General features: G+C 37.0%; 6 protein-coding genes across 15 annotated transcripts; 3 read left to right on the top strand and 3 right to left on the bottom strand.

Annotated features, from left to right (window-relative positions):
- Positions 1–57,503: 57,503 nt before the first annotated feature.
- On the top strand, positions 57,504–60,082 carry igfals (insulin-like growth factor binding protein, acid labile subunit). Its single transcript, XM_043235894.1, has 2 exons — positions 57,504–57,599; positions 57,820–60,082. The coding sequence occupies exon 2, from the start codon at positions 57,825–57,827 to the stop codon at positions 59,676–59,678; it is 1,854 nt and encodes a 617-aa protein (XP_043091829.1). The 5' UTR covers positions 57,504–57,599; positions 57,820–57,824; the 3' UTR covers positions 59,679–60,082.
- A 550-nt stretch (positions 60,083–60,632) lies between these two features.
- Positions 60,633–72,509, top strand: LOC122340174 (dynein axonemal assembly factor 8). 6 transcript variants are annotated; one of them, XM_043234008.1, is made up of 29 exons: positions 60,636–60,953; positions 61,128–61,205; positions 61,310–61,486; positions 61,572–61,662; positions 61,745–61,880; positions 62,455–62,688; positions 63,010–63,282; positions 63,353–63,476; positions 63,568–63,759; positions 63,862–64,014; positions 64,242–64,373; positions 64,454–64,564; positions 64,642–64,786; positions 64,862–65,132; positions 65,535–65,617; positions 65,700–65,854; positions 65,975–66,101; positions 66,192–66,317; positions 66,396–66,563; positions 67,087–67,380; positions 67,463–67,519; positions 67,596–67,634; positions 67,719–67,888; positions 68,718–68,910; positions 68,989–69,083; positions 69,153–69,228; positions 69,384–69,672; positions 69,758–69,827; positions 70,064–72,509. In XM_043234008.1, the coding sequence occupies exons 1-29, from the start codon at positions 60,885–60,887 to the stop codon at positions 70,106–70,108; spliced, it is 4,173 nt and encodes a 1,390-aa protein (XP_043089943.1). In that variant the 5' UTR covers positions 60,636–60,884; the 3' UTR covers positions 70,109–72,509. The 6 variants fall into 6 exon arrangements, 4 of the variants coding, with proteins under 4 accessions (XP_043089945.1, XP_043089943.1, XP_043089942.1 ...); XM_043234007.1 differs by having other exon boundaries at positions 60,637–60,953; positions 62,458–62,688; positions 64,179–64,373; XM_043234006.1 differs by having other exon boundaries at positions 60,637–60,953; positions 64,179–64,373.
- On the bottom strand, positions 63,620–87,336 carry unkl (unk like zinc finger). Of its 3 annotated transcripts, none has more exons than XM_043234012.1 (16): positions 87,208–87,336; positions 86,065–86,274; positions 83,227–83,403; positions 81,483–81,616; positions 81,212–81,347; positions 80,700–80,817; positions 80,510–80,594; positions 79,679–79,845; positions 79,127–79,315; positions 78,534–78,596; positions 77,966–78,143; positions 77,191–77,283; positions 76,859–77,092; positions 76,579–76,775; positions 75,758–76,015; positions 63,620–63,667 (listed from the first exon to the last, which is right to left on the bottom strand). In XM_043234012.1, exons 1-16 carry the CDS (start codon positions 87,270–87,272, stop codon positions 63,635–63,637), a joined length of 2,337 nt encoding a protein of 778 aa, XP_043089947.1. In that variant the 5' UTR covers positions 87,273–87,336; the 3' UTR covers positions 63,620–63,634. The 3 variants fall into 3 exon arrangements, with proteins under 3 accessions (XP_043089947.1, XP_043089946.1, XP_043089948.1); XM_043234011.1 differs by lacking the exon at positions 63,620–63,667 and adding an exon at positions 70,422–75,547; XM_043234013.1 differs by lacking the exons at positions 63,620–63,667; positions 79,127–79,315 and adding an exon at positions 70,422–75,547.
- Positions 87,337–87,991: 655 nt separating this feature from the next.
- Positions 87,992–89,812, top strand: h3f3a (H3 histone, family 3A). The gene is made up of 4 exons (XM_043234018.1): positions 87,992–88,090; positions 88,946–89,086; positions 89,168–89,321; positions 89,429–89,812. The coding sequence occupies exons 2-4, from the start codon at positions 88,959–88,961 to the stop codon at positions 89,555–89,557; spliced, it is 411 nt and encodes a 136-aa protein (XP_043089953.1). The 5' UTR covers positions 87,992–88,090; positions 88,946–88,958; the 3' UTR covers positions 89,558–89,812.
- A 3,734-nt stretch (positions 89,813–93,546) lies between these two features.
- Positions 93,547–99,967, bottom strand: gper1 (G protein-coupled estrogen receptor 1). Its single transcript, XM_043234014.1, has 2 exons — positions 99,705–99,967; positions 93,547–95,809 (listed from the first exon to the last, which is right to left on the bottom strand). Exon 2 carries the CDS (start codon positions 95,394–95,396, stop codon positions 94,335–94,337), a length of 1,062 nt encoding a protein of 353 aa, XP_043089949.1. The 5' UTR covers positions 95,397–95,809; positions 99,705–99,967; the 3' UTR covers positions 93,547–94,334.
- A 10,582-nt stretch (positions 99,968–110,549) lies between these two features.
- Positions 110,550–120,808, bottom strand: gpr146 (G protein-coupled receptor 146). Of its 3 annotated transcripts, XM_043234016.1 has the most exons (4): positions 120,538–120,808; positions 118,898–119,015; positions 118,767–118,819; positions 110,550–113,322 (listed from the first exon to the last, which is right to left on the bottom strand). In XM_043234016.1, the coding sequence occupies exon 4, from the start codon at positions 113,278–113,280 to the stop codon at positions 112,279–112,281; it is 1,002 nt and encodes a 333-aa protein (XP_043089951.1). In that variant the 5' UTR covers positions 113,281–113,322; positions 118,767–118,819; positions 118,898–119,015; positions 120,538–120,808; the 3' UTR covers positions 110,550–112,278. The 3 variants fall into 3 exon arrangements, with proteins under 3 accessions (XP_043089951.1, XP_043089952.1, XP_043089950.1); XM_043234017.1 differs by lacking the exon at positions 118,767–118,819; XM_043234015.1 differs by lacking the exons at positions 118,767–118,819; positions 118,898–119,015 and having other exon boundaries at positions 120,538–120,807.
- Positions 120,809–144,179: the final 23,371 nt, after the last annotated feature.

Raw genomic sequence — 144,179 nt, 5'->3', positions numbered from 1 at the left:
GATTTTTGTGGGAGTGCAGAACTTTTTAAAAGTTTAAAGGTTCAGATGTTTAGACAGATCATACAAAATCATATGAGTGAGGTCGTGCAACTTTGTACGAATTAGCTACCTCGTAATAAATTGGTCGTGAGGCTGTGTTAATCATTTCATTCTGACAACGAAAATAGAACAGAGAAAATTTCTGGCTATTGGTACTCACTATGCTTTTTAAATTGCGACAACACTGCTGCACCATCACTGTCTTTCATCGTGTGAAAATCTACTGAATATGTAATTTATTCATATACAATTCTAAAATAATTGTGAATAATATTTAAATCTAACATAACACACTAAATTGTCTTTACGTTGTATAAATGAATACATAATATTGGTAACACTTCAATCATGTACTAATACTTAATTCATTAGATACTAAAGATTATTAGGTGTTAACAAATTAATAACTAATGAAGAGCTATCCTTAACTACATATGGATTCATACAGATTCATGCATGCATAATGGCAGCCTTAACTACATGCTTGATAGTTAATGCATTAATTAATTATATAATTTAATACTATCATAATTTGAGAATTTCACATCTTCTGCTTTGTCATAAACATTACTGGGTGGCAGAGGATTAGTCAAAGTGTAGAAAATATTAAATACAATGACTGATGTGTTTTTCCCTTTCCCTTTAACCTCACAGAATAAAAAATAAAAACCCATTTACAACATTTGTAAAACAATTTATAAAGAACTGGGAAGAGTTCACTTACAATCCAGATGCAGTCGTGATGATCCTGTACCTCTGTCCTCTGACTTCTTGAAAATCCACACAGCATCTCTTAACCGGCCTGAATACTCAGGCGTTAGTACATGTGTATTACATAAATCATGAGCTGGGTGTAGTATAGTAGTTAACAGTGTTAAAGTCAAAATCATCTTTAACAAACCACTAGTTGATGTTAGCTTATGGATAGTTAACAGTGAATTCATTATGATGTATCTCAAGTAAAGTCATGTCAAAATCATACCATGATAGTAAAAAGTAGTAATTGATACCAAACCCATAGCATGTAAAGACACAATATCCTGAAAAGATGTATGGCTTAAATTTCAATTGAATCATTGTCTGTTATCTAAGCAAGAGCTAAAATGTTCTGTTTTCGGCGCTTACGTCAGTAATGCTAAGTAGCTATCTCAGCAAAGTGCCATTAAAACCCTTCTGTGCCCATCATGATCCTGAATTTGGCAGTATTTGACACTGGGATCTCAGTGGGAAATCACTCCACCCCTCCCACACCCCTTCAGACAACACTACAAAAGTATCTGTGTCAACAGGTTTTGTGTATGTGAGTGTGTGTGTGTGTGTGTGTGTGTGTGTGTATGTGTATATGTGGGATGGGTTTTTTTTGCCCTCATTTGTTTTTTCTTTTGAACATCATGATAAAAATCACATGCTGTATGCTGAATGATGTGGTTATTAGTGAGCAGATGCGCTGTACAGATGCATTTACCATCTTGTTTATATATATATATATATATATATATATATATATATATATATATATATATATATATATATATATATATATATATAATTCATATAAGAATAAAAGCATCTAATCAGTCATATTTTAAGGTCTCCATGAATCAATCAAACCAAAACAGCAAGACAAGGGAACAGTGTTTTGATGATTAGTGTTTTGTTTGGATGCAAAAAAAGCATCTTTTCATTGACAGTCATTCAAAAACTTCATTATTTCTTATTTTGAATTCTGACAAAATAATTATTGCAGGCAACATGTAATGATGTTTTTAAGATGTCTCGCCAGTAAAAAAATATTTTAAACGACCCTTAAAAGCATGAAATGGCTTTCATAACCCCATTTCGCAGTTTACATTTACATCGTAAAGCCTGAAATATTTCCAGAAACTGTTTGTATGGGTTTTTTTTTTTGGGCATCATATTTAATATATCTGTTTTTATGGCTCATATAGCATGATACAGCAAGATAATGAGTTCATCTCAAACTAAAAGGAAGAAAAAAAAGAAAACAAAAAAAGACAACACTGGGTGCTATTATTTGCTACTGATTTGCTACTGCTATATTTATATGTCAAAAAAATATATAGATCATGCAAATGAATCTTTATTTGACACATATTTATTAGATCTTCATATCAGACATAAAATTAAATGAAATGGAACTTGGAAATTGTCACATTTATAATAATATTAGTAAGATATCATTTAAATAGTTCTATGAAATCTGATATTCTCGCTTATAGATAGATAGATAGATAGATAGATTTCACAGCTTCTGTCCAGTGATATTAACTATATTTAAGTTATTCTTACATTTACTTTAAAATAAACAATAAAGATTTCTCAGCCGAAAAGACATTTGAACTATGACCCGAAGGGAAATATTTTTATTAGTATACTAAAAGCTATACCTGTTTTATTTTAATTGCAAAAATAATGTAAACTATTAATGCGCAGAAGGCATGTATAGTACATACAGTTTGTTGTTTTTAATAGTTTTTATACCTTGTATATTGATGCAGTAGGCTTATAGGGTTAATTTGTCACGTTTACCATTTCTAACAACACTTCTGAAAGGCACTGCGGCAGCCGAACAAATGCCATTGAGATGCATGAGAATGTGACACGGCTGCTTGTGACAATGACAAATGTGACACTCCCTTTCACAGACATGCACACATACACACCTAATAGATTGGCTTTCTTATCTCACAGTGACGAGTGGCATAAAGTTGACTGGAACACAGCTGGGAGCTCCAGACCAAATGTTGGGATGAACAGATGTCTATGAGAAAATTCATTAGCATATCCACCTTGTTTGAATACGAGACTCGAGAGTGATTTCCACCTTCAAAACATTCACAATGCATTCTCACTGAAGCATTTTGGTGAAATTTACCTTTAATGTCAGCGCACACGCATGATCACGCTCACATACACACGTGCTGTACACAGACCGTATCATCTGGGGAGTGGGATCTTTGAATGAGTCCCAAGTGACTCCCTCCCCAGCCTCCACATGGCTGATCACCTCTGCCTCCCGCTGAGCAGTCATGCGGCCCGGTGTGTGATTCAGACAGAGATGAACGTTCTGCTCCATTTAACGCATATGCTGAAGTTCCCCGCGCATGTACCTGGCATTCCTGAGTGGCATCTATCATTCCATCTGAGCTCACTCGCTTCCTACAGCGATCATCAGGGACAAACTCTTCAGACACATTGCTACTTCACAACTTCACATTTCAATTGGCAAATAAATGGAATTACAGCTACACTCTAAAAAATGGTTTTAAAAGGTTCAACTCTCAGTAAACAGCTAACACTAGGATCTATTTTAAATAGACAGGATAATGAGGATACGGGGGGAGGAGCTCATCAAATACTAAGGAAACTAACAAGGTGGGAAAAAAGAACAAGAAAACTAATGACAGCACTAAATCGTGCATTACATTTTATGAAATGGTTAGTTGCAGTTCTTGATTCTGATTGGTCAACAGCTGTGTTTTATTCACACACTAAAAAGCATGGCTATGATTGTGTTAAACCCAACAAACTGCCTTTTTACCATGAATTATTCACAATACAGCATGGCCTCTTATCATTTATTTCCTACATTTATATTATTTAAACATTTTTAGTATGATTATTAAGAATTATTCTATAATATATTTATAAATATATACATATAAATAGCCTACACAGAGGAACTGATATATGGGTATTCAGAAATTCTTGAATCCCAACGAGGAAGGCATTGTTTAGTTTGCTCCAGTCAGAACATAGGGTCATTTCTACAACTTGACAAGTGTTAGTTACTCACCAAAGCTATTTTTTTTCCTCACAATGGCACTTGACAAGTGTTAATTTTGGGCCCTGTGGGTACGTTACAAGTGATGAGCAGAGACATATTTAAACTACAATGGCAACATGTACACTCTACCATTAAACATCTGCTTCATTAGTTAATGAATAGAAATACACTCTAAGCTCAGACAGGCCTTGAGAGATGTGCTGATGTGAGCATGACTGTGAAGAGCAGGACTACACTAGATCAGCTTGTAGGGGCCTCGGGTACCTGTAACACTAATTGCGGTTGTTAAGAGCTCAGAAACATTTAAGAGGTGTAATTATTCTGACATTCCACAAGGATCTTCACACGCACCGCAGGTCCTCCGGAAAACAGTGCAGCTATGCATACAAACCACGAGCACGTCTGACATCCTACATATATTTCCTGTGCGCCATGCATAATGCGTCTTTTACTTATTACCACTATTTTTTGACTCTATAGATGATGATCAAGAGTGGGGAACATCATCAGCGAAACCTGAACTAATATACTTAAATGACATGATTTAAATTTATTTAAAAATGCAACTTGATAAAATATGGAATGCTTTTTGACTTAGTGAAGTAAGACTTAAAGTACATCTTCATATTTGCTTTCATAAATACGTCAGCTGTCTTTGAAATCTGATTTAAATATACTACTGAAATACATTTTCAACACAGTTAAGTCAAAAAGAAAGATTTTATTGGATTTTAATCGAACTGTAAACTTTATATCTTAATATACTTAATATAAGTCTTTGGAAACAGAGAATGGGAGTCATCTGAAAACAAAGTAAAAAATCCTTTATCGGTTGCTCCATAGCAAGGCTAGTAAATGGGCTTCTGCCAATTATGGCGCTCTGCCGCTCTGGACCATTTTACCCGTCCATTGAAACACAGCAACACTGATGGATTACCAGTGTGAGATGTGAAGAGGAGGGCAAACTAAATCATACAGGCTGAGTTCAGATGCGTAGGAGGGCGAGTCCAGACCATGAAGACACAGCAGACAAAGTTAGATGGAAGTCCCATCACCTCTTCACGACACCTTTTGAAGGATTAAGCCTCCAAGCGTCTGAAAGTTTGCCTTTAATGGAAACAGAGAGGGAGGATTAGACAGATAAAAATCACCTCTAGGGGCGACGCTCCCTGCCTCCACATGCACTGAGGTGAGATACATGTCAATGCTCAGGGGAGGAAGGGATTAATTGTTTGCTCCCCTCGGTGATACAATCATGTTTTACAACCGGAGCCCAGAGGGAGGACCAGACAGCTTCTGCCAGTCGCTGTGCCTGCTGATGGGATTTTTTAATTGGATATGAGAAGTAAAGACTTGCGAGGAAGAAGTCTTAGTCTCACTAAGAGACTAAGAACAGGCGAGTCGTCTCGTAAGCGGCCGGCTGACTGACCAGAGGTGCGTTTCCAAAAAGCATCATTAGTAATTGCAAGTTCTGTCATTATCAAGCACAGTTTCTTGTTATCGTGGCATGCGGATGTGATGAAACCCACAAAATAGAGGAACGAAGGAGGAACATAAATGTTGAAGCAATCCTCAAATGCCATGTTTGTTCATTTCTACTTATAGGAACATTTGATATCGAACTGATTATTTAACAGAGGTTATCATGCCACTGCCTGTTTCACATCATTAACAACAGCTGCTCTGAAAAATATATGCCCCCAAAATGCCTGAGACCAAGTCCATTCATTATTGCAATATAAGTCTAAGTCTTAGTGCTAGTCCATGTATCCTAACTCTACTTTATGCTATGGTAGTTAGTGAAAGTCAGCTTGGGAAATTATTTTCATGTAAAATTGAATCCCCATTCACACAAAGAGCAATAACTATAAAGATAACAATATTAACGTCCACACCAACAAATTATATTGTCAGATTTTTCGAAGCGCACTCACGTCTGCCGCTTTAAATTCTCATGATAGCAGGATGGATTCTGCTTAATGATGGATTCTGTTAATGATTTTATTGGTCATCAGTTGGAACAAAAATTGTTCTGGGAGTGATATAATTTGATGTCTTTATCTTTATAGTTGTAATATATACTCTGCTATTCTTTATTATTGAGAATAATTTTTAGAACTAAATGTGTATTGTTATTGTGCTTGGTGTGAATGGGCCTTGAAAAAAAAAAAAAAAAAAGTTTTACTAATTATTTTGTCTCAAATATTGGATTTTTTTTCTTTTACTTATACAACATTGCATTATTGCAATATTCATATTTAGATTTGATTGTATCTTTAAAAATATATTCATTATTATTCTGTCATCTGCAGATATTTTCAGTTTTATTAAACTTGTTTACGTGTCTTTAAAATTATTCAATGGTTCTCGAAGAGGTTGATAAAAACTATGTAAAAATATGGTTCATTTAATTTTTACACATTTAAACATTTAATAGCCTAGTTGTTGATTATTGTCTGAAGCAAAGGTGATTTTGGTTCTGAAAATTTACATTCAGTGCATTTGTTCTTAAATATATAATCTTTACTGAAAATCTGAAGAAGTGTTGAATATTACCTTTCTGAAGTTTTAAATTGGTAAAGATTTTTTAATAATTATAAGTGAAGTCTCTTATGTAAAAAAAAAAGAGTAATATTGTAAAATATTATTATACTTTAAAAATGTATTAATTCCAGTGATGCATTACTTCAGTCTGATCTTCAGAAACAATGATAAACAAGAGACAAATGTTAAGAAACATTTCTTATTATTAACAGTCAGGCTATTTCAAAATGGACTATACAGATCTATATGTAGTTTAAATAGAACCTCATGCAAAGCTCTAAATATCTGTCAGTGATTTGATTTCAATAACCTGACAAAGACAATGAGTGAAAGGATGTTAGCGGGCCTGTGGGTGTGCTGTCTGGAACTATTGTGAGAAGAATAAAAACAGTCCTAAGTCATCGGGATGATAAAATAGCTCGCTTTTATCTGTCTTCTGTGGCCTATCTCAATTTGTGATGTCCATGAACTTTTAGTTGTTTTCTTTGCTTGCTTTTACAATGACAGTTGAAAGACAAACAAGGTGCTCTTGAAATCGAATCCTTATTGAGACTTGTTTTCGATGGAGTGGCTGGCACTACAATGTGAACGCGTTGGTTATTTCCATACCATGGCCACTGTGTGTGAGCTATAAGTGGACTTCCGTCACACACTTACGTGTAAATCATACAAAGAAAAGACCCTCTCATGGCATAAAAGAAACAGCACGAAACATCCAGTGATGAGAGGAACTATATGGGGTGGGGAATTGCACCGCTCAGCTCGGAAAATGTGCGGGAGAGTTTATGGATTTTGAGGTTGCCGTGGCAACAGCAGCAACCCTTCTTTGAAATAGCTTTAGAAGAAAATGTTGACAGTCTATTAAAAGCAGGGGGCTATAAGGAAAAAGTGCACATCATTTACTATGTTCCTCCTGACATAAATACACACTTATGCATTTTGACGTCACCCCTATACACTTTTTGTAAGCTGAATGATATGAACATGGCCTTTTCTTATTGTTCCTCTTAGGTGGAATCTCAAACGGATCCATTAACATTACCCTTTCCAAGGTACAGACAGACTATAAAAGCAATTAAGAATCTGTTCATTTCAGCTGAGGAAATTACCATTCCTGAATGTTCGTCTGCAGTGCAAATTATTTCACAATTATTACATTGCTCTCAGCCGGTGTCTCTCTCTTCAATAAGATCAGTACGTACCATGAAGCCAGAAAGCAACGCACTGGAAATATCACAGAAAGCGACAACAGCCACTCAAGAGAATGTAGGTTGGAGGAGAGAGATCTGACATTATGTAAACAGACACTAGTCGAGCTGAGAGTGGCCGCCAAAGCAGTGGAAGTGACAAATTCTCAGCGGGGAGACAGAGACGCAGCCCGGTGGATCTGGCCAAACAATAGGGATGGCAACAGCTTCAGCTCTCTGTGGAAACATGCAGAACAAGAGGGATTACGGCAGCACCAAGACCGTCCAATCAAACGAAGCCCACAAAAGCCTCTGTAATCAAAAAGGCTTCACACAAGAATAAAGGTGCTCCTCTGAATCTTGACACACTGATGATAGCCTTAGGAAGAAAGTCGTTTCCATTACTAAAGCAGTAAATTTGTTAGACCTGATATATATATACAGAGCTGTTTTAATGTACACAGGAAATGTTGCTTTTGTTGTCAGTTGGTATTTAATTTAATTACATTTCTAAATGATAACCTATTTATATCGCATAATACATATACCAGTATATGCTATATTATATATTATATAATTCTATATTATAATTTACATTTGCATTACACTTACATTCAGCAAACACTGTAATCCAAAGCGACTTACAAATGAGGACAATGGAAGCAATCAATATCTACAATGTCTAGTTTAATGCAGAACAAGTAAGTTTGAATTAATGAATTTAGGCAAAGGGTGGAAAGCCAGTGGTGGTTTTGTAGGCAAACATTAATGCCTTGAATTTTGTGCAAGCAGCTATTGGTAGCCAGTGAAATTTGATAAACAGAGGTGTGACACGCATTCCTTTCGGCTCATTAAAAATTAATCTTGCTGCCATGTTCTGGGTTAATTGTAAAGATTTGATAGAACTGGCTGAAAGACCTGCCAAGAGAGTATTGCAATAGTCCAGCCTGGACAGAACAAGAGCTTGAACATAGAGTTGTGAAGCATGTTCCCGAAAGAAAGAAACTGATCTGCAGGATTGGGCAGATTTAGCAATGTGGTCTGAAAAAGTTAGCTGATCAATCAATCACAATTCCAAAGTTTTGGGCTGGTTTTGAAGGAGCTATTTTTGATGTGCCAAAGTGGAAATTGTGATGAAATGATGGGGTTGTTGGAACCCAACGTGGCCTCATAAAAATACGTACCTCTGTGCACTTTTTATGAAACACTTTTGCCACAGTTTCAAAGAGAAATGTCCACAGAGCCATGTTAAAATAAGGGTTCAATACTTTAGCACTGGAAACAATACGTGAACTTTTATATATTGCTATAGGTATGTATTGCTGTGTTTTTATTACTTTTAAATATCCAGGGTCTAAAAGTTAATGCTCTATCATGGTGAAAAAAATACACCAAATCCAGTCCTAAACTTATAGTGTTAACAAATGCAAAACTGACATAAAACTGCATTTGTTGATGCAACCATGTCATTTCGTCTTCCTTTTTATGCAGATTTGAACTGTTTTTTTGAACTGTAGTTATAGAATTTCCTCTCAAGTACAACTCTGTACGCCATGAACTACCAAACAAACCTACCATCTATGAAAATCCATAGATATGTATATGTATGATATTAACATTCAAAAACATTTATGGTTGTTTTTTTATGGTTGTAAACAGTGAAGGTAGCAGTACAATGAGTTTAGTGTGGCACTAAGTTTTTTTTTCTCAAGTGAAGCATTACTCTGCAGGTGTTCTTTATGGCATTAGGGTAATCCAAACGTAGCAGTAATCCAAATGTAGCAATGATCCATACATAGCACATGACAGTCCTTAAAGCAAACGGTTGAGGAAGATCCTGGATCCTGAACAATGATGGCAGCAGGCACAGGGTCAAGGCAGAGAAGATATGGAGAGTTACTTTATCAGTGATAGTCAGAACCCCAACGGGCACTAATTTCTAAACTACATCAACATCAGACACCTGTATAAACAAAATAAAAATATAATAATAGTAGGGAAATGTGACTGATCAGTTTTCAGTGTTATTTGTCCTGCCAAGCCATTTGATTAGTTCACCCTAAATATCATCAGTTCCTCAACCATGACTTTAGTTTTTTCCTGAACACAAATAAAGACATTTTTAAATAAAATACAATTTCTATCCTTCAGCTGAATGTCTATTTATCCAAAACTTAATACAGTTGATCATATACGGCAATGATGCATGTCCATATCTACCTAAAATTTGAGCAGTGTAGGATAAAGGCTTTAATAGGAAGGTTCCCTTACTCGTTTGAGTTAAACCTTTATCCTATGATGACCATGCCAGGGGACATGGGGCTAACTCATCTTATCTTATAATCACTTAACCATTAGTCTGGAAGAAAAATATTACGAAAAGGTCAATTTAAAAAAAGAACTTATTATTATACTGCACGAGGCTCATGCCACATCAGGTCATAATATCAATGCCACTGGACAGCATACTGTATTGTTTCGTATTCCTATGAATTTTATTTTATTGCCCTTCACTAGATTGAAAAGTTCACATTTTGCTATCTCAAGCTTGCCCACGGTGGGGATTCCGGTTTCCAGATAAAGTCATAATTGCTGTGCCATTCTCCTGCCACAATATACATCCCTCTCCCATCCTCCAAACCCTGCCTGACTGCTTTTGCTAGGGTTGTTCCATAAAAGAGAGGAAAGCGAAAATACAACCAACACAAAGGCTCGCAATATCTCTGCAGTGATGAAAAATTGCAGACTGCACTGACTAGTCAAGGAGTTGACTAGTGGGTTTTGTCTGTGTTGACCAGTAGTGGATAATAAGACATTAGTTATGCTTGTTGTATTATGAGTGCAACAGCAGAATGAAAATTGGACATGACTTTTTGGACAATTTATGACAATGCAAGCAGCACGAATCTGGCAAAGGACATGCATACTTTCATTTCTCACCTGCATCATCTCATCTGAACAGACATTCTCACCGCTCACACACTCTTCGTCAATACTTCGCTTGACTTGCCAGAAAGACTGCTAGAACTGCATGGTGTAGAGCGATTTACATAATGCGAACACTGAATTGCCAAGAGCTATCTTACTTTTCTGGACGACTACTCGACTAGTAAACGTAACTAGTCATGCAAGCTTTAGTGGAAAACAAGAATCAGAAACCATTTAAGAACTTAAAGAAATGTTTTACTAAAGAGACCAGGCCCAATTTAGTTACTTCTGTAGCAATACATGTATCAAAAGAATAAATGAATAAAACTAAGAATGAATTTCACAGTATTTATTTGTACAGTGCAATGTTTTTTTCAAGGCATCTTTATAGAAATTCAAATTGTTGTCAACAATGCCCCAGTGAAGTATTTTTAAACCATTACCTATTGATGTTGAATTAACCTGAAATATAAAAAAAAATGTGTATTTAGTGAAATTAGTGAAATTAACATTCATTTTGTAAAAGTTCATTTTTAGCTATTGCATTAACAAATTTAAACATATTGAATCTTATTATAAAGTGTTACCCAATTATTTAAATTCAATTAATCAGTTTGGCTGGTTAAAAAACAATTTGTCTACTAATCAGACTGGATCAGTCTGCATCTCAGTGATTCACTGAACCAAGCTGTTGGTTTCAAACATGTCTTGTTTGCATTTAGAGTGAACAGGTGCTATGAAAAAGAAGTGGTGATCTTATAAACATGTATATGAAACAAATTTTGGTTTAAATGAATAACAATAGTTTCTAACATGACTGTTTTAACAAGTTGAATCATTGCTGTAAGGAACTGAACAGAGATGTGTGAAATTACTCATATAATTATAATAAACAGCAACATGGGCCATCAAATGGCTTTTTTGGAAAGTTTTAGAGCGTGTAATATGCCATGGAGGAATGTCAGGGACCATGTGATGACATGAACTGCTTAAAATTGGTTAGTTGAAATGAGTCGTTAGAAATAACAGAAATCTTGTACTCTCTTTTCTTGGTGTAACTTGGCAGTGTGCCCGTGTTTTTGGGTCACCAAGCTCATGACAGGAATGTCTGTATCCTTCACACAGCAGGCACAGTCTGACTGACTGAATAGATGGGCTGGCCATGAACATTTATACAGGGTGATGTAAATGCTGTTAACCTGGACCAAATCATTTTGGCACTACTGTTCTGCAAGTGCCCTTGAAAGGGAAGGAGCTTTGACCTAAAACCTTCAGCAAGCTTCTTCTCTGAAAAGAAACTGATTTTCTGATCCCCTCTTGAGGCCGGTTTTCCAGGACCATGAGAAAGCAGGTTACCTACTTCAAAGTACCTGAATGTCAAAGAAAACATGTTATTCTGAGAATGTTTTCAATGAACTTCCACTAGCTGTCTATTTTTGCCGGCATTCATGTCATGCAAAACAGGTCAAATAAACTCACAATATAGACTCATTTGCAAAAACATCTAAATAAAATGTGTAAATGTGGGTCATACCCTGCTGTTTTACTTTAAGCTTTGCTTCAGTTATGGCAACATCTCTCTGAATATTAATAGAAATGAAACATGCAATGTGACATGAAACATGTGCAGAGCACCACTCAAGGCATCTGTTGATTGTGGCCCCGTCTTGCCATCCTCTTCCTGCAGGGCCTCATTTCCCGCCATCAGACTTTGCCTTACGTGATTAAGTTTCCAATTACTGATGTCTGCCAAGTTCCATTGGCTCCATTGAGCGGGTCTGGATTGCTCTCCCTCTTCTGAGGCTGAAAGCAGCGTGTTGGGAGTCTAAAATAGGAGGATGTTCTATAGAGCAAAGGAGACGGAGCAGAAACTCATCGAGGTTGAATGTTAATGTGAGCAAAGTGGATATATGAGGCATTTTTGAATGTCGAAACCACACGAAAACAAGAGAAATTTATTCATATGCAATTACTGTTTAAATCAAAACTTGGAATGTATAGTTCAGTGTAATAAAACAAAATGATTCAAGATACGATTAAATTTACTTGGAATTCAGGGAGGGATAGTTAGCATCACATCACATGCTCAACAATGAATCCTCTGCAATGAATGGGTGCCGCCAGAATGAGAGTGCATCACAGTATTTGTTTAGAACCATTTTGGACTGTTTGGGCTTGTAAGTTGTGTTTGATCTTTCTCTTACTGAAGAAAGCAATATTATAAAGGACTAAGGTTTAGCTGAAAGCAACTATTTAAATCAAAAAGCTCCTAATGATGGATATCTTAATTACAAACATACATTTACCCTACGCAGGATCTTAATTGACGAACTGGGGTCACCTGGATTACTTCTGGTGTTTTTATCAGCTGTTTGAGATCTCATTCTGTCGGTACCCATTCACTACAGAGGATCCATTGGTGAGCAAGTTATGCTAAATTTCAACAAATCTGTTCCTATGAAGATATAAACTCAACTACATCTTGGCCTGGGGATGAATACATTTTCAGTCAATTCAATTTTGGGAGTATTCCTTTAAAACAAGGTGACAAGGTGTTTAAGTCTAAGAGAACTGCACTTTTGGCCAGCTGAACAGACTGAACATGTAAAGGGGGTGGATCTAATAATTAATTAAAGGAATAGCAAACTACTGTGAATAAAAAGTCAAATATAAGTTGCTTCAGAACTAAACCATCCCTTCTGTGAGTCTGCAACACTTCCAAACATATTAGTGCAGTGCTTCAGTGTCAGTAGTGTAGAACAGATTTTGGATGCGTGTCCTGTAGACTGCAACAGATTCTGAAAAGATAATCAAAAGGCAGATGGAAAAACAATGCAATTCCAGCTGGTGAAATACAAAGCCAGCTGAAGGCAACGTGACCAGCTGAGAATAAAGAATAAAGATATAATCAACACAGAGCCTACAGTCATAATCCAAACATGCTCATTCAGTAGAAAGCTGTATTGAGTTTAGTTCACTCATGAAGAAATAAATCTTTCTTTATGCTCAGAATGTTTTTAGTAAAGCCAGAACATTTTAATAGCATTGTTTTTGCTACCTACATGTAACACCTGCTTATTTTTAATTCATAAAAAATTCTGCAACCACTTCACACAATCTTGAAGCCAGACTTTTGATACTATTGATTCAAAGTTTGGAACATAATGAAGTTGCGACAAGCTCATTTATATTATGCACAGTTTTCTGTTCTGCAGACAGCACTGAAGAAGTTAGTAGAAACTAAGTTTTGACTGTGGTTATAGTTCATTTATATTCAAACAAAACAAATACACATTCCTGAAAACTATATATAAAAGGATATACAGGCAGGCCTGAGGAACTTGGAGAATTTAAAAAAATAAAAACTGTTTGCCATTCATACAAAGCTTTTATTAAGACAATGCCACAAACCTTTCAAAAATTAAGAAAAAAAATCCAACTGAAAAAATGTTTGTAGCAGCCCGCTACCAAACCTAAAAACACTTAGAACTCTGACTAGCATCAAAATATTGCAACTATGCCAATTTCATTTACATATAGACATACAAACACATTACTTTTGCAAAGAGACTTAATGCTAGTGGGGAATTTAAATACATTACTTCATTCTCCTGAGGGTTTGGTTTTATTTAGATTATTTCAACTCTAGTAAATGACTTTGCAACTACATGTCAACTAACTAACTCTAATCAGAGTATTACTTTTAAGGTTAGTAGAATAAGTTGCCATATATTTGTTAAGTTATTTAAAGGCTTACTCCACCACCATTTTTTTTTTTTTAATTAATCACTTACCCTCATGTCGTGGGGGTTAGTGATAGACTAAATTTTAATTTGGAGATGGAGTAATGTGTAGTAGATTGTGTATTGGTAAACCATAAAAATAAAGTGTTACCCATTAAAGACATTCATTGAACAACAACAACAACAACAACAACAACAACAACACATTTAAACTATATTTTTAATATAAAGGTGCTTCAATTCTTTATAAATTATTTAACCTTTCGGTGCACATTTTATTAAAGTATTAAAAAGCAATTTTTGTCAAATTTGCACGATCACTTTGACATATAGTTATTTAATAATACATTTATTGCAAACAATAGTTCATTTCATTTCATTGCATCACCGAAGAAATCCATTTCTTATTATGATTTCAATCCCAGTGTATGCTACTTGCGCAGTGTATGAGACATGTCTGGATTTCACTATGTACACATATGCTCATGTGCATATACACTTGCTGTAAATGAGCTTGTTAGGTGATTATGCTGTATTTATTAGCCTGTCAGCTTGCTAAGCAATTACATTACTCCCGGTTTCCCGTAAGCTCCCTAGAGCTCACTGCCACAAACGTACAATGATCTTATCCATCGCTCATGTTCAGTAGCCTTTCCAAAAGCTCATAAGATGCCAAGAGTGAAAGCATGGATCAGTATGTCATCTTTAACTTTTATATCTGGCCACAGGGAAGATGAGTATAAAAAGCTCAAATATAATACGATAAAAACAAGGCTGCCATGTCTTCTGGGAGCATTTAAGGACCAATTGATTTTTGTTCTTCGTGTTTTTTTTAAATGTGAAATTTGTTTAGCACTCAAGTGTATGCAGTAAATTGATTTCCTCTATTAAATATGACTGTGCTGGTTGAACATCACATTCATCAAGATGCTTTTGAAAGCAACTGCCCATTAATACTGAAGAGAAAAACAACAAACATAATCATCAAAAACAACTACAATAAAATGGCAGTTAAAATAGCATTTACTACTTTAGACAACCCAGAATTCAAATATCCAGTGAGTCTCGCTAAAGGTTAATGCTCTACCATGTTGGAAATATCCACTACACCAAATTCAAACCTAAACCTACCGAATAGTGTTAAGAAATGCAAAATGAATGCTAAGGCAGCCGTGGTATTTTAACTTCCTCACTCTGATTTGAGCTGTTTTGTCAAACCGTTTCACACGGGGCTCGAAGCTTTTCACCACTTAGGGGTAATGCCGTATCGAGTAAGCCACCGAACCTACTAATCTGTACTCTACTCATACCTATGAAGCTGTACATGTGACGGCAACGTTTAAATGTATCGGTTTTCAATTTGTGCCGGATGTCGTAACATTCTACAATTAATTGTGTGAAAATTACTTTATTAATCAAAAATGTACCTGTGACACATAATTTTGTGCGAAAAGGAATAAAGGCTGTGGGAAGTTTACTGCCTCTAGCGTTATTTTTAACTGGAAACTGCAGCGATTTGTATGTATGGGCAAGTTTTTTTGTTTTTTCAGTTTTGCTGATTTATTTTTATTTCCAATGAGCCTAGGTTGACATTAAAAGAGGAGACGGGTCACACTGAAAAGCTTTTTGTGGCTCATTGAAGATTTTTCTTTGGTGAGGTTTATACTTGTAACTGAAAAGACTGATGTTCATTCGCCTCATTTTCAGTGTGGTATTGAGCACAATCTTCAGAAGAATTATAAATGCTGTCAGCACTTTTATCTTCTATGGAAGAGAGAATTTCATGTAAGCTTATAGCCAAAAAGACCATGAGAGCAAAATGAGTCTGCTTGAAATGATAAAAACCGATTCAAATAATGCTGTAACTTTGAGAAATACAAATAAATAAACACAAAGATATATATATATATATATATATATATATATATATATATATATATATATATATATATATATATACAAAATAAAGTGTCCAAAGGGTAAAAAGGTATCCAAAATAAACGGAGGAACTGGTGTCCCATCGAGGGGATAAATAGAACATCATCCTGGCCCGTCAGCTATGACACCAGCGGTGTACGCATGCGGGGAAGAGAGCAGTCAGCATTTAACAGCAGTGGTGACGGTTAAATTAACTTCAGGTGTGCCTCATCACACGCTGCCAGACCTCTCCAATCCCGCCCCTCCTTCACACACACCCACTGACGGGGTGATGGTGATAATAAGAGGAGAGGCAGCTGACTCAAATCACTATATATATATATATATATATATATATATATATATATATATATATATATACATATATAGAAATGGTGTGTCCATAAATTTACATCACAGTTAATGCACTTTTGATTAGGCCATCAGTTTTTTAAATTTTATGTGATACATTTAGTTTCTTTTCAGGGACAGACAAAATAAAAGGCTTTCATGTGCAATTTGTGGACAAAGTGTGAAAGACATATTTAAACTGTATATTTAAGCAGAAATTCTCTTTAGTCATATCACACACACAAAACCAACAACAATTTGCCCCAATGCTTTGGAAGTCGGCGGGATCAGAAACTGTTTCAATGTTCAATATACAAAATTAGAAACAAACTCAAAGAGGTTTGTAACAACTCAAGGCTTAATGAGAAAATTTGTTTTTGTTTTTTGTTTTATTTTAGGTCCATATTTAAGGTCCAGTTCTCAGTATTAACAAACCACCAACTTATTACTTTTGCATCAATTAATTATACACATTTTGTACTTATTAATAGTATGTAATAGTATGCATCTTATATTTTGAAATTATTTACATGTATATATTTATAAGCATATAATTTATATTATATATCAATATATTTAAAATATAAACATTACATATTTTTCTTAAATACAGTATATGCATACCAGTGTTTGTATTTATTTATATATAAATAAAAAAATATACATGGTAAACACACATATATTATGTAAAAAAAGCACAACAAAATAAACTTTTATTTTGAATGTGATTAATCGCGATTAATCATTTGGCAGCACTACTCCTTATACTAAAGTGTTTTGGCTGAACTATCTCTTCAGGTAAGTCAGATTGAACACATTACTTTCAGTTCCCTTGTCTGTCAGTCACTAAAAGTTATGTTGTGACGACAAACTGGGGTCTTGCTTGGAGCCCTGATTAGTTCTGATTAAGAGAAAACACCAATGGAATTTGGCAAGTGGTTAACTAATCCTGAGCCACTATAAGGGTATAAATAGTCGACAGGTATAGCCCAGTGCTGCATATTGGCTGTACTGGCAATTTAACTTAATGAGAAAGCTGGAAAAGAACCTATTCATGTGGCGGTCAGACATCAGCGACGTCCCTGTTGTTCAGCAAGTCCCCTGGGTGTTTCACAAAAGTTTTTTTAAAGACGCTGTTCCGAGTTCCGGTCATGCTCTCTTGGTTGCGGTCGTTTCCTATCCTTTGTCAACAGCCAAGAATTGTAGTCTTCAGTGTCTGGACATCCAGCGCGCTGAGGCTGCGTTTGTGGATGGTTTATGTGTTTGTTAGGATCGTGTAATCATGATCCCGTCTCTCTCTCTTCATGGGGATGGGGCTCTCTCTGTGACTATCCGCGCTGGCTTTTCTGCTACCAGTTAGTGCTCTGGGCGATCTGAGGGTTACAGTGAGAGCATTTCTGCCGGGCCAGTACCTGTAGCCATTTCACTCCTCCTGCAGCAGCTGTTCTGTGTGGTTCCCCGATGATTTTGCTGCGCTGTCTTATGATGTGCCCAGCATATCATTTGGTGCACTGATAAAGGATCAGATGTCAATAGCAGCATCAGGGAATGGGCGATCCTCCTCTGAGGATGAAGTTTTGATGGAGCCGCCGCCGCCTGGGGGTTATGGCCACTGCCAATTTGGATCCAGAGTTGACGGCAATGACTTCCTTGGCTGCTGTGAGTATCAGGCTGGAGGTGTGCACACACAGATCCTTGGTATGGGAATGGCTTGTGACCACGCCCTGCCCTGGTTCTTTTCTATTCCCAGGGGTTGCATATAGGAGGTGGAGCTTGTGGATGGCCCTTTTTGGCTGGAAGCTGCTTGTCTGCCTCCCCCATCCTCGCTACCCTCGATGGTGGGGGGCTAGGGGTAACTTTGACATTCCCTAGGTGAAGAGTGCAATTGCTGTGCATCTGTGCACGCAAAATGCTGCAACTTGGAGGCAACATCTATGGCACAGCCTTGTTGGGAATCATTGATGAAGTTCACTTTGTTGATGCCCCAGGTTGTGCTATTCGGTGACACTGTTGAGTGCTGCCCAGCAGTTGTCAGCAGTACAGTTGCAGACTGGGGCAATCCAGCACACCCTGCCCTGGAGCCTTCCATTGCTCCACCGTGGGCCACGCATTAGCCTGCCCTTCGCTGTGGGTGCCTTCCCATGGCACGCCCTGTGCTAAGACCCAGTTGAGGCCAGCGCATCGAGCCTCCTGCAGGAAGGTGGCTCCGCACCCCTCACCCTCCCCGTCACAGCCTGTCCCTAAGTCCTCTAAGGAGACAACGAAGCGGCCCTGAGACGGGGGGCCTGGATCCCCGGCCTGGAGGTTCCCACCACGTCTTTCTGCAATCAGGTGGTGAGCCTGCAAGCACTGCCCCTGGAGGAGGCAGATCCAGCCTTGGCATTGCTGTGTCCCGTAAAGGCCTTGCAAAACTACATGGACCGTACACAGGGTTTGTCTGTTACGGTGGTCAGCAGAAAAGGAAGGCTGTATTCAAGCATAGGTTGGATCACTGAATAATGGATGCATAGCTGGAGAAATGGTAGAAACTGGTCAATGACATGCTTGCTGCGCCATTCCCCCCCAGTCCGATGCCAGGCCCAGTGTCAGTGTTAGCTGCCCGGATCTCCGATCAGCCCCTGCACTGGGCTAGGTGGCCATATTGTCAATTCACTGCGGGCTATCCCACATGTGTATTTCCAAGGTAAGATTTCCCTGTGGGTGATCTCGTGTCTTCTCTTGGCAGATTACCTGTCTGTCTCTGCTATCAGTCATTCCTCCCCTTCCTTGGGCAGGACCCGGCGCAGAGACCAATATCAAATGTAGCACTGCCTCCACTGGGTCAGTCTATGGGTTTCTCCACATGACACTTTGGAGGCCACCGCCCCCGGAAGGTTCGCTTCTTCTTCGTTCTGCCAAACTGTAATAACAAATAGGTAAATTTGAAGCTAGCTTTTGAAGATCGAAATCCTTTCTATTAAGAAACTATTTCTATCTGAGGAACAACGGCTTGGCTTTGCCTTGCATGCTGTTGCCTGTCAACATTTGTAGTGCTGTTGGTTGTGACGGGGTTCAAGTTGTGGCGTTTTCAATATAGACCCCAGTCTGTCGTCACAACATAACACGTAGTGACTGATAGACAGGGAATGTCTTGGTTACGTATATAACCCTTCTCCCCTGTTGTATGAATAAGGGAAGTTAAATGTTTTTCACAAGAGGCAGCGTGAAATAACACTAAATTGAAAATCATTCATTACCACTCATAACAAACTTACTTTCCACCATGTTTCAAACTGATACACCTCTTACGACAACTTGTATATTAAGTTAGAATTCTGATTTGTAAAACTGACATATGTAAGGAGCAATATTTTGTTCATGCTTTCAAATATGTAATTGCTGCTTAATTTTTTTTTTTATTGTCAACTATTTATGTGCTACTGACTGCCTTGCCTTGTCCTTATATATTTTCATTCACTGAAGGACAATTTTGTCAGGTTATGAGTACATTGCATAAGCATAATCAGTGCTAATGAACTTTGTAGTAATAATTATAGTCCAATCTGAAACCTCTATGTCCCAGTGGTCAGATTGTCCATCACCTTGAGCCGCAGCACCAGCAGACTGCTCTATAAATGGTCTCCAACTGTTGCTCAGAACTGGGACACGCACAGCATCAAAGTCACAGAAAGAGCTGGCCTATATTACACTTCTAGGCCCTCACCCCTGTCTGACCCACTAACGCTGAATAAAACTATTAATAAGAGCAATAAGTGGAGATGCATACAAGCAGACTGGCCAAACTTCATCTACGTGAAGGTTAACACAGCAATTACTTTGATTTGCAACACCAGTTCCAGCATGAAAGTCTTGCTTGCTGTTTTGCTAGTCATTTTTTATTTTCAGAAATAAAGATATGGTTGTCAGGTTTTTTGGTTATCCATTTTGTTTGAGGCCACACTAAAGGGATCACCTAAAAATAGTGTCACCATAAAATTGTGTCACCATAATACTCGCCCACATGTCGTTCATGCCGGCGTCCCACTAGCCGATTTTCACTTGTGAGCATTTACATAGTCGTTTGAGACGAAGAGGGTGTTGATGCATGTGACAGCATTTCTCAGCAGGTGGACGTTTACATACCCGATGACTCAGCTGCTTTCTGAGTTAATGGACTTATCGACCTTCTGACAGCATCTAACTTGTTCGATATTATTGGTGTTGGTTGGTTGACTCACCCGGCCTTGAGCTTCTTCTCTCTCATTTTCAGTAGTTATCTATTTTCAGGGGTTCTCCTGACTAATACATTAAGAACTTGAAGGCAGAACAGTCTTAAATGCTAACCTTTTTCTAGTTAAAGTGGTGCATGAACATATGCATTCAGCACATGATTATTCATAGACTTCAGAAAAGGAATTATTTAGCAAAATGTGCAACCTATTCTTTACTATGGAAGTGGATGGGGCCAGTGAAAAAAGACAAAAATGTAGCATAAAAAACTATTATATATTTGCATTTTTTATAATGAATTAAACATTAAATAAACATTTGATAACACTTTGTTTTAATCTCTTAACTTGTTAGCATGTATATTATTAGAATATTAGCCATTTATTAGTAGTAATTAAGCACATACTAATGCTTTATTCTACATGACCTTATTCTACATCCCTAATCTTACCCAATACCGGAATTTAACAACTACCCTAATAAATAATAATAAGCAGTTTTTTGAGTGAAAAGTTAAAAGTGAATGTGTTCCCTAATCTAAAGTATAAAACTAATATTTTATATTAAATAACAATGTACAAACCACGGGTCGATGACTTACAAATAACTGGGATAAAAAGTCCCTCAGAAAGAACTGTTCTAAGTTCAGATGTTGATTTGATGATATTTATATAAACTTAGAATTATCATAAATTAAAGATAAAAATGTAAATTGTGTAATAAAGCTGCTTGTGTTATAAAGCTGCTTGCAGTCAGCAGTATAATTTATTATTATTATTATTATTATTATTATTATTATTATTATTATTATTATTATTTTAAACAAGGGAAAATCTGACACTGAACACTGCATTTTATTAATTAAAATATTCATTTTGATCCAAGTCAAGTTGCCTCTGAGCAGGGCAAACCAGGCATTTATGTGTATTTATGTTAGTTAATCAATTAGTTACAGTACACAGTAGTAAGTATCATACAAAATAATAATATACGATTTATACTTTAATACATTTTTTAAAACAAAATGGGACATCAATGTGTATTGTATTCTTAAAATATACCTTAAACACCACCTGCATCAGCTGTTTAACTACAGTATAGTATATTTTTAACCTTGAAAAGTAGTGTCATTTTATTACAGTAATCTTTCAGACTGTATTGTGGTTCTATACAGTGATTTCCCTTCAGAAACAACAGATATTCCTCCACAATAAAAAAAGAAAAGACACAAACAGTGTGGTAACAAAGAATGACTAATTGGATAATTTGCTACATAATTACTATCAATAAAATGTACTTAAGTTTTAAATTGTGATTTATCCCTTTTTTAACTTGAAATGCCGTAATTACCCATAACAAGACCACAGGGATCAAGGTTTGTTTGTCTGCATACAGCTGGACAACAAAACCAGCTCTTTAAAAGATGCATCCTTCCAAGGTCTTTGACAAAGACAGCGTGACATGGGTTTGACTCTTGCTGTGGCCTCAGTGGGGTTCAAACTGCTCATAACAATGCGGCTCACAGCTAGAGAGATGACTGCGAAACTTCCATTAGAGATTCAACTATTCAGGCAGGGAATGCATGATATTTACTACTTTTGATTCAAGGCATGAAATCAATACAAACCTACAAGACAAGGGATTCAGGTCCACTGAAACCATGTTGGGTGCCCATTCTGACATTAGCCTTTTTCATTCCATTTCTTTTCTTTATTTAATAAAACACGAGCGTTAATATTCTCTGAAATGTCTTCAGAAACCATGTGCTAAGCAATTGCTTGTTAGTGGGTTACAGTCATTGTATTTCAGCCTTAAGGGCATTCGCACATACAGCAGCTTGCAGGAAAAAAATAACACAAGTCATTTTCAATGAGAGCTGGTGATTTTCAGCAACATGAGCGACAGCAAGCAGTGTTGGTTTGGGCATGTCCAGCTAAAAATTGTAACCTTGTGGAAATGAGCAGCAATGTTATACCAATACCAATGACATTATGGGCTTAAGTGTGGTTCTAACACACAATGCACAGATTACATGAATACCATATTTACAGTAGCACTGTGACTGGGGTGGAGCACTTTCAGAAGGTACTGTTTTGTACTTAGCTTACTTATTTTGTATATTTGTGGCCTTGATGGAAGTTTACATATTACTAGTTAAAGGGATAGTAAAAAATCTTTTTTCCAAAATCTTTCACCCAAACCTGTCAGAGCTATATTAATTATTGAAACCCAAATTTATAAAAAATATATATTTTTTTATTAAATCTGACAGCTTTCTGAACTTTTATAGACATCAACAGAAGTGAATCATTCAAGGCACAGAAAGTTAATAAGGACATCATTAAATAGTCTGTGTGGCAACCGTATTTTTATGAAGCTAAGACTTTCATCTCTCTTAGTGCATCTTCTGGACATTTTGGTTCAAATAAATGAGGCTAGGAAAAGTCTTCCGACATGTTTGCGAAGCATCACATGCATGTCATGTTGCTCTTGTGAACTGATGTCAAAGACTGACATGGAAGAGAAGAAATTGTTGAATGAGTCATAATTTTTGTTTTCTTTACAGGCAAAAAGTATTCTTGTTTGATAAAACTACATTTAAACTACTGATGTCTTAGTTTAATTTTATTGTGATGGTCCCTTTAACACATTTCATTGACTATAAGGAACGTTACACATACATTGGAGTGTTAGTAGAGTATTAGTAGACTGGTAGGGTTAGTGTTAGAATAAGTTGCAATTTACTTGTGAAGTTACTTATAGAATGTCTGTTGGGAGACCATCAAAGTGGATATTAATCAGACAGTCTATTAATAATCTAATGACAGTTAGTTGGCCTGTAGGTGCAACGTTACTTACTCAAAAGTGACCATCAAAATAAAGCGTTACCCATGTGTTTACTACCTTTCTGGGTCTTAAACGTGTCAGTTGGGTTGCTAGCCATGAGTCACAATTAAAGATTGTATGTAAATATGATATAGACAACAATGTCTCTTCAATAATGAAATGCCTTTAGCTGAAAATTGAGTGTTTTTGTATATATTGATGACCTTCTATTCTCCAGTTTATACCGTTCATTGCTTTGACACGATATGTATTGTTAAAAGAGCTATACAAAACTAAGATGATTGACTGATTGATTGATTTAAAATTGTAAACAATTAGTCCCAAAATAAAAGTTACAAATTACATATTAATTGGTTCATTGACTGATGAACTGATGAAAATTAAGGAAATAAATGCAAATATCTAATATAAAAAAAATCTAAAAGTTTTCCATTATATCGTATTCCACTGAATAATATTTAACAATTTTCATTTTATTTATTTATTTTTAATTAACTAATTGACTTTGTAATGACTTGAACAAACAGTAAAAAGTCCTAGAGTGAAAGAACCTTACTTCAGCTGCTGTTTCCAATGCACATGACGGCAGACCATATATCTGCAGACTAAATAGGGCCTAGAATAACCCTTCAGGTGCCTGAGCTCTTACAATTGCTTGTTCCTGATGCATCAGTCAGGACAGTCTGGCAACACAGGTCATAATGAGTCATTTGCAGTGAGAATCACTTCCGCGACTCCAAAGTACCCTCATTACCGCTCCAATGGGGAGAAAGGAGCCCTGACAGGCCTCTTAGAGAAGAGTCAGAGCCACGGAGAGGCTGATTTTCCACGGGAGGTACAGTAAGAGCAGAACCCCGCTAATCAAAATGCCGCAGTTGGCCTCACGCTGATGTGCAGTGATGAGTCCTCCTGCAGCTACAGCACTGTAAGACTGCTTAATAATTCATACATCCCTTTCTGCTGAGTATAAGATAGTTTGTGTGTGCGTGTGTGTGTCTCAGAAGATAACAATCACAAAGAAAGGTTCTCAAGACAGCAACCTCTACTGCACCCGCAGTGATTTCTTTGTAACGCACTGAATGCTGGAGAGGGCATAAGACTCGCTTTTATTTGTAAGAGCAGGGCTGACATTTGCTCTTGTCAAAAATAAATAGCATGCTTAGTTTTAATAAGAGATCTCTCTGTGTACACAATCACAGTTGCTTCAGCCCAAAAGGATTTGCATTCCCTCTGATACATGAACAAGGCCATTATTCACATCACACTGGGCACTCATGCACAGGAGATACCGGGATCAGTTCTGTCAAGGCTTTTCATGTCCAAAATCAAACAATATTTATATTCATATGTCAATGAAACGCTTTCATTTAACTATATCTAACATATTTCAGAATGTGTACGTTTGAACACATATACTGTAATATGAACATGAGTATATGAATTCAAATACAATCATATTCTTTATAACTGTACATGTTTTCATGTTTTGTTTTTTTTTTATTAAAACATTTTGTGATGTGGTTAAATTAGGTTCATGTGTGTATGCTTGCCAAAGCTACTGTTGCCCCAGGCTGTCACTGTAAGTACACTGTAAATCATTTTGGATAAAAGCATCTGCGAAATAACAGATTTCCATTTCCATTTTTACTAAATATAATTATATAGAAACAAATACAGAAATATAGTGCCATAAATATGGTGCATAGATAACAATATAATGTCTATAGATTTATGTTTATTTTTTTATTAAAGCAACTGCTAAATGACTAAATGCAAGTGTAACGCAGAAAGTGAAAAAAAAAACTATATATTTTTTAATGTAATTATATTACATTAACAAGAAGTTATTACCAAACATTTATTTGATGGGAAAAATATATACAGACGTGGACAAAATTGTTGGTACCCTTTGGTCAATGAAAGAAAAACTCACAATGGTCACAGAAATAACTGTTATCTGACAAAAGTAATAATAAATAAAAATTCTATAAATGTTAACCAATGAAAGTCAGACATTGTTTTTCAACCATGCTTCAACAGAATTATTTAAAAAAATAAACTCACGAAACAGGCATGGACAAAAATGATGGTACCCTCTAGAAAACACTGAAAATAATGTGACCAAAGGGACATGTTAATTCAAGGTGTGTCCACTAATTAGCATCACAGGTGTCTACAACCTTGTAATCAGCCATTGGGCCTATATATATGGCTCCAGGTAATCACTGTGTTGTTTGGTGATATGGTGTGTACCACACTCGACATGGACCGGAGGAAGCAAAGGAAAGAGTTGTCTCAAGAGATCAGAAAGAAAAATTATAGACAAGCATGTTAAAGGTAAAGGCTATAAGACCATCTCCAAGCAACTAGATGTTCCTGTGACTACAGTTGCACATATTATTCAGAAGTTTAAGATCCATGGGATCTGTAGCCAACCTCCTGGACGTGGCGCGCAGGAGGAAAATTGATGACAAATCTAAGAGACGGATAATCCGAATGGTAACAAAAAGAGCCTAGAAAGACTTCTAAAGAGATTCAAGGTGAACTTCATGCTCAAGGAACATCAGTGTCAGATCGCACCATCCGTCGTTGTTTGAGCCAAAGTGGACTACATGGGAGACGACCAAGGAGGACACCATTGTTGAAAACGAATCATAAAAAGCAAGACTGGAATATGCCAAACTACATGTTGACAAGCCACAAAGCTTCTGGGAGAATGTCCTGTGGACAGATGAGACAAAAATCGAAGTTTTTGCAAGGCACATCAGCTGTATGTTCACAGACGAAAAATGAAGCATATCAAGAAAAGAACACTGTCCCTACTGTGAAACATGGAGGAGGCTCTGTTATGTTCTGGGGCTGCTTTGCTGCGTCTGGCACAGGGTGTCTTGAATCTGTGCAGGGTACAATGAAATCTCAAGACTATCAAGGAATTCTAGAGAGAAATGTACTAGCCAGTGTCAGAAAGCTTGGTCTCAGTCGCAGGTCATGGGTCTTGCAACAGGACAATGACCCAAAACACACCGCTAAAAACACCCAAGAATGGCTAAGAGGAAAAAATTGACTATTGTAAAGTGGCCTTCTATGAGCCCTGACCTCAATCCTATTGAGCATCTTTGGAAGGAGCTGAAACATGCAGTCTGGAAAAGGCACCTTCAAACCGGACACAACTGGAGCAGTTTGCTCATGAGGAGGGGCCAAAATACCTGCTGAGAGGTGCAGAAGTCTCATTCGACAGTTACAGGAAGCGTTTGATTGCAGTGATTGCCTCAAAAGGTTGCGCAACAAAATATTAAGTTAGGGGTACCATCATTTTTGTCCAGGTCTGTTTCATGAGTTTATTTTTTTAATAATTCTGTTGAAGCATGGTTGAAAACCAATGTCTGACTTTCATTGGTTAACATTTATAGAATTTTATTTATTATTACTTTTGTCAGATTAAAGTTATTTCTGTGACCATTGTGAGTTTTTCTTTCATTGACCAAAGGGTACCAACAATTTTGTCCACGCCTGTATATATTGTCACGCGTGTGGTAAGCACGAGAGCAAACAACGAGTATAAATGAAAAATAAAGAAACTTTAATCTCCTCAGAGATGAACAAACGATACAAATGCAGGCAGGCAAGCAGGCAGAACAACAAAACCACACGAAAATAAGGACGAGATTGAACAAACGGAACTGAAAACACAGGACTTAAATACACCAGGTGAATGACTACAATTAACAAGACACAGCTGAAGACGATAGACAATTAACTAAAGTGGGTCAAACTGAACACATGGCACACGATGAAAACAATAACAAAGTCCGGAGAACATATATATTGTTATAATAATTATACATTTTCAATTTGCTTTCAATTGTAGTTTATTCCTGTGATGCAAAGCTGAATTTTAAGCATCATCGTTTTCAGTGTCACACACAATAAACTAATTTGCTGACAATGAAACATATCTTGTTATTATTAATGTTATAAACAGTTGTGCTGCTTAACAAATATTCATTGTTCTAAAATCTGATATGGGAATAAATGGCTAAGTTCTAACAGACACACACACACTTGCAGAAAACACTTGTTGTAAGGTTAAAGCAAGTGTACTTTTAGGCCCTCTGTGCCCTTTATTATGAAAAATGAACCGTGCATGTTCTGAAAAGTGAGATTAATTTCTTAAGAGTAACATGTTCTATTCCTGTGAGAATAGAGCTGAATAATTAAAGTCAAGGTGATGAATATTTGAAAAGGTCCAGATCCCTCTAGTTTTAAAAGGCCATTTTGCGTCCTGAGAGCCCAACAAAACTCTTCTCTCAATGCCTTTTCAGATTACATCACGTTGTTCTGCTGGGCCTCAGTTTACGTGAAACATTGCACGAGTCCCAAGAAAACCAGACCACAACCAAAAAAAATAAAAGACTGAGATTAGTTTCTTTCTTTCACTTTTAGATTGTATGATATATCTGAAGATATCTGTACTGAAATCAGCGGTAAGAGTCTCTGTATACTCCAGCACCCCTTTAATATTCACTCATACCTGCAGTATTTCCCTAAAGTAGAGTTAAGTTTTATTAATAATGTGTACTAAACTCCCTCGTCTGTCTTACACTAAACAAATCCTCACCCACATGTTACCATGGGATTCTGCAGTTTCTGAGCGCTCGTTCTCTCGCTGTCAGCAGCTTGCGGGACAAGCGAGAATAAGAGGAACAGCTGTGGGTTCCAGTAGAACAAGATAAACATCGTTTAGGAACATTAACCAGGGGAAGACAACAACATAATGGATTCTGTATACACTGATTTGGCAGTAGCCATAATGATTTCAGCAAACACCTCTAATACCATAATAATGATCATTTAAACTGTCCACATGTGAGTCTCCATTATGCAGAACAATGCAAGATGTTTTAAATACTGTTCCAGCTGTTGTAATGGGCTGGTGTTTATAACAATGTAACACTTGGTAATGATTCAGGGATCTCTTGTGGTTTCTCTATTAATCAAAAATTCACGTATTAATGAATGAACTTGCAACAAAACACTGTGCAGATCAATAAGCTATCTAGACTATGCACACCGCAAAAGGTCATGACAACTGTCTAGTTGCAATATCTGTAAATAAAATCAGAGCACGTCTGGTCATGGAGCATTTATTTACTAAACATTATTAGTTTGTTATGCTGTTGCAAGTCAAATAAAAAAAGTTTAATTATAATTTAAAATGTTTTAAATTGTTATATCTTTCAAAAAATATGGAAATAGGTTTATATATATATATATATATATATATATATATATATATATATATATATATATATATATATTTGCATTAAAAACATATGTCTTTATTTTATTACCTAAAATGACCAATTGACTGACTGGTTGGATTATTTATTGGTATGGTTAATTTATTAAATTTTTGATTAGATTTTTACTGTTTAGCTTAAAAAAATGCAAAAGTATTGTCCCTGAGTCCACAGGAGAAAAAAAAGGCAAATATCCAAACATCTTTACAAATTGAGCAACTGAAAAAGTCAAAGAAACCAATAGGCCAAGCATTTAAAACATTTTGGAGTCACCACTTTTTTTGCCACGTCTGTAGTTTGAGAGCCAAACCAAACATTTTTTTTGGATGAAAATGTGAAGAGTTGGCTTGGAAGCAAAGAATTTGGCAAAGATAAAGTCCAAAAACAACTGGCAATAACAAACATTATGATTTCAGTAAAACTAGGCATGAGGAGAACCTATTTTAGATATCTATTTGCAAAGAATAATACCAACCAAAGAGTACAGTAAAAAAAAAGAAAAAAAAACGTCAAGAAATCATGGCCAAAACCCACTAATCAAAAACACGAATAACTTGTCCTCCAAATCTCTAAATCTAATTTGGCAGGACTGGAGCAGCTTGATTGAAAAATGGCCAAAATTCATAATCTAAATGTGCAAATGCAGCAAAATGCTGAGGATTCAGAGCTGTAATTACTGTTAAAGGGTTTTGTGCAAAATATTGACTCAGGTGATGAGGGAGCATTGAATCCTTTTGTAAATGGCAAATCATTTTTGAGAAAACAGTGTTCTAGAGTAAAAATGATATTTAATGTGTTTGGTGAATTGGGTTATTAAAGAGGGGGAACATTTTTCATGTGTTTAGAGAGGAAAAAAGAAAGATTCAATTATATATAGAAACAAACTCATGCAGGTTTGGAACAGCTCGAGGGGGAGTAAATACTGACAACATTTGTTCACGCTTTATTTTAAGGTCCAATTCTCACTATTACCAAACCATTAACTACAAATTTGGCCTCTATAAACTCCTAATTTGCTGCTTATTAATAGTTAGTAAGATAGTTGTTAAGTTTAGGTATTGGATAGGATTATGGATGTAGAATAAGATCATGCAGAATATGTACTTCATAAGCTCTAATAAACAACCAATATGTTAATAATAGGCATGCTAATAAGCAACTAGTTTACAGTGAGAATTGGTCCTTATAGTAATGTGTTACTGTAAATTGATGCCTCTCTGTTTTGAGACCAAAGACCCATGACTAAGGTATATTTATGATAACAGCCCATAAAATGTTTTGAAACTGACCTTGAGGTTCAGTAGCGAAAACAAGTGCCCATCTGTGCAGCAGCAAGCATATGTAACCCTATGTATAATTCAAAATGTTTTATGCTTTCACTGTACTGTGAAACTGTTACTTACACATCTGTAATAAATGGACAAAGGAGCAGCAGAGGTCTCATCTGAATGTTAAAAATGTGACTGTGCAAGGCAGCATTTGAATTTCCCAACATTTCCTGTAGTAGGACGAAACATGAATAGAAGTCATTTACCCAGTGCCAGCAGACATGGCTGATGCAGTAGGTTTTCCTTTAAACTCAGTGTGAGATTGAATTACCTTCCATTGCCCTCCTCATTGCTGCTAACAAGTCTATTTCACAGCCCAGCTTCTGCTAGCGCCAAACTTATTAACCTCCCCTAGCATAAGGTACCAATCTAATTCCCCGAGCTCCACACTATGTTTGTGCAAGAGAATATGATTCACTATGCCTTGTGTATGTATAGTATATGCATAGTAGATGAATTAAATGAATAGTTCACCAAAAAAGTACAATTTGATCAATTCATTCAGACATCCTACATGTAGATGTAGATGAGTTTGTTTCTTAGTCGAAACAGATTTGGAGAAATGTAGTCCGAACAGCTGATCGCAAAACATCACAATAATCCACACAACCCCAGTCAATTGTTTAATGTCCTGTGAAGCAAAATGCTGCATATTGTTGTAAGAAACAAAGCATAAATACTTCCTCTGGTGACAAAGGCTTTCTCTTGCTGCCCTCTCACATCTAAATCCACTGACATATTTATTTACAGCTGTTTTAGACTTTGACAAAACTTTTCATCTTTACTTATATGCTATTTGGCCTGTGCATTTTTCTCTCCTGATTTTTCACCGGAGAAAACAATATGCCACGAAGTAATAGCCTGAAGTAAGTATCTTAATAACCCTTTAGCTGAAATCTCCACCGTATGGTTGAGCTTACTTACATAAGGAAGAGATGAGAGAGAAATCTTTTCACAGCTGTACTGCCCCATCTTCGTTGTCATGAGGGGTTTGGGTGTTTGCAGTTTTCAAATGACAGCAGAAGTTTACAAACTTTAGTCAGTCAACACAGAAGAAATAAGTCACTCATCAGATAATAGAAATTAAGGATAGTATGGAGGAAACCATTTGTTGTGAATAGGGTAAAGTGTAAAGAATAGAAATATAGCAAAATACATAATCCATCTTTGTAGACCCTAAAGGTTTAAATTTATCCAAGAAACAAACTAACTTTTTTTTATTAACTTTTTTTAAGCCATGATCCTTTATATCTTAATGTACCTTGTAAATATTAAGGTATAGATATAGCCTGTGTACATGTGTACTGACAGTGAATTAATTGCTTTGTGTGAATTAATTATCTGTAACAGCTTGTGATGTGTCAGATCTGCTATATCCAAAATCTTGTTGACGGAGGCCCATGCATGAGTAAGCATGCATTGTTATAGGCTAAGTTAACGTATTGCCAAAAATACAAGCAGTCTACAGGTTCTAGACATAATGTGCATGATTTCCAATTGCTAATTTAATAGCAACACAGGAAAAGAAAGAAAATCTGCGCTTGAGCAGTCTGTGTGTAGTGTACAATCTGTGTACATTACGCAATTTATTTCACACAAGCTCAGATCAATGACGCACAATAAGTTCCCGTTCTGAAACATGGTGAACTTCCTTATACTGTGCATCACACTAACAGTATACCATTGTGACCACAAGAACTACGCTTAACTGTACTGAATGTGCATTTATAGTGTACTTCAACTCTTTAAACTATATATATTTTTATGAAAACTGTACTTGCAGATAATACGAGATCAATGAAATAATGGTTTAGTATTAGATACTTTTTTATTATTTATAAAAAACTGCTGTCAAAAGTCGGTAAGTCGGTGTATGGTGGCTATAAAAATGCATGTAGTGTATTCCAGCCTTTAGTTCCACTTAGGTGGGTTTAAAAATACATAACAATATTTTCATTCATTTGCAATTAACATTAAGAGTTTAAAACCATTATACTCCTTTCAGACTTGAGTATATTCTTTTAAAGTATATTATGGCCCTAATAAATACTCTTTTAAAATGTCAAAGTATATTTTAGACTAGGGTAAGAGGTGTGTAGTTAGAATGTTGCTATGCTAACAATAGCATAGCAACAGTAGACAGCACAAAGAAATGTTTATTTGATATTTCGTTTTTAAACTTGTCAAAATTAGATTATCTGTTTAATAAGCCATTCTATTAGATTGATTTTTTCTTTACTGCTTATCAAAAGACATTTTAAACAAAAGAAGGTAGATTGTATAATGGTAATAACTTTTATTGTGGCCTTCCATATGTATTAAACGTAGATGTAAAGAGAATGGAGAACACATCTTGACATGGTTCATGTAAAAAAAAAAAATGGTTAGAAACGCAATTTCCAACAAAAATTACACTGTCACTGACAAAATGTAAGATACTGGCAAAAGTATGGGTCCAGGACCAAAGAGAACATACATAAATAAAAGAATATTAACAAAGTACCTGGCTCATCCCGAGGCACCATTTTGCTTTGTTATTAACCTAGACTTCTCCCCACATTTATCCTGTCCGTCCGTTCCTCTGTGTAAACCCAGCCTTCCGCATTAGCCCAGGGCTACATGGTAATAGAGCAAGTACTTTCATCATTCCCTTTTCCCTTACCGTTTATCTGTTTATTCTCAGCTAAAATGCACTTCAACCTTTTGATTTATTCCTTTCATCCCTACATTGTGTGTGGGTGGATGTGGATGTGGCTGTGGCGTGGGGTTGCTTTCAACTTTGTTTTTAGGTCATTGAATTGAGGCAATTATTGAAATTAATTCATATACGGAATGTTCCTCAGAGCAGTGTGAAATGTTTGGTTTATTTGCATTGAGAATTTGCTGAGAAACAAATAGTCAAATATTATAGTTTTTTAATATATTAGGATTTTTATGAAAACCAAAACAATACCAGTAATTTCTTTTACAGAGTTTGCAAAGCAGGTAACCACAACTGTGCTTTACAGCAACAAGAGTGAGATATAACAGTACAACATATTGAATTATTAATATTGAGAAACTAACATTAATCTATTTTACTCCTCCAATAGAGAAAGTTCTGAATAATAGCGTTGACATTACTGAATAAAACCACTGAATGTTTGATTTAGTGGCTGACTCGTTGAATGACTCCTAAATGAATCAGTATTATTGAAAAAATCTGATTAGTACATGATTCACTGACTCACTCATAAAAGCAATCATTTGTTTTATTTACGAATGAATCAGTACTCTTGAACAAACTGGTTCAGCAGATTATTCAGTGATGCACTCTTTACTTGTTTCATTTGCAATAGAAAAATCTAATTTCACAGTATTCATAAAACAATTGAAAAAAAGCACAAGAATTCTGCTCAGTCATATTTGAGGACTATTATTATTTGTTGTTTTTTGCATACAATTATGATGGTAAATACAAAAGGTACAAATAGTACTCAAATATAGAACCGTTTCCAGATATACTGAATACCTGATCCTCGCATTACATCTATGCAATTCAGTGTAAAAAGCAGGAATATATGTGATCTAAAATTGCCATCAGTGTAATGTGAAGTAATACTGTCCAGACTGCATGTGGTCTGTGGCACGTACTGAACCAGATACTATTAGACCTGTGTCATACTGTGCTTCCAGACATCCAGCTTTACAAAGACTTAGTTGAACAAGATATACAATAAAGGCAACAAAACAAGACATGATTAAAATGATTATCAGAATTCTAGACTGACAAACCTCATATATATATATATATATATATATATATATATATATATATATATATATATATATATATATATATATATATATATATATATATATATAATATATATAAAATTATTTACATTATTGGTTTCTATGTATCTATATTTCCACCGATACATGCTAGCAAGATTCTCCTTTCAGAAACAACCTTTTTTTAAGGGCTATAAACTGACAATTTAAAGCCAGGGTCTGATCTTGTAAGGAAGTGTTCTAGTCATTACAATTGATGTGATTTATAGTGGAAATGTCAAAGACATCTTGATGGAAAGAACATTTCTATTTAGGGTTCTTAAAGGCACACTTAGATGAGAATTCTTATGAAATATACTATAATAGAAGCATGAGGTAGTCTAACGTACTTTTCAGCTACCACTTTTATGTATGAAAAAAAGATCATTTGTTTAGAATTTGAGTGTTCTTATCATTAACACAGATGGCTCAATACATTTTTGCATAGAGAGTGAAGTACAAACCGTGCTTAGTGTTTTGCAGCACATGTGACCCAAATAGGCTGTGTTGTGTCACCATTAGCTGTGAACTATTTTAGTTAAAGTACATTTTTTCACCTCTTATGAGCAAATCTGTGATCTCTTAACACCCATTCAGGCATTGAACGGACACCACCGGGCTGAATGGATCACGCTATCTTCAGTTTGTTATTTTACCATCATTTATTCAGATAGACTCACATAATACCTTGTTAATAACATCTGGAGAAACAATTTTTGAATCATAAGAGGAGCTTTATATATATATATATATATTAATGGAATCTACCAATAGCCAGGCCAACACATATAGAACAGAGTTCGGCTTTTTTAGCTGTGTTCCTGTCTTTTCCATCATTTAAGGGACTGTACCTTCTCCCCAGGTGGCTCTTCATCTCCAGGCTGATGAAATGCTTGAGCACATGATAAATATTTAATCCACGTTCGAGATCAGCGGCCACACTTTTCAAACAATCCTGGCAGAGGTCCTCAGTGGCTAATTGTCACACCTATGGCATGCCAATGAGGTTACAGCGGGCAAGAATCAATGTCGTCCCATCAGCCCCACGGCACAGCTGAGACCCAATCTGATGCTGATGGAAAATGACAAATGTAAGTAATGTAATAACCCACAACAGGGAGGTGATCCATATTATTCTAAATCATTACAGCTGTGTTCATCATATGAAACTATTAATCTAGAGTAATCAGAGAATCAGTTATGTACATAAAATTGTGCAAAATAAGAGTTTTGGTAAGTGTAACAGTAAGAAAGAAAGAAAGAAAGAATGAATGAATGAATGAATGAATGAATGAATAAAAATAAATAAATAAATAAATAAATAAATAAATAAATGAATGAATGAATGAATGAAGCTAAACTTAAACCACATTTTAGCAACTATTAGTTCAACTCTTTGCATGTCAAAGTCACCCTGACATTTGTCTTGTTACAGTGTATTTCATTTAGTCTTTGAATATACACAAAATAAGGCAACCGAATAGCTTTTTTCATCATATAATTAACCTACTTAATTAAAGTAAATTAATGTCTTGAATAACCTTGAAATGTCAAGTTGTCAATCTGCCATAAAAACAATGACCTACTTAGATAAAGCAACTACATTTTTTTTTTTCATGTCATTTTTTGTCATTGTTTAAAAAACATATGCTATTCTGAAAGTTACGAAAACTTTGTAAATCCTTTCACTGCAAAACTAAAAAGTTCAAAGTTGTTTAAAAAAAAAAAAAAAAAAAGAATTTGTGACCCCGCTGACTTAATTTTTTTGGTTTAGTTTTTCATTTAGTCAGCTTGAAATAGGAAGTTACTTAATGTTAATTTAAATAACAAATGGAATATTTTAGTTTACTACATTTTAAGTCAGCAGGGGGACAAAATATTTTCAGTTGAAACAAATAAATACAGTTTAGACAAATTGTACTATATGTTATTCTATTCTATTCTATTCTATCCCCCTTCAATGCTCAGTGTAACATACTGAGACTCTCTGAGAAAATCCCTTCCAAAAATTCAATGACTGCCACTGGGCTATTTATAATATCTTTGGCTGGCTGAAACAGAGAGAAGAGACCCAAATTTCAACTCTGAGAAATGGATGCTTGTTAATAAAACCAGACGCAATTCTGTCAAAGAAACAATAGGAGATACAGCACACAGTGCAAAGACAGTTATTAAAAGTGTGACATAAATGTAGAGCAAGGAAGTTGCTGACAGCAGCTGTAAAAATATAGGTGCAAAATATGCACTGTCGTCAATGCATGAAACTGTATAAATAAATCGTAAAGCTCCAAGAGAGTTTGTTGCCCTGTCTAAGAAGATTCATCTATGTTTACAAGTAGAAAGATTGCACTGATACTTCAAACTGTCTTTGGGGGGCAATTTATTCATCAAACACTTCCAGCCAAGTTTTAAGCTTCAGAAAAGTGTTCCAGAGGCCCCTTTCATCACAGATGAAAATATAAGGGTGCACTATGTAATCTCAAATCAGGCAAAAGTAGATTTAGTCTTGTACTACTAATTTACCAAAGCCAAATGTTTCCTTTTAATTGCTCTCTTTTCAAAAATGTATGAGTACAACCGAGAGTTCAGCTGAATGACCAGTAGCTGTGCTCTGAAGTGCACCGATGTCAATCAAACACAAGATCTCTGCTTTTACCAGTCTGTGAACTAGGACACATGTGGGGTGGGTCAGAAATACTCAGTGACCTATTCATACTAAAGTTAGGTCATAAGAGTCCCCACAATAATAAAATGGGAAAATCCTTTAAAAAGCATTGCAATGTACTATTTGTGCAGTATTTAAGTTCTCCTTTGAAAATGTGCATTCCGGCCCGGAATGTAGGACTTTCGGTCTGTGAAACCTGCCCACCATTGGTGGAAAACACCAGGGGTATTTCATTTTATTCATCGTCATGTGCGCTCATTTCTGTTGGTGTCGTCAGTCTGGAAATCTGCATATGCGTCAAATCTGAGGAGGAGGATTCAATATTTTGAATTTGGACTGCAATACCTAGTTTAACCACTCTGCGTCAATCCTACATATACTGTAGAACCTTTAAGTTTAGGTATTTGGTAGGATTAGGGATGTATGAGGTCATGTAGAATAAGGCATTAATATGTTAGCACTAATAAATGGCTGATATTGTAATAATGGTAATAAGCAACTAAGAGGTGTAAGCATAAAACAAAGTGTTTTCTTTTCAAGATTTTCTTTATATTCTAATGCCTTTCAATATTATTTCACCATAATTGTCTCATCATACTTTTGTCAGCATAAAATTAAAAACACGTTGATAGTAGAAGAGGACCTATTCAAGCAATTATACTGTATCTATACTGTAGAATTGATAAGATATATTGTGGAATAAATTAACAGCTAACAAATAAGCATCTGGAGAATATGCTGTCCAACTCCAAACCCTGAGGCCACACACAACAGAACAAAATGACAGAAGCAGCACTTCATTTGTCAAATATTCCACTAGTTTTCTGAACCAGTCAGTCACTTTCCTGAGCTGCATATATCTAATGAAACCAGCTGACACTTCCTATCTAGGATATTGGGGGTGGTGGTGGTGGTTGGGGTTGGGGGGGCTGGGCACAGACCCTGAGCCACAGTAGTGCTATAGAAAGAAATGCTCATTTGGGGTGGCCTTAAGCAGCCTAGAATCCTGAGAATGAAGAAGTTAAATCCAGAGTAAAGGCAGCCTGAAGCGGGAAGCCATGGAGTTGCTTTTAAGAATACACTTTTAAGTGAAAGGGATGACATCTCGCATTGCGTTTATTTCACATAGCCAAAGGTGCAGCGAAAACTACAATGTCTCATAATTTACCAGTTTTCAAAAGTCAGAAACAAACAAGTCTGAGGGTAGAAGCTCAGAAGAGGCTGACTGGGTTCTGATCAAAGCTACAGATGAAAAGGGTAGAGGGGGTGGACGTGGGGTCCCTGGAGAACGGTAACCATCTGAGAGCAGATTAAAGTCCTATTCATTGATAACGAGGAGGGAACTATGAAAAATCCCCATAGTGAAAACGTGAAATAGGTCTGACCTGTGATCCATTTCGCTCGGGAACACGTGTTCGTGATGTACTTCGATAAATGCAGGTGATACAAGAAAGAGAGAGCTCGTCTTTTCATGTTCATTTTAAAACCAAAGACCAATTCACCATTGTACAGCGTTCCTGAAACAGGTCTGAAACTCTGCGAGACTGAGTTTGGTAGGTATTTAAATGGTAGATCTTCTGAGACAGTCCTAGCTGCGGCTAAAAGAGGTGTTTGAAAGGTCATTGTGTGGCATTCATCCCTCTAGCCAATAGCGTTTGCCATTCTCAGTTATCTGGAATGATGTGGACCTGTAAATGGTGCTTGTTACTCAGATGGGTCACAAATTTGAAGTACTGCTCATTAAATTAGCATTACTTTTCCTATAAACAAACGACTCCCTGCAATTGTACGGCTATTTATTCCTGTAGTGTTGAATGTTTCAGCCCCCAGGCCACGGGCGATGTCAAATCACCCCCGTGGTCATTAAAAATCTCAGAACAACTAAATTTCAAGCCTTGCTCTCCCTATTCCGTCTACCTAATGATACTCAAATGTCAGACTGATATATTTGTAATCTCACTGTATAGTGCGACGGATGAGTTGGTCAGAGCAGTGGCACATTCTAGCTGCTGTCCCATTATCTGGCAGCTGCTACATGCAACTGTATTTGTGGCTGATAACTTGACTTGGTTTTTTTCATGAAGCCCACTGGAAGGCAGGTGTTATACAAGTGTAGCAGTGCAGTTATCGGGCAACATTATTATTGCACTGTGAAAATGGGGCATTTTGTTAATATTCACTGTGCGAGATCTGATAGGAAACCTCATATAAACTGATTGTAATGCTGTTTCAGTTTCTTTAGGGGAAACATAGATAAAACCAATGCAAAATGATTCTCATAAATAGTTTCAATGCTTTAATAGTAATATATCTCAGTGGATGTGAAGTTTATATCACAAGAAATCTTTTTAACAAGTATGTTGTCCTTGTGTTTGAACTAGCATAATTATATAATATGATTTATCCTACACCCCATATATTTTTACATGCTTAAAATGTACCTTCATGTCAAAATTTTTGCTAAAATCCAAATTGCAGAATTCTATGTTCATGGCCAAAAAAAACAGCACCCTTGGTAAATACAATAAAAGAATGCTGTGAAAATGTATTTGCATTGTTAATGCAGTTTATATAAGCTCAGTTTTTAAAAAGGATAATATTACAATATAATAACAGTGAAACACATATTGTAGGAACAATATGACCTCCTTGTATAAACGTTTTTTGCAGATATGCCAGGGACATTTAGCACATGGCAATATTGCTATCAATCTACTGACACTGACCTCAAGTGATTTGGAGAAATTGGTGGAGAAACGATCATAAATTAACCATAAATTGAGTTAAATTAAATTACCATTGTGCATTGCTTGTAAAGTAATACATTTTTGATGAGTTCATTACATAACCAGCTCCATGTTTATGGCTTTTGGGGTATTGTAAACTTGCTCAGTAGCTCACCTGATACAGCATTGAAATTGCATTGCATTTTTAAATGTGATTTTACTGTGAAAATGTTGTATAACATGCAGAAAGAAACTAAACATCATGTGTGGAAATATTATGCGATATTTTTAATGATTCTGGTTTGCAATTTAAGCTAAAATTTTGTGATATGTATGTAACATAAAAACATCAGTGGCGATTAGAAAAATAAACGCTATTCAAAACATATTCTGAGTCCTAATATGCATGAAGTTTTGTTTTTAAAATACATTTGATCTTTAATTGAGGTTTGGGATTTTTACTAGTGATTAAAATGTTTTTGGCAGAAGTGAACCAACACTTAGTGACGAGGTTTGTTGAAATGATGAGAGGTTTCTTCAAATGTGGCCTCTGCCAGAGAAATGCATTTATGCACAGCTGCATGCATTTGCAAACAGAAAAAAAAATCAACCACCATATATATTAAAAAACCCTTCTGAGTATTGGTCTTATCAAAGGAAAAATGCATTGCCAAGAGGAAGAATATGATAAGTCTAAAAAAAAATATTACATGAGAAAAACAGAAAAATGAGAAAGAGGAGAGCCTAAGTGAACACAAACCATAAAACACCTTGAAAAGAGAGCTCAGTTTTCAGTGCTTCTGTCTATTCCCCTTTCAGACCTCAGAGTGAGCATTGTGACCCATTTAGTCATCTGTGTTTTTAGCCCGGTTTCTCTGCGCTCATCCCCAAACAGATGGGTACCGAAGAAAGCAGGCGGAGTTTTGGCTCCAGCACTAAATCATGACACCTGCCGCCCTGCTGGCACATACACCTCACACCACGGGCTGCCGTGGCCTCCTACCACCCAAAAAGCAGGCTGGTCTGTTCCTCTGTATGACTATAACACCTTGTGCTAAAACAAAACTAGAGCATAAGCAAATCACATTAACTGGTTATAGACAAACCTCTTAAGGTAGCACAGACAATAAGATCTCCTCTAATGTCTATAATAAAATGGCCTTTAACTATTTATTTTTTAAATGGAAAGTGTGTGTAACCTTCTGTTCCTTGGTTGGGTTTGGGTACGGCTAGAAAAACAAACCATCAAGACATATTTTATAGACATAAATAATATATTAGCAAGTGTATGCTTTAAGATCAATTAAGCAAAAAGGTGAACTAACCTTCTGGATGATTCAAGGTGCTATGCAAGTTTTAAGTGCAAATGTCCAAAATGCCCCAAGCAGCATATTCTCTGATTGATGCTTGTTTCGGACTCATGCTATCTCTAATGTATAAGCCTCACGATTGGTAGGATATATTGTCCCCTGATTAACCACAGCCATGGACATTGGTGCTATTCATAGACACTGTTACTCCACAGATGTCTGTGCTCCCGCTTCCAGCAGAGATGTGACAGTTTCCAGTCTCAAATGTAGATTGATTAATGACTCACAGCTCCCCCAGAAACTTCTTTCTATTTCCATTATCAAGCACGGATCATTTAACCCTGTTCTGTCAAGACGGACTTTATTATTTTTATGTTTATGGTCATACAAATGATGTCTTTGTAAAAATAACTAGACATTTTAAAAATCATCCTGTTCTTTTCCTTGTTATCGGATAAGCCCAGTACAGTGCTGTATTAAAAAGTATAATGTTTTGTCTTTTTTTTCATGGAAATGTTATCTCTAATGGCGCTGTTTGTATTTGGATTTAATTTGACCCCAGCAAACACCACACTTCAGAAAAATATGGTAACACTTATTCACTATTTATTGCAACTTTGCTGTTTTGCTGAGGTAGTTGTTAAGTGTATGTATTGGGTAGGATTAGGGATGTTGAATAATCAACTAGTTAAGAGACCCTAAAATAAAGTGATACCAAAAATGCATTAAAACAAAACAAAACAGACAGTCCCTGTAGACAGATTCACCCTATCTCTACAATATGTATGCCAGACAAAATATTTTAGCATGTGAAAATGAAATGCATTTATTCAGGTTTTATATAACATAAATAAATTTTTAAAAATTCACGAAGGACAGTTTGATCAAGGATGCTTTTTTTTTTACAGTCGGCTCTTACAAGATTAGCAAATGTAATAAAACGATGTAATCATTCAAATGTTAAGAAATTTTAATTTACCCAACATTTATTCACCCTTGGGTTGCAAACCTGTGTGACTTTCTATATGAAACAGAAAAGAAACAACACACAGCCTCAAATAGCCCCCGAACATAATTTGTAAGTAATTAGGAAATAATAATTGTAGCAGTCCTATAATATCAGAATTAAAATATTTAAAAATGATGAATTATTTAATAAGGGATAGTACACCCAAAAGAGTTTTGACTCAAATTGTCCCAGACTCTTTCTCTGACAAAGGAAACAAAAGGAGATATTTAACAATGTCCAAGCTGCTGAAAATGAATAGAGGCCAAGGGCAGCCATGATCATTCACTTTCATTGACATTTTTGGGTGAACAGAGCGGTTTAATTACAGTGGCACCTAATCCCAGAATTCCACAGCACACATTTGCGGTTCCTCCTCTAGCAGATCTGTTTTCTCCCTAATCTGCTCTAACGTGACAACTGCAAGGCAACTGATTAGCAGAGAGCAGCACAACAGCAGAAAATATTTACTGCCTGCAAATATTTACTTGCTCGGTTAATTACAACTCTGTTAAGTCATTTCCCCACCTGTTCTTTTAATCTGTCTTTTTAACAAAGAAGCTAAATTAAATCAAACCATGAGTCACAATAATTATAGACTTTATCTCTAGTTGCTGCTGTACACAGATGTCACGGTTGACTCAAGACAGATTTTTATAGATTTGCAATAGCGTCGCCTCAGGCAGGCTTTGCAGTGATTCACGCTCACTGTAAAATATGTGTATAATGAGAGGATCACGGAGCCTAACACGGTCATTATGGCTGATTCTGTACGCCTTGGTATTATTTGACTTCGGTTGCTGTATTTGAATGCATTGTGGACATCTGCGGTAGACATCTGCTCGGCGGATGACATACCAAATCTATGCCATGTTCAATGCATTGAAGGGCTCACAATGCCTGACACACACGCAGAAGCAATAGAGCCATTCTGCCAATAGGCAAAATACAGCCAGCACGTCCCAAAGGGACCCTAAAAAATGCAATTCCTCGTGAACAAAGCCGACGAGGCAGACAGTTTAAACAAGAGTCTGTTTGACCAGAATTGGTTTCATGTTTTGTGTTAAAAATTCAATACTTTTTGACGGCTGAGGCATAGTAATCACATTTTGGTCTCTAAACTCTGATAATATGCAGTGAGTCATGATTACACTGGTAGAACAAGTCCATGTCAAAATCTTGTCAAAAGAGCAGCTAGTTAAATGAGGTTTCTGTCAGAAAACTGCCTGTCATGCTTTAAACAGTCTATTTCATTTGTCACTCAAACAGCATTCAGTTTCAATAGGTGAGAGAGAAATATTTAGAGCCGAGGAAAAGCAGCTAATAAAATATGAAGGGCCGAAAAACTATTTTTTTCTGAAAATAAAGCTGTGTGGGAAAAGAACAAAACTAACCTTGAGACGTTTCAAACAGCTGGCTTCTGAGATCAAAGAGAACGGATCATTTTTATAGCACTGCCAATGAAAATGAAGACTATTACATGTGTTTCTGCGACCTGAGGACTTTATATCTACACATTAGCAAAATGGAAATGAGAGGGGGAAATCCCCCGAGGAAAGTGAAGACCGGAGCATCACTACAGCTTCACTTTTGACCTGAATCACGTTCTCCCATTGACCAAGGGTTCAACACTAAGGCAGGTGCTTATGAATGTTCATAAGTAGTCAAATGCTACCTGTTCACGTCAAATTCCATCACCCACTGGTGAATGCCAAACATAAATATTCATGCCAACATAGGCGTTTTCTCTTCTCAGCAGGTATCTTTGATGATGTAAGGAAAAATAAGAGCTAATCCATATACTCAAGAACGTCTCAGAACAGTTTCCAAGATCAGCTTTCATGCTGGAGAAGAAAAAGAGCTCAAATTGTTCCAGAAAGACACCCCAAATGACAATACAAAGTAAACCACAACATCTTCACCAAATCTCTAGCATCTATGCATTTCACCCATAAAACTAATACCAAGGCCAATTCTGTATGTGCAACTTTAAATTATTGTTTTGAGCATTGATATACATATACATGTATGTATATAATAAGAGTTTTATATATTAAAAAATCATGTGCATTTAGAATTAAATAAATATAATTCAACTGAAATCTAAATATTAAATGTAAACATTATTGACAGGATAACCTGGATATCAGTGATGGCCCTCATCAAAAGCATCAGTGACCAGAACGAAATACTGAATTTTATATTACTAAACAAACTGCATTTTATATTAATAAAGCCTTGTTTAAATAATATATGCTGCTCTAACAGTATTCAAAATAAATGGATAAGTAAAAAAAAAAAAAAAGTTTGTGGAATATGTTTTATCGAAATTGAAATGGGTAGTCTTCTAAAAAATGGCATATTAAGGAGAACTCTGAAAGAATCATTTTCTCAACATTGTCATAAAAATACTAAATAGGTGCACCAGTCAACTTTAGCTACCAGTATTGTCAAAAGACAAAACATTCAAAGACACACATACATTGAGATGACAAATGAGAGATACACTATGGGTGGAATTCATTTAAAATTAGCCCAGGAAGAAAGAAGCTGCTAATTATTGTCAACTTCACATGTCTTATCCCACGCAATGATGGTGAAACACCCGCCCAACGTAAAGGAATTCTAATATGTCTACCACCAATAGCGCTTTCCCCCCACATCTTTCGCAAATCTCAGCATACAGCAGTAAACAGTTAAAGTGTCTGTGGTTCGGTTCCACAGAATTCCCCTGCAAACCTTCATCGTTTATTAAAAATCTCAGTTACAGAAGACAAGCTCAGGAGCAGAGTGAGTATTATAAATCCCAAAGTCTCAAAAAACAGTTTTGTAAATGTTGACACAAACATTGTTCTTTATTATCTTCTTTTATTCTGTGAAAGCGTTTTCTTGTAGACACTCGCCAGCCAGAGCGTCTTCTGTATACTGTAGTAAGATGTGAGAATCAGGGCAAAAAAAAAAAAATGCGCACTGGACATAAGCCGATATGGGATTTGCTCTTGTTATGATCAACTTCAACGAGTGTGTGAAAGGCCTGAAATTAAATTAGGGGAGGCAGGGCTGACTGAGCACGGCTGGATTAGCGAGGCTTGACACGGACGGGTCTGAGCGAGACCCTGCTGGTCTCAAAGTGGAGCTTCTAATTGAAAGCCAGAATACCAAACAGCAGGCACTGATGGAGCAAACGAAACAAGATGGTACTGAGGGGAGTCCTGTGTGCTCAGTCCTAATTGGGTCTCTGATGGGTCAACAGAATCATTATCACTCCAAAACATGCTGATTACTGACATCTTGTTTATCCGTGCGTCTTGGCGAAATCCCTGGCAAGGTAATAACATTAGTATAATTAGCACAGCACTTCTCCTATCCATTCAGAATGAAGTATGGTGAGAGTGAGAATTAACCCAGAACAACTTATTTTTTCCAAGAATTTGTAATATATCAAACAGAGATTTTTTTTTTTACAGACCTAAGAGACACTCAGCAATCACATCAACAGCTCTCAAAAACTGCAGGGTTTCCTGCTGGAAAATCACCAGCTTCTGATGGCAGTTAATTTATTGTGACCTGGTTTTTATAGCCGGATTACAAAGTGTTATGATTTTTTTTTTCCACCATCGTTATTATTCGAAAGTAGATAATGGTTCCATGAATTGTGGCATGTTTACCTGATAGAAAATGTTTTTCCAGTTATTCTGTATTATTGTCATGATCACTGACCATTTTTTCTCTGCAATAACAAATGGTGCTTTTTCAGAACATATCTAACATGTAGGTGTCAACAGTGTCAAGTCTGACCTTGTCTAACAATTTCTATTGAGCCGTTGAGTTGCTGCGAGTTTACTTTCATAATGAACAATGCATTTGGATTTGAATAGAGTAAATGGAGCATTCTGAGTAAGAAAGGCAGCAGTTAGTTTGTGAAATTGTGAATTTTGCATGTGCTGTTATATATAGGCACAATAAACCCACATACATGATGGAGCTGTTTAAAGTGTCCCTATTATGGGTTACAAAAGTTTCATATTTTGTTTTGGTAGTCTCCAATAATAGGTTGACATGCATGAAAGGTGAAAAAAATGCTGCAAATTCTTATTAATTTAAAGCAGTGTTTGTGAGCATTTAACACTCCGAAAGTGGCACCTAGTGGCAAATAATGAATTTGCATTTTCATTCAGACCAACACAAAAACTACACTTACCGAGTAAGCGGTCAACATGCTAATGTTTCATCTCAGCATGAAACAGCTTGAGATGTAGAAACTTTATATTTTCTATAAAGCTGCATTGCAGTGATTGATATTGTGAAAAGTGCTATACAAAAATAAAAGTGAATTGAATGAGACAAGGCTAGAAACACCCTGTATGTGATACTAAAATACATTCCTATATTCCTATACATACTTTATTTGTCAAGATTAAATAAAGAACAGGCTATAACTGTAACGGAGTGTGCCACAATATTGAAAAGTTAAATGAGAAAAATAAGATATGAAAAAAGAACAATGTCAATGTTGTTTTGGCACCTAATTGAAATAAGTTTAAGCATTAATAGTGATAAAATCAATCAATCAAGCACCTTTAATTATATAGCACTTTTTATGATACATGACAAGATTAAATACTCAATTTTCAACCAATTCATTTCATTATTGAATCCAAAGTCTAGATCAGCTCAGCTTTAATAGGATCTTTGTAATCAAATACTCTAAACTGAATATCCCCAATCTGAAATAAAATAAATTAAAGCTAATTAGAAATGTTAAAATGAAAGGGAGAAAAAAAATGTAACTATAAGAAAATATAGACTAAAATGTAAACTAAAAATAACAGGATATTCCAGCCAAAAATGTAAATTATGTAAAAAATTATCCTGATGTCAGTTTGGTCATCAGCGTTCATCAAAATATCATCTTTCATGCAAAAAAAAAGCTGCATAAAGCTTTGGAAGGACATCAGGATGAGCAGATAATTACAAAATGTTTGTGTGGACTAAAAGAAAAGAAAAAAAAAATACTACAATAGTGTGACTAGTACAGATATAACACTGCCATCAAGCCAAAGCAAACCAAAAATCACTGTAAGATAAACAAAAATGGACAATAAAAAGAGTGAATTAACTACAGTAACTACAAGCAAATAATCAAATAATTCCCATGCTTTTATGTCAGTAATTATAGCTCTTCTCAGGTGAAAGCCCATCCATGCTAAGCATTCAAGGCCTAAATATTCAGTCTACAGTGTGTCTGCCAACAACAGCGGGCATCATCAGGCTTGATGGCGTCATGGTGGCAGAGAGACTCTCTCCAGGGGGCCGAAGGGGCAGCTGCCAGGATTCTATCCGCCCCATTACTCCCACATAATTAGATCACCCCTAACAATCTCAACTGCTGCCACTGCACTGGTGCAGGAGCCATCTGTGACAACATCTTACCTGCACTCATTTCTGACTAAATTCCTCCACTTCACACACTTTGACACCTCCTGCAGGAGTAGTTCAGCAGAATCTGGTGCCCTAATTGAGGAGATTTGGAGAGTCGTAGAACTCAGCTTCACCTAAACACTAAGTAGAAAGAATAATGATGGGGGAAAATGGTAACACTTTGTAATAACTACACATTATGAATCACAAGTTAAGCATTAGTGATACTCAATTAATCCTTTATAAACCATTGTTCCAACATTAATAAGCATTATGATACAGTTTACAAGTGCATAGATAAATGCCTTGTTCTTAAGCATATATATATATATATATATATATATATATATATATATATATATATATATATATATATATATATATGTGTGTGTGTGTGTGTGTGTGTGTGTGTTTATATATATGTATTTTCACACTTTATTAATGATCAATTTTAAATTATTACATCATTTACAAACCAGTTATTAAGAAGTTTCAGTGTTTATTAAGATCATTTAGAGAGTAAATGTTTAAATGTACATTAAAAATCTCATTATTTAGACACATAATAATGAATGAAGAGCCAATGAGTGGTCGAGTAACCTGCTGTCATTTGAAGCGGCAACATTTCACTTTGTAACAAGTGCAACAAGTGCTCAGACAAGAGCGGGTTGTACTGTTTACAGTCACTAGTCTCGCTGCTCAGGATAGAGATGAAGATAGAGATCAAATAAAGGCTTGGATTTGTGTGCGTTTCCTTTCACTCATATGAATTTGGAAGATTTGGATTATAGCACACAAATAAAATGGTTTCATTTTGTAACTATGTTGCGTTTCGATGTATTTTATTTGGTCAGTCACAGCATGTCAGAGAAAACTGTGGCCCATGGCACATAAGTTAGACATTAAATCTCAAGTTAAGGATTAAACTATTGCATAAATGTTGTTTATTTTAAAAGTTTAAAATAAAGTCTTGTTTAACATTATTAAGGCCTATTTTTTGGCAGCAGAAATTACTCAACAGAATAAAATGTTATATTTCATATTAAGTAGACAGTTTAATTATGCAGTTGCAATCAAGGTCATTGATATGACAACTAAAAACAACAAATAAATGCCATGATTTCAATATTCATAAGGATCAGTTTTTAGGTGTAGTCAATATGTCAGTTCTGTACCTATAGATGCTAAAAATACGTCAGTTTTGTACGTTTTAGTGCCTGTAAAAACGTAAGTAAATTTATATTTTATAGAAAAACGTAAAATGCATAAGAATTATCGCGAAATCATGTTGGTATGACAGGTTTAGATCTGTCATTGTTTGGGTTTGTGTAAATTACAACAGGAAAAAATTACTGATGTTCCCATCATTTCGATTTTTTGGTTTCTAAATCCTTACCTTCTACAAATGGCACTACCACTTGAGGGACCGCGGGTAGGGACTTTAAAAAACAGAGGCTATTTGGATTGCTGCCTATGTTATGAATCATTTGAGCGTGTTTGTGAATGCATGTTTTAATCAAATATGAGTGTTTCAATAGCCAAACTTTAATGAAGCCCACTGTAAACACTGGCACTGCAGGAGTATTCATTGTTGGGCTTGCGGTGCGAAAGGATGCTAATAAGGAAAGAGATCAAAGCGAGGATGTTATGCGAGTTCCCACAGGACTTCATGGCCCATATTACTTCTCAGCTCCAAGCTTCTACCTGCTTCTCTTCTTGTCTTTAAAGTCACCCAGCAGACGACACAGCCTCTCTTTTTTGCCAAGGACACAATTCTGTTTCTATTAATCCATTTGTGACCAAAGCAAATAGCGACCAAAATCAGGATGGAAAGAGACAAATGACAAATCTGTCCTGCTTATTGTGAGATCACTGCTAAATATATCTTTTTCAAAGTTTTGGTTTAATGATACTTAAATAGCCTAAGCTCATCTGATGCTATTTTTAAAGGAATAGCTCTTTTAAAAATGAGTATGCTGTCATTATTTTCTTACACCACTATCCTGTTAACACCAAAGGATAGTTAAAAAAAAACCATGCAGCCGTTTTCCATACCCCAAGAGAAAAAGTGGGGGGAAAAGAATAAAGAAACACTTCATAAAAATGTCATACAATTTCTATGCTCAAGTGCAAGTACTTTGAAGTAGACCTACAATTGAGCAGACAGTCACACTGAATCTTTGAAATGCAGATAGGTCAGGATTCATATTATATGTATGATTCCTATAGAATGCAAAAAAAAAGTATGCCTTCAATGCAATGTATGTTGTTTTAAATAAAACTAACTGCCAAAAGCAGACAGGGGAAAGCATACACAATCTTTAATTTTATTTATGTATTGTCACAAGGTAAGTAAATGTTTTTATATATATATATATATTTTTTTTTTTTTTTTTCAAACTGTTGTGTCAGTGTTCTTGGGGTCTTCTGTTTTTTTGGCACAAGGTAAGTAAAAAATGTCAGAAGATTATTTTTGAGTGAACTATTCACCCTTACTAATTTAGCAAAAAAAAAAAAAAAAAAAAAAAAACACATACCTTTTTTGTAGAATCAAACGCCCTCTCCCGAAAACAACATCAGAGGCATGTTTACTTCTTTGACAACTGTGATTTAAAATTTGAGATTGCAGAGTCTTTTGACCTTTTTCCCTTTAAGAAACAACTGACAAACAGTCTTATTTACAAGACAACGGCTTGCACTTGAGTTAAATGGTCAGCACTTTACTTCAGTCAGCAAAACACATGCAAAAATAAATTCACATCAAATATGGAGCGTGGATAAAAGTCAACTCCTATAATTGGAAACATGAGGGCAAATTGTTATAACAAGTACAAGGTGATAATAGCGATAATGAACCGCTCTAAACTTTCCTCATTTGTGAGCAATATAAATGATCGTACTTGAAGCGGTTTTCCTTTGGATTAAGTGTTATTTTAGCACCGTTTCTATTTTCATCTAAATGAAAGCTCCTTAAAAAAAGTTCTCTATAGACAGCACCTACCAAAAGTATCTGAACAGAATCATCTGAGAAGCATCCAGAGGGAAGAAGATGATGGGGTTTATTAATAGGACTTGGGCTGTGCTGTAGGACTGTCAGAAGGACTGAGCTGATCATCAACATATCATCTTTCTAAACCTCCCTGTGGAATGGAGCAGGCAGCTCCCCAAGTAAAGTTTCACTGCCGGAAATGGACAATATTGGCAATGCTTTCCACAGAATCGTGTTTCTCTTTCCATTTGTAGAAAGAATTACCTTGAGAACTGAGTATACGATGAAAATGAGACTCGGGTCTTTCTTATGAACAAAGCTCTTTTCCTGTGCACATAAACTTCTAAAAGCGCAAGAATTGTCCAAAGATGAAATGCAAAATGCGGAAACCTGAAGGGGCCGCAGCTGCTGTTACTCCATAAACATCAAAATTGAAAAGACCTCAGGACAACCCCCAAGTCTCTGAGTTTATCGAAAAGTTCTACTGAGGGGATTGCTTTCCCAGATCTGCCAAAGCTGGTTTAACTTCAGCGTCTATTTATGTTCATTTTGCAGGTGCAGCCAATAGAAAACAAACATTTGCTTGAGGATAGAGTAGGATTGCCAGTGGCTGAATAGTCCATGCTATCCAATGATTTTGTTTCAGTGAAACCTCTAGCTGTGTTTCTTTTGCTCCCTCAACACCAGTGTAGTGTTTATCTTTGCATGTAAAACAGGCTATAAAACAGATTTGGTAATAAGATACGTCTTACATTAGGGAATATTGCCTTATTAGCAGTCAAGAGAAACAGTGCATGTCATTGCTGACAGCATGATTGAGCTCGAGAACAGACACTGTCTGGACACATGGAATATCATTATGTTTACAGCAGGAGAGCATTCCATTATATGACATTTAGTGGGCAGTTTTTATCAAAAAGCAGTTTACGACACAGGAAGTCAACCCGCAGCAAACTGACATGATGTGGTGCATCTCACTAACTGTCCTATTTATGGATAACACCATAAATTCCAACTGATTTCAGTAGGCTTCTGAGCCTAATGACACATAATGTACAACAAAATAGACTGAGATCTTATAAAACAGAACCAAGCAAATATCTAAACACAAATATACCAATGTGGGTTATGTGCAGCAAACCTCCACAAATCTCAAGTTGCAGAATTTGAGGTCCATGTCTTTTGGACGCTTTGTTAAATATAGCTGCAGCGTTTTTACAATGCCTTCAAAGGAGTTACCAAACAAAAGCATCAATGTCCATCTAATTTTTTTTTTCTGACTAACTCATGGATATTATTTTTTCCCCCCTTTCCGCTCAAATGTCACACAAACGCGTGCACAGGATCGTGGGATATCACAGGCAGCGAAGAATACATCTGTGCTGTCTTGAAAACCTGATCAAACAAAGGTATCTCACCAGACAGGATGTGACACAATCATCGGATTCGGACATGCCTTGTGTTCCTTATTTCTCTGTATATGTTGCCTGTGGAATTGAAAATAGTAGAAAATTCTAAGGAAATTTGGTCATTTTTAATTACAAAAGCCTGATAGATAGATAGATAGATTAGATAGATAGATAGATAGATAGATAGATAGATAGATATATATTTAAAAAGGTATATATTTTTTTTACAATGCTAAGGAATTCACTACATATTCCTGGATTTTAGAATGTAAAACTTGAAGCCAATATGCAGGGTTTTGACTTTCTCCAAGAACAACAGTCCTTGTCTGCTTAATTAAAATTTATCACAGTTATTATTAGTGTGCAAAAGAGGGACAGCACAGGGCAATTTTGCCACCTAACTTGGAAGCCTAAAAAGACCCAGCCATGAGACTTACAGATCTGATCTGCTTCACTCCCTGCGCACTAATGAACATTTTAATCAGTGCATGCTTATTAAAATGTATTTCACCTCCAATCGCTCAAGTATCACGAAGACATCTACTATCAGCAAGTAGGTAAACAGTAAAGCTTTTTTTTTTTTTTTTTTTTTTTTTGCCAAGATGTACAGACAGACTAGCCAACCAGAGCAAAGCCTCTGAATCCTCACACGCAGGCTTGACACGCTGTGTAGCTTTAAAAAAAAGGATAGGAAAAGGCTAACCCATGACAATTGAGATCCAAAGAAAGACCAGCTCATTTGTGCCTAAAAATAAGATGTGATATTACAAATCATCACCCGTGCATTGTTCAGTCTAAACCTCCTGACTATTAGGCCTGCATGTGCTTTGGTGTGAGGGCAAAATTGTTCGCTATTTGCACTGCAGAATAAATCACACTGCTTTTATTAGCAGCTCCGCCACCCTGGTTTCAAATAGGCAAGGTTTTATGAACGTTATTACTGTGAGATCATGAGAGGCTTCACAGCATAAAGAAAGCACTGCCTGGAATTCAACACGTTTAAACCAGAAAACTGGTACATCGGGTTCACTGGCCATGTAATTTATCGGAAGTAAAAACAATCAGAGGAGATGTCCTTCTAAGGCGGACTGAATATAACGCAAAACGACCACCTTTTTGTTGGCTTTGCAGAGACGTAATGCATAAAGGGATCAAGAAAGCTGAAATTGTCAGGGGTGTGTGATAATTGCAGGTGAGGTCATTTGATCAGTAGTTAGCAGAGCCGAATAACGGTGATAATGGGTTTTCTCATTCCATTATTGAGGTTTGTCTGGCTCACGAGGCTGTTAAAGGTCTGAAAATATTGCTGAAAACATGTGGAAACAGCTTACCATCCTTACCCGTCATCGACAGACTGTGTTACACTCCCAAAGGGACGCTAGACTTGCAGAGAAAACTACTATTCGTGTAAATAGCACTGACTGAAGTAATTACGTTGTCCCCTTGTGAAGGTCTAAGAGGTTGCAACAGGTCAGAACAGATACAAATGGTTATTTCTAAACAGTTCACAGAGATAATGAAGGGAACAATTTGAATGTATCATCTGGTAGGTGCTTAACTGTTGTGCCTAGCAACAAAGCTTCTGGTGTTGTGTGGTGAGAAACAAACTGCTGTTCCAGTTTGTTCCTCAGCATGAAATGTTTAAACATACAATGAAATCTCAACTAAAATATTTATTTAGTTATATGTACATCAGTTAATATATTCTATATATATATATATATATATATATATATGAAGAGCACATTTAAGGCTTTTCAGAGACACCAAATGATGGGGTGTTGCACTAAGACTCACTGATTTTTAAATTGTGTCATATATCAACAATAGGAAAATGTTTGGGGTTTCAAATGATTTTGAAATGATTTTCCCACATGAAACGGGTTGATTTCATACATGTCGTATGAGGACATAAAAGCATGTTTATTAGACAAAACAAATGAATAGGGAAAGAAATATATTTCACGATTCTGTGAAATATTTTATATTATTTTGAAAATTCTTGTCAACTATTACTCCCATTATTACACTTTTTATGATATGTTGCCCCCAAAACACATTAATATGCATATTATATTTAGTTTATAGATACATTGTTTATGAGAAAACCTCATAAATATGACCACTTTGTGCTCAAAGAAAAATGGTATATCGAATAATTCTTTTACAGCATAGTTGAGAACATAAAGTTTAGTAAAAAAAAAATTTTAAATACTTGAAAACTAAAAATGTATTGGTGATTTTTTGCCTATGCATGTTCATTGATGTCTTTTTATTTTTTAAAAAGGAAATTGAGTCCTGTTGTCCTTGACAGAAGACATGGGTACGGAAGATATGGATGAACTATCTTTTTGTTGTTGTTTTTTTGTTTTGCACATTATTTTTATTTTCTTCATAAAACTTTTTTCTCAGGTTTTAAAAGGCTAATATTAGGCTAATAATGGCGTTGAAAATGGTTGTGCAACCTAATATTTTTGTTTTAAGGATTCCTTATTAAATAGAAATAAGAAAAAAACATAAGGTAACAGTGTCTTCAGCAAGCGAAGTTGAATTCAGAAATTCAAAAGTTCATTCCTTATCTGATCGTTTCCAACACGAGTAGTAACTCAGACAGGCAGGTTAGCGGAGGAAGGAAGGCAGGCAGGCAGGCAGGCAGGCAGGCAGGCAGGAGAATCAGGAACCAGAACATCAAGTATGTAACCTCGAGATCAGCCATAGACTGAATGGTGAGTGTCTGTTTTATGCCAGTGCCGGTGAGTGACAACAGGTGCGGGTGATCAGTATTCCGGTGATTGTGAACATGTCCAGGTGACAGGATCGGTAGGCATGGGAAGTGACGGCGTGACAACTATAAATACCTTTTATTGCTACTATTTATCACTTTATGTATAGCAGTAAAAGTATTCAGATCCCCTTCACTTCTTTTTTTAATTTTGTTTTTGCAACCTGATGCTACAATCATTTCAGTTAATCTTTTTCTTCATCAAAGGAGTTAACCCAACCCACTAGTTAACCCAAAAATAAAACATGAACACAGTTTTTTTGTATTTATTTCTATTGGCTTTTCCAAGCTTGGTAATGGCCATAATTTTGAAGCTCCATAAATCATATCCGTTGTAAAACTAACCTATACACCTCCAGGGGGTTAACAAATATCTTCTGACGCAGATCGATGGGTTTTTGTAACAAAATATTTTTATATGTTTAAAGTTAGAACTCAATTCGGTTAGACTTCCAGCAACGGTTGTATACACGCTTGCAAGAGAGTTGAGTTCAGGAACCTTTTTTAATATGCATTCTTCCACGATCTCGTTTTACATCATCATTAACTGTCGAAGTTCAGGGCAAATTCCAAATGGCTTTCTTGCTCCCTTCAAGGGCATTTCGGGAAGGGCATGTCATTTGTAGGGAAGTTCAAAAACAAAAGTGAGCAACTTTCTCCCCCTGGTTTTGTTTGTTGTAATCTGCCTTTTTTATTTTCCTTTTTCCTTTTATTTTGACTCTTGATAAAATATTGTATGTTATTGTTCTTTGAATAAAAAAGTCAGAATAGTGGTGTCAGTTAGTACTACAAGCAATTGCAGTATCAGGCTGGAACATAACAAATCAAAAAGAAAAGGAAGGGTATCTGAATACTATCTGAATGCACAGTGTGAATAATTCCCAGTAATTGAATTCTACCTCTGTATGTTGAGCACAAAATTGGAACATTTACTATTCACATACTTTAAATCAATGTCTAGCGGATGATGTTTAGTTTGTGTCCTCTAAAAGTTAAGTACCCTTTTAAACGATCTTCCATCTTCCTCTGCACTTTTTCATCAGGCAGTTAGAAAATTCTTAAACCTTGCGTAATCCTGTTACAGCCTTGCACATTTTCTAAAGTCTCATTTCTATGTCTGTGAAGAGAATTTTGCTCTTGCTCAAAGCTGGCGTCCTTGTATTTCAATATTTATGCAACACTTTCTCAATTCTGCCTCAAAAGGCAATGGAAGGAATCTTCCAGAGGGGAGAGTCAGATACGTGGATTCCTTGACGACAGATGGAGAGGAGACCAAACAGGGATCTCATGAATGTCAGCATCACACTCATTTCCCCTCAAACTCAACCTGTTATTATGCCCTTTAGGCCTGTTAACCTCCTCACCTCCGCAGTGCAGAAGAAGCGCTACAAAGTCCAGTACTAGTTAGCTCAGCTGGTTGACGTTATAAGGCCATTTGTGAAGCGTGCCGGCAGCGCTGAGCGGCACCTTCGCTTAACAGGCAGAGAGTGTGTTTGAGCAGCTGGCACTGTCATTCATCCTGACACCTCTTGTGCTCATGGTGAGCCACAGCCAAATGACAAAGCTCCAAACCTTTGTATATCATTGACTGTAGGAGACTGAGCCAATTAGAGTTGTTTGTCAGGGGAGAAGCAATCATTAAAAGCCACAGTGTGGCAGATTACCCTCTAGTACTGACTGCTTTCCATACTTGAGCTGTTCCTTTGCATATTCTTCATGAATATGTAAGCACTTTCTGTTTTTGAGAAGAAACTTTTTTTTTTGACTGTCGGGTTCCTTACTTTGTCTTGAGCAGATGCACATTTATAGAGAAAGAACATTACAACCATCAGTAGAAAACAGACCTGAGGCAAGGTGAACTTCATCAATTGTCAGTTGCCCTGCTTTCAACATGGTTAATAGTCATGGATAATTTCGATTTAAAAATGAAAAAGAAATGTGTTGTGTCAAAATGACTTTCTCAGTGGCATTAAAGATTGACACATTTTATGATAATAGATAATACAGCAGAAAATATGCAGACCTTCTTGTAGGTGAAAGACTGTACTTCCCTCTACTGGTGATTTTATGGTACCATGCCTTAAAATACACAACTTAAAATACGAACGCATTTCTATGCAGCTACTCAGAAAGTGTTCTGTTGTAGTCTAATGGACTGTTTTTTCTACATCACTGTAAAATTAAGCCTATAACATATATTTGGTCACATGTGATGCTTCTCAGAGTGAGCTTATTTTTGAAAGTCAGTTTCTGACACATATTCAAAATACAGACTGCAGTTGATGGACTGAACAATCCATCATCTTTTGTGAGACTGAAACAGTTAGTCCTGGTCTCTGCTTGAGCTGAGCATTTCTCAAGTTCTACTAGTGGTCATTAACCTTGTGACAGAAAAGAACCTCTACCTTTCAAAATTACTGTATGTGAATGAGATGTCGGTATTGATTTCTGTATGACTGCAGTGTTTACCAGAGCAGGGTCCTAGCTCTGTTTGCCTTTACAGTAGTTGCCACTTCCTAACATTCTTTGAATGCCACCGCATTCACCGTTATTGACACGTGTTCTTAAAATAAATATGTTTTAATCATCAGTGTTATTAATATCCTTCTCTTCATAACTTACGTTTCAGTCTGAAGTAATAAAAAAAAGGCCATATAACCTTGTCCCTCAGGCCTTGTTCTTTAGCTTGTTTAACTCTCAATAACTTTTTAGAGTTGGATGTCTTCCAACAGATAACCACAACTGGTGTAAGTACCATCTGCTAAATGTCACTGATGGCTCGGCAGATTTACATGAACTTTGGAACACTATTCAGAGAAAGTCAAAGGATTTTCGTCTAAAATGTGTGGGAGTTTTAGATAGAAGATTCCATGAAAATGCATTGACAGTCAGTAACACAATTTAGAGTAATATTTTCAAACAATATATGCCAAATAGAGTTTGATTAGTACAATAAAATGTTTAAAATCTTCACTAAGATACTATTTCTACAAATAAATACATTTTCATACACAAGTCATGTCAATAAACATTTATTAAAAGTAAAAAAAATTGTAATTCTAACAAGCTTTTGCTATAACTAATTTGATGTTCAAATGTTAAAACTGCAAACAGCATCAAACTGAAAATGAAAACAGCAGAAATGAAGAGGTTAATTCTGCACAGAACACTGTGTGTCTTTTCCTAGGTGATATATAGGGGCAGAGGTGGTTCAGATCTGTCACACACATGCCACTCTTCTAGTGAACACCTGCTGGACTGCTGCCACAATAAAACGGTAGAGTCAAATCCAAAATTTATCATTGTAAAACAATAAATTCTATTCTAAATTTCTAAAAATATGTATCTGTTGTTTTAGAGATGTTCAGAGAATACTTCTGAATTGATCATTCCGACGTGATAATCTAAATGTCACAAATTTCACAGTTGAAAAAAGTAGCTAGTGCTTTGTTGCCTTGCTAGTGTTTAATGTTGACATTTTGATCATTATCTCTTAGTTGGAATGAACCACTTTGTACTGCTATTGTTGTACACACTGGGGACATCAATGGTGCTGGCAGACCCCAACAAAGAAGAATCCAGACCTTCAGAGCAGCCGAGGCTCTCTGTAAATCCAAAGCCCTCAGAGGAACCCGATGACCAAAAAAGTGAGCCTTGCTCAAAGGGATGCTCCTGTATCCTGGATGACTACAGCTTAGAGCTCAACGTCTACTGCAGCACACGTAACTTCACCCAGGTTCCCCCCGACATCCCTCTATCTACACACTCCCTGTGGCTGGATGGAAACCTGTTTAATAACTTACCAGCAGCTGCTTTCGAAAAGCTGTCCAATCTGGAGTTCCTGAACCTACAGAGCAGCTTGCTGGTATCCCTTGATGGAAATGCCTTTAGAGGTCTGAATTCCCTTGCTCACCTGCACCTTGAGAGGAACAATATCCGTTCGTTACCTGCCATAGTCTTTCAGGGCACACCCAACCTTGCGTCTCTCAGTCTCAACAATAACCAGCTGTCTCGAATAGATGAAAAGTTGTTTGCAGGACTCAGCCACATGTGGTTGTTGAACCTCGGGTGGAATTCCCTGTCTGTCCTGCCGGAAACAGGGTTCCAGGACCTGCATGGATTACGAGAATTGGTTCTCGCCGGGAATCGCCTGGCGTATCTCCAACCACAGCTATTTCAAGGTCTGTCTGAGCTCAAAGAATTGGACCTAACTGGAAACTATCTGAAAGTGATCAAGGCAAATGTGTTTGTGAAACTACCAAAGCTGCAGAAGCTTTATCTGGCCCAAAACCAGATAGTGACTGTGGCACCTAGGGCATTTGTAGGTATGAAATCTTTGAGATGGTTGGACCTCAGCAGAAATCGTCTGTCTGTTCTTCATGATGAAACTTTCCTCGGTCTGCACAGCCTACATGTGCTTCGCCTGTCAAATAACTCAATCAACAGCCTAAGATCCGGGACTTTTCGTGACCTGCAGTATCTTGAAGAACTCTGCCTTTGCCACAACCAGATTCGAGCTTTGGGAGTGAGAGTTTTTGAAGGGCTGGGTCATCTAGAGGTGTTGAACTTAGAAAACAACCGGCTACAAGAGGCACGCATGGGTACATTCTTGGGCCTGAATCACCTTGCTGTGATAAAACTTACTGGCAGCTGTTTTCATAGTCTACCGGATCAAGTCTTCAAGGGTCTGTCAAAGCTCCACAGTATTCACCTTGATAAAAGCTGTCTGACAAAAATCTCAGCCCAAAGTTTCAGTGGCCTAACAGGTCTTCGGCGACTCTTCCTACAAAACAACAACATCTCTGTGCTCGAGCGTCAGAGTTTTGTGGAACTGCAAGGGCTGCAACAGCTTGATCTAAGGTTCAACCGGTTAACATCCATCATCTCCCACACATTTTATGGCCTGAAGAACCTTGATTACCTGCTGCTGTCAGGCAACTTACTTCGCAACCTTCCTGCTGAGGCTTTACTGCCCCTGCAACACCTGTCTTGGCTGGATCTTTCTGGAAACAGAATGGAGTTTATACTTAATGCGACCATATACATGCTGCCACGTTTGCGTTATTTAAACCTGAAAGACAATGCACTGGTCAACCTCCCAGCTTCTATACCTGATACCTTGGATCAGATCTGGCTCTCAGGTAACAACTGGAAATGTGACTGTAGTGCTAAACCCTTTCGAGATTTCATTTTGCAGAAGCCACAGGTGGTCCCACTGCAGGTTGAAACGCTTGGGGATGGTGAAGAGCCCCATACACTCGTCACAATATACAATAACATCACATGTGCCAGTCCACTCAGCGTTTCTGGACTTGATCTGCGGAACATCGGCAGTGAACATTTCCGGGACTGTTAAATATGAAAATATAAATTTTGCTACAGTACAGAACACTTTTTCTATTTTGCCGTTGTAATTCAAACCCATATGTCAGAGCTTGAATTCATGACTTTTATTTATCTCAAGAAATATCTAGTTTTGTGAAAAGATGCATGATAGGCTCATTGTCATTTTTAATCCAATCCATGTAAAAATAACAATGCTATTTGATTATCAATTGTGCTTATATATTCAGGTACGTTGAAATAAAGGCTACAAAAAAGTTAGGTGGTAAAAAAGTGATATTTAAATAAATATATTTTGCAAAAAAACAAAACAAAGAACATGTAGAAAATGTTCTTTAAATATTTAAAAAAGAACAAAACCAGTAGAAGTTGTAAAAACAAGTATCAAAAGTGACTTAATAAAGTATTATGCTTTGATTTTATTTGTATGTCCAGCTTCCTTCAAAACCAAATAACATTTGTTTGTTTAGGGTCACTAAATAAACATGAAGAAGGACATTGTGCAAATGCCCAGTCTGATAAACCAAATCCAAATATGGATACATGTACATAATATTGATCCTTGCTTCAAGTCCAAAGACCTGCTGAGCAACATCTTCAGGTTAGAATCAGTAGTCAATTCTGTATTTGTAGAGCACTTAAAATTAAAAATCATTTCAAATTGCAGTGTTTACTTAAGTCCCACAAATTATCTCTATATAACCCAAATAACCCAGTAGTGTTTCCAGTTGAATTATTTTAGAATGTTGCAGTTCTGAAAAATTCAATAATTTTGTTCTAAAGCATGAACATTCTTTCGTTAGGAAAATCTTATTTCGCTCTTTGCAGCCAGTGTTTAATTTGTGTGTGTGTGTGTGTGTGTGTGTGCGCGCACGAAAAATTATTTCACCAAATCATGATTATTTTTTATATAAAACAACAACAACAACAACAACAACCATATGTTCGTTATAAATAATAACAATAATAATAATTATTATTCTAAGTCAACAGCAAGAACTCGATTAGCAAATTTCGCGCCAAAACATCTACGTGACAGAAACGATACAAACAAGCAAGGCGTCAACAAAGCTATGACTGCAGCGCGTGCGGTCGCCATGACAACTACAGTTTCGCTCGTTGGCGTCTGAACATCAGACGCATTTAGAGTCAACATGCAGCTGCTGTTTACTACAGTATTTTGAGAGGAAAAACTCGCACCGGCCAAATACATTCAGAAATGCAGAAGAATTTGCATCTAGACGACATTATTTCCAAGATACCATCCCTTGACTCTGACTTGCCATCAGTAAGTTCAAACTACCGTTCTCTGATGATAACAGATGTTTTTTAACGTTATATTAACAGTGTTTATATTTGTAACGATTATTTTTGAGCAAGTAGGTGAGGTCCAGGTGAGTTATAAATCTCACCAGACTAACTCAAGTTTAAACTCAGCTAAAGCTCACATTTCACTCCACAGTCAGACAATGAAGGAGGGATATCTGTCCTTCAGCAACCAAAAGGAAGCAGCATGAACCTGGAGTGTCTAAAAGTTAAGGTGTGTGTGTGTGTGTGTGTGTGTGATTGAGAGAGAGAAAGAAAGAGTTTGCCATCTCAGATCACAATGTCTTTGCATGCATGTTACTCAAATCTGTATTACAGCCACTCACTTCCTGGACTGATGATGACCGAAAAGGTGACTCTAATCCTCAGCTTCCTCCGGATCACAAAACAGAAGAAAAAGTGCTGTGTAGAACAGATTGCAATGTACCTTTGCAACTAAAAGCCAACAAGACTGATTGGATAGAGGCCCAGCCCTGTCCTGTTTTTTCACTGACAGTGAGTTAGGTTGTATTTAATCTGTTTGTTTTTTTTATTACTTTTTTAGCGAAAAGTAAAGCCATGTAATGAATTATCTCAACAGCCTCTTGATGCCTGGGATCTTGACAAAGTCCTTCATACTCTACGGCAACAAAAACCTCTTGTCAAGCCAATTAAATGTGACACATGCGAAGGTTGGATAGTAGACACTGTTTTACTCATGTATTTCAGATGAACATGATTTGAAAAAAATTAAAACATAATTTTTTTTTTCAGGCAATGACAGTAAAATGAATGAAAATGATTTAATGCAGCAGCTGGTTGCTTTTTGTGAGAAAAAAGTAGATGAAATGGAAATAAAGACAAATGTTTCTTCTACAAAAACCCATAATATACCAGAATCATCCCTCAGGTACAGTCATGTTATACTATATTACTACTGTGACAAATTTCATTCAGATAACATTTGTTTTGGATTCAGTATTTTTCTTTCTTTCTTTCTTTCTTTCTTTCTTTCTTTTGAATGTTCAGGACCCATTAAACTGATCAAAAGTAAAGATGTTTACAATGTTACAAAAGATTTCTATTTTTTAAATAAATACTGTTCTTTTTCACTTTTTATTAACCTAAGAATCCTAAAAAAATGGCACATATTTCACTAAAGTATTAAGCAGTGTTTCTCGAGCAGCAAATCTGCATATTAGAATGATTTCAATAGGATCATGTGACATTGAATACTGGAGTAATGATGCTAAAAATTCAGCTTTGCATTTGAACACATAATCAAATAAAACTGTTCCAATTGTAATAATATTTTCTAATATTACTGTTTTGGCTGTATTTGTGATTAAATAAATGCAGCCCTTTGGAGCATCATTTTAAAAACATAATAAAAAAAATCATAACCCAAACTTTTGAACAGTAGTGTATATTCTCACGTTTACTAATGTACTGCAAGTTAAACGTGTTTGTCATTTTTGTATTAGCAGATGTATTAGGAGACAAATAAATGAGACAGACTTTAAAGAGACTTCTGCACAATTACAGCACAAGCAAGACTCTCCTACCATATATATTGATTTGCGCAACAATATATTTCAAACAAAACCATCCGTCATTAGCCAGAGTAACAGTGTCATAAATTCTGCAAACCTGGACAAGAAAATTAGCTCCACTAACAAGACTTCTAAGACAAATGCAAAAGCAAATGGACAGAAAAGGTAAGATTTATATTCCAAATAATAAATGGCTAAAAAGTATTTAAAAGCCATCCCAACTTATAATCACTCATCTATCTATCTATATATATATATATATATATATATATATATATATATATATATATATATATATATATAATCTATCTCTATCTATCTATCTATCTATATATATATATATATATATATCTATCTATATATATATATATATATATATATATATATATATATATATATATATATAATTGTGTATGCGTGTGTATTATCATTTTCTATTATATAACACAATATAATAGGTTATAATGTATTTATTTTCATTTCTAGAGAATTGTCTGGGAAGAGTTTATTACTCCACAACATAAGGCGGTCAAAAAAAAGTATGTTAGAGATGAGCTGGAGAAATCCACAAGATTTTGCTGAGGATAAGCAGAAAAACTCTTCAGGGAAATGTACAAAGAAAAACCTTCATAATTCTGAAACTAGCTGCAGTGAACCTGGTATTCAGCAGGTCAATGTCTGCTGTTCTACTGTGAAATATTACCAGCATAAACAGAGTACTCCATCTTCTCGCATTCCAGCTGCAAAAAAAAAGCAAAGGTAACAAAGTATACATTTTCCTCAATCACAGCAACATGCATAACCTAATATAATAATTGTATGCACACAGAGAACAACACAGTTGTAAAATCAGATGGCAGAAGGATCTGAAGCTCTTGCAAGCACTCAGACCTCAATATTCTGCTAATAACTTGGAGGAAGCTGCTGAGAGGACTGATGTTCTTTATGAGCCTGTGAGTTATTGGCGGTTTATCTATGTAATAAGATGAATAATTTGAACATTGTTCTCATATTTTAAGTAACACTGCTACTCACTTCCCTTAGGAAGCATCCTACCTTCCTTCGGTGAACACTTTACCTCCAGATCTACAGATGAAGGAGTGTTTGCTGCTCACTGTGCCTTTATCCAGTCCTGGGGTGGTGGCTGGAATAAGACAGAGAAAAACGCAGACAGCGGATTTAGTCTCGATCAAATCGCATGTTTACAATGCACTCATAGCGTGGTTCATGTCTTTGGTGTGTCTGTTAGTTTGCACAGAAATACAGTAAACTTTGGCAGTGAAAAACATTAGTCATTTTATGCTACATTTCATCTTTTTGTTACCTTCTCTGTGATAGACTGATCCCAAAACCTGTGGGAGAAACAGCAACAAGCTTGGTGCTCCTTTCTGGGTGGCTGGGCTGCAGCAGTTTTATAAAGAAGATGGCTTGGCCTTGTACATCTGTGCCATGCCTTATAAGGATAGTCAGACTGGCTGTAGAAATTCTAGGGTGGGTTCTACACATATTCATAGGCATTTATTACATATTTAGCTAATTTGATAATGCTTTCACCTACCAGTTAGAATGGCTTTTGCTGATTTGAATAAAGAACATTTTATTTCAATAAAATTGTTTTAATAGACTAATATTCAAGTATATTTTTTTGCTCCTAGATGAGGAAGGTGGATAGCTATGAGAGCATGTTTTACAGACGAGTTTGCAAATTCTTTGCACAGACGTCACTGAAGACCGTTGCATTCTGGGTACCTCAGCTTAATCATTTGCTGGAGGAACAGGCTTATCCTACCCATGTTCACTTGACCTCATCCTGCCTGGATTGCTTCATCTCTGTCAACCCAAATCAAGAGGTTTTATATGACTTGTGTATCCATTGTGTTTACTGTGATTAAGACGTTTTGATCCAAATCTTTAAAGCACTTTGTTTCAGGCTGTTGAAAAGGTCTTTAGTGTGATCCCAGGATTTTACTGGCAAACTCTTGAAACAGAAGACCAAAAATGTCAAAGCACAGAAGCGACAATTTCTCAGTGTCATGCTGAGGTAAAAAAAAGTGTATAATAACAAAATGGCATTATGTCTTTCAGCGTTGTTATCTTACGGTTGTTATTTTTTTGTAGACGGCATTTGTCCTGATAGGCAGGGCACTTTTTCTTAACCCACTGGCAATGCATCACACACTTGAGCTTATGTGGAGATCAAGTCTAGATGTATGTGGTATCCGCTTCCTCTATCCACCCCAAGAGCTGCTGACAAACTTTGCAGGTACAAATCATCTCCCACCATAATTACACAACATGTATACAAATTGCATGGGTTAATACAGATCCTGTCTTCTAGTCATCAAGTCAGTTATGCATGAAGGGGAGTGTTCTCATCAGCCAGTGCTCATCATGGCTTTCCGGGGTCCTCACGCTAACTCAGTGTGGCAGGAGATCACAGGGCCATCAGACCCCCAGCTGGCAAGGCGGACAGATCCAGCATCCATCAACGCCCTGTACCATCACAGTCAAGACCAGCCCCTGCTCTACTCACCCCGTCTTGCCAGTCTTGTGCATCTGGGGCTCTGCTTGTGGTTTGGTGGCAGAATAGCTGAAAACTTCCTGTCAACGTTAGTATTCAAATGTATTGCAATACTTTTCACATTGGGTCATTGTTTACTCACCATCGCTGTACTTGTACGAATATAAAATACCTAAAGAATATCTAAAGAACCTTTCAGCTGCTTGTTTTCACATGAAAGTCAATGAGAACCAAACAAGCAAACAATTAATCCATAAAATTCAAACAGGTATGCTCTAAACCTTTTGAAGTGACACTTTGTAGTCACTCTGTATAATCAAAAACAATCAATGGATTAAACCAAATATAGTTTTACAATAATTTACAATTCATCCATCTCATTCTGTGTTTGATGGAATAAAAGTCATACAAGTCTGGTAAGTAAATGATGACTAATTTCCCTTTCTTTGGTAAACTATTGCTTTGAGCTACCTGTTAACTCTGTTAACAGGATCCAGGACTCTGGTGACAGAGTCGTCAGTTGTTCCCATCTTCTGAACTCTTCTCCAGCAAGTTTGTGTACCACAGTGAAAGGTGACGACTAGAAAATAAAAGCTATGTGCTAAGTCTCTAACATCTTATCAGTGAAACTTTCTGCCCCTTTGCCCCCATACAGCGGATCTATTTCTCCTTGTGTCTCCTGTGGTTGGACCACACTGTTACAGTTATATACTATCTGGATGTGCAAAAACAGGTTTCAGTCTGTTGGGACTTCAAAGAGTGCGGATCTCCAGGAAACAATCTCGATCTCTGGGATTTACCGCAAAGCAGGTGAATAAATCCAACAGTGAGCCTGTACATGTACAGAAATATATTGAAACTGAGAGTGGGACACTACCATGACATTGATGCTGATTGCATTTGCCTGGAAACGCTGTCTGTCTCCCTTAGGTAGCAGTGTTCTGTCATGCTCCTACAGTGTTTCTGGCTGGAGAACAGGTTGAGCTGTCCTCTCATTGCCTTGTGCTGCTCATGAGAAGAGAAAGTGCAGTTAAACACAGCTCTAGACTGCCTATAGGTAGAGCATCTGGATAGCATACATCATATGTATGTGAAGCTGTACTGAGGTGCTCCAAGCATTAAAGTTCCTTGTCTTTGCTTGATGAAGGTCTAATGAATGAGCTTGCTACACAAGGCCTTATTGGATCAGTCCGTTCAAGATTCACAGATGTTCTGGATCCAGATGTCTGCTTTCACATTGTACCCTACTCTAAAAAACATCATAATATTCTGGGTGAATACATTACTTTGCATTATCTTGATTTGTCGACTTACCATCTGAGCATTTTTCACATTTCTTTATGTCCTACAGGTGGGCTCATGTGGACAGTGCCAAATTGTAGCCACATGGTCTTGTCCAAACACACATATCCCTCTTGTCCAGATGCAGAGCAGGTGGTGGTTCTTACACTGACTGGCCAGAACATTGTGGAGAAAGAAATGGACTTTCTTCACAGGGTTCTGAGGGGAGATGCTGCAGGTACCTAAAAAAGAGGTTTACAATCCTGCTTCCGGAATGCCACATTCTGAAAGAGTTTTGCTTTAAATGAACTAATCAAGGTCTTTAGGATTATTAGATACAACCAGACAAGTGTATTGGAGTTAAACTTTTCATTAAAGTGGCCCTTCACCGAGTTGAAGAATCCAGCATATGCTGGTTAAGTATGTTTTGAAGCATAGCTGCTGGTTTGCGCTAGTTTAAGTTGGTCATGTGCTGGTCATAAGCTGGTCCTTATCTGGACATGAGCTGGTTTAAGCTGGATCTTAGCTGCTCATATGCTGGTCCTGAGCAGGGAGTTGCTTAGGACCAGTTTAAGACAAGCACATGACTAGCTAAGATTCAGTTTAAACATCTCAAACCAGCAGTCATGCTTCAAAACATTTTTCAACAGAACAGAAAGACTATTGGAGCATTTTTGACCTAAAATTATATAACCCTCCTTCTTGGTTGAGTAAACAACTGTAAGCTACACAACCAAATTCACCTTGTCTTGTACAAACAGGACAAGAGGGATTTGAGCTTCTGGCACTAAAGTGGGAAATCAAGCTGACTCAGCAGCAGGCACAAGAGTTGAGTCCGTTTGAGATTGGAGAAAAAGAGTGGCAGAAGAGCGTGCAGAGCTTGACATCCACTCCAGCCCTGGTCATGGCTCTGAGGAGGGTGAGGGCATTCATTACCCTACGTAGACTTTTACCACAAAATTACCTGGGAAACCTCCATATATTGATGTCCTCCACACCTGAGACAGCTTTCAGACAGACCTGCCTCTTCTTCTCTGAGGCAGAATTGGTCCCTGGTGAGGATTCAAGTAGATAATACCAGTTTTGTGAGGATGATCTTTAAGTAATTAGCTTAATCTAAAATCCCTTCATCTTCAGATCACACTAGTCGTCCATTATTGAAATTCTTACCACCTCATCACACTGACACTCTTGGTATGTACAGATCCCTGGCAAAGTATATGTTCCCCCCTGTATGTGCTCTGGTACTGACTGTCAATCTTCGACACAGGTCTCAGAAGTCAGTCTCTTTACAGTTACATGACAGTGGGTAAGTGATGTCTTCTCAGAACATATTCTTCTCTGAGCTCTTTCATGGCCTTTTCACTCAACTTCCTCCCTCTGTACTCTACAGGCCCAGAGCCACTTTTGACCCTAGCTCTGTTCAAGCCTGGAGCCTGGAGACACCGCTTTGGAAAAATTCTCACCGTAATCAAACAGAACGGATATACTCTAGTGGGCTTACATGTGTTACTGCTGGACTCGAGCATGGCAAATGCACTGATACATCCACAAGAGCAACAGGTAACCTCCTCTTTTTAAGTATCAAAAAACAACAAAATAAGACATTTTATTATTGTACTTGTACTAATGGAAATAATACTAAAGAGCAAACTGCATGTAATTAATTAATTCCATGTTAATTGTTATTAAATAAAAATGTGTTATAGTACAAACAAGACAAATTATCTTAATTTTAGAGTGATTTTTGATCTGCTTGAGTTGGATTTCATATATGGAGTTATTATTATTATCATATCATAACAACATAATACTAATCTTGTAATAACTACTGCTGAATGCACTGGCAGACCATCATGGCAAGATAAAAATATACTAAAACATAATTTTTGTAAACTCTACATGTGTGTAAATCAAAGTTAATGTATTTTTTAAAGCATGACAAAATATTAATTAGTGCTGTCACACAATATGTGTACTGTGTATATTTACTATGTATATATAAATACTCACATGCTTTTGTATACATTAATTAACATTTGAAGTGGATCAAAACTTTCATCAAAATTGTCTAAAACAAAACCAAACTGTGTCAGCATTGATGACCTTGTCTGATCCACTTCAAATGCTGAATACTATATATAATTATATGAATATAAATATATACATACAAATGTTATATACTGTATATATAAACATACTGTATGTGTTTATATATACACATTATGTAAACAAAAAGTTATTTTGGACACGCTTAATCATATGACAGCCCTAATATTAAAGATTAAAATGCATTTTAAAGTAATACTTTTTTTAAACTTTTTTGCAAGGGAGACAGAAATTACTCTTCTACAAAATTAACAAGTTTTTTTTATGCTTATTTAATATCCAGGATCCCATTGAGGAGCAGGAGTTAAGGTACTTGAGCTCGGGCCCCTCGCTGGCTTTGGTTTTACTGAGAGTGAATGCAGTAAAGAGTCTGTTGGAGCTGATAGGCCCTGAAGATCCTGATGAAGCCCGTACCATAGATCAGACACTATTGAGGGCCCAGTATGGCTCTGACAGGCTGCATAATGGCATCTATGGTCAGCACTCTGACAAAACTAATCAAATCTTAAAAAATGTAATTAGCTGAATTACATAATGTGTACGTTCTTGTACAGCATCCCCATCTTATCGAAAGGCTATAGAAGACATAAAACTGGTATTTCCAGATGGCGTATGCTGCAGTGAAACTTCAGTTATGAGACACGAGAAGGTATTGTAGCTCCTTCCCATAAATTTGTGTTGCTACATTGATGATATATTTAAACAAGTCTCATTTCAGATACCCTGCTTGCATTCCGATCCTGAAGCTAGTTCTGAGCGGGAACAGCTGAACATCTCTTCAGGATTCGGTCAAGGCAAGGCACGATTCTCACCCCTCTATCAACACATCAGAAAACTGAGCCAACAACACAAACATAAACCAAAACTTGTTGATGTTTTACTAGCTGAGAGCGACCTTTGTAATGAGGATGGGAACCGTTGTTATTTATTTGTGTTTTGGTGCCAGTAGGGCCTTTGGTCAGAAGTGCTCTTTGTCAGACCACCTGCCTGCTGATACCTTCCAAGCTCCTGCAGCACAATCAGCCTCCTCTGTACTCAGAGCTACTGCAGCAGTTGCTTAGGACAGGCTGCCACCTGGTGGCTGGAAGGCTCTGCACACCAGATGAGAAACAACGGCGGCACATATCCCAGTTGCTGAGGCCCTCTGCTGGTGAAGCACGTCTGTGTGAGGGCCCCTGCCTCATCATTGCTTTGCAAGCAGACAATGCCGTCACGTGTTTCAATATCATTCTTGAGAGGTACAGGACAAGCTGAAACGGAAGTAAATGCTTACAGCAGTATGTAGTACAAAACATTTGTAAGTGTTCTTTTTATCTTCTGCAGCATGTGCAGGGAGAGACCAGACCTAAAGAGAGTTACAATTAAACTTCTTTACCCAAACTCTGAAAGAAAGGCGAGTCTACAAATAACGTTTATCTTACACTTATAAGACAGTGGCAAATTTACATTATGCCCTAAAACCATTTTTGGTTGCCTAAATAACCTATAAACTGAATGTTTTATTCATCTAAAGATTCTTTCACTTTCACTATGCAAAAAAAAACAAAAACAAAATTCCATGAACCATCAATGCCAGTAAAGAACCTTTAATTTTTTTTTAAAGTGTACTTTCCCTTTCTGTATCTGCAGGCAGTGAAATTGCTGTGTTACCTGTTTGAGGCTCTCTGTCCTTGACCGGGCATCACGACATAGCACCACCACAACCAGGAGTTATTCTGTAATAGGTACCTAGCGCTAAATATTTAGCCATCTATATTTTCACATGAATGCGATTAGACCTACTGGGATGTTTTTACACTGAAATGAAAGGTCGTCTTAATGTCACTACTGTCCAAAAAAACACTAGGAAGCATATTAACTGAAGAGCAGACATATTGTATTCCTTATAATGAATCCAAAAAGACAAACTGTTCTTTGTCCACTCTGTAACTGATGGTTCATACGTAGGGAATGGAAGGAAAGAAGAAGACAAAACACCGGAGGCGGGTTAAAGATCAAAAATTATTTAATTCCCAAGATGACAAAAATAATTCCATGAATTCTGTAAACCATTGCATAACTGCTGTAGTGTAGACAAGTGTTAACAATTTTAAATGATACACTACAAGAGAAAGATTATGCATTATAAATAATACCATCTTAAGTAATTCTAGTGATGAAAAACCTCTCTGGCCATCAAAACGTACAACTATTCCATAAAGAAGCCTCCATAACTTAAACACAGAACTCCCAGTAAAATGGTTTAAGGTCTTGTGTTGACAACAACACATACACAAAGTATTATATTGACAGCAAATTGTATAGTATTTCAACACTAATTAGAATATAAGCTGTTCTATATATTGATGCATACTGTACCAAAATAAGGGATATGTTTCTTCCTTGCAATATAAATGATTTCCTCATTTTGACTTTTGAGCTAATAAATCTGTGAGTTGCAGTTTCCTTTGAAAATTGGACATCTCTCTCTATTCTACAGTTCTCCTGTAAAACCCTGAGAAAAATACATCTCATTTTCCATCAAATTGTTACATGGATAAATACACAAAACTTGAAAACTGCAATTGTGTTTAACTTAGAAATGTATTCGTAATGTATCGCAATTCACAAAACTAGTGCTACATCATTATAGTTCAATCGTTCTCTATGTTATTCCAGTGACCCATTTTAAATCTAATTTGAATGGTACATTCAATATTCAGGGATTTAATGTTCGATTAACCGTAACATTAATTATAGGGAACAGTGGTTCCAAAAATTCTGTTTTTTTTTTTGTTTTGTTTTTGTTTTTGTTTTATTATTTTAGCATCTTACAAAAGTGTACTATTGTAATAGGTATTTTCCCCGCTGGCTAGTTTGCTAAATTTAACCAGTTTCATATGTAATACGTATATACAAGATTGCATAAATCCTTAGGTTCAATAAATCACACTACTGATAGAAAACAAAATCAGAAAAACAAAACAAAACAAAACAAATGAATAAAAGAAAAATCCACAAGAATGCAAAAAAAAAAAAAAAGAGAAAGAGAAAGAAATGATTATTTCCACGGCAGAGCATTATGGTAAAATTTCCAATACATTAATTTACACATTGCTAAACAAAAGAGTCCTTGGTGCTTCTTTAATTACAGATGCCTGGTCTCACATCAACATTAAATGGTCATTTTTGTTAAAGATTACAGTTGGCATTAAAATGGCTGATGCAGACAGGGGGGCTTCTTGTGTGTAAAGATCATGCCGTGGTTCAGATTTATGTGACTGAATAATTACAATCTGCCATTTTGTACAGAAAACCAATGTCAAACAAACCATTAACACGGAAATACAGTTGGAAGCCCAAACTGTAAATGACTGGGCTTTTTAGCCAGTCATATCATCAACGCTTCAACACACCCTTGGTAAAAAATACAATTGGAAAACTCTGTAACTGTTACGCTGACAGAAGACACTGTGCATGCATCATCATGCTGACTTTTCAACATCAATTAATGTTTCTTTATCAGAATAACAATCACTTATTACTCAAACTTTTTTTTAATTATTATTTCAATACACTGGTCTGTAAAACAATGTGTGACGGGCCTTTCATGCATTGAGAAATACAGATTAAAATATCTCAAGGCACTAAAATTCGGCTCATTTTCTAAATTGGAATTATCCATTTGTTCAATCAAAAATACTTTCAATGTGTTATTATTAAAAAGGCACAAATTTGTTCCAAAGAGACTTGATACACAAGACTTAATATTATGAAGCATAATGACCGATTGTAAATCAGGCATTTAAGTGCAGGCCTATTTTCTTTTTTAATTCTCTTGTACATATTTTTTTTTCTTCTTCATCACCATAACAGACAAATGTAACTAGGCCAAAAAGTGATGTTTAAGGCTAGGAAATGTAGTCGAACAGTTTTCATAAATGTGACCCACTGTCTGTCTCAGCCATTTCAACTCGCATGAACAAGGGACCCATTTTACATCACAACCAAATATGTTCTACACAGCCATGGTAGACAACATTTGACAATACAATAATAGACTTCGAGGTTAAAAAAGAAAAAAAAAAGAAAAAGAGAATTTTTTCTTTCGTATTTAAATTCTTCAGATCCCAACTAAACAGACAGAAAAACAAACACCAGTCAAATGGAAACCAAAGAAAGCACCTTACGGGCCGAGTACTCTTTTAAATTCCTGACAGCATACAAGTAGTGCACAACAACTAATGTTTCAAAACTGATTTCAGAATTTTACAAATAAGTACTAGTAGTATAAAAAGAAATAATATATACTTCAAATAAGCACTAATCCATATGGCCACTTAGGAATATTAACACAAATATTCATTCATTACTATGACATTCCTTCACTGTAGATTACAGCCAATTCAATACTATGTTATCAATTTCACTGAGAAATTGAAGAAAAAACCCACAATCTTTATATTCAGTTTATAAAGAATTGTGATTCATTAGGAGTTTTTTGAATGCACATATTATGTAAATAAGGTACTAGATTTGGTCAAATTCCTAACTATTTCCTCAGAATGTGAAAATGAAAATGCAGTTATAAAATCGAAGAGAGAACAAATAGTAAAGGTCTTTGGTAGAAACTACAAAAATGGGCATTCAGTCCATTAATATTGTCAGCAAAAGCAGTTGGCATAGTTGTCCTGTCAAATTAAACATTGAAAAACTGACATAGTAATTGTACACCACTTCAGTTGAACTTTGATACAAGTATAAACTACAATACCACTTTGGTTCGTTTGAGTAAAGTCCACATTTGATTTGACCGCACTCTTCGTTTGAGAAATAAATGTCGCATGAAATCCCAACCACATTTTATAGTTACAAAACCCTACGTTATGGTCCAATAACCAAACAATGGAACCATTCCCTCGACAAAGTCGTGAACACTTGAGTGCTGGAAACGTCACAATATCCCAAGCTGCTTTGATCCATTTCAACCTATGTCGCCCATCATACGGAAAAAGAACGCGTCTTTGCTAATCGGACTAGAAAAGATAAGCACAAAGTCAATGCGTTTAAAGCATTGCGCAAATTTTTTTTTCCCCGAATACTCGACTGTGATGCCTGACCGACAACTGGATACGTCTGCTCAACACAAACACATTTGGCAGTGTGATTTAGAGCTTCAGCTGGTTAACAAAAGTTACACACTGACACATGCAGTGACAAATCAGTCAAGAACATCAGCTACATACAGACCTTGTGGATTAAGATACGAACGCAAGAAAGAAAGCAGAGAGAAATCATATGCATGTATGTGTGTACACACACACACACACACACACACACGCACACGAGGACAACTAGATCCTCAATAACCATCCCTTTTGAAGTAAACTGTTTATCCCGATTTTGAAACGGAGGGAAAAAAGAAAAAGAAAAAAAAGAACTTGCACCTTTGTGTACCTGACAATTTACCGCACAAACTCATTGCTGTAAATATGAAAGGAACAAGAAAGAAAGAAAGAAAACAAATAAATCAGATAACACAGTAGCAGGTCATTTCAATTAGATTACCTAAGCACATTACACCGTCGAATTTGGATACGAAAAACACCGATGATTTCTGTCTGTAAACACTACAGAGCACTACAATTCTACACATTTCAATAAACAGAAATGTACTAAGCCAGTTTAGTTTTTGCAATCGAAGAAACACACATTTCCTGATTTGAATATCCCTACACATTTAAATGAAGGATGATTCAACATATCTAAGGATAATGAAGCTGCACCCAAAAAGCACCATCGTTAATGAAGGAAAAGGATCGATTCTTCAGCTGAACCTCAGAGCTCAGGCACCGACCAGGGTGAAGTCTCTCTGAAATACTTTAGTACTAAATTGGGCCGCTAAATGCTCCGATAATACGACACTACTGGAAAAATACATACTTTGCAGAAGCTATGTGTTTTCTACTACAATCCTAAACTCTTCACAGATGCTTCGAATGTTTTTAAGGCAAGGCACTTAAGAGGGAGTGGCCAGGAATCAGATATATGTTCTAACATATCTGAAAGGCTAAAGTCCAAAAAAAACAAAAAAAAACAAAAATACTGTGTTGCTGAGGCCTTCAGAACACATGTGCTCATCTAACAACTACATAATGTATATCTAAATAGTCACTATAAGACGGAGAAATCCATTTACTAAATGCCTTAGCATACAGTATGTGCCTTACTGATATTACAGCTGCTGGTTATGCCTAAAATGCATTCAAAGTTTGCACTTATTTGATTGAAAAATTTAAGTAACAATGAAAGTAATAATAACTACTATTTAGTACTATCTTATATGAAAACTAACAAGATATATACACTATACCGTGATTTAACAGTAAGAAAAATGAAATATTCTATGTTTTTCACAGTACACACATAAGCTTCATACTTTAGCGTATTTGGGAAAAATATAAATCTAAGGAAAAAAAACCAAAACCAAAACAAAACAAAAAACAAAAACTACAAAGCAGCTTAAAGCAAATTTTCTAAAAGAAAAAAAAAATACCCTCAGACAAATTTCCAAGTCAACAAAGTGCTTTTAACAAGAAACAAATCCTCTTCACACAACTAGTAGCAATAATGGCGTCGGGCCGATGATTTTGTTGCTAACAGTCAAATCAGGGCCAACTGACTATAAATGCCAAAAGCAATAACCAAGGGAAAAGTTTTTAATGCTTTATGAAAATGGATAATCTAGCTTGTACAAAACAGGTATTGCATTTAAGTACTTGATTTGTATCAGTCAAACACCACTTATTAGATTCTAATAAGACTAATCAATTGAATCACTATATGAAATACTGAAACACAAAAAATGCTATTTAGAAACTGTAAGCATAATAATAATAATAATAATAATTATAATAATATGTATTAGTAGTTCTTCAAAGGGCTAAATCGTTAAATAGTACCTTGGATAGCTGTACATCACCACTTCAAAATTTTCATCTTACAGTAAGGACATTCCGTTTTACCAGACGCACAGTTCTGACAAAGAACATAATGTTGGCAAGGCTGCAGGACAATGGAACGATCATGCTTTTGGCAAACTATACATTTCTTTGACTGAAGCTGATATATTACCTGTGTTGAGAAAAAGAAGAGTTAACATCAGTCACACTTGGACAGATTCAATGCAGTGAGTCATGCATGACTGACTGACTCGTGTGGATGTTAAACCTCGTTGCCTACTCTCTCTTCCCTTTACTTGATGAGAAGAGCGCGACCGTCTACTTAGAGTGTGTGTAAATGTGACATGGTGACGTATGTGTGTTGGGACCTGGTCCTTCTTACCCCGTCTATGAGGTCTAGGTCAGAGCGCAGCTGGCTCTGGATGGAGCGGAGCTTTGGTAGGGGGAGCTGGTCCAGCTCGCCGTAGCTGCGCAGGAGGGGAGTGTTGGGGGAGCGACACAAAATGTCAAAGTCTCCCTGCAGTTCCTTCAGCTTGCGCTCGGTGTCCTCCCGCTTCTGCTCCGCCAGCTGCCGCTCTGCCTCTGCTGATTTAGCTTGCTCCTTCGCTTCGTGAGCGTCTTTTTGCCACGCTCCGCAGGCCTGTGAGAGAAGCGTTTTAATAAGATGTTCCATGGGACGATAACCTTCTGGTCATTTTTTTTTTTAAATTTCAAAACTAAAGAACAATATGGTGAATCTTTGCACTTCCAGTTCCATCATCCTAAAGTGTTTTTTCCTTTAATTTAATGCCTAAATGTGTGTGATTAAATTCAAAACAAACTGTCTACTTAACAGTTTTATTGCATTTATAATTCTACTTTTGTAACTTATTCTAACTCTAACTCTTAGAAAATGACTGAAGAAGTTGGCAAAGTGGTAGTAATGCCACCGTCAATAGATTGCAGCGTCTGCTTAATCGCCATTGTGGTTTCATTATGATGTATTGTGAATCTAAAAAGCTGTGTTCATTTGTGAAGATTATCATAAGATTATCATAACTTCATCTGGCCGCAAATCTTCATTTCCAAGTTAATCCAACAGCCAGTGGAAAAATCCTATCGGCTGTTTGTTAAGGGAACCAGGGTGACCTACAAGACAAACTAAACGGCTTCCAAGCATCACTCATCTCATAAAGCTCATAAATGCAAGCGAGCACATCTGACCTGCTTTACTTGATGCCAGGCTTCTTCCCATTGCTTTATCTTGCGCTTGGCTTCATCCAATTCTCGGAGGAGTCGGCCGATGTCTGCACTGCTGGAGCCGACCGTGCTGGAAGTAAGGCTACTGAACACTGGAGAAGGGCTGGGAGAGAAGCTGCCACTCATAAAATCCCATATTCCCCCCGCTCCGCCATTCAGACCTAAGACAACGCATCATTAAATCGCCTGAAATATATTCACAAGACCACCATTGTGATAAGAAGTATGGGAAAACAATCCCCACCTAAGGAGTTCTGCGTAGATGTGGGTGTTCCCAGAAGGCCGTGCTCGGTTTTAACAGGTGGGGCCTGTGGCTGGCTCTGCTGGGAGGCCATTCCAGTGAGGAGAGACTGGGACAGGGATTGAGACAGAGAACTGAGCGGGGAGGCAGAGAGAGACGATGAGGAATGCAGAGAGGAAGACCGAGCCAGAGAGCCAGGAATATTGACAGGAGCAGAGCCTCCTAATAACCTCTGACCTGCAGGAAAAAACAGTTTGAACATTAACTGCAGTGCATCCTACCCCTTAGACTAGAGAACACACTCAGAATTCAGTGCTACAACAATAAAGTCTTACTTGTTAAACCAAGGCCATTGTTGTCTTGGTCCTCTAGCTCTTTGTCAAGGGAGGCAACATTGATGTCACTAAAATTCAGGTCAAGTGCAGATCCTAAAAGCGAGAACAGTAGTGCATGATTTAATATCCTTGCAAAGTGGATATAAAACACAAGCTACTTAAAAGAGACAATATTATATAACTCTCTTAATTAATTCATTAATGCATTTATTTCACTACTGTTTTGTTATTTTCCACCCCTACGGTTTTATTCCTTCATATGTCTGCACTATGTATGTTGCACTATGCCTGTACTTCCTTCTGCACTGCAAGTCAAAAGCATGCGTGTAAACAGACTAGGTAATAAAGCTTTTCCTGGCTTGATGTTTTGTAAAATTTCTATACAAATACTAGCAGTGATTATAATGCCTGATAATACAGTTACTCATCCTGTAGCATACAATTCATATCCACTTACAGTCTATAATAACCATACAAAGGCTGATTGTGGACAACAGTCATATATTTAAGTTAAATTAGCGTAAAGGCAGTCATGAAGGCAAAAGCACTTACCATCCATTTAGCTGTGTGCTGCTGAGTCACTGCTGCTGCTGGTGAGTTTAGTGGACTCGCTGACTTATGGCTAATGCATTACTACAAACACAGCTTCCACTTGACTAAACGCTTTGCATTTAACTGTACTGCCCTAACTGGGCTGAGTCTGTCTTACGCACTTTTACCCTTGCATGCAGCATTCGGCTGGACGGCTCTAAGATGAAAGTGCTGCAGGACTTACCTATTACTGACTCCACAGTATTGCTGCCTGGGTAGAAAGGCGTGGCTTTTGCATTCATGGTTGATAAAGTGGTGGGTGACGAGCTGTCAGATCCAATACTGGAGGCCAAGCTGGACGTGATGCTTGATGTTATACTAGACGCGAGTGGGTTCACTACTGAGAACACACTGCCATGAGCCTGTGGAAGGAAGCAATGGGACACGAATGAGATCCACAATGAGGAAGAGAAGGAAATATGCATGCATGTAAAATATATATATATATATATATATATATATATATATATATATATATATATATATATATATATATATATATATATATATATATATATATATATATATATAAAAATATGAAAACAAAACCTTTTATTTTGGATGCAATTAATCTCTAATAATTGTTTGAAAGATCAATATTTTTTTGAACAGTGCCATAAAATATGTAATGTTTTATGATTTCTTGGAAATGAAAATGAAATCGTGGAATGCAACATGACCCAATGCATCAATTACTTTACGGCATCTGTAAGATTGTAAGATGTGTGAATGTGAGGAGTAAGCTGCTTTACCTGTTTGTCTTGGTCCATTAACTTTTGATTATTTTCCCCGATCAGGCTCTTCTGGTTCTTTGCCTGAAATCAGATAATGCATCCTATCATGTGACCTGATGTTGTTAAGGCAACCAGGGCTGTTATTATATTGGGAATTGCTACCTGCTCAGAAAAAAAGTACAACGCCCTTTAAAAGTTGTTTGTGACAGTATAACATTACAGCGTGCTTCGTTTTAAAATTTTAAGATTACCACAACGTGATCATGTGGCCTCTAGGTGTTGTTCTCCGATCTTTCAACATTAAATAACTTTAAAACTTAGCATATGAATAATAAAATAAAAAAAGTTCACGTGTAAAGCAGGCAAGGTTACCACACCCTCAATCTCAAAGACTGAAGTGAAGCTTTTCAACGACAACAACTACTGAGTATCGACAACTAAAGACAAGTAGCTTTTATTCGGCAACGAACCACTAAAAAAAAAAAAACAAGCGAAAAGTGGTGAGAACAAATGAAATGATCCAAAGGCAAAGAAATCAAAGTGAAAGCTTGCAGTGTGTGTCCTGCAGGAGGTCCCCTTTGTAAAGGGCTAGAGAAAACGACCATGTGTACCTGATCCTCCCGTTCAAAACCTGGAGCTTTGGGATAGTTAGACGTCGGAGAGGAAACACTGGACGTGGTGGACTCTGAACAAAAGCTACCATTAGTAAAGCATTTTGGCCTGCTGATGGGTCCAATTGGGGACAAAGAACTGTTGCTCCCTGAGCCTGGTGTTACAGTTGGACTATTAGTGCATGATACCTGAAGAAGAAAAGCACAAATCAGCTTAAAAAAAATTTGTTTTGGAGCCAAATTGTTGATTAGGTAGATCCAAACGTCAGAGGATTTAGCGCATAATAACAGAAAAAAATTGCTCAATCAAGCCTAATTTTTGGTCTAATTTGAATCAAAAAGGATTTGAGTGTAAAGGCCTGAATTTCGAGTTAGTCTCCCTTTTCAACACAGACTGCAACAAGTAGAAAAGAATGCGAAGCCAACCAAAGCCAATAAAATGACACACTGCAGAAATGAAGAGAAAAACAGTAGCTCTAAAAACAGGACATTTCTCTACCACAGATGTAAGACAGATGAAGGGCAGGCGTGAGAAGGCGAACGCAAACGTACGTTTCCTGTCTGGCCGTTGTTGCTGCCGCTGCTGGTGATGGAATTGGTGTTGCTGCTCCACTCGCTGACTGGACACTCTGGGTATTGAGGAGAGCCCAGCTTGGACTGAGACCCCGACTGCATTGCTGTGAGCAACGTGCTCATGGTCTCCTCTGTGGAAGGAATTCCTTCACACACACACACACAGTCAGTCATTAGTCATGAACTTTGGGCTGTAGGATTTGATGAAGGGAGTCAAACTGTAAATTCAAAATTTAAGAGATATTTAAAAAAGAAGCTCCAAGTTTGCTTATACAATATGGTTTAATTAAAATAACTGAATTATTGTTCAGGAAGAGGATACGCCATTTTATCCACGGATTTTGGTTCAAACATATGTTGCATTATTTAACCAATTTTTATATTTTGTAAGGTTTTTTGTTTGGTAACAAAAAACAGGAGTGTAAAATTTCAAACGGGCTGCCGATTTATGTTGAAGGACACATGAGACTTTTTGTGATTAAGCTCTCATAAATGATGTAATACTTTGAATTTAGATTCATGGATTTACCATTATGTCAATTATCAAATATAAACAATTATTGGTTATTGTCACCAGCCAAAATTTTCTTATCAGTGCATCCCTAACTCATCCAATTCTTTTTACTTTACAGTATAATATATATATATATATATATATATATATATATATATATATATATATATATATATATATATATATATATATATTATATTATATAATAATAATATAATTCCTTTTTTTAAATCACAACCTTTGCATAATGAAATTTTGAATATATTTATGGCCATAGCATAGCATAACATGCTTACTTTCCACATGTGCAAAAGCACAGAATGGACCCCTTGGACAGTATCCAGTCTGCCTCATGTCGTTGCATTTTGTTGATTTGTAAATCTTGACACAGAGACAGAAATTGGTGAGATTATGAAAATGATGTAAATCAAATAAATTATGAATCAGTCAGTCAAGTTCAGTGTATTAAAGGCGCATCGACCTCACCTCTGGGTGGAACTGTTGTTCGGTGCGAGAGTGGCAGTACTGACAGCTGTCCCCGCTCTCACACTTGGAGGGCTCGCCCCATTCATCTCCATGCTTTACACTCGGGCACGGCGTCGACCTGCCGAGACATCCAACAGGGATTGATTTTTATATTAAAAAAAAGGTTAAATTATTTTCTTTCCTTTTATTTTTGGATGTGACCCACCAAAATAAGCACAAAAATATCTACAAATGAAGACTTCAGATGCAAAAGATTTCAGATTTTCTTTTATCTTAGCACTTTTATCAGGCTCCAATGAAATCAACACTGGACCTTTTCTTTGCAATTAAAGTGAAATTACTGAACCTAAACAAAAGAAGCCTGATAAAAACGCCTTCTTTTAAAAGTCTTCAATTAATAAATATTCCCACATAACATCACTTCCGATCCCAAATGTGTTTTAGGTGTCAGGGTGTGTCAACTTCTGCTTTATTTGGGAAGAATGAGAATATGAGAAGTGTTTTCATCTCACCTGTATTTGAACTTTCTGGGATTTCTTCTCCTATCTCTGCTGTTGTGATAATGAGGACAGGCATAGCCCTGCCTGCATAGACGTGGAGGCTTGGTGCACTGCTCGGTTTTATAGTTGGCCAACACAAAATTGGTGTCTGCAGCAAAAGAGGAACAGAAACTGAAGAATAGTTGGCCTGGCTGTCGTTTTTGTAATTGTTACTAGTGAAGTCTTGATCAACCTCTTTTCTCATATACTGGTTTTGCGGTAGTGTGGGAAGGGTTTGTGTCACCTTGCCAGCGTGGGTCCTCATTCAGGGTCTTCTCAATCATGGCCTGGCTGGCCAGCACACCCGGCTGCAGGTCAGGAATTCCCTCTCCAGATCCCAACTGGCCATTCTGCAGAGCTTCCTGGGCCTGGATCTCTCTGTGAACATCATAATTATATAAGTCATTCAACAAGACCAACACTAACACTTTACATCTACAGAAAGGTAGATGTAAAGAAAAAAAAAAAACACAAGACCGCTCCTGATGTAGCAGCTATTTCCACATCCACGTTGCTAGGCAACTGCTGAGATGGCATATTTCTTGTTATTTAATCTCTGGTAAGCCACATTTCCAGGCCAGAATCAAACCGTTCATAGCTGTGTTGTGCTGACTGCTCATCAATGCAGGAGTAATTAATGTCGTTAGCAAAACAACAAATATGGTATACATTTACAAATGAGGTTAAGAACCCTCTAATAAGCACCCTGACTGCTCACTTGTGAACTGAATGCATATGTAAATATCTATGGTGCTAATCAGCTGAAAACTAAAAGCGTCTTGCAACTGAAAACAACTGACATAGCAAAACAATGTCTAGCGCCAACGGCTGTTATTTTGGGATTCACAGTTTCTACACTAGTTGGGGGTTGGGAAGCCTGGCAGAATTTCCCCCATTGTTGAAAAAAGCCATAAGCCAAAGAACTTCCTTCTCCGACTAATGCCCTTTAGTGTAATTTTCCCTCGTATTTAAATACAAACATTAACGTGTGCTCTCAGCTATGTGCATCAAATTATTAAAAACTGTAACTACACTACCATTCACTTGATAAGTATTTTTAAAGGTACGTTTTTAGGTCATGTAAAACTTATATGACAAAAAAAAAAAAACAGTAAGAAAAAATATTATCACAAATTATAATAATTGTTTTCTATTGTAGCCACTTTTAAAATGTACATTTTGGTGATGGTAAAAGTGATTTTTCAGCATCATTAGTCCAGTCTTCAGTGTCACATGATCCTTCAGAAATAATGTTAATATATTTATTTGCTGCTCAAGAAACGTTTCTAATTATTGTTGTTGTAGAAAAAGCTTAATATTTTAAGCAGTAACATTATAAATGTTACTATGAATCTAAGCACTGTAACATTATAAATATCTTTACTGCAACTTTTGACACTTTTGGCATCCTTGATAAACAAAAGCACTAAACACACTGATCTGCAGTAGTAGTAGTAGTGTACCATACGGTGAGGATTTAACACATTAACAAACGTAAACATCAAACTGAAATTGAATAGAGATCGAAAAATTGACTTTAAGACTTACCACGTAACATATAGATTTTACTGATGTACAGCTATGAAAACATTTTTTTTTTTATTGATTTTGTTATCCGAGGTAGATACAGTGGAAAATGTTTGCATGTTTATTCCTCACTAATCATCAGGGGCTTGATAGTATATATTTGCATATATTTTTTAGGTCACACTGTAGTATATACACTAATTCTCACTTAATAAGCATACTTATTATTATAATATATATACATATATATACACATATATACAAACACACATATACACACACACACAAAATACCTTTTTATATAGGAAAAATTCATTGTTAACAGTTTTTAATAGCTCGAACTGGACCTAACATTAAAATGTGACCGTTTTATGTTAATCACACTAATTCAACATGTAAAATTGACAGCTATATATAACGTGTCCCTTTGCTAAAGACAGAGAGAGGGGAAAAAACGCTACCTGATGTCATAAACTGGTGGCCGTAGGTCGTGTGGCCCATGAGCGAAGGCGCAGTGAAGGCCGTTCTTCACACAATGCCCACGAGCATCTGTCTCATGGATGCAGGTGCCGGTCTTGTAGTAGCGTAAATGGTACTTGCGCTCTGTGTCACCGGTGGTCCGGTGTAAATAAGGGCAACTGCAAAAAAAACAACAACAAAAAAAAACAACAACAGTGTTGCTTATCAGTAAATACGCTCAATGAAAGAAGTACATTTTGAAGGGTTCATTTAAAGTAAATGGCTAAATATCTGACAAACATGCAAAGGTCAGTGCATATATCACCAAAGAACGAAACATAAATGTAAAACCACAACAAAATCCTTCCCAATGAGAGCAATTTGTTCTTAAATACTGATGCATGAGGCTTGTGTCACTGACTGTTTATTGCACTGTCTAAAGCCAGGAAAATGAAACAAAAAAAACAAGTTGAATACAAAATAACAATTGTATTGGAAATTAGAGCTGCACTTACCTGTCTGACAACTATTTCTAATATGACTCAACAAACTTTTTTTTTATTATGCTGAAGCAGATCATCAACATCTCTCTCTAAGAATTATATTACTAGCACAATACACTATAAATAGTTCTTCATGTATTACTTCCACAAACAATGAGCACATGAAGTAAACTTGCAAACGTGTTAAAAATACATCAATACATAGACGAGTACAGTTCTTGCCGCTTAAACACAGTATTTAAAAAAAAAGACATAAAAAGACACCAAGGGCAACAAGCATCAATGTTGTGGCAAATGCTGAGCTTTCACAACTTTAAAACGGTCAAAAATTTGTGAAATACTTCCCGGTTGGAAAGTATTTTGCAAGATGTATTGACAGGCATATACATATGTAGTGTAAATGAGAGTAATGTCTCTATACAATTATGAAATACTGTTAGTGCATGCTTGGCTTTGCAAATACAGCACAAGAGTCTAAATAATAACTAAATACATCATTTTCAGCTAATTGCACTTTTGAGTTAAAAATTGTATTTAACCTTGAGTGCAATACAGGTTATGCATGCAGACACGTTATAACATAAACAATGAGATTAAGAGAAACAGGCATTTATAATTACAAATATGTGTTCGTTTTTTAAGAAAGGATTTAAGGCACACAGAAATCCGACCAGCTCCCTGGAACAGAGCAGATTTATACTAAAAATGCTACATACCCAATAATCTTCTCAAATATAGCAACTGCATCTTGTTCAGGTAGCAACAGTAACTATGGCAACAGCAATGATGTCATAACAGGACGGCTGCTACTGGATGAATGAATGTGTGATCTCTGTCTATACTCAAACTATGTGACATACATCGTGAGGAGACTCAGCAGAGACACAGGGCAAATCATTAAGAAAAACATTCACATTAAGCTGTTATTTGCATCCAAAATAATAATAATAATAAAAATAATAATAATTCATATAGATTATAATGCAGAAGTTGCATCACTGCACTGGTATGTTAGGTATGAAATATGGGCATATAAATGGGGGTCTAATAATATCTGTCGCTCCCCTTTAATAAATAGGTGTAAAATTATATGAATCATTATATAATATATAATGCACTAAAAGTATCCACAATTAAATATTGAACAATTCCATTATTTGTTTTTATTTCCTAATATTGGCAAATAATCTATATTATATACCAATATATTCACTTAGTGGTGTTGTATAATTATTGATAAAAAAACAATGCTTAAAAATAAATTTGAGATGTAATCTCATGAAGACAAGAGGTGTCAGAGGATATTATGTTAATCTCTGAGATCAGAACATCATACTGCAGCATTCCTAAAATCCAATAAAAGTTACCATGCCGCCAAAACAATCTTACCAAAGAAAAAACTTACACAGATAACAGTTATGACTAACAGTTATGTCACGTGGACACTACAGTAATTATAATCCATTTATTGAATTGTAGACATCAATAAAGCATAAAAACTTCTATCCTGAGCACAGGGTATTCACTGGTTGTAAAGAGAATTGAAAGAGAACAAAATATACACCCGGACTAAACTTGGACAAGATTAGACATGATAGAGTTTGAATAGCCTCCGATTTATAATGTACTTTGTAAACACACGAGCTTTTATGAAGCGAGGGCTCGTGAACGTTGTAACAGCAGTGAGCCAATCAGAAAAGTGTACGTGCAAGGGAGAGCCAATCAAAAGGCATAGAACAGGGGGCGTGTCTTCAGACTCACTCGGCGCAACACACAAGGAAGGTATCAAACACGACTCAGCCTTCTGACCTTCATTTCCAAAACTAGATATACATTTCTGCTACATACAGGGCAAACTGGGAACTGAGAGACGAGCCATCGGGCAAAAAGTGGAAGTGAAACTGGAGAAAAAAAAACACACACACACACCGAGCGAAACACAACACCATGAACGGCAAACAGGATTACAGGAGAAAGCGATATATCTCACGGGGGAGTAAAACATTAACATAAAGTAAACACTGTAGTGAATTTACAAGGCATCAGTCTGCTAAACTGCATATTTTGTAAAGAGGGATTGTGCTACACGGAACAAAAAGACACCTAAAAACAGCATGCTTATGATTACTTAGAAATGGCAAAATCTTATTCACAAAACGCATGCATTTCCAAAAGAATTTAGTGTCGCGCTATACATTATAATAAAGAAAACGAGCCTCGTTCTAAGGAACACAAATATTGCCTGTGCAAAACAAACATGACTGCGTGCACTGGCGCGCAAACATGACAAACGACTTCTGAATTGCAGTGTAAATACATCTGAAAAAAGTTACTTACTCGTCTCCATCGGGACATATGCCTGTTGTTTCATCATACTTCGTACAATATACATCGGGGCTGTAATTAAAAGTCCCGTCTCTTCTTCGTATTGGTCTCCGTCTTCGCTGATTTAGAAAATGCCAGTGGAAACACGTAAAGGGTCTATGCTGTGTGCATTTGTGCTGCAAAAACAGTGGGCACTGCTCGGTCCTGAACTCCTTCAAATATCTACAATTAAAATGAAAAAAAGACACGGTCAAAGGCTTTATAACCACTTCCAGGACACAAAAAACTACTCTTGAGTGAGGTATAAACAATAAGTATTGTCAGAATCAGACGCAGCAGTGCCAAACTACGTTCAAAGTTTAGAGCTGCGTTGGCTGTTTACGCTGCGTAGTTTCTTACACGCTAACGTTACCATTCCGCGAGAAAACTAGCTCGAGGTGAGCAGCGTACGTGATAAACACCCTTTTCAGCGAACGTAAACATATAATGTTCACTTTGTGTGTTATGAACATCTAAATGGGAACGGGATGTGTTTAATTGTTTTAAAAATCCACTGCATCAACTGTAGCTACTGCGAGCTATTTATCAAGACTCTCTCTCCACTACAACATTAGAAGCTTACGCCAAGTACTCCGCGATTAGCGTACAGAGTTACGTTAAATCTTCGACGTACGTTCCATTCGAACCAACGGTGCGTACGGCGGGAAAAGAGCGTAGAGTAAGAAACACGGGCCGAGGAAGGAGGCGGATGCAGCTAACAAACCAGCCTGCTAGCTACATCTAGCGAGCGTCTCGACTCGCTCGTCCTGCCTCTGTGCAGTGTACATGTCTTCAGGCTTTTACACGAGCAGCCTTTGAGCAAATAAGCGAAGAACACTTTCTTAAGTTTTAAAAGGCACAAGGCGCGAGTAAAAAGCTTCGGTGCGGATAACGATGCAATGTTTAGAGCAGACGAGGTTGTTGATTTCGTTAACGTTGATATGCGAGAGCCGCGTGCATTCGGAAGAATTTACAAAAGGAAAAGCACCATTTTAAAACGCACGGAGGGAGAGGAAGCAGCACGCGTTACAATTACAAATCCTACAGTCGGATGTCGAATAGTCATCGCGTTACGCTGAAACGTATTTTCGTCCGTTTAGTGTTTACTTTACTTACGTATAGTGGGTTGGTTTCTCGGTTTGAGGAGAAGCGCTCGCCGCCGTTTTCGAAACCGACGGCATTTTCAGTCAAAACAATAATAGCGCGTGCGCGGGGACCCTCTCGTCTACTCATGCTCTCGCGCGCCGCTGCCAGGCCAATATGAGCAACTGGCGGGACAAACAAACACTAGACAATGGCCATGCTGCATAGCAGCACTGCTATAATATGCAACGATCCCTCGCGCGACACAAGTGACTACATAGAATGCAACATGTTCATTATTCACGAATACTAATGTATTAAAATGTAATAAGAACATAAACAATGCTTATATTTATTATTATTATTTCCGAGCGTGCAGCCTGCATACATGGCAACTTAACAGTTGTAGGATTTATAACTTTTTTTCTATAAGTTTGAAATCAATGCATCCCAGACAGTTTGCCGTCTACGATGTTTTTTTCTTTTTAATTTAAGCTCCGAGTATATATCACAAAAGCAACCGTTATCTATGTAAAATGCTGACATTTGGTGGAGAAAAAACGCAAACCACCACCGCTCGTTTTATCTCTTACAAATTGTGAGATCACCTAAATGTGAGACAGAATATGATACTCCTAATATTTACACCAGCGCCTGTTTAATCAAATCAATTTTTTTACATTTCAAATAAAAAAATATTACATTTTCAGTTACAGGACAAAATAAATATTCTAAAAGATAAATAAAGCGAAACCGAGTAGAGGAGGAGGCTGTAATCCGTTGAACCAATGAGATACGAAGACGTAAGGTGTGGGCGTTTCCAAGTGACGAGCCACAGAAATATATAAATAGAAGCCCAACCCTCATATTTTCAAATACGAGAGACATTAAGTGGGAGAGATCGTGGTTCAACGAGGTTTGTGCAAGTCAACTTTAAATTATTTGATCGGTATTTAGGCATTAGAGAGCAAAGGTTCACTTAGAGCTAACGTTAGTTTAAAATGAGATAATTTGCCGTTTTTAGAGTTGATCGGATTTTGCTGTCTCCTGTTTACTGATTAATCATACGCTGGCCAATTTGCACCTTTTATTAACTTCAGACGCACTTGGGCTTGAACGAAATTCATTTTAAACACCATGCGGCGTTTTTAGACGCGTTAACTTAAATGTGTGTTGTTTAGGCGGGCTTTGAAGCAGTGTGTGGCATCTGATAATTCCCTGCTGGTTTGTCAGTGTACGTTTTTGCCCGCCATTTTGGACAATGGTCTGTTCATCTTGTACTTGAAGAGGTCGAGTTGCCGATGTTGTGCCGAAAGCTGCATTCAAACAACTTTCCCTTGCGCCCCTGCACGTTTTACCGCCGTTTCTAAATTGCGCAACTGCAATATTTCTGACTGAAGGTGAGTTTTGTGGTGGGACGGTGTTTAAACATGCAGCGTTTGAGTGGCGAGACGTTTCTGCTGCAGATGGAGGCTGATTCTGGAGTCACAGTATAGCGTCTGATGCAAATATACGCATGATGTTTGGTTGCTTCCGAGGTCAGTCAGGCACGAGGTTTAGCAGTTTTATCGCTTAGTTTAAAACGCACCTAAGGTACTCTACGTTGTACTGCTCATAAACGAAAACTTGAGTTTATGCGGCTCTGGAACGGAAGTGGTAAACGCGAACGGCAAGACCCGGATGATACCGCCATTTTAAGTCCTAGTTTAAGTTTGTCGTTTGAAATCGGAAGAATATTGTATCTAAGTGTACGTTTTGTTCTTGATTCCAGAGACTGATAAACAATGGCTCGTACCAAGCAGACCGCGCGTAAATCAACTGGAGGAAAGGCGCCAAGAAAACAGCTGGCGACTAAAGCCGCTAGGAAGAGCGCGCCCTCTACTGGTGGAGTCAAGAAGCCCCACAGATACAGGTGAGCCCGAGATGCTGCTGTAACGAGACGCACGATAGGTGGGGTGATGATCGTGAAATGAATTTGCCCTGTCTGTTTCAGACCTGGAACTGTTGCTCTGAGAGAGATCCGTCGTTATCAGAAGTCAACGGAGTTGCTCATCCGCAAGTTGCCATTTCAGCGTCTGGTTCGAGAGATCGCACAGGACTTCAAAACTGATCTGAGGTTCCAGAGTGCAGCCATTGGTGCACTTCAGGTGTGTAGCTGTTATGGTTTGTGACTCTATGAATGTTTTCATAAAACAAACTGAAAGTTTCCTCAACGTAACTTTCTTTTTTTTTTTTTCTTATTTTAAATAATCAGGAAGCAAGTGAAGCCTACCTTGTCGGTTTGTTTGAGGACACTAACTTGTGTGCCATCCATGCCAAGAGAGTCACAATCATGCCCAAGGATATCCAGCTTGCAAGGCGAATCAGAGGAGAGAGGGCATAATTTTTAGTTTGTTTTTTTGTTTTTGTTTTTTATTTTAACTTTTAATGAGAAACACTCAAAGTAAAAGCAATGGATTTGTACATTGGAGTCATTTTGTAAAGCATTCCTTACAGACTCAGGTTTTTAAAGTGAGTGTCTAGATTTAACCATTGTAGAGCTCATTGTAAAGCGGCTTTAGTTGCATGCTTTAAAGTATTTATCACTTATCTTTTACATTGATCATTGGGTTGTAAATAAAATTACTCTACCTCAAAACAGTGTGCTTGTTCAGTCTCTCACTTCAGTTTGCTCTGGCTCAGGTTTTTAAAAGACCTATGTAATGCACAGAGTTATGTAAATCTTTTTGGTGGTTTATTCTTAGTTGAAACTGCCTGGTTTGTAGCTTGGAGACTTGGATTTTCGCCACAAGAGGGCACAGTGGTGTCAGTTTTGGCGCAATTGACTTAACAAGCTGTGATCAAATTGCATGTAGTTGTAATATGGTTTGTTGCATGTCATGTTACCGTAGCTGTATTGTTGACAATGACTATAGTGACTAATCATTTTATTGCACTAAATGGGATTAGAAGACAAACTTTTTTTTGGGATCCCCGTTTTCCATTTAAAGGAAGCTGTTGAACATTACTGGTAGTTACAAACGTCTTTAACGATACTGAACATATTTCACCTCTTAATCCTGACCAAAACAGTTGTCACATAAGTGTAAAAGTTTCATTAATCTCATTTGCAATATTTTAAGTTTGTTGTTGGCGTCCTCTTGTGTTCAGTGGGAAGGTTGCACATTTATCTAATATCCCTTTTTTTGTGATCTGCATTTCTTTGTAACTTGTCCTTAGCTCTGTAAAAGAGATGTAGCAACTTAACGGGACCTTCCTGGATAAATGAGTAAAAGTTAGTATTGCAGCTGCACACTCCTTTAGACTAAAAGCTCTATTTGAACATCTTGATGTTACCTAAGTTGCCCCTGTTTTTTTTTTTTCCTCAAGATTTTAATATGTAAATGTAATTGTGGGTAAGGTCTTTTATTCAAAGTCATTCACCTAAGCATATGCATTAATTCTCACTACTTTAATTACCTTTTGACAAAAGGCAGCCGCCCTTTGGTGCTGGATGCCGCAAGCCATACCTCGTTTTATAAGCATTCGGCTTATCGTTCTCTTACAAGCCGCAATATTTCTATGGCATTTTTATAGAACGCTCGTTATTTGGACCGATTCAGACTGGAGGAACTCGAATTTATTATAAAGTGTTCTTGAGGTTTGTATTGTTTGTGTGTGTGAACGCAGACGGGAAGCATGTAAACACTGGAAACCGTAAGACAGCATGAGTTCCGATAAACAGATTCATTAAACCGCATCAAAAGAGACAAATGGGACAAACGTATGCACTAGGACGCAATGACGTCAGGCCCCAGTCCCAGCTGCAGACACACACTCTTCTCACAGTCTCTGTCTCACCCTTTCTCCCTCACCTCTTGCTCTTTGTCTTTCTCAGAGTCGCCCCGTGTCTATTTATTTGTATTTATACAGATACGAAATTAACATGTTTTGTTTACTGTTTCCCAGGGGATTGTCTGTGGGGGTCCAGATTTCAGCTCCGTTATCTGTCTTCGTTTCACTTGTCTGTATCTTTCTGGGATGCTCACATCCTAAGGCTGTTCTCATCATGGATTCTCAAATCTCTGTTAGAGGCACGGTATTTTACTCGTGCCATATATAGATAGGACTGTCTGAGACGAGTCACTCTTCTGTTAATCTCTTAATATGCGGATTGTTTGTTAATTTTCCTGATCAGGTCCATACAAATTCATTAAAAGTTATTCAAACAATGCTTACATACTTTTCCCAGGCTGGGCCATTACAGCTGGAAAAACATTTATTGGTTTTGCCAGGCTGTCTTATTTTTATTTATTTATTTTCTTACTCGCAGACTCTGCCAGAACTACGTGTTCTTTTGCTCTGGTCTATATTAAACAAACTCAGTATATCAGCACCCATCACTCCATACTGACATATATTTGTTATTATCAGCAACAGTTGCATTACTTTAAAGACACCCGCTACGAAATACATTTTATCAACTGCATGTCAAAAACAAGCAAACGGTTTTTAGATCTAAAGGCATATTCTCCATTTATCTAAGTGTTGTCATGAGTCTCATCTTGTGTCTCTAGAGCAGTGTTATAGTATCATTTATATAATACAGTGTGCTAAATTAACTTTTTCTAGTCAATTACTACTACTAATTATTATCTATTTTATTTTTTTGTACTTTTAATAAGCAAGTTTTACGTTTGTTTTTTAATTTTAATCTAATATTTCTATTATATTTTATTTCTATTAACAAAAATAGTTTTAGTGAAAAATAACAGCACTGCTCCAAAATAAGTTTATGACTCACTCAGGACACATTAAGAAGAGATTTCAAAATCTCACCCCAACTTTTTTTAATCACATTTACAGTGCCCATATTATAGATTATATCATGCGTTTATTTTACCTTATTTGTTCAACGACTCCCAAAGGATTCGTTCAGTGTTTTTATTTAAAGCAGTGTTTGTGAGCTTTTAACTTTCTAAAAGCGGCACCTAGTGGCAAATAATGAATTTGCATTTTCATTCAGTCCAACGAAAAGACCAACAAGTGGGGGACAGTACTTTTTTAGAGCACATAACTTTATACACAGTGCACTTTCAGATTTAAAACTTTGTTTTCATTCGACTGCTGTGTCACACATTTTCAAAAATCCACAATAGAGGCACTTTTAAGACGTTTTTGACATAATTCTTTGATTATTTTTTTTTTTACACATATCCAGACTTTTTTACATTATAGTGTAGTATAATTTACATTAGATTCAGGATTATCATTGCCGCAATACAGTAATTAAAAAAGTAATAACTTAAAACAGCTTATCTCCAGACTGGAGACTGTATCGTCTCCAACAGGAACATATCCAATATGTAACTTTATTGGCTAAAATGTACCTGATTATGAAAGATGTCTACATTTTTATAATATGATGAAGCACAGTCTGGATTAGCTGTTTGTGCAGGCCAGTCAATTTCCTGTGCCATTTGTCATAGATAATAAACGATAAGTTATTTAAACCATTATTTTATTATACCGTACTGCGATCATCTAAGAGAGAAAATCCATTATGCAACAATATCCCCTCAACTGTAGTGAAGGCGTTTGGTCTAACTGATGGTGAACACTAGATCTTATTACAAAATTGACAGCCATGTTATATTTTATTGTGAAATGGGGCTATTTATTCATTCATTGCTTTTTCAGGCTCAAATGCATGACATAATGCTTAACCCAAATCATACTGAGCATTTCGTGTGCTCGACAAGAAAAGAAAAAAAAATCCCAAGACTAACTTTGAGATTATTTATTTGAATTCCTCATTTTCTTTTTATTTGTTTGTCTTTGTTCTGTTTTACTTGGGAAAAAGCCCTCAGACTGCCACTGTGTTTGTGAATAATTTGAGTCATATATTATTTTAGCCCTGGGCATGAGAGGGCTCTCTCTAGGGGAGATTATCAGCTTCCTGTTATCAAGATGCTCTTGTTATCATTTCGTAATCTTTTGTAATATCCGAATATGAAAATAGTGTACGTTCAAATTATACTTAAATCAACCTGACACATTTTGCACAGTGAAACAATAATTTAACACCCATACAGTCTCTAAACTAATTAGACCTTTTTGTAATTACTCGGTCCTTGTTTTTGTTGGCAGAGTGCACTCATGAGAAAGCGAGAGGAATGGAAATGCAACAAACGAAGGGTTCAAGAGTATGAGGATCAAGTAAACAGCAGCGCTGGACGCAGCACTTCTAAAGTCTTGAATAATGTGTTTATATCTTGCTATGCTGCCTGCACACCACCTGCCCACTTACTCCAACTTCAAGGAAACAGGAGCCAACACCTGGGTTTAGTGTCGCTAACACTTGTCCAAATGAGCAGTAATCCACCAAATATGTTTGCATTGAACTGAATTTACTTTAATGTTTCCCTAATGATGTTTTTGTGTAAACCTAGAGAGGCAGCACATGAAGTTTACATTCTGAGACATTAGTACTGCTTACAGAATCTCTAAAATTGGCTGGGAGTGAATCTTACACAAGACCCTGTTGAAACAAAGAAAACAGCATATGCTGGTTAGGTATGTTTTGAAGCATGGCAGCTCATGACCAAGTAAGGACCAGCTTAAACCTGCTCAAACCGGCTGCCATGCTTCAAAACATACCCAACCTGCCTACTGTGTTTTTTTTTTGTTTGTTTTTTTTTCGACAGGGGACTCTCACGTTTTTTGCATCCCCTCTCAGTGAAGATGTTTGCAATGAAAAAATCCTACAAAAATGTGCATTTATTAAGTCTTAAAACAGAACAGATCAAGTTTCAATAACATTCATATATAAACTGGAGAATATATAGCAGTGACGGGTCGCAGGTGCTTCCATGACTTTATTTGTTCCCTTAAAATGGACTCTGAGAATATCATCCTATAAAAGTCATCATTGCTATCCTATTATTTCGATTATCTGTAAAAGGCCGCCTTAGACCAAGCTCTGCATCTGTGTTTTATAATCCACGTCATCAGCAGGTGATTCACCCTGGATAATCCTTGTTTCGCTCAGCCAACAATAAGAACTTGGCAGCGTTCACGGCATCGTTAACCCAAGGATCTCTCTCTCTCTCTCTCTGTCAATTCACGATCAAGTTCTGGAAGCGAGACAACTTCAGGGACTGCAGGTTGCCACACCTGCCCTACACTTCGGACTCGCTCCTGACAGGGATGTGCAAATCCAGGGTGTGATTACAGAAGCGGTAGACCACAGACCAGCTGGCTTTCCTCTTAATGAAGAGCCGCAGCTTGTCTCTGAAAGTCTCCCCAAGGAAGCTGTAAATGATCGGGTTGAGGCAGCTATTGGAGAACGCAGCAAGGTTGACAATGTGTCCGGTCAAGGGGTAGTCGTGCCACAACGTGGTGTCGCTGCGTTTCGACGGGTCGGCCGTGCCTTGGAGCAGCTGGATGCTAATGAAGACATTCTCAGGCAGCCAGCAAATAAAGAACACTAGCACCACCACCACGATCATGCGCAGGGCCTTCTGTCGGCGCGGCCACAGTCCTCTGTGCTTCTGGGCACGCATGAGGATGCGGACGATCAGGGAATAGCACAGGCCGATGATGGAGAAGGGCACCAGGAATCCGATCGTCACCTCGAGCCACTGGATCTCAAAGACGTTGGCGAAGCAGAAGTGCACCTCGCCGGTGTGTTGGGTCTGCACGATAGTGAAAGGAAGCAGAGTCGCCAGGATGGAGGCCATCCAGATGAGGCTGCAACTGAGTTTGGCGTGCTGCATGGTGCGCAGCGGACTGCTGCTCATAGAGCTAGCCAGAGCAATGTATCGGTCGAAACTCATCCACGTTAGGAAGAAGATGCTGCTGTACATGTTCACCTGGAGGAACAGCGACATGAAAGTACAGAGGACGGCATAGTCATAGTACTTCTCGTTGAGATTGAAGACCTCGATGAGCGAGTCTGCCACCAGAATAAGGTCCGCCACAGCCAGGTTGACGAAGTACAGATCAGGGATGGTCATCTTGTCCCTGTGGTTGAGGTTGACCACCAAAATGAGGATGTTCCCAATGAAGCCAATGGGGAACAGGAATATGGTGTACAGGCAGGAGAGAAACAAGCCGATGATGTAAAACTCATAGGTGTCTACGCTTTCTTTCACATCTGTTAGGTTGAAGTCATACGAAGCATTGAACCGCTCAGTGCCATTTACATAAATCTGAATCACAGTGGTAGTCTGCACTTCCATACTGGCCAAGTCTCTGTTTCAGATGCTGTGAATGGTGCTACATACTTCATTTGTGTCAGAGCCTAGTTCGCCTTGTAGAGAGCATCCTTCATTGAGCCTCCATTCGCATTCTGACGGTTGTTTACAAGCGAACGCTCAAGGTTTGATAGATTCCACCCAGACAGATTCACCTCTGGAGATGCAGCCAGGGTAGAGGACCTCCATTTTCAGGGCGGTCTCTCAGCTATGGAGGCTGCCTGGGCTTGTGTGATCCATGGCACCAATACCAAAAGTCTCCTTAGGGACTGAGCTTTCTTTTTTTCTTTTGCACACTTTGCTCTTCAAATGCGTTCAATGCAGTGCAATCTGGTCTCCTCCAGTCCATGAGCATGATTTTTTTATTTAGTCCACCAATGACACTACCACTGTGACACCTGAACAAGAGAGAGAGAAATAAGGAAAATAATATCTAAAGGACTTTTAGATAAAAAGTGTAATATCTAAACTTATATTGACATTATTATTTAAGATGACAGTTTAACCTAGAATAAACATTCTGTCATTATTTATTCACCCTCATTCCAAACTTGTCAGACTACCTTATTGACTGACAGCTCTCCTGTCTCTATTTTGAGAAAAATCAGGAATAACTGCAGAGGCTTTGTGTAAAGATGATGGCTACTGTAATTTTATACCAAAAATGTCAACATGCATATTCTCATAGATTACACAAAGTTAATAAAAACTTTGAAATGCAAACTCAGAATATGACACAGGCCTTTCGTCTGCAACCTATTCTTTATGCAATCCAGAATGGGAACACAGCTGAAAAGTTTGTTTGAGCTGTGTCCTCTAATTTACAGACGTGCATTTATATATTCTCTTCAGCCTGAGGCATCACTACTGGTGTGAAAATGCTTTTACATTTACCAAAATCAAACAAGCAAGCCCAGACCAGATTGATAAAATCTTGGTGGAGTGTTCTGCCCAACTCAATTTGATTAGCCGATTAGCTCTAAATGTCTTAAAACACATTATTCTACATATATACCCTCAAACTCTAGCAATCTCTATTCTAATTTATTAGTTTGTTTTTTTTAAATGACAGTTATTTTAAATGACATTCCCAGAATTCCCTGCATTGCATTGAATTAGATTTTTTTCTTTGAAATAGCTATGTTTGTTCTTAGTTTTTTCTTCTCAGTTATGTTTATTAGGGCTGTATGTTACATTTAATGCTATTGCGTATTTCAGTTTAAACAATGCCATTAAGTGCTTGTGTAAATGACACTGAGCACCTTCTATATATATGTTCATATTTAAAACCTGCTTGTGATGGGTTTATCATGTGACTTTATCATCACCACCTGCATTTGGTGGTGTATTTCAAATGTACAAAACAAATTTGGGGACTTAGGTTGGTACATTAACATTATATCAGTTAATAAAATTACGGCATTTAACTTAAAACCGTAAAACCTAAAATGTTCTTACCATATTTTTTACGGTCCATTTCCGGCAACCACACTTGAAGTTTTTTACTGTAAAATTTACAGATTTATTTTACAGTATAAATTTATAAAACACTTTGAGGTGAATCCTCACTTTAATGTATTATGATAAATATTCACCTTAAGTACCGAGTGTATACAAGCTTATTAAAATGCAATGTCTTAAACAGATGCATTGAAGCACCCTGAGGTGTCAGACCCATGTGCTAAACTCACAACTATTAAACAGCAAAAAGGCGCACTGTAGAACTGCTTCATAGGGAATTTTTTTTTTTTTTTTTTGATTTTGGAGAGATAGATTGTCCAAAATAGTGAACTGTAAAGACGTTTCACTGACAGAGTTACTGGTCGTCAAAAGGTAATAGAATCCCATTATATTACTAATTTCAGATTAATATGCCACAGTATCATGTATGTCATGAAAAATACATTAAATTAAAATAAAACACTAATTATGCAACAGTTACCATTTGGAAAGAATATGTAACATTTAGATACGGATGGATTAGATGGATTAATCCAAAGTAATTTCATAAACAAATGCAAGAATGATCTTAATGAGTAAAAAAGTGTGGCAGAAAAAAATAACCCTCAATGAGCAATTAGGGCAAATCTGACTTTTCACTTCCTACATAGATGAACTACGCCTTTCTCAAATATAATTCCCCAGAGCCAAATTTAAATGTGCATAATTTTATTCACACTGAACACTGTATCAGTTTTGTAGTGAGAAAGATTTTAATAAAGTCTGTGTGACCTGTATGGACTCAAAATACTTTAACCTTTAAAAGAATCATCCCTAATTAAATTCAACTGATCGGCACACAGAAGAAAAGTCTACCAATTGCAGCTAGCTTTCCAAAATTAGTCTACTTATTTTCGGTGGTTTGTAGATGGCTTATTAGGAGCATTAAGGTTGGGATATTTGGACACTGTAAATGGTTTTGACAATCATGCACAGTGCAATCAAATGCAATCTCCACCTTTTCCACAGTTTGCAATATGAAAATATCTGTTAATAATTGTATATATGAGCATAATATTTGTTTGGCACATCAAGTGCTTATTAAACTAAACAATTATAAACTAACAGCATTATGTAAGGCTTCCTTTGTTTTAGAAATACTATAAGCACGACTGTGAGAGTCTGAGCCTGTAGCTATAATTCATTCTCAACTGCAGACCTCATCACTGCATAATAGATACTGGAACATTTGTTATCGCCTAAAATTACATCTCCTTCAAAAGACCCTCTAGCACAATATAATTTCCCAAAAGGGAATCTGCACATTTACTCACAGATGCAAGATGACACCGGCAATTTATCAGTATATTAGTGATGGAGTAGACACATCAACAAAAGACGAGCACACGCGCACCAAGATAATTGAAAGGCTCATTTAGAAAGTGAGAGAGAGAGAGACTGTTATGTTAATGTCTCTCTTCCAGGAGAAATCACTGTGCGTTCTCAACTATTTGAAATCTCTGCCATTCATTTGTAAAAATTTGGTGGGATAGAAGACTTTTTAAAGATTTTTTTCCCCTCCCTTTGCTGAAAGACCATCTTACACTAGAATGAATTTGCATGACGTTCCAGGCTGGTTTATTCTGGTTCGTGGTGCTTTGGTGCTGGTCTTGCGCAGGTGCCCCAGCATCTCCACGCTATTAGTGACAAAATATGACAGGTGAAGCTGCTCAACCAGCAGTCTTTCTGGTGAAGCTGGTTAACTAATATAATAATAGTTTTGTTGGTTAAAATCGGTCATATTCTGTTTGGGTTCTGACAGACAGCATGGCCATTTCAATACCTCAAAGACATACTTAGCATTCGAGTATCAGGTTGATATTTTATGACTTTTTATGACCACATTTTATGATAAATGATTATATATAAACTGAAAAAGCTATTTGGGGACTGTTAAAACCCACATATAAAACAAATACAATGAATTTTAACATGACATGCTATGGCAGTTAAGCGCAAAGCAATATTACATTATTTTTGTTGTTCATAAATGTACTATATTTTTGTATTAATGTCCTATTTTTAGTTTTCATTTTACTTATTTTTTTAAATATAGCGATTTTGTTGCATGCTTTTGTCATTCTCATTATGTTTAATATTTATTATTAGCTTTATTTTGTTTCAGTTTTATAAATTTTAGTTATTCAGCTTCAACATTTCAACAAACAAATTTTTTTATTATTATAATTGATTTAATCTTTTTATTTTGGTTTATATTTCTTATATAATAAGTATATTTTTTCGAATAGTTTTAGTTAAAATAACAACCCTGACACAGAAGTACGTTTCTAACATTTTACTTGGATTAGTTTTATTGTATTTTCCAGAAGGAAACAACAGCGTGGGTATTATATTGCAAAAATTACTCTTATAAGTTTCTTCATAGAGCATTGTGAACATTAAACAAATGTCTGTTATGGGTTCCAAGTGCCACGTGAAATTATCTTCTAAAATGAGCATTTTCATCAGTCTCCTATATTTATGTTTACTTATTTAACTTTAATTGCATAGAAAATCATTGTTATCAGAGTAACATTACTGAACATAAAAAAAGGAGCCTGATAAAAATGCTCATTCTAAAAAAAAAATCTCAGACGTCACTTAGTGGCTTTCGCATCTGAACTCTTCATATTGGCACAAATCTTTCTAGCTGTTGTGGTCTTTACAACTGGGTTTGTCCCACAAGTTAACTTATTCTCTATCTAAGCTATTCTGCGACTCATTGACATTTCTCAAAAGTATTATTTACGAATACAATCCATGAATAGAAAATAATAGTCAAAAGTCACTCACTTTATTCACAAGGGCTTGTGATGCAGTCAGTGTAAAGTTGCAGCAGATGTGTAATTCCTTTACCGGGACAAGATCCACTGTCTGCGCCACCTACTGTTACAAGACAACTCGCTGCTGTCAGGGAGAAGGTCCAGACAGGAATATCACTACAGCTTCCTTTCTTTGTGGCCACTAGTTCACTAGCCACCCCTCTACCTCCTCCTCCTCCTCCTCTCTCTTTCTCTCTCTCTCTCGCTCTCTCTCTCTGCTCTGACTTTCCTCAGCATGGCCACACGCATGTGGACAGCATCAATAGCATGAGACCCACCAATGACAGTTACTTAGCACAGGACATATGGCTGCTGTCGCGACTCATTTCATCTCCGTTTCAACCACGGAGACATGCGTGACACCAGCGCTCATTAGTCTAATTGCAGTTCAAAGAATGACGAAGATTTCACAAGGGCAGGTTGCTTTAAATGCTCCAGAGCTGGGATGAGACGTCCCTGATGCAGCGACTCGGATCATGAATAACTGAGTGGATTTAATGACCCTGGTCAGGGTTAAAGATGATGTAAAGTGCTCTTACAGAAGCAAGATGCAAATAAATATCTTTACACAGCGTTGAAATAATTGTCATGCTAAATAAACAAACGGAAAAGCGCTGTTTTATGAATACAGAGGATGCGATCTGTACTGTTTAGTGCCAAATCCTAAGGGATGGTTTCACATCTGTGTCATTTCTGTTCAAACATCAATGAAAGAATGTCAAATATGCATAATAAGATTGTACGTGAGAAGCTGATCATTTGGTTGTGCGGTACGATGTTAGAAGGTGAGTCGATGCGACCCATTGTTTGGAGAATGGGGGGCAGCAAAGCTTTTGTCGGCCTTGAGATTACTGAGTCACAAACTATTATGCTTGTAATTCGTTTTTCTGAACAGGGATGGATTCTGTTCACCTTATCAGCCTCTCTGTGTCAAGATGGGTTTACAGAAAGCTCGAGGGCTCTTTTATGTACCGTCAACGGCGTCTTCAAAGAGCTTTGTGTAGAACATCCTGAAGTCAATGAATCCCTGTCAGGCTGTCTGTAATGAGTGTCCCACAGAAAGAACATTTCAGACTAGTACATCAACAAATATTGAACTATAGAAACTCATAAAAGCATTGGGAGGTGCACAAATATGATATCTGTCTTGCTCAGTGCCACATTTGTAGATTCGATTGTTTTCGAGAAACACTCTGGGGGACTGGTCTCTTGGGCCTGGTTCATGATCCACTCCTGGTCTGAATGGCAAGCGAAGAATAAAAGAAGTTAGCAAGCACTATTTGAATAGTACAGTTTTTTTTGGATCGCTGTCAAGCAGAGAAGGAAGTATGTTAGACTGCATTATGTGAAAGTAATCATGTATGCTTGAGGGAACGTGTATAATATAACCCTTTTGAGCGTTGCATGCCACCTGCAGAGCTTCCTGAGAAAACCAATGAAACAAACCCGCTGCTTAAGGCCTGCATTAGGACGAAGATGTGAAGTTAAAACACAGCTGGCTTCTGGGCTCTAACTGTATTTCTAAACAACAAAACAATGAGTTCAAACTGCCATTTTATAAGGCTAACCGACATAGCTAGCACATAATAATTAACAGTATATAGATATTATTGTGATCAAAATAACAGTTATATAAGCGTAGTTATATAAGCACCTGCCAAATATTTTTTTTCATCATTTTGCTGTTTCATGAATGACTTTACTATTTAAATTAACTTAAAACGAATTAATTTCCTCTATTTTTTTATTTACAAAAGGTCCAGCAAAACCCATGCTTTCATGTGACTTGTAAGTCTGTTTATTAGTTTGTTCTTTTATTTGTTTTTAAATGTAATGTTAAATGATTTGGCTTGATAAACACACTACAATTTGTGTACAATTTGAGAGTCAGTTGTATATATACATACATTTTTTTATTATTAATTTTCTTTTTTGGCAGCATGTAGTATATGGCTTTTATTAATTAATGAATTTCACTTTTACTTTTAGTAATCTACACATACTGGAAACGAACTATTTGCTTTAGTCCGTTTCCAAACCAACTTTTTAAATTATCACTCATGTTTAAGGTTTTTTAAATTTTAATTACTAATTGTTTTTAAAGAACAGAAACTAAAGCAACATTTACAGATATTTGATGGTGATTTTTAAATTTGCTACTTTTTATCTTGATCGTTTTAGGCCAAATAACAAATAACAATAATTTCCTCACAGAATTCAGTCCTAAAAAAAATAAAACAGTTCTGTTATGTGTGCTACTTTTAATCACAGTCCCACGGTCTCCACCTGCTCCAAGTAACATTTTCCCAGAGGTATTGTTCTTAAATGGGGAGGCTGTTGTTAGTCTCCCTCTATTAAACTCTCTATCAATGCAATTTTCACAGGGACTCATAGAACAATCTGGAGGGAACTGATTAATTATAATGCCGGGAACAACTGATGAGTTACAGACAGCATGAGTCTGCTTTTCTCACTTTACATGTCTGACCGTGTCCCTCTGCAGGGAGGTAATTACATTTGTTTGCTGGCAACATGTGGTGGAAGCTTGGTGCTCTACAACCTGTGTGTATTAGTGTTAAATGCGAACCGAGTGTCACGATCTTTCCTCTCACAGTTACGTGTTAATAGCATGGCGTGATGTTCCAGGAACTGTGCTCTCTCTAAAAACACTGTCCTACTGTGAGCTCTGAAGATACATAAAATGAGTTGATACACCTCGCGTTGAAGAGACAGAGCACTAAATGAATCTTGTCAATTGGTTCTCTTGTTCTAAACACTGACCAATAGTTCTGTACGCTTACAATTGACTGAAAGGAGATGTTTGATCTAACGCAATGAACTGTGATAGTTGAAAGGACTTATTACCGCGCATCTGTTCACAAGAGCCATTTTCTCACAGAAGTAAGCGACTGAATGACAATCCAGAGGAGCGCTGTGTAATTCTCGGATTGAACCGATCTGTCTTAATTATAAGAATCACCATAGCAACACAGCAAAGGTAAGTTAAGGGACGTGGATTCAAGATCGGAACAAAATAAGAGCTGATTTGCTGCGTACGCGGCGCTTTGGAATTCAAGTTTTGAAGCTCAAATGTACCTCTGCCTACATTTTTGTAAACTCCAAAATTTCATACAATTCACTTCAGTTCCCAGCTGAAATGAACACCGGTGGCAGAAAAAGGACAATAGCCTTCATCCCTGTTCACACAAAGTGATAATAGCATGGGGATATTATCAATTAACACTTATTTTCACACAGATCCTTTCAGGATATAACCGCAAAACAATTTAACCGTAGTGCATGATTTGTAAATTAGTACATCTTGACTGCTTGAGCATGTCTGCTCATCTGCAATATGTCTATGGGATGTTTCCAATCAAATGTCGAATAGATGTTTAGAAAATGTCTTTAAGATGTTTATGATTTAGAATGTATGCAAAAATTACACCTTGCAGATGTCTATAAGATGTCTGTACACAGCAGATGCTTTCCACATGAAGCTTTCTTTAAAAGGCATTGTGCAGGTTCAAGTGTGGGAGAGGAATATGAAGCTGCAGTAAACAGTAACACTGCACAAATGCCACACTGAAGGCCAAATGCCAAAAAAGGTGACAATTTAAATAAATAAATCTATCACAATCTATCACACTTAAGTTCAGTGTGGCTTGACCTTAAAAATGTCATTTAATGAAATTAAATGAACACTTTACTTTAAAAATCAATGACTCACTGTCCAACAAAATGTGATGCAATTTAATGAATATAAGCCTATTGAGTCCACTTTCTTTTAGAATTATGTTTACTTTCAAACCTAATACATGGGTAGTAACTGTCTCTTAAAACTAAAGGCACAATTTACGGGGATAGACAAACATATTGATATGCACATATAGGCTACCTCAGCACACGATCAACAAATATTAGTGAAAAATATGAACTCTGATCCACATGACAGCTGACTGACAGTGACAACAGCAGCGGCATAAATTAAGCCAGGGAAATGTAAATCAATGAGAATATTTTAATAATAATTAACATAAAATGTTTTTAAGCTGCGGTGCATGCTGGGAACTTGTGCGGTATTGTTCGATGTAAAATAGTTTGTTCAGATGCCTAAATTTGAAAAGGTGGGAGAATTTGGTTATGTTTTGAACAGACACTTGAGTGTAAAGTAAGGTATTTTGTAAGTATTTTTGTTTGGTTTAGGGCTGGGCGATATGGGCAAAAAAAAAACATCAAAAAATTTTATATCAGTCAAAATGTATAATTATCAAAAAAAAATTTATTTACGCACCACTTCAGTGAATTTGCTCTAAATTCACGGTTCAAACGAGTCCCTGTTTCCTTCCGCTTTTGGCGTAGTCTCTTCATATTGTTTTATCGAGGCATATCGTATCATGATAATTATCATTATCAAATTATCACCCAGTCCTAGATAAAATTAAACTAAGGCATTTCAAAGATGACGAGTGACTCGACTTTGGTTGAACTTTTCAAAAACCTGATTTTTTTATTTTACAGCGGGGTGATTTTGCTTATATAAAACTGAACAAAGCAACTAATACGGCTTACGAAGTAGCCTATAAGGGCTCCAAAACAAATTCAATGCAAAATCAATAACCGTGTCTCTGAGCAGACAAACAATCGGTGTGTTTCCTGAATGAATCCTCTGAGAATCAAACTGTAAATCGTTTAATAACTCGCTCGTGAAAACACTTGTCGCCACTTACTGGCCTAAAATTTAGCTCGCAGTCACTAAATACGAACGCCTCTAATAATTCATCAAAAATAATGATCAGTTCATCCATGCAATTGTGATTAATTAAATCCACAAAATAAAAGATTGTGTAGCCTATTTTTCTTTGTATGTAATCACCCAAACATTCGGGCTGTGCAATCAGCATGCACCGATATGATAGATTGTGAGCGCAGCCTAGACAGTGTGATGAGATCCAGCTCCAGAACTAAACCAATTCACAACACAGGAAACATGGCTAACATGAAGATTAAAGCAATGTGTCAAAATGCCTACAAAGCTCTGTCTAGTGTGAGGCAGCTTCAGCTGCAGGATGACATTGACTAGATCCAGAGCGCAGGGGGTTTCATGATTCTGCAGTGAATTATGTCTATAGTGATCTTTTTAAAATGTTGTGTCTGAGTTAAGTCAGGAAATGAGCGTCAGCACATAAGTGCTCAATGGAAAATGATCAGTGTACCCCTTGCCTATCTGTAGTTCTTCTGTGGATAAAACTGGGAAAAAAACGTTTTTAAATGGCCTTTTAACAGAAAGCTGCAATATTCGTTTTGAACACAGGGTGGAGTTAAAGTGTAAATTATGGAAATAATGTCTCCACCAAAAAAAAAACCAAGAGCCCTTTTTTTTCTTTTTTTAAATAATAACAAATTCCTTTATAAGTGAATGGAACGAAATTCCCTGGAAATGTGGAGACAACATCATAGCAGACATTGAAATGCTTTGTTGAATGGTTTGTTCAGATGTTATTTTCAGTGGTCAAGACAAGAGAGCAGCAGCTTTCTCAAAGGCAGGCATGCTAGAGGTCAGTGGCCTTGAACGAGTCGGTGCAGAGATTGTTGTGACAGAGTCCTGCACCTGTGGGAACCGAGGAGAGGGGTGAGCAGAGCATTATGCTTCAGCTGTCTCCTCAATAACAAGCAGCAAAACACTCTGCCTGACACCCTGCTGCCTCGCCCGACCACAACACCCCTGGGATATGGGTGACAAGTAAACACCTCTTTTGTGACCTCTTCCACTTTGTTCGTTTGAAAGCTGTGGTTTATGCTGACACATTTATTTTCTTCTTTTTCTTCTTCTTCTTGCTTCTTCTTCTTTATTTTACTTTGGGCCTTTTGCTTTTGGGAACACAGTACTATCAGCCTTTCATTTTGAACACTTTACTTTAAAAATTTAATGACTCGCTGTCCAACAAAATGTGATGCAAACCAACTGGCCTGAGTGATAAAATGTGTCAAATGTGGAATGTAATAATCTGACCACTAGTAAAATAAAAAAACATTCCAGAAAAATGTTATGTTTATATATTAAGCATATTTTGAATATAATATAAAATATAAGAACATAAATATATAAATGTATATACGTGTAAATATTTTCAAAATACATACTGTATGCATGTGTATTTATATATAAATAATAAACATACACAGTACACATATAATGCGAACAAAAACTTATGTTGAATGTGATTAATCAAGATGAATAGTTTGACAGCACTAAATTATTCTATTCTATTCTATTCCCATTAAAAGCTTAAAAATGACTAGTCCTGGTGTTTGGTTTTGCACTTTTTTTCTTTAATAGCAGCACTGAAGCTGCTAGAACTCCACACATTTGTATAAAACCCAATGATAATGTTTTCCATCCTATTTTGAGATTGCAGTGGAAGAAGAGCATATGGCCTCACAAAATTGTATTTATGTGTATTTAATTATTCATTAATTTTAAAAGAGTTTTAACCCACTGGTTACTTCATTGATGCTCATATAGGAGAAATTGGTTCACCCAACATGAGAGCAATACTAGAGCTACATCTGAAATGTCTGTTAGGCAATGGTTGAATGACTGGAAAATTATGAAACATATAAACATTTAGTTTGTGATTTATTGACCCATAAATTGAGCTATGAGAGCAAACATTAAATATCTTCAGTATGTCAAAGTGTTTTTGGAAACTCTGCTTAACAGCAAGAAAGCGTGTCAGAATGATGTCTTGTAGAGCTCCATGCCTGTGGTCTGGTGGAGACACACTTGTCTCCGCGAGCAGAAAGACACAAGGGACATTCTCACTTAAAAAGACACGCTCTCCCTGCCTTCCAACCCACACAACCACAGTGTCAAACACAGCCAACCTGGGCACTCTCCCCTGTGCGGTTCCCATGGTCCAATTCTCAGATGTTCTGCTGACACCAGGATTTTGCTGTTGTTGTATTTCCAAATCTCTGGTACATTTGCAAAGAGGAAAAATACCGAACCAGTCTGGCAGGAGTGTAGAGGATTGGGTTTCAGCCATCTGCTGTAGTCTGGGCCTCTCCAGCAAAGCTGGACTGTCTTTCCACATCGGGTCTGATTTATCAAAGCATTCAGTTCGTGCCAGATCATTCCGGTGGTGCAAAAGGAGGAAGGGCGCGTGTAATCGCCTAAGGCATTTGATGTGCCAATCATAGATATTTCTGGTGGAAAAATGATAACATTATCTAAAGAGTGGTAAATCTGGGTCTCATGACTGAATTGCCCCATCCCATTTCCCCACGCTTATCGGGGTTAGAATAGAGGTGGGTTGGGTAAACCAGACATGTAAATACAAAGCTCCTGACCCATTTTTATAATGTCATACAAATATAAAAGGGGTCAAACTTTAGCCTTTTGTCAGTTTTAAATCAGGTCAATCCATAAATGTTTACTTTTAGTCGAGCCATGATTGTATTTTCATATATATAAATAATGTTTTCATTGTGGATCAACTAAATGCTTTGGATTGCCTGGTGCGACCCTGAACTTCTAAAAGACATTTTGCTGTCCTAATTTTTGTGAGAAATCTGGGCGAAAGCCAATTCAAACAGCAAAAACTTTAAGAGACAAACCAAATGTGCAACCTTGGTGGTCTAGTGTGGCCGATTTAAGCTGGGGTCTGCAAAACAATTACTTTTTAAGCTCAACCCAAGTTTACTTTGAAACAAGACCAGAGAACATTAGAGACCCCGGCTTCTTAGGGGTAAATTGAGCTCATGTCTTGAGTTAGAACATTATTCGAGATGTGTTACTCAATACGTGGGATTTAAAACCTGTTTTGCAAACCTCTCGCCTGTTTGCCGATGGATTTTTCAGATTAAGGAAATTGTGAAGTCATTTTTCGAGGCCATTAAGAGAATAAACAGAGCGTTTCAGCATCACTAAAAAGAACAATACAGTTGTGGTTGCTCGCCATCTCTTTAGGTGTGACATACCAACAGGATGTCGAACGTTAATGCAGGTGTGGATTTCTGGGTAAAACTTCAGTAAGTTAGTGGGGGAGGTCGCCTCATCCACCTGTTTCTAGAAAGCACGTCCTGCTGAGTAATTAGAAAGAGTATGCATTAAATAATGTACAGTTAACCAGGAATTAAAAGTTGAGAAAGAAACTGCAATTGTCTTTATAACATGGTTACTCATATAATAAATATGTGAAAATGTAACATTTGAGTTAAGAAAAATCTATGGTCAATTACAATATGCAAAACAAATAGTCTAGACACAAGCTAAACAATATTAGCTTCAGCAATACAAGCACTGCAATCATAGGAAGTCCTTTTGACTACAATCAATAAACCGAGACTGATTGCATTTACATGAATCGTGAAAGTGTGAGTTAATGGTGAGATGTAAAGTCAGTGGAAGTATAATTGCTATGAATGTGAATATAAGTAAATATCTGACCACTGACTGACCAATCAGAGTCAAGTATCCCAGAGAGATGTGTGAGGTGAGGTGAATATCCAAGCATTGTATATCCAAGCACTGTTGCAAAAAGGGAAAGCGTATTGATCGCGGCTTGCGCTTGTGAGGAAACAGTTCTGATTTGCCCTTCTTGAATTATTAATGGAGAAAGGCATCCATGGCATCTATTATTTTATTTAGCCCACATGTAGCTAATTCTACACAGATGTAAAAACAAAGAACAGCTGAGCAGATCTGTGCTTTGACAGTTCTGGATTTAGCAGACCCAGCAAATCTGCGTTTTGTTTAGGTTGCGTGAACAAAGCAATTTCTGCATGCTTTGGCAAAAACAAGAGTTTGAACATGCATATGTGAGGAGAAGGCTTGCAGAGGCAGTGACATGATTATGAAGGGTCCTCTTCAAAGTAGATTAAAGGGTTGTCCTTAATGCAGTGGTGCCTCCATTTGGTTAAGCTCAAATTTCATTCCCTCTAAAGTAATTACAAATGTGGCCAGTCAAAAACAGTTTGACTGACGGATCTATTGAAACTAAAATGACTAGAAACACAAAATATATGTCTCTAAAGCTTGTCACCAGACATTATTGGGGTTTCTTTAGCTATGAAAATAGCTGTGAACCCTGTGGACTCTTAGAAAATAAACTCTCTTTAAATGTAATGACTTTCAGGCATAGTTCAGGCATATCTCAATGGACAAAAATGAATTCACAAGTCTGCAAATGACATTGTGTCACTATATATCAGTATATATAGTATATAGGCTTACTGTTGGAAATCATAGTAGAAAATTTATTTGAAACATTTTGCTAAAAAAATTGTATACATAGCATTTCATGTATTCTAAATACACAATTAAATACCATAAAATATTATTTACTTGACAAAACTACAGCTGCAAACAAATATTTTAAGAATTATTTCACTCTTTGATTGGATAGTTACCATTGAGATATATATATAGGTTCTTTAGTATATGAAATATGAAACTATTACATATATGTGTGTGTGGTCTAAAATTTTGAATAAATAATACATTGAAAATAAAATAGTGAAGGTATGGTAAACCATTTTCATGTATTATGAGACTTTCATATAACTAAAAAAAATAGTTTAAGAAATAGACAAACCTTTGGAGTGTTTTGCCAAACAACATGGAATTGTTAAATGTGTACTGGTTGGTTCCTTATCTAACATTCTCATACTGACCCTGGATCCGTTGTTCTATATTAGACAATGTTGCTCTTGTGTTGTGACAGGCGGATATGTTGTGCTGGGGGTGTTCAGAAGCCAAAACAATTCTCAGAATGTCTAGAATGTTCTTCTTTCACAGGGGTTTTGTGGCTTGGTTTGGGGACGCCACAGGCACTTCGGAGAGACTGCACACAGTGCTGCGGCCTAAACAGGGCCCCTCGGTCTACTCCCACTCTGACCCAGCTCACTTGATTCCAGACGTACACACACACACACACACACACTCACATACCGCTGACTCTGTTGACTGGAGGTGCCCCCACTGTGAGCCGGTATATAACAAAACCCAGGTGAGTTCTTATTCTGCGAGCGTCAACACTGCAGCGTCTTAGGTCAGCTATGCTAAGCTCATTCTCTAAAGGTTATTTGAAATAGTCAACATTGGATAAAGTCTCTTTACAATTTACTCTACAAACATTTAGGAGGTTTGGAAGTGCGTATTCCTGTTTAAACTGCAAACAACAAATGTTTGACCTTCGCACATAACAGCAATAAAATAAAGGCCTTTTCGATATTAAAATGCTTTCTTCTATCCCAGTCAGCTAGATGTAAAAAAAAAATGTGTGACCAGCCAAATAACAATGACTCTTCTTGAACTAAAGGCAGCTGGAAATTTTTGGAAAACCTATAAAAGGTAACAGTCATTACTTTTGCAATGCAGTTTACACTGCATATCACTTGAATTTAGCCAAACTCACCCTCTTATTGAAAGCGTTCATTATTTTACAAAATGTTTTTTTTTTTGGAATTTGTCAGCTGAAGAACAAGCATAATATGCCTTTGAAAGTACTAATGTCTGTGGTTGTTGCTCCTCTGCAGATGGGCAACTAAACAAACTGCTTCTGCCAAAAAACATTTCAGTGTGGTTTGTGCTCCTGGGGCCTGGCACTATTCTGAGGCCCGCGCCAGGCAAGAAAAATACGTTTTGGCATCTGTGGCATAAACTAAATTTATTTTATTTTCTTTGGTATGAATGAGTGAATAGTCATCCATACCTGTTTTGTTGATGCAAACCAAAACAAGCTTCATCGTTTGTCATTTGGAAAGCTGTGACGTTCTTAGATGTGGGGAATCAATGAAGAGCCAAGCAGGATTATATTCATGTTAGTTTATTGAACAAGTCTTTGACTCAGTATGGGACAGAGGATGACTGACACTTTAGTATCTAAATAAATCTCTGAGAAAATAATACTGCAATCTAAAATGGCATGTCTGTTTTTTCCAGTAAATCTCTGAAGTACAATATATACACATTCTTAATATGATACATACTGGCATTAGCACACTAACAACAGCTATAACATTGCGATTTGATGCCGCTTCATCATTTATGATTGAGGGTTAACTGATTTTAAATCCCCTTCATGACTTTAAATACATTCTTTCCCTTGCATACATAAGTGGATTGAAATGACACCTTTTCACTCCTCCATTTACATACAGTGCTTTCTTTCCAAAACATACAAATTTTGCATCCACTGACTTGAGAAAAACAAGAGTAAAGACATTTTTGATAACAACAAACCATTTTAATAGCTTAAACTGTACTATTTCTCATCCTGCCTCTGAGTATTACTTTCTGGAAATGTCTATAATTTTCTCTCAGACTGAGAGCTTTGATGCATATCTCTCTATATATGCATACAATAAAATCATGCAACTAATCTCAATAAGAACTCGTATCTCTTTTGGATATGCACATTAGAAAGGAAACGTTATCCCAATGAGATTCATCTCTTAGAAGCACTGAAGTCCGACCCAATACTTTCAGAAATCAACTGTGTCCTTTATAAATTTGAGCAGTTTTACCAAATAATCTATTGCATAGGGCTGTTAAGTGAAACCAAATATGTTTGATCATATTAAAAGGACTTGTGCAACCTAGATTCACATCTCAAAACATTAATTGTTACCCACGACCTCATGGTGCATGGATAACAATTACAGTAGTAACAGACTAATGATTGAAAAGGTATTGAATGAAGATTAAATCTCTAACCAGTTGACCTTAAAACCGTGATCCATTGTCCGGTAGATCATTCTATAGCTTCCTCTTAATAAGCTATACACATTTTAATATGGCTGAGCAGCTGTGCAGTTATGATGCACATATCTTTAGCAGCAAGCACTCGAGAACACACACTCACAACCACCAGCACACAACCACACACACAATCTTTCCCGCTCCCTGATATCAGTCGCATTGAGTTATTTCTGAGTGCTGTAAAAGTTGGTTAGACCGTTCCAATGTAATGCCCGTTGGTGTGTGAAATTGAGGTAATTATATTGCGTTTACTAGCGTCTACCAGAGAGGTTTTTATGGAAAGTGTGACCAGAAAACTCAATCCAGACTGAAGAGCTTATGCTGTTGTGGATCACAACACAGAAAGCCTGGTGCGAAATGTAGCCTTAAGCTAAAAGGGAATAGGTTGGTCTAAAAGCATCACATTAGAAGGCTATGCCACATATCCTGTAACAGATTACAAACGTTAGACATTTCCCCCCTCCACCGAAAGGACCATCAGATGGGTTGAGATTTTCCCCAGGCCCAAGAACCCAAAGAATAGACATTGCTTACACAAAAACAGCACTTAGTGGTTTCTTCTTGGTTGCCCATTCACCACATAGATGGACAAATAAAGTTAAGTCGTTAAGTGTTACGGAGGTTCCACAATTTCACAGAGACACATACCACTCCTTGTGGTGAGCAAAATACTTCCTTTCAGCACGCAATATATATCCAGGTTTATGTGCTGGCTCTACTTCTGTGGATTCGAGTAAGTGCCAGCAAGGGAGAAGCAGGTCTGACTGGACACATGCCCTCATGTGACCACCTGCTGTACTGTCGAGCGTTCGTGAGGACACGATTGGTCCCCGTAATGCAGTCTCTTTAGAAGGCGCTGCAGTTTATGGGAGAAGTTCTTGTTCATTTGCCTGTACATAAGGGGAATAGCGAAGCTGCTGCAGAAAGCGAGCAGCTCGGATAAACATCTCAGGAAGAAGTATGTGGTGAGGTGCTGCTTGTTAGAATGGCTCCCAGGAGCTCCCGCCACTGTGTGCACCAGTAAGGTCATGTAGTATGGAGTCCATAAAAGAAACTGCATGCACACAGAGGCCAGCAGCAACCTGTGGATGGATGGATCGAGCCTCCCAGAGTCCTGGTCCAAAGGGGTGGACTCCTTCCTGATGCGGAGGATCAGCACGAATGCGTAAAGCACAGCCACCGCTGGCACCACATACCCGATGAACATCATGATGGCATCAGCAGCCTCTTTGTTCTGCATCTTGGAGCACTCGATGATCTTGGTGGAGACGTGGTTGCATACATAGAAGAGCAGAGAAGAGAAGCTGGTGAGAACGGCGCCGCCCCAGATGAAGCCGCAGACATGTTTGGTGTTGTAAACGCTGGACATATAGGTGCGCGGGAGAGCGCGCTCAATGTAATAGTCCAGACTGAGCAAAGTCGTGGAGTACATGATGACCAGAGAGGAGATGTTGAAGAGAATGAGAAGGGTAATGTAGAGCTCATTGTTGTACTCCCACATTGGCCAGCGTGTAAAACTGGGCCCCAGCAGCTCCACTGGAGCCACCAAGTTTAGCACCAGGCCAGCAATGGCTATGTTCACAAAGTAGACATCAGGCATAGTCATGGTGACCTTGTTGGAGAGGTTGACCACCACCAGCAGGGCATTGTAGCAAAGCCCCACTGGAAAGCAGACGATGAGGTACACCAGAGAGAAGACGGACAGAATGAGTCCAAAGTCCTGGCAGAGCCGGAGGTCCACGCTGTCGTCCGTCTCATTGTAAACCATGCAGCTCCACATTTCTAGATTTCCAAAGGTGTCTGATCCTTCTTTCTGAATCAGCTGTAAAAAAAAAAAAAAAAAAAAAAAAAAAAAAAAAGAGCAATATATTAATAGATTGGTTTAGTTTAAAGGCATTCATTTACAAGATCAGGGGTGTCAAATCCTGTTCCAGAATGGTTCTCTTTCCTGCAAAGTTTAGCTCCCACTCCCTTCTCGGGGAGGTTCAAATGATCCTCGAGATCTTGATTTTCTGCATCAGGTGTGTTTAATTAAGTCTAGAGCTAAACTCTGCTGAAAGGTGAATCTCCATAAGCTGGGCTCCACACCTTTGGTGACACCCCTTGACACCAAGATTATGAATAGTTCACAAAAATGACTGTTATGAACAGTAATTGCATGACTTGTCCTTTTAAGCAACAGATCTGATAGCATTAGGCTTTCCTCTGCCCCCACCAGCTCTGGAGTTACCAAAGCAGGTATTAAAAGCAGTTGTAACAATCAATATTCTATGTAATACTGTTAAAAAGTAAGGTACATTTGCAGGATTGTGCTAACTTTCTCAAATTGCAAGACATAGCTATAGCTACCCATGTTATTTTACACATGGTGGCCGTTATAGCCATTGATATGTCCTGACAATGAGAGTATATATAAATTTTCAATTTATATAATATCTCAATGGCTTTGCGAAAACTTTCTTGATGTTGTTTTATACCATAGTCCAGGAGAGTCCCAATCCTGGAGAGATTTGCCCCAAAATTGATTATAACTCATCCTCCTGTACCTTTCTTGTAACACTTAGACCTTGATTAGCTTTATCAGGTGTATTTGATTGGGTTGGAGCTGAAGCCTGCAAAGCTGTGGCTATCCAGGACCAACACTGACCACCCTTGTCTAACATCATCAGTGAAGAAAACTGAAACAGTGCATAAACAATGCAGGCATTGCATTACCATTAGATTGGAAGCACTTCTGAAACACCATTATTTCCACTTCATTGCATCTTAAAGACAAAATAAAACTCAGCACAATGGGCCTCATTTATTAAACGAATGTAAGACAAAAAAGTGGGCGTACAGTCATTTCTACGCAAAACATGAGTGGTGACTACAATCAATCTGCTGGAGGTTTTGTAGGTTACTGATTTTTTATCCCAGTTACCACGTGCCATTGAGGTTCACGTTATACCAAAAAAAAAAAAAAAAAAAAAAAAAAGGAGCAGCATTATATGTCAACAAACATTTCTTTCCATAACAATAGGTTCCACCTCTACAGCTCAGCACCTTGGCTCCTTGGGCGGTGACAATACACGTGCTGTGACCAAAGGATGGTATAATTCAGCTCTGAAACTGTGGGGAGTGCAGATTTATGGCATGAGATGTGATGTGTCAAGGGTGCAGTGGATGCACAGTGTGAGGTTTGAGTTCAGGCTGAGGTCACAGCGCGGGCACACAGAGAGCGTTGCTCTGCAGTCCACTCATTAAAACATAACACTCACTCTCACATAACGACATACCACTCTTCCTCAACACAATGGCAACACTAGCCTCACTTTTGTATTTGCCTACAATGACACAAATGCTACATTATTGTTTTATTTAACTCAACTGGCTTTATAGATCTTTTTTATTTATTTAAAAACACCACAAAGGAAAGCTAAAGAAGAAAAAAAATTGGCTACCTTGAGCAACCGCTCTTTTTATATGTGATCAGCATTTGTGCTAATCAAAATTGTTTGTACTTATATTTATTTGGGATATTCCTAATCATAGTACACATGCAATTTATCATCTGAAATTACCACTACTACATTTGAAGTAGCATTTTTTAAACACAATTTAAGACATTTTTGGATGAAAACTGGGAGGCTTGTGACTGTCCCATTGACTGCAATGTAATGAACACTGTCAAGATCCATAAAAGACAGTCAGAATAGTCCATGTGCCAGAAGCTTCAATCTGATTTTTATGAAGCAATGAAAATACTTTTGCATGCAAAGAAAATAAAAATCATGACTTTATTCAACAATCGGCATCATAGCGTTACCATAGCCCCATTTTGGAAAGTATCCATTGAATTCAAACTAAAAAAAGACTGCGTACAAAAAGTACTGTTGTCACTTCATGACCTACATTTTGATGATGTCTTTCATACTTGACAGTCAAAAGCCTCCCAGTATTCATCCAAAATGTCTTAAATTTTGTTCTAAAAGATAAACAGAACTTTCAAGGGATTGGAACAACATGGGGGTAAGTGATTAATGACACAGTTTTCATTTTAGTCTGGATTAACACTTTAACAATAATTAAATGTAATTATTTACATGACAATTATCAGCCAAACATGCAAATTTTACTTAAAATTATTAGTGAAAAAAAAAAAACAATAATAAGCTTTTTAAGTGTTCAAATCTCCAGAAGTCACACAGCTATTTAACAAACAAACACATATACACACATACATACATTTATATATACATACATTTATATATATATATATTTATATATATATATATATATATATATATATATATATATATATATATATATATATATATATATATATATATATATATATATATACACACACACATTTATTTATTTTTGGAGAACAGTCTTAGGAACGTTTTTCCGCTCAGACTTTCTGACACAAGGCCTCTGGCTTTCGTGTGCATGTCAGCATGTATTTGGTAGTAGACCTGGAGTTTTCCCAGACAATGCTGAGCACATCTGAGCAGATATAATGACTGTTGAATGAGCGTTTCTATGTCTGCTTACATAACAGTCACAGAGCGGCTGTTTTGGCCTGGAGACAGACAGCCATGGATTGCTCCTCTATGGCTCTCGCTAGAGGGTGGAGACACTCATTTACCCTTTTCACCTTGTAGTCATATACCTATAATGAACCAGCATGTATTTTCTGCTCAGTATGTACACGCAGCACTTTATGTTGTGGTCTAACCGGTATATAACTACGACTATCCTCACGTGTACAATTAAAAACTCATCTGGAGGTAAAACTTGTAAAAGCTAAACTGGTTTTTCTAATTGGCAAGAGACTCTAGTTGGCTACATGTTGGGAACAGGAGAAAAGGACCACCGTGGGAAAACAAGACGTGAGGACATGGTTTCTAAAAGGCCAGGTGTAAAAGTCTCCATAATGCTTCTAAGGCCATGCTGGCTTTTCCACATTAATTACTTTTAACGAAGCAAAATATCCTGCTAAAGGACTTCAGTGCTATTCTAGCTAACACTATAGAGCAGCCAAGACTAGCTACTACCTGTGTCCCTATCTCTAACTTAAAAACATTCATCATTCTGTTTTTTTCCTCCTCTTTCCGTGACCATAGCAACCAATAGTGAAAATAAGAGTAGTACTGCTAAGTTTCAGTTGCAAACTGTTAAAAGCCTCAGTATTTAGTTACTGAACCATTTTATTTCTTTAAGCATTTATGCTTTTGAGAGCTGAAAAACTCAAAAAAACATCTTTCTGGACATTTTATAGAAAAGATTTATATATTGCATAAAATTAATGTCTTTTTAATCTTTTATTCATAAAAGAATCCTGAAAAAGTATTGCAGTTTCCAAAAAAAAAAAAGATATATATATATCTGTGTGTGTTTTTTGAAGGACACTTAAGTAATGGCTACCGTTACTTCCATTATTTAATAACCATTATTTTATATTGTAATAGTTAATATAAATGTTTTGTAAGATTACAGTTTTCAGCAAATAAATGCAGCCTTAATGAGTATAAGTCTTTGTTAAAAACTCTTACTGACCCAAACGTAAGATTTTTTTTAATGTTTGTTTTATTAAATACACTGAAATAGCAATATTATTACATATTACAAAAAAACAGCTTTCTGTTTCATATTTAATATTTATATGTAATATATTTTAAAATATTAATAATTCTTGGGATGCAACGCTGAATTTACAATTATTATTATTATTATTACTACTACTATTATTATTGATGTTGAAAACCAGAACACATTTCGATGAACTTCTTCGATGAACAGAAAGAACATTTATTTGAAATATAAATGCCTTTACCTTTTTTCAATTTAATGCATCTTTGCTGTACACAATTATTTTCTTTTTTTTCCTCTTGCTGAATTAAAGTGAACGCTATAGTATTTTTTTTTTTATATTTTATAAGCTTATATTTTAAACTAAATCATAGCAATAGTCTAACTAGTTGATATAGTCAACTGTCCTGCCTATTTTCACTGTACAACCCTGCAGCATCTTGTCTCCTTCAAGAGACCATGACCAAACACTGTCTAGGCTGGCAGACCGAAGCATTCCTGAATGGGTGCAAAAGGGTAGCTGACATCACAGCTTGCTGTAAAGCGTGTCATTTAGGGAGGCGTTGTAACACCTGCAGCTCACGGCTCATATACATGAGCAAGCACGCCTGCGAGTGTCCATCTACTCCACCGCACTGTGTACCTCTCAAATCACCCCCGTTATTAATTCTACCTCCCTCACACAAACAAGAAGACATCTTGGCTGACCATGCGTCTGGATGAAGAGTGTTGTGGGAGTACAACCAAATGCACTTGACACATTCAAAGCAATCAACCCACCCACCGCCCAGCAGATGAAAAGAGGGCTGCTCCACACCCCTCATAGCCCCGCTGGAATGTACAGCAAATTCTCAGAATCGGCTGAGTGATGTCACATGATTGCATTTTCTGAGCTCTGTGTGTGTGTGTGTGTGTGTGTGTGTGTGTGTGTGTGTGTGTGTGTGTGTGTGTGTGTGTGTGTATGTGTGTGTGTGTGTGCGCGTGCTGCGAGGCTTTAGGTATAACGAGCAGTAAATGAAGATGAGGAATGAGTGTTCTGCAGTCAAATCGTGTCGTGCTACAATAGATTTTTCACTTCTGTGTTTCAGCTGCAGGGATTTAGAAAATAGAAAGCAGACTTAGAGGAAGAGCAAATATTTAGTCAAAAATGTGAGGTTCTGCATTTTTCTGAAGTAGACATGATGCATTAAAATGAGGCAAAAAAAAAAAATATATATATATATATTTGTATAAAATTTAAACCTAGTTTTTACATTTATTTTCAAGTGAGATGTTTGAATGTTTGAAAAGTCAAAAATGTTTCACTGCATGTATTAAAAAATTAATTAAATTACCTTTATTTAAATGCATTTATAATAAAAAATAAAACTGTCCACTTTATTAATATAAATAGTTGTCATTTTTTTTAGTATGTACATTGGGTGTTTTGCTTTACATTTTCTGACTTTTTTTTTAAATGTTTACTGCATTTACTGTAATTTTTTTTTAAATGGAAATTTTGGCAAAAGCTGACATTTATTTTGCCTGTAATTGTAACAGGATATTTTTATGCCTATGGCTAAATGCTTGTGCCTCCCAACAAACACAGTGTTTTTTACCCAACTTTTTCATCGGCAAGCAATTTTATTCAACACTGCCTTGACCCGATTCAGTCTCTCACTCTCCCACAGCAGCAGCATTTATTCTTACCTGCTTTTCGCTAGCTACAAGCAGCAGGGCAAACGATGACCTGCAATGCTTTCCTATAGTTGGGAAACACCAACAATTAACATCTCAATTAAACCTCCAGCACATATCTGCATTAGTCTTCCTGACAGCACCTCAGCTGGCCTGACCCCTGGGACGGCGTGTTCTCTCAGCACTTCTTTGTAAAGTCATCAGCAGGAGAGATCACTCTGGGTGTTTGCGTACCGCGTGCATGGATTATCGCTAGGCAGTCTTGAACAGAGACAAACAAATTCTCCGGGTTACACAAATTATTCATGCGTGGTTTGCATAGCACAATTTGGCTGTGCATCACTTTGCATGTGAACATTGCATTTTTGGGTGTACATTGTGTCTTGATAATGCTGAATAGTGATACGGTGAGTTATTATATACAAATAATTAGATATAATATATACATATATATTTATTAATAAAAAAATATACCTCCGCTGCTTTTTTCATCCTTTACAAAAATGTGGAATTAAATATCTGGACTGTAGAGAACATGAGAGATCAAAGTTGACAACTGTATGAGAAAATTGGATAACAGGTTATGTAATCCTCTCATGTCCAGCTGGACAGTCCAGACCGTGTTGGAGAGTAAAGCGCTCGCTAGTGTCTTTAGGCAAAGAGGCATGCTTTTCTCAGCTGTCTCATATGACGTCTGCGATCTTCAACAGAACGCACAGGCACACTGCCATGCTCTTACATGTCCTACATGGACTCGATCCAATGGTAACGTAGCCTCCCTGGGGTTTTTGGTTGTTTAGGCAATCGAAAGAAGTCGGATGTCACTTCCCAGCAACATTATTTGCGCATAGGTATATTGCAAAATAAACCAATGTGTCATGAATTCAGGCAAATGAAAATAACACGTTCACGCTTTTCCAAGTGTTATTTTGTTGCTTTACACAAAATGAATGGGATTAATGTTTGAAAACCTCAAAATATGCAGCTCTTTCTGAACACATACAGCACAAACGAGGTTAAAAAGCAAACACAGACGTTTTTGATTACATTTAGCAAATATTAGATTGCAATACAGTGGTACTCTTCTCAAAAATATGATAAAAACAGCTTATACGAAAATTATTTACCTCTTTTAATTTGTTATTACTTAACTGACTCGCTAATTATTTTTCAATGTAAATGTTTAAAATATAAAAAGTTTAAATGTTTAAAATTAAAGATACGCTGAGTTCTTCATACACTCCGTTGATGCTTACAGGATGTTTACAACCAAGGCACTCTTTCTCTAACACTGAAGATTACACAAAACGTATTAACGAATGCACGCGCGAACACACAAATATATATATATATATATATATATATATATATATATATATATATATATATATATATATATATATATATATCCCATCACATTACATTACCTTAATCGCTAAAATAAATTAATAAATAAACAACATCAAAAAAATCTAATGCATTTCTTAAACAACCAAAATGAGAACAATCTACAAAAAAGATGCGTTTGTTTGACTGAGCAGTGAATATTGTGCTGGTTTGTTTTTCATCCGGGCATTACACGCACGTTTGAGTTTAACCTGTCTGATGTTGCAGTTTTACTTAACTGTCACAAATAAGACACACTTCGAGCGGTAAACTGCTCAAAAGTGTCTGACTGATTTAAGGAGCTCTCCCATCACCGCTGCCGAAACACAGCGGGCGAAAAGCTACTTTAAAAACAACTTTAAACTCAATATAGGGACGTATTGGCTAACCTACTCACCAGAGGACCAGTTCTTGGCACTGAGACAGCTCTACGGAGGCATCGGGTTCTGCTGTATTTCCATTGACATTTCTCCTCGGATACTTTGACAAAAGCTCCCAAATCGGTAGCTAGAGTACCAGGACCTCGTGTGAAATGAAGTAAGTAAAAACGCGATCGATCAAGGCGCCGATATGCGGCGTAAACACAGTTGCATATGGTATATTCGTCTCTGGTCCGTCAAAGCTTGTTCTGGAAAGGGGAGGACGCTGATGATCTTACTACGAATCGAGTGGTGCTGAACTCTACAGTGTGTACACACGTCACGTGACCCTCCCCCACAGCCCTCTTCAAGAGGCCCGACTGCAAAATTTTTAATCCTACTACGGTAAACCCTAGTTTTTAATATTCATAGCGCAAACGTTCGCCATTAGTCCGTAAGACGGCGAGGGCGCGCGCATCTGATTAATATTCATTAGGCAGGCGTTCGCTATTGGAAGGCCGCCGAACAACGGTTGCGTAGGGTCATTAATATGCATGAGCCAAGCCTTTGCCAATGGAAGGTTACTGAGTCACGTGTGCTGTGCCTACTTAATATTCATAAGCGTAGCCCCAGCCATAGTAGCGTTCGTAATTTCGCTTGAGTTCGCAGTCATTGGACGACTGTGGCGGAGGGAGGGCTGACATGCAGCAACTTTCGACAGCACGCACTCACTATTGCGTTCAAAAACACGCCACAAAAGCAGCTTTGAGTCTGCAGGTCAGAGGATTACTGATTCCGCAGCATTATTAAGTCCGTCTTACACCGGTAGTCTGGATGAGGAAACTAACCTACTTGCAGTTAATTTTATTTTCACATACAAACTCAGGTCGGGTTTTGTTTGGTAGAAAACCCGCAAGAAAACAAGAATATCAGAATGTAGACATCCGGATGTATCTGCTAGTAAACAAACTTCAATATGATATGATTTTAAATGATTTACTGTACAGTAGACAACATTTGAACTGGTTCAAAAAAAGTTTATCGTATTTGTCCTAAAGACAGGAATTTTGGTTTTAGGACAGCTTAGATGAAAGCCAGGGTTGGATCCATTTCAAATGTTGTCTACGGTAAATTAGGTAGGTGTTATTTTACCCCAATGTTTAGAATATTGCTTAAATCAAAAGCCTATGGGCGTAGCTGATTTTTTTATGCAAAGTAAAATAAAGAAATTAAACAGCACTTTTACATGTTAGACTCAAAAGAAAAGACTCTAGTGAGATCTGTTACTGATATAATACTATGGGTGGTTTCAAGATTGCATACTCTCTGAGTAGGTACTTGTTTTAAATACCTTACGATTGTTAGAAAAGTTTTAGTTTTGTGTATACATTCAATCACATTCATCATGATGTCATTGTCATGTGACCTGTCAGCCTCATTTAAGATTCCTCCTTGCCATTCACATTCCCTCTCCGGTGGCCTTATGGGGTAATGTCCATTAGATGTGCACCACATAATCTGGAAGTAGTTACCTTCTGCCAACTGTTGTATAATGTGAATTTGACACTCTTTTCAATTTCATTCACTCGCTAAAAAGTTTGGAAGTATCTATATTTGGATGCCGCCAAACTTTACTTTATAGGCATTTTAAGATATAGTGCTACATACACAAAAAGTAAATACACAAAACAAGCACACCAACTAAATATAACAAAGACAATCTTTAATATTTGGGAAAGGCCCCCAGTGCATGCTTTAAATCGCTTTGTTCACTGTCATATACATCATCTGAAAGCTGAATAAACAAGCTTGATGTATGGTTTGTTAGGGCAATATTTGAATATGGAATATTGGAATATGAAGATGCAAAAAAAAAAAAAACATCTAAATATTGTGAAAATCACCTTTAAAAGTGTCCAAATTAAGTTTATAGCGATGCATATTACTAATCAAAATGTATGTTAAATATATTCACGGTATGAAATTTACAAAAAAGGCTTCATGGTACATGATATTTACTATAAATAATGATTTTTGGCATGAAAGCAAAATGAACCATTTTGGCCTATGCAATGTATTTTTGGCCATAGCTACAAATACTGTATAGCCCAGAGACTTAAGACTGCTTTTGAGGTCAAGAGTAACATGTATGTTAGAACCGTTTCTTCTTTCACCTTATTTTCAAGGAAACTGGAAATTCTTTTGCAGTTCTGCTTTCCTGAACTTTTAGTAAGGCTCTCTCATAATGTGACTAGTTTGCAAAGAAGCTTAGAGATTATGAGAAGTGAAACCCACTCTATAAGTACATCCCTGTTTATGACCCACATTTTGAAATCCTGACCCACAGAGCGTCGGAAAGACGTTTTATAACAGCCTATAATTACCCTAATGTTTGTTCTTGGAGCACAACTACTTTATTTTTAGAATACAAACGTATGGCATTTACCTAACTATCAGCACATTTATGAACATTTAGTTGCACGCTGACAGTCACCTCATATATATAGTTGTAACCTACCACTTATAAATTCAAAAGAACCAAGATGCCAAGATAGGAAACTGCGTGTTAAGGTGCAGTCTGCAGGATATATGCATTTCTATTGCTTTCTTTGGAGAAACCTCTTGGGAGATAGACAATCCTTTGACTCAGCAGCTCTGTGGAGCCTCTGGGAAGAGATTATCCTGCGGGCTGAGTGTTGTGGTTGTGCGATGACCACTGGTAACTACTTCCGTGTCCACTAATGGCGACCACTTTATCCTTTTCTCTAAACCACGTGGACTTCTGGGTCCTTCCCTGTTTGGCATCGCAGTAGCAGCAGTATTTGAGAGGTTAGGAATGCAGATAAAGAAGGAAGCATAGCGGTGTAATCCTTTTCCATTTAAAAACCACAGAGGTGTAGAGACATGCCTACATTTGTTTGCGGTACTTACAGGCCTGTACCTTTTACTTCAGACGCTCGTGCAGCAGAAATATTACAGGTCTTTGCCCCCATTTCCTCAGAACAATTGGCCTAATCTCTATTAATGTGACCTGAATTTGGTTCAATACTTTTTGATGTGGATTTTTATAATAGTGATTTGCAAATCACATGGCTGGTAATCCCGGCCGCCTTTTCTGAACTGTGCCGCATTCACATTTATCCAAAGTAATAGATGACATGACCCGTAGTTTCGTTCGAGCCGCCGGTGAGGCATTAAAGAATTAGTATTTTATTTTTAATCCTCAATGAATATGTGCTGATGGGACACCGCCTGCAGCACGTGTGATGAGATATTATATATATAATGATTGTTTTTTATATATAAATAAATACTATTCCTTCTAAGGTTTTTTTTATAAGCATATATTCTATTGATATGTTTCTGAAGACTTGGACATCATTACTGTTATGATGTTTATATTTAATTTAGAAATAATGTTTCGTTTTTCTAATGGTGCATGAACTCACCCACACTTTTTATGGTTTTAACTGGAAGCCGCCGTCTTCTGATAATAATTTGTCTTTGAGCGTCAGTTCATTTATGGGAAACTGACTCATATGTTTACAGGTTTTCTGCATTTTGCTTTGCCCTAAAAGGACATGATGTTTTTATCTGATCTTTGATGCTGGGTGTGAATAGCTAAATGCCTGGGCCGAAGCCTTATCTTTACACGAGTCAGGGAAGTAAGAAATTAAGGCCTGCAGTTGAATGTTGAATGGAGAACAAACCTGCAACTTTGTGAAGTATATTATTATATATTTGAATATTTTTTTTCTTTGGATGGTAAAGCTGAATTGTGCTGAATTTCTGGATTTTACCTGTATGTTTGAGAGAGTGAGGTCAGTTTTTGTTTTTCTGTGAGCTGATTACAGATCAGCGCTAATCACAGTCCCATCTGATGTTAGATGCAGGTCAGTCAGTACATTATTGTCTGCGTTGTCTCATACAGTATTGTTGAGTGATTCTTTCTTTATGCAGGAAGGACATTGTAAATGCTGAGGCCTAATTTTTATAATATTGGTCCGCACAGACATTAACGAGAGCAAAGCATATAGAGAAATCAGGGGCAAGTCTAAATCACTGCTTATCTCAAAGCTCTCAAATCTCTCCTCTTCCTAGAAGTCACAGGACAGTGCAGTGAAGTTTTGACCTGCTGTCACCTTCCTCTGAAGGAGTTAGACTTCACAAGACATATGGCCAGTTAAACTAAAGAAAGTCTTTGTTATCACTGCAACAGACCCTCATTTGTTCATCTTTTTTTGTAAAAGTGACGGAGGATCAATAGTGCATACAATATCGTGCATACAATATGTCTTAAATTAGTTTTTAGCCATAAATATAATTTAGTTTAAAACAAGAATAAAAATCAAGTTAAGTAAAATTACTAATATAGTTTGGGCTCAGTAAAACTCTAGAATTGTCATGGTGTGGGAGCACTCGACGAGAATATACCTTTAACAGTTTTAATCTTCCACTAAAGAGCAAAGCAATAATACTACAAGCAGGCAGACAGACTATAACCACAAGTAGTAAAGATTCTTCTAAAGACGAGAACGGACCATCTGAACAGAAACAAACAGGAACATATATAACAAAGTAAATGACATAATTAACTCAGAACACCTGAACACAATAAGACAATTAACAGAAAGTAGGTCACACAGAGCACATGGTAGATGAAAAACAACAACAAAAGAGTCCAACTACGTGACAATAACGAAGTCTCCTAAGCTGATTAAGGTTGCATATATTTGATCAAAAATGCTGTTTTCTTTACAAGAACTGTTTTCTATTTTACTGTTTTGAATAATGTAACATATTCCTGTAATGGCAAAGTAAACTCAACAACGCGCACCGTTATTAAAATCTGTTTTCTACCTTTAACATACTGACAACCAACATAATAACGTAGGCAGTAAAAGAGAATCAAAGCTCATTACAAGTAGCTCCACTGCAAGCAGAATATAAATGACTTTCATATATAAATATCATATATGAATGATATTTATATATAAAAGAATTAGTACAGTACGGAAATATACTGTTAACCTATAAGCAGTTTTTTTTTCCTAGCATTTTTACAAGGAGTTACATTATTGTAACTCCTTGAAAAAATTGGGTCTTTGTTTTCTACCCTCCTTCCAACAAGCACAGCACGGTCTGCTCTTTTTGGCCAGACGATACAGTGCATCGTGATTGACTGAATACAGAGTCTTAACTTTTATAAGAAAAACTTGAAATGGCATCATACGAGCCCTTTAGTATTTATGTTCATCCCAGTCATCTACCTAGAATAGACAGCTCTTCAATATGGCAGTCCATAACATGCAGGGCAAACAACAAATTCTGAAGTGAAGTCTCCTGCTCGGTGTCTAGGGAGCATTGAATGCTGGACTGGGACCCTGTGGATCTAAATGCATCTCTAAAGAGTACAATCACCTCCCACGGCAAGACCAATGTTTCCTTGGTATTTCCTGAGGAGAGAGATCAGACATAACTGTGGCCTTTGATGCTCTCAGCTTGTCGTCCGGTTTGGGCGAAGTTGGCGTGGTCTTTGTATGCAGCTTCATTTGTGGGAAACAGTGAAGGTTATAAACATAAGACACATTTTTTTTTTACAATGTCTTATCTGAGATGGAAGTTCATCACTCCTGTCCACACCTACCGACAACTCTCAGTCTGATGTCTCCTCACATGCCTCTAAGCTGTGTATTCCTCTGTAAACCCATTACGCTGTGGCACAGCTTAGGTTCACAGACAGTTTGACTCTTCCTCACCCTGACACACATGATGAACCCTCCCCCATGTCCTTCTGGATTTCAATGAAGCGTTAGTCAAATATAATGACAATTTTAAAATATTTTAACTTTTACACAATTATTGTATACAAAAGATGTTGCTGTGGCAGTACCTTTTCGAAAGGTGCACTTTTGCACCTTTTAGATAGTAATATGTACACTTTAGGTACCCTTTAAGGCAACTGTATGGACTTTTTAGGTAAAGATTTCTACCTTCTTCCTCTATGCCCTAGTGCCTGCTTTTAAACCATATTTCTGAGACTAATTGCAGCAATATTGAAACTTACTTCTGCCATGGGATAAAAAAAGACAGAATTACTGTAGAACTGTAAACCCAGAAATCTGCAAGACGTAAATTCAAAATATTGTTTATAACTTGCAATTGTGAAATATAAACTCTTAATTATAAAAAAAAGTCCTAATTGTGAGAAAAAGTCACAGTCCTATTTTAATTTGGATATTTTATGGCAATATAATAAACTCGGCTACAAGAAGTTGTGTAATTTGAGGATCTTTTATTTTTATTTTGTGTATTTATTTATTTTGTACACAAACCACAAGGGGTGAAATTCATTTGCTGAAATTTAACTGGTTTGTTCATATCTAAAATACTAATTATAAGTGACAGTAAAAGCGACTTTTGCCTTTGCAAACACCTCTAATGAGAGTAAAACAATATAGGACACATGTGGAGACACTGTGTGATTATTTTAGGTTGGCATCATGCTGAGGCCTGTCACCCTGTCAGATCAGTCTGGGACGCATCAGCCTGAGGGACCCACATGAGGCAGGCCTTGTCTGCCCGTCTCAGGCTGCAGGTGTGGCCTAATCCTCTGCTTCTATTTTTGCCTGTGCTGGGAACAGAAGATGCCGTGGCAAAAAAAAAAAGGTGAAATATTAATAAAATTTGTCCATTTTATTAAAATCTGAAATGTGAATTGTCATTGCTCCGCTCATGCAATATATGAGTTGTTGTTAACTATTTGATAATGAGAAGGTTTTATCAAAAATTTGTTCAGTTTTTGTGAAACATATTTAACCATATTTGGCAAAGTAAATCAACTTTCAAATCAGTAGCGAATTTGGAAAATACATTTAATGACAGAATTTTTTTTTTGTTCAACCGTCATGGTCTACTAACCCGTATGTTTTTTTTTGTTGCTTTTTTTTTTGTTTTGTTTTGAAGGAGCTGGCAGACCTTTGATGCCCTGCAAATGATGTAATCTCCGCCCGCGATCCCTGTTGGTACGTTATTTACCCTCAGATGAGGTGCAAGCCGAGCCAGAAGTCTCCTGATAAGCATCTGGGCCTCCCTGAGCTGAATGAATAATCTCCTCTCTTGGAGGGTGTATCCTTGATTTGGTCTTCTTGGCTCTGAGATCTAAATAAACTAGAAGGGACAGAACAGTCGTTGTTTGTCAGATGGAACTCAAGCACAAAGATAAAAGCTGTAATTGCCGGATTACTCTTGTGTAAAAAAACATCCAGTCTAGCCAAAACGCGGATTTTGTCATTCATCAAGAGACATTCGCGCAGACACTTGAGTGGAAACAGGTACACAACGCGTCCTGAACCCTGTTTATAGCACAAACACAAATATGCAAAAATGGCAGCGTTCCACATGTGCGTCACACCACTTTGTTCCTCTGAGGCTTGCAATACTCAGAGACATTCCTCATGTTAGTGAACCTGACCGACCCTGGCACGCGTATCCAAATTGGGATCCAGGGGTTGCGGTATCTTTGACTCCGAAGAATTAAGCCACACACAAATGTTGGCAGCTGTGTGTATCTGCTGCTCTTGTTTCCTGTCAGAGTCGCAGCCACCCATAGGCTCGCCGTGCATTATGTGAATAAGCACGCAAGGCTGACCTGAAATCAACCCCGTAACATAGCCATTTCAATAACATCCCCTTCTGCCATCATTCTTTAACAGTGTTTTTTATGGCCCACATTATATTTTCGTATATTCCCCCACGAGGGTTTCTAGTGCACATTCCCTTCCGTCATAAAATAGGTGGAGATCCAGCGCTGAGGTCTAAGAATAACATCCTGTTTTTAAGTGCGAGGGATTCCTGTCACTCCTTTGTTGTGGCCACCTCTCGACCAGAGCGCTTCCTGTCTGATAAAAGCATCAGGCGGAGACGCATTGTTCTGCGGTCCGATCCCAGTCTGCTGATCTGCTGCGGTCGGCGTGAACCTTTCCCTGCACCATAGTCATCATGGGTTAACGCACATAAATCATTCAAAGCACTTTCAGCTGGTCAACATTTGCAGTTTTTGCGAGAGCCGCTAGAGCAGCACATACCGCCATAATCCGCTCTCACCTAATCCACTTACATGTATATTGGATTTAAGGCTGTTTTATTGTATAAAGGAAAACCTCTTGGTATAGTTGGCCCCTGCTGTTCACATACTATTATGTCACGTGTTCGTTATAGAGCTTTCAAATGATCATTATTTTTATTAAGAGAAGAAAATTTGTGCTCTCAAATGATCTGTGATTAATTGCTTCCAAAAAGGTTTGTTTACATAATATGTGAGTGCGTACTGTTTATATTTATTATATGTATATAAATACACACACATGCTTACACGCGTATTTACATGCATATATGTATATTTGTATTTATTTGTAAATGTATATATAAACAGCATATTTTATATATATATATATATATATATATATATATATATATATATATATATATATATATATATATATATGTGTGTGTGTGTGTGTGTGTGTGTGTGTGTGTGTGTGTGTGTAAACTTATATATACATAATAAATATACACAGCACACACACATATTTTATGGAAACAAAACTTTTATTTTGAATGCGATTAATTGGATTGAATTGTTTGACAGCACTAAAGAAAATGAAAAATCGCCTTTTATTATTTGATTTAACATGGTAAAGGCAGTGACCATAATGATATTTTGTGCTGGCTGGGTTTTATGATGTTAATTCAAGTATTGATGGATTTTGAAAGTGTGACAGTAACACAGTGTAGAGTGCTAGTGTGGGGTTAACACTTGCTGGTTTATAAGATTGAAAATGATTAACAGTCAGAAGCATTTATTAAAAAATTAAAAAAATGTAATCAGTTACATTACTTTAAAGCAATTATTACATATTACATTATTAGGAATTACACTACTTATCATATTTAATTATGGTAAGACTACTTGTAAGCTTTAACATTTTACATTTCCAAAGTAACCTTCCCAACACTGGGTAAAGGTTAAGAGTGTGTGATTTTTGGTCATTTATATATTTGGTCATTCTTCTATTGCATTGTAACTGACATATTTCTTTTGTCACACACTGCTTTTTGCATACTATATAGTACAGAAGCCATTTCAGATGCAGCCTTTGTGAATGGAGTTAGGGGAAGCATTCTCTAGTTTACACTGGGTTCAATTCCATTCTTGGGTGGTGGACTTCCCTAAATGTGTAAACGCTTTTAGCTCATTTCCAGCTTTATAGAGCTTTCAGCTCAACTAATGGCATGGGTTTGGGTCAGAACATATTTGTCTGAGCAACAGTAGATGGGTTTCAGGTGGGAGGGTGATTAGGAAGTGGAAACAATCATTATTTTTGCAATTCCGTTCGCTGTGCCAAAATTATACTCTTCACCTTTGAGCGAAATGTCCTTCAAAGCATTATATTACTTACATTTCCTGTTCCCTTTGAGATAAAAGGTCTTCAAACTGAATTGAGTATAACTGAACTACAGTTTCCAGGGAGACCAAAACCACATGTCCTGATTAAAAGGTCAGTGTACAACTGAGACATACTAAAAGACCAGGGAGATCCAGTCCTGTTTCATCTTACACAGCTGAAATCCTTTCGCCTGAGCATTTGCTGATTTGATTAACATACAATTACACGGCGAACGGCGGCCTAAAACCGCTTAATACGATCTGAAATCTGAGTTCACAGAACAAGAGAGCTGTCTGCATCTAAACTTCACATTATCAGCTTTGGGCAACATGCGCCTTCACATAAATTCATTTGTTTTGAAGGTGAAGCATTTTTTTGCACTGCGACGTACTGTGTGTCGCTTGAATGCACCGTATGAAAAAACATCTACCAAATGAATAAATGTAAGCCTAAGTGGTTTGATGTGTGTGTTGAATTCATGCTCAGACTGCAAGTCTAAAACCCCCGGCTTTGTTCTAAAAACACAAAGCAACAAAAAAAAGCAGCACTGTGGAGATTCTCCAAAGCAAATATAAAGGGGGCACGGAGGAAAGTCTGCGAATTTGATGCAAATAGCTGCCATATGTTTTACGTGCTCATAAAGAAAAAAAAAAGGTGTGAGAAAGATAAACATCACCATATAGGTGAGACGCGAGATCAGTATCACCAAAACCCAAAGATGCGTGTTTGTCTTGCATATGTGTATCGAGTATGCATGTTCAGAATGCAGGTACAAAAGAATCGACTTCCTGGAAGAGATTGCAGAATTTCACTGAATCCATGTGGCCTTGGATATGAAATGATTTGTTATTCATATCATGCTCCCCGAAGCTGCTGATTGCATGCAGCTGTCTCACAAAGCGAGGCCCGCACGTTCGAATTTTAATCCTTCCAGAGTGCATAACTCCAAGAGTGCCAAAAATGTGGCCACAGCCCAATCTAAGTCTAATAAAGCAGCATGCACCTGCGAGAGACGCTACGTCCCTCTGCGATTGTGATCTCATTAGTGTGCATGAGTTCCTGCGACACGGCTCATGCGAGGTGTGTCGCCGCTACAGTAAAGTGGCGCTCACGTGGGGCCATTGTTTGATTTCCCCCCACGGTTAATCTGATCATCCCATCATGCCTCGGCTCCTCCTCCCTTTCTTCCTGCAGCGAGACAGAGGCGGCCGTCAGACTCACGTCTGGGCCCCTGACCCGTGCCTCTCGTAGCATAAGCCAAAATTATTCCGCTGTTTGGTTCCACCAGATGCAGCAGCGCCAAGGATGGTCTCCGTCTGGCTTGAGCGGCTGATATGTAAGGGGATTAGCGGGTTGCTGTGGCACGACAGTGGGAGACCGTCCAGAAACAGCTGTGTGTCTCCATGTTTCATAATGTCCAGTTCTCCCCCTCTGAACCCTGCCCAGAGCATTCGTGCAGCAGGATCTCCCAAACTCTCGGAGCAGCATGGAAGCTCTTGAGGAAATCTGATTCTCCCTAAAATACCCTCGTTGCTGCTCTCCCCCGCGGAGTAATGGAGCTCTAATGAAATGCCTCGAAGCAGATGTTCCGGATTGTGCATTAGGCCATCCCAGACAAGGGGGGCATCTGTTTGTGGCATGTTTGTTAATTAATTCATGACGCAACCAACCCCCAAATCAAAGCAGTTTGAGGGGACGTGTGGAATTTAGAACACCACTCGGAATCAGAGCTTTGCGGTGATGTTAGCAATGTTGCATCTGACTTTCTTCCGACAATTGCAGTGTCCGAATTGAAACTTATAACAGATGTCTGAATGTGAACATTGTAGTCGTTAGCATGGCTGAACAAGCAACCCTTGTTTTGGCACCGTCAGCAGGTGAGATCTAATGTCATGCCACCATGACATGCTTCCGTCAGCTCCCGGTAACTGTTACTGGCAACAAAAGCCAAGAACAAAGAGCCCCTCCAATGGAAAATAGCTCATGGCATTATGTAAGGTAGCCAAGGTTGTGTAATTCCAGTTATTTTGTGAAAGATAGAGGTTTCACATAGTTGACCGGTTGATGTGCTAGTGTGGTACTGTTTTATGGCCTGGTTTCAATAAGACAAATGTTGGGGTGTGATAAAAAGTTGGATGCTATAAAGATTTAAAATTGAAATTTGGTGCCTCTGTTCAGGCCGACTCGAACATTTGCATGCCATGAAGGGAATCTATTTTTTTTTTATGGAAGTGTAATCTCTTTTCCATCTCACGGAAAATAAGGCTGTCCAACCAATAAGGTTTAAAAACTTGGTGGCAAGTAATAATAACAGAGTAAGCTAAAAAAAAGTTTTCTTACTGTGCCAGGGGTTTAAAGTAATATATAAAATATGCCAGAGAGACACATTCTTTTGAACAAACAAAAGGAATGTGAAAATCAGGCTGAATTTTTTTTGCACTGAACAGCCTTGTTAGTGTATGTATGTTTTCTGTCTTTTATATGCAAACTTTTTATTGATTTTTATCATTTAAAGGGATAGTTTGCCAAAAAATAATTACTCGCATATTACTATATTACTACATATTATTCCAAACCTTCATTCATCTTTGAAACATAAATGAAGATATTTTTGTTGCAATCTGATAGCTTTCAGAACCTCCGTAGACAGCAACACAACTGACACGTTAAGGCCCAGGAAGGTGGTTAGGACATTGTTAAAATGGTCCGTGTGACATCGGTGGTTCAACCTTAATTTTATGAAGATATGAGAATACTGCAAAGAGTTATTCTCTTACATGCCAGCCACATTTTAGTTTTCTTTGTGACTAATGTCACCTGAACTATTTTAATGATGTCTATACTACCTTTCTGGGCTTTGAACGTGTTGCTGCAGAGTCAGAAAGCTGTCAAATTGAATGAAAAATGTCTTAATTTGTGTTCTGAGGATGAATGAAGGCCTTATAGATTTGGAATGACATGAGGATGAATAGTTAATGACAGACTTTTAATTTTTGGTGAACTGTCCATTTAAAAATAAAGAGAACTAGGAAAACCATCTTTAGATAGCTTGGAAAACATGTCAATAGATGTTGAAAAACAAAGAGCTGCGAATTCTATAATGTAAATTTAAAGATTAGAGAATTTTTGGAAAATGTCAAATGCACGCTCAGCTGTTGTTGCATATAGCTAAGCCTGTATTCTGGTGTGTTGTGCTCTGGTCTGGGTCTCATTAAAGATATTCAGTACTGTGCGGTTACTCTGGCGAGAATCCCACTCCCTGTGGCCCGTTATCCGCAGAAGAGTTTGCCAATGGGTGTGTGCGCTTGTGTTTGTATCTATAATGTGCATAGACTTGGAGAAAATAAAAGTTATAAGCTTCAGGTTTCAAATAATTACTGTTTATATTCTGCTGTGGCTTTCGGTGCATCTAGATATAGGACTCTGCTTGAGCTTTGTTCGATCAGCTGATAAAAGCGGCACACCAAGCAGAGCAGTGGTTTTCTTAAAGCATAATCATGCTGATCAACTCCTCACAAGACTGTCCTGTGATGGGTGGGCTCACCTCAGGAAGAACATCACTGAACATGTCTATTGTTTGTTTTATTGATGGCTTGCGGGCATTAATATCACACGTCAAAATGTACTGTAAATCCCCCACCATATCTGGAAGCCGCGAATGAATCATATGATTTTTTTTTCTGATAATCTTTAACAATCAGACAATCAGATACAGCAGTTCAGAACAATAAAAAATGGTCCTGTACAGTTTCCTGAAGCAAATGTTGCTCTAAAAAGTAAGCAGTTTTATTATGCTGCCTCCGAAAATATGATTGCATTAGCAATATTTTGCTAAAAAATTCACTGGTAAAAAAGTCCATTGCCCATGCCCAATTTTATTATTATTATTAATTATTTACTTGTTTTTACATATATGCTTATGAAAGGTTTGGATTTTTCCTCTTTTCGAAAGTGAGTCTCCTTTGCTTATTCATGATCATTTAGATTTCTGTCTTAAAAGATTGCTCTATTATTTACAGAGCTTGTTTTTGCTTCAACCATTGCGTCGACTTTTAAAAAGTGCACTGTTGTTTAAATCTTTCTGTTGAGGTTTGCATATAAGGAAGGTGGCTTTGAGGAAGGTGGTGCATATAAAAATCTTATGAATCTTATAAATCTTATGTTGTCTCCAGATGTAGTCAGATAATGCAAAGACAGAGAAGACATTATTTGTTGCTTTTACATTTTGTGGTTAGTATGGCATTGTTTAAAACAGATAAACAACTTATTTGAAACAAAGTAGCCTATCCCAACCGTACTGTCAAGTGTCTCTGTTTTGAAACCAGAAATGAGATCAACTAACCACATCCTTCTTAAGAGACAATTGCAAAATTGTTGCATGGGAAAGGAGAAACTTTGCACATCATAGTTGGTACTTTGAAAAATACAGTCATGAAGGTCTTTTTTTTTCTCAAACAAAGGCTCCTTGGTGAGGCATATGAGAAACTGAAACAGTCAATGCCTTTGGCTGCCTGAACGCGGCCTGTAAAAAGAAAAGGAAAAAAAAAGCATGTGAAGTTAAGTGAATTCGATCCATGAGCTTTGACTAGAGAGCCATTTACTTTCAGTGTGCTTGTGGTGATTTATCTTGCTAAATTGAAGGCTTGGTTGGTTGCTGTGAGAAAGGCGACTCTTAACAGGAGTATCTCAACAGGTACTCCATATTGATTTTCCCAGCAGCCTCTGAAATCTTAGTACTTTGAAATCTGAAAACATGAGCAACAAGAGGGCAAATGAGGGAGAGAAAAAGGAAAAGACTCTACAGTGTACACCTAAGAGCTTATTTCATAGTGCCTATAAACATGGAATAAATGGAACATGATCTGTCCTTTAAAGTAAAAACGGTGCCTCTATAACTCATCCAACCTTGATAGAAACAATATGAAAATTGAAGGACACACACAAATGATGCTCTTGAAAAAATAATTAAAAAATCACAATATGTGGTTGGGTTGAAGCGACGCCAAAAACATGATATTTAGCCCATGGACTCCGAAATTTGCAAAGGGAGCCCCACCAAAAATGTTAAAAATGTTAAAATATAAAATATTTTATAACCCGTAATGCACCCGTAACACCTCTAGAAACATGATTGGGCTAGTTTTAACACATTCTTTGTATCCACTGTAGTGCTATTACAGTGTTTGTTCCGTTTCAATTTTGACTTGGTACCATGATCATACCCTTTTTCTTGACGTGGTAATACCATGCTGCTTTTTTCAAATACCTAGAAGCGCAATGCAAATACCTAAATAAACACCGTAGCATATAGAAAAACACCTTTTGTTACCATTTCTATACCATGATACCACCAGTGCTTATTTGTAAGAGTTGAAAGCCTGATTTTGCACGTATACATGTAGTTTCATTCAGCTGGTAGGTTCACATATGGAGGAAAGGAGTGGTGAAACTGGCAGTATCAGCTGTAAAGGCTACATAAATCTACTAGTCATGGTCTCTGCAGTGCATCTGCCCGTTCGTCAGAGTGTGTTCACGGACAGATCAGTGGTATTATGATGTCACGCGGTGCTTAGGGCTGAAGTGAACCAACGCTGTGAAAACATTCGCATGTTCTTTGTTCTTTTGCCTGAGAAGGTTCGTTGCATAACCCTAAGAGACTTTACGCTTTAGAGTGCTTGTGTTCTGGCTTTAGGTAGAAATGGGTTTCATTTCCAAGCCCTACCGCTGTATCGTATCCAGTTTTAGCCGCCATTAGCTTTAAATGCATGTCTCTGTTAGGCCTGAACTCATCCACCGGTAATGGAGGAGCCACCCTGGCACGGTATAAAAGACATTGGTAACTTTGCTCTCACCCTTTCCCGAACTCCCACCAGACTTGTGACACTGCCCCATTTATGTTCGCCCCTGCCGACATCATGTCTTTAGTCTGCTTCCAGTGTAAAGATATTATAGATTGTCATTGTTTTAGTTTGTCATTGATCTGAACCGCCTGAACAGTGTACTTGGGTATCCGAGTCTCATGCGTGTTTGTGTTGTACCGGGTGATCCGAGATGAAAGGCTCTTAAAAGCAGTTTGGAAGTAAAGCCCCCTCGCCGCGGAGTGGCACAGGGCCTCCTGCGTTCAATCTTAATGGAGCAGAAATTGAACCCCCCTTCTTCCACCCGGCTCCACAGGCTCTACTGGCCCCAAGTTGCCATGGGGCCCCTCGATCAGATAACACCAGCACTGTTCTGCTCACTGGCCCAAACCGCACTGAAGGCAACCTTTGGCTCCAGAGCGGCACGCAGGCGTTTGAGCATCTGTGCTGCGTACACCGTCTTGAGCAGATTTTTGAAGGCGTGATGTTTATCTTAGAAATATTCCACCCTCAGCATCCATCAGATATGACTGTATTACGTGTCAAATTGTTTTTACTTCCATGTTTTTTTTTCCAATTCCAGTGCAACAACAAAGAAATGCAGCATGTCTGCACTGCAAAACGTCTTCTTGGCCACACGCCACCTGGCCATCCATTCAAAGGTGTTGCCTTCTGGAGCACCAACGCAATGCATTCCTCCTCAGCACACCCAGCTGCAGTCGGAATTGATTTTAGTTCACAAGAATAACTTCTATACTGATTTTTCTGGATTGGGAAAACACCTTTGTCAGAAACACATGTACACACTAAGGGGGGCACATAGTCTCTACCTTATGAGCCTGACTCATAAATATTAATTACCTTACTCCAACAAAAACAAAAATATATGGAAACATACTGGAAAATATATTATATATACATGAAGAGTTCATTTGCAAAAATAGGTAACTCCATTTTCAACAATTCTCACAAATCATGTTTCATTTTGCATTCCAGTTAAACTCAATTAGCAGTTGGGTTTTTTTGACTAGGTTAAAGAATTACTTTAAAAACACACAATAAAACACAATAAAAACACGATTTTTGAAGATAAACTGTTTTTGCAAATAAACTCTTCATATATATTCATATATATATACACAGTGTGGTACATGTGCATCTATATAATCTGAAGTGTATTATTTTATATTCAATAACACACATTATCATATTTTTTATATATTCAATTGTCTGTCTTTTTTCGTAGTTGTTGTTGTTGTTTAGGGTCCAAAATTAAATTTTTACTGATTTTCTGAAAAGCATGTAAAATTAAGTTCTTAAAATGTAATATATATTATATAATTTTTAAAAATACAATAATATATATATATATATATATATATATATATATATATATATATATATATATATAAATACTACTTTTGTTAACACATTTTAAATAAAAAAAATATATATAATGTGCCATTTTTTTCTTTCTTTCTTTTCTTTCAAACCATGTCAATGCAACCTATACTTCCCAAGAACCTAAGACTGGGAAACATTGCACACAGCTTTATTCCAGAAACAAATCTACGTCACAGATGAATTTGCCGTATGTACTTTGTTTATACACTGGTTGTCATCATTTAATGCCTCAACTTTCCCTGCGTCTCACCAGATCAAATGCATCAGCAGGTTTTTTATATGGGACCCGCTTCTGCATTAACTTGCTTGAATATTGCGGTGCACCAAAAGAGTGCAGTTAAATAACCAACATTTATTACCCATTAACATTGTACCCGAAAGCGGGGGAACTTCCATATGCTTCAGTGTTCTCACATATCATGTTTGGTTACAAAATGTGTTTACATAGTCTAGCTTAAAGCCATTAGTGTGATACGGGTCAGTGCAAAGCACTGAGGAAGTAGACATGGTGGGGGAAAAAAAAAAAAACAGCAAACAAGTCACCTTTGATAGGGTTTCTCTTTGACTCCAGCATTTTTGGCATGTTAAATTTTAGCTTTTCTGCAGCGAAGACCACATGGATATAAATAATACCTCCTTTTAAGTACTTACACATGAATCTGAGATTTGAAAAAAGAAGGAACAGTAAGACCTTCAAGATACCATGGCTATAAATATATTTGGTGCAGTAAAGCGATCAAGGTTTGCTGTGGTTCTATATAAACCAGGTACACATCAGAACACAAGACGCTCTCTGTTTGGCAGCAGCTGCTTTGAAGACTCCAGGCAGAACTGGAGGAAAATGTCTCATCATAAATTCAGTGGCTTGCAACAGCGCTGTCTTCTGGCATCCGCTCGGTTGCTTGCTCAAAGCTGCTCTGACTTTTTCGACACTGACCTGTACTTTTGTATAAATACACTCTGAGATCAGATGGCATTTTTGAGTAGATATTTTCAAAAATGAGAAAGTTCATCCGTCTGTTTTGTTGGATTTGAGATCAGAGTGTAGCTTAAAGAAATACAAAAAAAAAGCAGTATGATAAGCATTCACGTGTTGTTAAAAATAGCTAATTGCTTTTATGTTATTATACGCATATACTACCGTACAAAAAGTGTGGGGTTGGTTATATTTTGTAATATTTTTTTAAATTTTTCTATTTGAATATACTGTAAGATGTAAACTAAAAAAGAGTATTTTAAATATATTTAAATATATTCATATTGACTACGATCTATTCCACGCAATGACCATCAAAACAAGAAATCCATTATCTAATATTTTCTCTTCATTTAGCTCTGTAAGTTGAAACAAATGCACACATGGCATCCTTTCACACAGTCTATAGTGAAAGGGTGAATAGGGAATGATAGGGAAGGGAGTGAAGAGAAAGAAAGAGGCACTTAATCATTGCGTCAGAAGGGAATTGAGGGCACTGATCTCTGATAAAATGGATTGCCAGTTTGATTTCTAGCTGCTTTCTGATGCAAAGTGTCATTTCAGGGATATTTTCTTCTTGCCCCGAAACTGCAGTTTACACACACACACACACACACACACACGTTGGTATATGTGGTTTATGGGGACTCTCTATAGGTGTAATGGTTTTTATACTGTACAAACTCTATGTGCGATTGCCCTACACCAACCCTACACCTAAACCTACCCCTAAAAGAAAACTTTGCACCTTAAAAAAAAAAAAAGGATTTTTTTTTCATCTTTTGAATTACGGGGACATTGGCAGTGTGCTCATGACCACCTTCAAATTTTAATACCTCCGTTATACCCATGCCGTTAAACAAATCTGGGTCCTCATAAACCCCAAATACCAACACCGTCTTTTTAAGGGTCTTTTTAAAAGAGCTAAAAGTGGTCTATAGAGCATCATGTAAATGTGCAACTGGTATCAGATTTCATCCATATTAGAGATTTGAAATATATTTTTAGCCCGTTGAACAAAAAGCGATCGTTCCTGAGATCTTGCCTTAATCTTACCTAATCCTGTAAAGGTTTGACAGCGTGATCACATGTTTGTATTGTGCTCATGCTGTGTGGCCTGTATGTGTTGAAGCCCTTGCACGGGCCTCTTCTACTCTGAAATCCTGCTAATCTCTATTGCTATTTTTTTTTTTTTTTGGGGGGGGGGGTAGCTGTCAATATCACTAGAGTTTAGCTCTACCCCAAACCCACACACGCAAACATTTACATAGCTGCTTATGGACGTACTGCACACTTCGATTGTTGAAAAGCTATTGACAACAAACTTAAACAAAATAGTACACTTTTACAAAGGATTACAAAGGTTACAAATATTTCAGCAGCATTCTTTATCAGCATGTCAGACTGCATATTAAGACTGGAATAACACTGCTGAAAATTCAGCTTTGAGAAGGTATTTCGGAGACACACAACTATGACAAACAAGAGCGACCAATCCAATCTTGAGCACAAACACAGGCACCCCAACGCAACCCTGTTTAATCACATTCACCTGCATAACACGCACTCATATGTATGGGCTACAGCTGGATTATCCACTCGGCCTGTCCCTCAGGAACAAACAAACTAGCAGATGGCTTAACCCTCAGCTCATAAAAGAGTTCTGTTAGCTTTGCGCTGTTCGCTCTGTGTAGAGATTAGCCCTAAACCTTGTCTTGTTTTTGGGAACCAGGCTGATTTCGTGTTGAGTTCACAGAACTGGCTGCAGTCCATGTGCATGACATGTTTTTATAAAAGAACGGTTAAAGCTCGGAATTACTGAGAGCTTTCTGAATTTAGTCCAATGCCCAATCAGATTTTTTCTTTGTCTGAAATTATTATTATCATAACTGACAGCAACAAGAGCTCCTGAAGTAAGCGGCATTAGTGCTGCTTGTCAAGGATGTACTTTTGTTGCGAAAGTTTATAAAATTGACCTTTAATAGTAATTGCTTTAATAGACTATTTTGTCATTTCTTGTTTGCTTTCTTTCCCTTTAGATTTGGAATGTATTTTAACATGATGTTACTGTCGAAATGTATCAAATTGCTGTCTTATTTAGTTTTGTATTATGTTTGGTTTCAAATTTAAGTTTGAGTTCATTTGAAAGAAGTACTTATCGAATGTATTTTGTACCAAAGCAATAATAAATGATCCACAGTTTTGCCAAAAAAAGTTTTTAAAAGCAATTGTAAAAAACAGTAAATGGCATCTAACTATAAAAAAATACATTTATTTCAAATCTATTAGTATATTCACTGACATATCGCTCAATGTTCATTAATGTAAAAATTATAGTTTATTTGGAGTACTACTTTTTTAATATTAAGCCTATGTCACTATTGATGAGGATTGTGCGATCTTTAAATAATATTGGTCTTTTAAATGCAAGATATTAAAAGTTTACCTGAGGTATACTTGTAATAGTTCACCTTTAGCACAATCAAATATACTTCATCGTATATCTTTAGTTGAACCTCAGTAATCAGTACATAATTAAGGTGCATTAAGCAAGGAAATTTTATCCAGCACATAAATGCATAAATGAATTTGTAGAATGCTTAGGATAAAATTTAAATTTCAAATGCAGATTTCAAATGCATTTTAGTGTATATATATATATATATAACATTGATTTTAAGTGATCAATGTTATGTTTTTTGATTGGATGATAAAAGTTGGCCTCTTGTGACTTGGCAGTAAGCAGTTATATAGCAACGTAACAAAAGTCGCTCAGCAGCATCCTGAGATCCACCCACAAACCCTAGAAAGGCTATGAAAGATTCTGTAAGCTCCACAGGAGACAGAAGGTCTCCAGTGCTGTGAGGTCATAGCTGAGGTGGGGCCCATAGAGAGGGAGAGGATCGTTAAGGGAGTCTCTGTTTTTCCCTGCGTTCATCGAACACCCAGCGCTGCCAAAGAATGGAGTTCTGCTAGCAACAATGTCAAGACCGTCTGAGCAGCAAACAGTTAGTGCTGCTGATATCTTGTGAAAACTAAGCCTCCCTTTGTTCTCAGTTTCTCAATATTGCCATGTCTTGCCGTCTTTGTTGGTTCTCTGATTGCATGAAGCTGGGTTTGTTTAGTGCTGCACTGCAGTAATAGGAGCCATGTCATTTTTTTGTGTTGTGTGTCACACGCAGACTGAAATAGTTTAAAGACACCAAATAATAACTTTACATAAGTAATCAAGCAGTCAAATACAATTAGAGAGAATTTTTATATATGTGTTTAGTTGTTTAATTGTATGTGCCTGTTTTTGTTTCATATTAAGGCTTTCAGTTTAATGCATTAACTTAATTAGTCCTGAAAAAATGTGATTCAAATATTTGAACACATTATGCGTTAGTAAATATAACGCAAGTGCAAATGTTTTTATACAACAGTTCAGTATATAAGAAATTAATATTGTTTTATACTTTAAATGCAATGTTTCTGTTTCTGATCAGTTTTGCCAACGTAAATATTATTAGTAAAGTCACAGCATAATTATTGTACGTCTCTGAGCAGCACAGTAGTATATCTGAATGAATCTGTGTTTTAAACGAATCAGAAGAATCAATGATTCATAGACCCATTAATGAAGTGAGCTGCTTACTCAATTCCTGAGTAAATTAGCCATTTGAACAAACTGAACAAATTAATGAATGAACAAGACATAAAGACATTTACCACCAACTGCTGGAAGCTTAAATTTGATATTTAGAGAATTATTGTATAAGAATTATTGGGGACTTGAAAGGGATAGTTCACCCCACCCCCCAAAAAAATATATAATTTCCTAAAATCTGGGTGACTTCATTTCTTTTGGTGAACATAAAAGAAGGTATAAGCTTAAAAAGCATATGCGCACATTTGAATAGAATAAACCTTTTATCTAATAAGAAAAATGTAATTTTATTATTGTGTAGTTATTATAGTGTAGTTTGATTGAGAGTGATTTGGAGTTTTGAGACTTCATCCTGGATGTGTGATACTGTATCAGTGAGGCAGAGGTGTGTACTCACCCCCGGAGCCAAACTGTCCCCTTTCAACCCTTGCACAGTCAGCCTGTTTTAGAGCTGGAACAATGGCACGGCCTGAACCTCTCCTCGCAGCGCATCAGATAAGAACAAGCTCCGAAAACAGACACAGAGTAAGTCGAGCATTCCTCTCGGCCCTCACAAGGAGCTCTTTGTGTGCCCTGCCATATTTGTGGCCTACATCGGACAGCACTGCAGTGATGCCAGAGTGCAGGATGCATGCTGTTTATTAGATTGCAGAAGGCAGTGATCTCCTGCACCTAATTGAATACTCTCAGCAAGAGGATTTGATTAAAGCCCACATATTCAGTCATTAATAGGACTTTTCCCCCTGGGCTGGGAGGACCACCCACCAGGGACGCACTAGAACGGTGTTCTGGCAAGCACCGGCAAAGCTGCCTTTCCCACAATCCCTACCAGCCAAATTTAAACACGTTCGTAAAAGACAGTAGTTGGAGAAAATAATTATGAGGTGAACATTATCTTGGTCGTTATATACCAGTTAACTAGTTAAAGACAGCTAGAGAGACACCAAATGTTTTCCCTGTGGAATCCCGGGAGAGGTTATGTCATAGAATGAAACGCTCCAAAAAGACTTTTGCCCAGATTTATGCCACAGTTTGCAGCCTGGACAAGTTGATGCTAGTTGCTAAAGGTCGGAGCCAGTCTGCAGATTTGAGTTGACAGATTTCACAGAAAATCGTGTGATGTTCTCAGACTTCAGACTATGAATTAATTCAGGTGGAAGAGATTAAAGAGATTAGATTTGCTATTTTCAGATGATTTCAGAACACATATTAGCAATTTAGTGTGTGAGTCAGTTTTTTTATCTAACCACTTTTATGCATTTAACAGATGGGTTTTTATCTAAGGTGACTTACAAAATAGGAAGAAAAGCAACATTTACAGAGACGTTAAGTGTATGAGGTCAAGTGCTTTAAAATAAGTTAATGTTTGAAAAGTTCCAGCCTTAAAACCGACATAAAAAAGTAGATGTAAAACTGGATGGCTTTATTGGCTGTTTTGGTACACGATGTTATGATCGCTGTAACGTTGTTTCAGCCTTGATTTGCTCAGCATGAAGGAATGTCTTTATTTTCCCAATGGACACTTGCTGTCAACAGAGTTGGTGATACTTACTGTATCAATCTACAAAAGGGAGTACTATAGACACATATCATAACTATGACTACACAGCATTCCTGTGACGTTGACTGTTATTTGTTAGCAAAGCTATTGCATCCACCCTGTAGTGTCTGTTTTCTGTCAGAATGACTAAAGCATATTCAGCGAACGTCCAGACATTTGGCTTTCAATTAATTTGTGAGAAGCGTAAATGTATACCGGAAAATGTTAAAATGCATTTCAATTTGGAGTTTTGGGGGTAGGGAAAAAAAAAACCTTATCTTTTTTGTTCTCCGTTATGCCATCTCAAGCAAAAAAAAAAAAATTGCTAAATGTAAAAGACTTAAAAAATAACAATTGACAGTGACAAGGTCAACCAATTTATGATGATTTATTACAGTTTTAACTATATATCTTTATAACTACAAGGTGTGCGCTTAATGTAGATATTACTAAAAAAAAAAAAAAAAAAAAAAAAAAAAAAATATATATATATATATATATATATATATATATATATATATATATATATATATATATATACTGAATATACTTAGAAAAGAAGCATTTGCTTGTCTTTGAAGAGGTCAAAAAAAGTTTGTGAAGAAATAAAAGGATTAGAGGTGATTTCTTAAGGCATCCTTTCATAAGGCAAACTTTAATTAAGTTAAATGAATTGTACATGAATCCTGAACTTCTACATTTTTTGAAAAATAAGATAAACACAATTAAAGTGGTATATTAAACAAAGTAAATCTGCGAGGAACATAAATGCATACAGAATCAAAATGACCAGCAACGAAACAT

Source organism: Puntigrus tetrazona, chromosome 3 (assembly GCF_018831695.1).
Source record: "Puntigrus tetrazona isolate hp1 chromosome 3, ASM1883169v1, whole genome shotgun sequence".
Taxonomy (NCBI): Eukaryota; Metazoa; Chordata; class Actinopteri; order Cypriniformes; family Cyprinidae; genus Puntigrus; species Puntigrus tetrazona.
Note: the sequence above shows the minus strand (reverse complement) of the source record. Positions and strands in the feature narration are given on the sequence as shown.

What these genes read in the sequence shown, in the direction of transcription:
- gper1 (XM_043234014.1), bottom strand. Translation starts at nt 95,396, where the DNA reads ATGGAAGTGCAGACTACCACTGTGATTCAGATTTATGTAAATGGCACT.
- gpr146 (XM_043234016.1), bottom strand. Translation starts at nt 113,280, where the DNA reads ATGTGGAGCTGCATGGTTTACAATGAGACGGACGACAGCGTGGACCTC.
- unkl (XM_043234011.1), bottom strand. Translation starts at nt 87,272, where the DNA reads ATGCCGTCGGTTTCGAAAACGGCGGCGAGCGCTTCTCCTCAAACCGAG. An exon ending in TAATGGACCAAGACAAACAG is followed by an intron (nt 78,144 to 78,533) that starts GTAAAGCAGCTT and finishes TTCCTTCCACAG; the next exon opens with GCTCATGGCAGTGTGTTCTC. An exon ending in ACCTAGACCTCATAGACGGG is followed by an intron (nt 75,548 to 75,757) that starts GTAAGAAGGACC and finishes TTCTCAACACAG; the next exon opens with GTAATATATCAGCTTCAGTC.
- igfals (XM_043235894.1), top strand. Translation starts at nt 57,825, where the DNA reads ATGAACCACTTTGTACTGCTATTGTTGTACACACTGGGGACATCAATG.
- h3f3a (XM_043234018.1), top strand. Translation starts at nt 88,959, where the DNA reads ATGGCTCGTACCAAGCAGACCGCGCGTAAATCAACTGGAGGAAAGGCG. An exon ending in AAGAAGCCCCACAGATACAG is followed by an intron (nt 89,087 to 89,167) that starts GTGAGCCCGAGA and finishes TGTCTGTTTCAG; the next exon opens with ACCTGGAACTGTTGCTCTGA. An exon ending in CAGCCATTGGTGCACTTCAG is followed by an intron (nt 89,322 to 89,428) that starts GTGTGTAGCTGT and finishes TTAAATAATCAG; the next exon opens with GAAGCAAGTGAAGCCTACCT.
- LOC122340174 (XM_043234006.1), top strand. Translation starts at nt 60,885, where the DNA reads ATGCAGAAGAATTTGCATCTAGACGACATTATTTCCAAGATACCATCC. An exon ending in GCTGCTGACAAACTTTGCAG is followed by an intron (nt 64,787 to 64,861) that starts GTACAAATCATC and finishes CCTGTCTTCTAG; the next exon opens with TCATCAAGTCAGTTATGCAT. An exon ending in TTTGTGTACCACAGTGAAAG is followed by an intron (nt 65,618 to 65,699) that starts GTGACGACTAGA and finishes GCCCCCATACAG; the next exon opens with CGGATCTATTTCTCCTTGTG.